Source organism: Leptosomus discolor, chromosome Z, assembly GCF_034619465.1.
Source record: "Leptosomus discolor isolate bLepDis1 chromosome Z, bLepDis1.hap2, whole genome shotgun sequence".
Lineage (NCBI taxonomy): Eukaryota > Metazoa > Chordata > Aves > Leptosomiformes > Leptosomidae > Leptosomus > Leptosomus discolor.
This window is the reverse complement of record NC_141419.1, coordinates 49,142,720-49,286,898: the sequence shown is the minus strand read 5'-3', so window position 1 is coordinate 49,286,898 and position 144,179 is coordinate 49,142,720. Positions and strand designations below refer to the sequence as shown.

General features: G+C 45.3%; 2 protein-coding genes across 8 annotated transcripts in view; both read right to left on the bottom strand.

Moving 5' to 3' along the window:
* The window catches only part of LPL (lipoprotein lipase), a 17,734-nt gene extending 9,727 nt beyond the window's left edge, over positions 1 to 8,007 (bottom strand). For 2 of the 5 annotated variants that reach the window (XM_086479235.1, XM_086479236.1), the window contains exon 1: positions 7,935 to 7,998. In XM_086479235.1, coding sequence (XP_086335361.1) covers positions 7,935 to 7,998 — 64 coding nt within the window. Of the gene's footprint in view, positions 1 to 2,793; positions 2,803 to 5,656; positions 5,672 to 7,934 lie in introns of all 5 variants that reach the window. The other 3 variants (XM_009950517.2, XM_086479239.1, XM_086479237.1) reach the window with 3 other exon arrangements.
* A 46,524-nt stretch (positions 8,008 to 54,531) lies between these two features.
* LOC104353807 (PH and SEC7 domain-containing protein 3) lies at positions 54,532 to 143,002 on the bottom strand. Of its 3 annotated transcripts, none has more exons than XM_086480542.1 (15): positions 142,900 to 143,002; positions 128,191 to 129,265; positions 126,378 to 126,767; positions 113,465 to 113,671; positions 113,289 to 113,369; positions 110,225 to 110,337; positions 107,591 to 107,649; positions 103,578 to 103,667; positions 80,747 to 80,790; positions 72,099 to 72,292; positions 69,514 to 69,584; positions 63,497 to 63,654; positions 62,468 to 62,612; positions 59,120 to 59,263; positions 54,532 to 54,744 (listed from the first exon to the last, which is right to left on the bottom strand). In XM_086480542.1, exons 1-15 carry the CDS (start codon positions 142,901 to 142,903, stop codon positions 54,532 to 54,534), a joined length of 2,988 nt encoding a protein of 995 aa, XP_086336668.1. In that variant the 5' UTR covers positions 142,904 to 143,002. The 3 variants fall into 3 exon arrangements, with proteins under 3 accessions (XP_086336668.1, XP_086336669.1, XP_086336670.1); XM_086480543.1 differs by lacking the exons at positions 128,191 to 129,265; positions 142,900 to 143,002 and adding exons at positions 85,707 to 85,723; positions 99,613 to 99,644 and having other exon boundaries at positions 103,531 to 103,667; positions 126,378 to 126,706; XM_086480544.1 differs by lacking the exons at positions 103,578 to 103,667; positions 107,591 to 107,649; positions 110,225 to 110,337; ... (3 more) ...; positions 128,191 to 129,265; positions 142,900 to 143,002 and adding an exon at positions 89,798 to 89,956.
* Between the last annotated feature and the right edge of the window lie 1,177 nt (positions 143,003 to 144,179).

Below are 144,179 nucleotides of genomic sequence, written 5' to 3'. Positions count from 1 at the left end.
CTAGACCAGGTTGTTCAAAGCCCCATCCAACCTGGCCTTGAACACTGCCAGGGAGGGGGTAGCCACAGCTTCCCTGGTAAATCTGTTGCAGTGTCTCACCACCCTTGTAGTGAAGAACTTCTTCCTAATATCTAACCTACATCTTCCCTCTTTCAGTTTGCAATCATTACCCCTTGTCCTATCACCACACTCCCTGATACAGAGTCCCTCCCCACCTTTCCTGTATGCCCCCTTTAAGTATTGGAAGGCCCCTATCAGGTCTACCCAGAGCTTTCTCTTCTCCAGGCTGAACAACCCCAACTCTCTCAGCCTATCCTCACAGGGGAGATGCTCCAGCCCCCTGATCATCTTCATGGCTCTCTTCTGGACCCGCTCGAGCAGGTCCATGTCTTTCTTGTGCTGAGGGCCCCAGAACCGGATGCAGTACTCCAGGTGGGGTCTTAGCAGAGCAGAGGGGGAGAATTGCCTCCCTCGATCTGCCTGCCACACTTCTTTTGATGTGGCTGAGGATGCAGTTGGCTTTCTAGGCTGCAAGCATACATTGCTGGCTCATAGTCAGCTTTTCATCTAGCAGCACCCCCAAGTCCTCTTCTTCAGGGCTGCTCTCAATCCACTCATTGCCCAGCCTGTAGCTGTGCTCAGGATTGCCTTAACCCAGGTGCAGGGCCTTGCACTTGGCCTTGCTCAACTTCATGAGGTTTGCACAGGCCCACCTCTCCAGCCTGTCAAGGTCCCTCTGGATGGCAACCCTTCCCTCCAGTGTGTCCATCGCACCACACAGCTTGGTGTCGTCAGCAAACTTGCTGAGGGTGCCTTCAATCCCGCTGTCCATGTCACCAATGAAGATGTTAAACAGCACCAGTCCAAACACTGACCCCTGAGGAACACCACTTGTCACTGGTCTCCACTTGGACATTGAGCCATTGACGATGACTCTTTGGGTGTGACCATCTAGCCAATTCCTGATCCACCCCGTGGTTCATCCATCAAATCTATGTCTCTCCAGTTTAGAGACAAGGATGTCATGTAAGACAGTGTCAAAAGTCTTACATAAGTCCAGGTAGATGATGTCAGTTGCTTTTCCCTTATCCACCATTGCTGTAACCCCATTGTAGAAAGCCACCAAATTTGTCAGGCAGGATTCGCCCTTAGTGAAGCCATGTTGGCTGTCAATCACCTCATTTTCCATGCGCCCTTACATTTTCCAGGAGGATCCGCTCCATGATCTTGCCAGGCACAGAGGTGAGGCTGACTGGCCTGTAATTCCCAGGGTCTTCTCCACTTTTTAAATATGGGGGTTATGTTTCCCAGACTGCCACAATTTCTCAAATATGATGGATAGTGGCTTAGCAATTACATCCGCCAGCTCCCTCAGGACCCACGGATGCACCACATCAAGTCCCATGAATTGTGTGCATTCAGGTTCCCTAGATGGTCTCAAACCTGATCTTCTCCTATGGTGGGCAGTTCTTCATTCTGCCAGGCCCTGCCTGTTCCCTCTTCGACTTGGGCGGTGTGGCCAGAGCACTTTCCAGTAAAGACTAAAGTGAAAAAGTCATTGAGTACCTCAGCCTTCTCCGTATCCTGGGTAGCTAGGTCTCCCATTGCTGAGAGGGCCCAAATTATCCCTAGTCTTCCTTTTATCACCAACATACCTATAGAAGCTTTTCTTATTAATCTTGATGTTTCTGGCCAGGTTTAATTCTATCAGGGTCTTAGTCCTCCTGATCTATTCCCTGGCTGATGATCTCCAGAGGTCCCTTCCAACCCCTACCATTCTGTGATTCTGCAAAAAAACTAGCACGTGAGAAGAGTAGGAACCCATTAAAGTAAACTGAACTAGCAAAGCATAAGCTTGTATTTTGAAGGCAATATTTTTTCAGATCATCCAATAGGCAACACTGCAGGAAAAAAAAAAAATCTTCCTCTGCCTGCAGCTGTTTTGGATCCCCAGTGGGGGGGAGAGGTGAAGATCATGTACTAGTGGCAACACAGCATGCAATGGCCTGAAAAGATCACTTTAGAGAACTCCCTCCAGCTTCCAGCTTCCAAATAAGTTTTCCTTTTGTTCCTGCCAAGGCAGAGAAGTGATTTTAGGCTTTGTGCTCACTACTCTCTTTGTCTGGGAAGAAACTTAAATGCCTCCTCTTTTTACATCTGACTCAACACTTCAGTACTTCTATACCCAGCAGACCCTGTAATTAAATGTGGACTTGAACTCCAGCACTTTTTGAAAATCAGGCCCTACTTTGGCAACTTGCATTTGGCAAATATTGATTGCCTGCCTTCCAACTGTAGCTGAACTCAGGCCAACCCTGACCTGCTCAGTGCTGTTTCCTGGCATCATCACCACCAAGCTTTCACAAACTCCTACACACACATTAATGAATGGCTCCAAGCCACCATAAGAAATGCAAAGGGACATGGTGAGGACCTCATGCTGGACACAGACTTCCTCTCCCCTTCTTTTTCAACTGCAGAAGAGGTTTTCTATGATAACTGGTAGATTTGTCTTTCTCCATGAAGTTGTGCTGCATCACTCAGAGGCCACAAATAATGAACTATCTTTTCTTCCTAAAATTTAGTCTTCCTGGTCTTCTCATTCAAGCTACCGTATTCAGCAGGGCACTGACTTATGCCCAACCTCACTTAGCCATGAGGTAACTGCATAAATTCTCAGAGGTTCCTGCTGTGCTTGGAGGGCCACAGAAATCAGCATCTAACCTCTTGCATGAGGTGTAAAACCAGCACACAGGCTAGCAACAAATGCTCATGTACAAGCCTTAGAGAGACCGCTGTCATCTACAATCAACAGCTTAACATCACCCGAGTTCATCAGCACTTCTCACGTGCCAAAAGCAAAGCACATGCACGGAAGTAACAAGAACCATTCACTGAACAGAAGCAGTGCCCAACTTTGTTTTGACCTTGACTGCGCTAGGCTAGCTAATCCAGGATAATTGGACACTGAGGGCCCCCTTCCTGACTCCTTCTCCCTAAAGATGGGATAAAGTTTATGAAAAACACCTTTCTCCAAACCAGTAGAAGTATTCACATAATAGTGAATATAAGACTTTACTTACCAAAAGCAAAATTTACCAAACTAACCAAATGCTGACCTTTCTCAGAAGTTGCCCCTTTTTTATTTTTACATATTCAAAATTTCATTTTCTCATCAACTGGGAGAGTATCAAACCCCTTTCTGAAACAAATCTTTAGACTCACACTATTGACTTCTTAGCCAGAAAAAGAAAAGTCCCAAAGGCCAATTGGTTAAATATCAACTATAACTTTTCACTCAGCAGTGAATCAGTAAAACCTTGAAAGGACCAAGAATAGCTTTCAACTGTAAGGCATACAATGCAAGGACTTCCAATTATGTATATTCCTGTCCAGCACAGAAGGCAAACAAGAACAGTCCACCTGTTCACTAGTTAATAGTGCTTTCTTTCATACTTAGATATCGTTTCCCTTCTGAATTAAACCTTTCTGATAATCATCCAAAAACTATATGAAATTGATAACCTGTCTTGTAGTGTGTTTTCAATTACAAACACATGCTATAATTTGCATATAAGTCCAGACCATATCTCTTTTGGAAGTGAGCTTGTAATAAACTAAATTTACAATTCTAAGTGCACTATATTTAAAGGTGCACTTAGAAAAGTGCACCAGATTTAGAAAGATTGCTGTACAGTGACACCTACCACTGAAGACGCACAAAGTGCTTCACAAATATTTGTGTGCTTCAGCCTGTATGAGAAACCAGAAAGTCCGAAGAAATTACTGTTAGCATCTTTTATGCTCAAAAGAAGTGTCACATTGTTTAATGTCCACACATGCTCAGTTACCAGCAGCAAGATATCCTCTGGATAAGCGAAGTGTGTGTGGCAGGGTTTGTTACAGACTTCTTAATGATGTGCTCATTAAGAAGCTATCCTCAAAATCTGCTTGAGTTAGGTTTTCCAAGTTCTGTATGGCTCAGAGTATAACTTGTCTGCACCTCATGTAATGCTGCACACATGCTACAGCACCACCTTACCTCCCACCTTCTGCAGATTAAATTTTAGAACTACAGTAGAGAAGTATGCAACAGTATGTACATACTCACCACACAGTGACATCTATACATACAATGGTTTAAAACTGCAGCTGAGAAGCTACAAAACATATCACTTTAGAAAACTAGTATTTCTCACTTTACTTTTGTGCCTCAGAGTGTCTTGGTCTAAAACTGATTCAAACCCAAACTTTGTCATACATAGACTTTTGCCACAGACCTTTTCCTCATAGATTTAAAGTGAGAAATCTCGTTGAACCATGTCCTGAGATAGTCAAACAGATGGGTCTCATTCTTACAGCCTTAAACAAAGCCAAATGCAGAGACAGCCTATTTACAGTCATCACTGGTTAGTTAATGATGAATTTAAACCTAAATTAACCCAGGGAAAACCCAGAAATGGGGATTCTTCAGCATATTTCTGAAAGGGGGACAGAATTTTACATGGATTTGCATCAGGTTTTACATAATGTAGATATAAAAATTAGATAAAGACATTTATGTGCATCCATCCTAAGACACTGAAGTAGTTTTTAGTTACAAGAATGCAAGTCCATCTCTAAACAAGGTCTTGAAGAGAAGCAGAACTGGAGGTAAAAATCTGTAGACAAAGCAAATCCATGGTTTTGCTAAAAGTCACGTTTTCCCACAGTTCAGCAGAGGTATAAAGGCATGTGTTCTTTATTGCAAAAGCTTCCAGACACACAGGTGCAAATAGAAGCCCGTTACAAAATAAAGTTTTCTGGCTACTGCTATGTGCTTACAGTTAACAAGGTCACCTACAAAGGTACTATTTAGGGAACTGGAAAACAGAGCAGAATGAAGACTTAAGCCACCAATTTCACCAAGCTGCCTTTTCTAACACCCTATAGGCTGCATTGCCAAACTCCATCATTTTACCATGGTCTGCAGACTTCTGATATTTTTCTTAAACCTCCACTTACATAATCTCAGTTTTCATATTTTTAAAAAGCTGTCCAGTACATCAAGGTAAAGAGTATATTATAGAACTCAAAGCAAAGTGTAAAAAAACCCTTAGAGTGGGAAAAGTCAGTTCCATTTTCCTGTTTAAACCTTCTTACACTTTGGACTTGCAATTTGTGAAACTCCATTATGAAAGCACTTCACTTTACACACTAATCAAGAAAATTCAGCTTCAAGTTTCCTTCATGGGAAGCCCAAGGCAACCTGGCAATTGAGTTTGAGGAAAACTTTATCACTGGTCAGCTGGGTGGAGAACGCGAGTTTTGAGGAAGCAACAGCATCTGGAATATTAATCAAAAGTTAAACTACCCACATCAGACACAGGACACCACAGATGATAACAACACTTGCCAGAATCAGTGCACTTGAACTATGGTTTTAAAAAGAGAATCTTTGATAAACAACAATTTCCTAGCTTTATGTACACAGAAACGGAAATACTATTAGCTAGGTGCAAAGATCATTAGAAATTATACTGCTGGACTGTGTAAACTCAAGTCCACACAGACATGTGCGCACACACACGCACAGCAGCGAACATCCGCACATAACATCAAACATTTACATAACCAGCTGGAGTTAACTGGAATAATTCTTCCCTCAGCTGACAGCCAGCATTAGGATCATCTATCAGTCAGCCATACCGAATTCTTAAATGAGTTCTGAAGCAAACTCCTGGTCAGCTGTAATAAAAGGGCTGTACCACAGAAATTGTTAACGTTCAATTTGATCTACACTACAAACTGAAAGCAGACTACTACTGTGTGTTGCAATCCCATGAAATCTACCCCACAGGTCAGGTTACTGTTTAACTTTACTGTAAAGAATTTACAACTTCAAGTTTGTTTAAGTCTTCCTTAATGGCAGTGCCCCAACAGTACATTCTCCTTCACTTCCTAGCCAGAGTCAACTGAAAGAGCAACACCTCTGGAAAGCAACTGCACCCAAGTTTAGATGCTGAGCGGGCACCTCCCAGCTCAAGTCCTGCAGCTAGCAAAATCAGGGCAAACCACAGTTCTTGCACTGTGCACATGGGTGCTTGCCCCTCTCCAGGACACTCCCTTGTCAAATAGATCCTTACTCAGCTGCAGCTGGAAGGCTTGTAGCTCAATCCAGCAGAGGTCTTGCCATCCATTAGTCCCTCTGGGATTTACTGGAATTAACCCAAGACAATAAAATGCAATCACTGTCAGACTTTGCAGTAATATAGAGGAAAGGATGCATGAGAAAGCCATACCATGCAAGTACTTCCTGCACAGAAGAGACTCAAGCAAACTTTTAGGAGTGCTAGTGCTCATACTATTCTCCAGCACACTTTTGCGCCTTCTCAGAAATGCATTTTTTCTGGAAAGGCCATGCCACAGCTGTCCTGGTAGGTCCATCCCAAACATAGCAATAGCTAAAGCCAGCAGCTCACATCACAAAACAGTATAGATCTGCTGTAATCCCTGACTCCGGATTTACACTGAGTAAAACAGAGATCAGTATGTATTCCTAGTAACATTTTGATCTTTTTCTGGAACACCAATGTTATTTTCACCTCAAATATCTTTTTCTAAACATCTTTTTACTGTGCTGTGCAAGAAATAGTGCAGGACTGAATGCCTGAATATCTTTAGGATGACCACACAATCTGTTTTCATATAACCTGTCCCTAAGGAGAATTAATGTAATCGTTAGTGAGTCTGCGGCAAATTGGTTCCTATAGGGATGAAAGCTTGCTCTGGGAAGATATTTTACTGTATGGAACTTGGATACTGCAATGAAAACTGCTTTTGATTGCCTCTGATGGCATAACATTGGATTCAAAGCAAGAATACATTCCTCTGGCTGTACCCTAGCACCCATCCTCTTACTTTTCAATACTTCCCTTCAGCTTCCTTATACACAAAGGAAATAACAAAAGCATCCGCAGTGAAAAAAGCAGCAGTTTCCGTACCCCATTTTAGTATCACACAGTAGCTCTAAGGGCTACAGACACATGTTCTTCTAAGGCTGTGGACTTTTAAAGACAGATGTTACATGTGGGAAATTAATATAAGTCAGACCGCAACAGGGCACTGCTAATGTAAGTTTGAGGAGTAGTGGTCCACTAAAACTAGCCTCTTGCTCATTAAAGCTGCAACCACGTTGTAATCAAGAGAGCATTAGTGAACAGCTAGTGGTCAACATTCACACATGTTCCACTTCCACTAGCCTGGAGGGTGCCTATGCACAAATGCAGGTATAATAGGTGTAGTGCAAGTGCAATCATACACGTATATACAGACACTGTGAGAGTATACCCCTCTGTTCACTTTTCCCCTAATGGATTCTGCTGCATTAAAGGCGTTAAATACAACCCAAACACATTATCGTAACACTGATGAAACTCCACCTTGCCTTCGGCAATTTGGACCAAGAACCGTAGGAAGTTGGGATGCAGCACTCCCACGGGGTGGGCAAGTCCCATGCACAACGGAGGTCCTTGGCCCTGCAGGGAGGCCGAGGCACCCTACCGTTGTGCCAATCCACCTCCAGCAAGGGACTCTTGGAAGGCACCTTGCTCCTGGGAAAAAAAAAAAAAAACATCCCAAACCTCCACAGCCCGTGCCAACAGCTCGGCAGGCTGTGCCTGTGCTTCGGGCAGGGACCCGTCTCCGGGTCTGTCCTAACAGAATGCAGGTCCACCTCTCCACTCCACGCCACCCAGGTCCCGCAGCATCCCCGGGAGAGCTTTCAAAGCTAATGCCCAAACTTCCCTCTCCCACCATGCCGGCGACACTTCCCTGCACATCCCTCACTTCACCCAAATGCAGCAGGCACGGCCGACAGCTGCCCCATACCCCCCCCAGTGCGCGCTCCGGACTCCGTCCAGGCTACGCCCAGCGCCTCCGCCCCGGGGACTTACCGGCGAGGGCAGCCACCCAGCGCAGGCAGAGGCAGACAACGGCCAGGAGCACCTTCCTCCCCATCTCGCCTCCTCTCTCCCTGCGCTTTTCTGCGGCAGAAAAGTTTCGGTGCAAAAACAAAACAAGTTTTTGCTTTTTTAAAAAAAATAAATACAAAGATAATGCGATGGCAAGGAAGCACTCTAGGAGCAGCCCCAGAGTGCCCCTACACCGACAGACAGGCAAACCAACCCTCTACCACCACCACTCCCTCCCCGGGCCGTTATGTCCCCGCCAATATGCAAATATGCAAATGAGCCCACGCACCCATTGGGCGCGCGCCGTAGGGCGGGGCCGGCGCTGCCCGAGGGCGGGCGGGCGGGATGGGAGGTTGAGTCGCTCACGCGAAGCGCCGCGACCCTGGCCGGACCCGGGGAAGCGCGGCCCCCGGCACGGCACGGCCGAGACCCGGGAGCTCGGGCAGTGTGCCTCAGTGTGCATAGATACACCCCTCGGCTCTGAGCCCTCGGACCTGGCTGCCTCTGCCCGCCCGCACCGGCCCCAGCGCTGCCTTCTCCACGCCGCGCTGTGCCTCGCCAGCCCTGCCCGCGCAGCCAGGGTGCGGCCCCGCCGCTGCCGCCTTGGTCCTCCCTGCCCTTGGCGACCGAACTCCGCTGTGCCCCAGATCTTCCGTCTCGTCCATGCTTTTGCACCGGGAACCAACTCTAACTGCGTTTTCAGTTCAGTGTCTCCAAGGGGCCTTCTGCTGTTCCCTTGAAAAACCTTTGCTGAAACCGTTTTGCCAGCACTCAAGGGGATACAAGTTTGGAGCATAAATTAATTCACTGGAGGTTGCATCTGGACTCTGGAGAAACACCAAGTTGCCTCTCTGAGCTTTTCACACCTCTCTGCGCTCCTCTCAGCAATACGGATTGCAAGCAGCTTTGCATTGGAGGCCAATGGGTGAAAGATCAATTATGTAAGGACATGCAATAGAGAAATATTACATTAATAAAAAGACAAGGTTTCATTTCACTGTGTAGTGTGTTGTCAAAGACCAAACTTCATAAAGAAGCTTATGGTACTTAGAGGGAATGAGGATTCCCTGGATTTTGCAATGTGAAGCAAATGGGATTCACTCTGAACGTAACCGAGTCTTCTCAGACCAGGCACTTCAGGAGACTAAAATATACCTGGTTCACATTAGTGAGGTTATTCAGTAAGAGGTTGCTCCAGTGTAGCGGACCTGGGTCACCTTTGCAACATTAGATTCCATTAAAAGGTCAGTAAGATCTTTTAAGTGGGAATACATGTCCCACAGGACACAACTTGAACTTCCTCCACCATCAGCCCCAATTTATATCCAAATGGCATCGGAAGAATTTAATGATGGTGCAAACTGATCATGTTGAGACTTTCTTTCCAGCTAAGACAACCAGGGTGGCACAGTCAGGGAGTGGGGCTAAAGCAGTGGGTGAGGCAGTAGGAGATGGTGGGAGTCAGAGGCAGTGGATAGGAGGTGAGGAGGCTGCCGTTAAGGAGAGATACCAGCCTTCCTCACCAGAGGATGGTGGTGGTGTGAGCAGGGAAAAATATGGTTTGTGCTGCAGCTTGCTAAATACCGAGCATATCCTCTGACTGGTGTCTGAGACCCTCCCATCAAAACAATAGCAAGAATTTTCTCATGTCTTTTTTTTGTTGTTCCTAACTGTGGGCTAAACAATGCATTTTCTCTTGATCTAATTTAGCTGAAACTCTGTGGTGTAATTTGCCCCTAGAAATCAGCCTGACTGTAAATTCAGACATACTTCCTAGAAAATTCCAGTCCCTGCAGGCAACATTTGGCAAACATTAAAGCAAGTGGCTGTAACAGAGACTGTCAGGCCACTTTCATCGCAGGTGATGCTACCAACCCAGTTAGAGCAAAACAGAGCATGAAGACTCCTGTTCTGCACAGCTGCATCCATGGCTACTGCAGCAAAAATTTACAATATGCCTGTGGGAAGACAGATAGTGTAGTTATAACTGCTTATAAGATTCAGATTAAGCAGGTAGAAAAGTGCAGTGGCAATGCTTGGCAGGGCAGCCCTGAATGGCCTGCTGGCACTCACTAACCTGTGCTAATCCACAGGCTATTACCAGACTTTCAGTTCATTCCCAATAGAGATCATGCAACCTATCAACAGCAAAGGCAGGCCGCAGATTTACAAACTACTCAGAATAAAATCTAGTTTGTTCCACTGAAGATACTCATTTGCACAATTTTTTGTGCCTTCTCGTGCTCATGCCTCATTTTAGGACGTAATCTGAAATATGCAAAGCCTCCACCTAAAACAAAGAAGGAAAATTTAAAACAAAACATTGAAAGAAAACTTACAAGTGATGAAAGACAGGTGTGGGGGCGATAATTCTGGTTTCTCGAATCTTCAACAAGTCACCTAAGTCTATTGTGAACCTAGCTGCAAAATAATCTGAAATAGATGGGACTTCATGAAGGCAGAATGTGTCCCTGAACACTGAACTATGTGCATTTGCACCAGTCTGACGCAGCACATTTTCCAACATTTAAAAACTTTCTTTCTCTTGCAGATAATCATGATTAGATGGAGAAGAAGCTTTGTGGCATCAAGTCAATATGCTTCAGTGCAATCATTAACTGGTTTTGAGTTTTGCTTCCTCTGTAAAATACATAATCCTATAGGGGAAAGCAAAGCTCCATCTGTAAAATTGAGCCTGATTTATAGGACTTGGGGATTCCAAAGTGGGTGGAAGGTAACAGAGTGAAAGCTAAAATACATTATTTCTAATGAGGTGGGGGGAAGTCTGGAGGAATGAAGACAGGAGTTGCGTAACTAGGCTGGTACTTGCAACCAGAGACCATGTGGAAGGTTAAAGTCAAAACAAGCCCACAAGTGTCTCCAGTGCAGTGTGGGCAGTATTGGTTTGTGTCGTGCAGCTGTGCTAAACCCCAAGCAAATTCACTGGCCTCACACAACAGCAAGCAAGAAGAGAATCAACCTCAAAATTTCATTTCCACAGCAATGCTCCAAAGAGAGCTTGAAACACAGGGCAAAGGGGAGGAAGGGAAGAGAGAGAGAGACAGAGAGACTAACACTAACTTTGAAAATTCCTGTGCTGCTTTTAATTCTATTCATATAAAAGATTTGATAGCTCAGTGAGAGGTCTTCCAACAAAAGCATCTGCTTAGAAACAAGCAAAAAATGTGTGCTGCTGTCCTTCTGACTAGGAAATACAAGCAAGTAAGAAGTCTTTTTTTCTCCCTAAAATATTTATATTTTCTCTTCCCCCCTAGAAGAGAAAAAGTGAAACTAAATCCAAAAAGTCAGAGTGAGCTTTCCAGTGATTTCTGTGCTAATAAGTTCAAACAAACAAACAAAAAAGGGATCCTTTTCTCCTACTTTAATTTTGTTCAAAGATATAAATGAAATATTTTTTTAAATATCTTTTTGTGAAAACCAGGCATTTTTAATGAAACCCCAATTCAGTGATAAAAAATGACTTTTCCCTGCCTGTGTCCGTAATGACTACAAGCAACAGCTTCACATGCAGCGGAGGTCCTCTCATCCTGGGCTAAGCCTCTTTGATACGCTCTGAGTAGGGAGCAACATAGCATCAAGCCATCCAAGGGCTTGAGGGTGACCTGTGGCAAGCCTGTCACACCGACACTGATCTAGAAGCCCTTTTTGTAGCACAGTATTGCCTGCCTTTCCACACTGGCAGTGAGCGTGGGGCACAGGTACGTGTCCGTAGTGGTAGGGGCAGCCCAGTGACAGGCAGGCATGCAGGCAGGTGAGAGTTACAGGAGAGTCTGCATGTCATGGTTATGCTGAATCTCCCTAAATGTGCAGCAGTGGGAAAGGTGAGAGCAGGAACCACCTGGGTATCTGTTTAGGAACACAGTCCATGCGACTTCGCTGTTGTTGGTACCTGGAATAGCTTAGCTGAAGGCACAGAAATATAGGGAGCTGTGCAGCAGATGCAGCTCTGACTGCAATAGACGGGGCACCTGTTCCTCCTGCTCACTCTTCTATTTTGCAGAGAGGCTCCTTCAGTCTTCAGTGCCACACAGGCAACAGGAGGAGAGAATCCTCCTCGTGTAAAATAGCCTTTAGCTGTCTCGCCTTGCTTGTCCTTTCTGTTGCTGTGGTATGACTTGCTGTTCTGTTCCCAGGTTGCCTTATCTTGCAAACAAGGTCCTCTCTCACTGATTAGCACAAGGATTCATTCCTCTTCATCCTGCGCTCTTACTTTCTGTGCAAAATGCAAGCTGCCTACTCCTTCAAATAAAAAGATATGGGCTAGAGCAGGATGCCCTGCTCTGCTAGGGAGCTGCAGATCTGGCTGCAGAGTAAGCTTGTGCTATAATTTTCTCAACTGTGCTTTAATTAATTATCACACTGCCAGTAGCGCCTGCCAAAGTCAGCTAGCTGTCTCGCCAGACACATCTTTCAAAATACAATGCCAGGGGAGAGACATTCCTGCACCCCTTTTGGGGTGGCTGGTAGGGGAGTGTAGTCCAGCTCACCACTCATTGGCCACGGGGCTGGTATGCTGATCAAGTACGGTCCCCCTCACATGGCTCCCAAGCACTGCTTGCAGTAGGTTAAAGATGACGTTGTCTGAAACTTATGCGAGGTTACGAAAATGTGCAAGGGCAGGGGGGAGAAGGAGAGAGAAGAGTTGTTGTCTCACTGAAAGCACTCAGTCCCAGCAGTGCTCGGGTGCCTGTAGGGGCAGGAGCAAGCCCCTGTGTCTTGCCAGCAGGGTACCTGGTGGACAGACTGCAGTCTTGTTCTCTTGCAATTTGCTAAACTCAACTCCCTAGCCATGGGAACAGAGCCTTCTCACTCAGGTCCCAGCCTGGCAGTCTGCATCTCTGCTTGCCAAGAGGAGAGCAAGTAGGATGAGAGAGCAATGTGTGGTGTCACCAGTGTGAGAAAATGAATGTGTCGTTTCTGTCTCAAGAAATGTATCAGGGAAGATGAGCCACTTCTCCGGCCTCTAGGCTCTCCAGCAAGGGAGAGGATAATTGCACACTTTCTGCTTTTCCTTCATTTTGCTCTGCAAGGCTGACAGATGGTGTGTGGTACAGCCAAGGCTGGATTCCAACTTGTATCTTCTTTGGTCTCTCGCAACTTACTGAGAACAGTTTCCTTCCTGGGCTGACATTTCCATCTCATCCCAAAGGGGATTTTTTTAAAAACTTCATTTAAAGTTTAGGCTGAGTTAGCATTGCTGCTCTGGGATTTTGCAACTGGTAAGTAAAAACTCCCTCCTGGCCCAATATTCCTGCTGTGGAGATCCAACCCAAGTGCTCATGGAGTGAGGAGTGAGCTCTCAAAGGACAGTACAGCCTGCCTGCAGTCAAAACACAGTCATGGAGTGCCTCCAGGAACTACAGAGGGATCCTGCAGTGATTTTGTGCTTCTAACTTCTATGTGCATCAGTTTGTAGGTCTCACGGAGATTTATAAGATTTTGAGCAAAGCTTGAAATTAGTTAATGATCTGTCTTCAAACTATGAACAGGAAACAGGCCAAGTTTGCATATGCACAGTAAAATTTCCTAGTCTGGTCTATTCTATTTGCCACATGTAAATAACCAATAAACAGCATTTATTTCCACCCACTTCTTTCATCGCATTACGTCATTACCTGTAAGTATGCTGACACTTTGTAGGAAAATGTGCAGCGGTGGTCTCTGTCCCAGAGGCACTCCTGGCAAAATTAAGACTTGGCAACAAAGAAGAGATATAAACAAGGGGAAGGGAAGAGAGAGGGCAGGGGCTGCAGCAACAAGATCCCACCATTTGTCAATTGACCCAATCAGCACGCAAACTGTGAGAGGAGCCTGAAAAATGGCGGACCTGATTCCTTGGTCATGGAGGGCTTCAGATCCCATAGACAGGATTCTCTGAGTTGGAAAATGACATTTTCCCTGGAGGCCCTTCATTCAGAGAGAACCTGTGAGGGAAGTACATCAACTTGGCCTTCAGGGCACCAAATGATGCCACCATTTGCATATGCTTATGGCAGCCACAAGCCTGGGGAAGCTTTTTTCTGTTTTTAAAGTCCCAAAGTGCTCAATCTGGCACTTTTAATGTGAAGGGCGCATGCCTATGACTGGAGGCATTGCCACACAGCATGCCAGAGAAGAAGCATGTTCCAGCTCCTCCTGGAGTCCAGGGGCACCAGCCCTGAGTGTCAAGGGCAGCCCCAGAAGCAGAAAATACAGCCAGTCCACATCAAGATCCTCTCCACCAGCCAGAGCACACACAGAGCAGATAGAAATTTGGGTGGTTTGATGGTCTATGAAACCATCTTCCTCCTGACTCATTCCTGCTGTGTCCCAGTGCTTCACTGGGGCAGTAGCAGATATCAGTGAGACCCTATTGCTGATAAAGAGGAAACCACCGGCGGCAGCTCTTATCCTTTGCAGTTCCTAGTGCTGTGTGTAAGCAGTTTACAAAAAGAGTAGGAAGCTGAGGCACCACAGATTGGAATGGCCTGCGCCAAGGCTGTGTACAAAGTTAGGAGCAGAAAGAGACCCAAATTCCAGACCTCCTTTGGCGGGGCAGGCTCCCTACCTGCTGGCCTTCCTAAGCAGTATAAAATCAGAATAAATAATGAAAAGCAGGAAAAGTATTTGCTGCCTCCGTCTCCTCTGGATGCCAGTGATATCAGGCTCCACCAGTGCCTTCACCTCCTCCATATTCACATCTCCCAGCACGTCCTTGAAGTCCATTGTGGAATTTTTGTTTTCATGTCTAGTGGTGAAAAAGTTTTGTGTTTATACATGTGTCTGCAGTTGTGTAGATGGTAGGATGCCTAACAAAAATGGCTATTCTTATAAACCTTCCTGTTTACTTACTATGGCAGCTACCTCAGTAAATGTCCCTGCGTTTAAAGTCATAAAGAGGCCATTCAAGGAATCACTAAATGGCTTAGAAATCTCTGAGGATCAGATTCCAGGCATGAAATAGGTCCTATTAGCGTAGGCTGTTTTTCTGAGGCAGCTGATAACATTGTAACTAGCCAAACTCTGACATAAATTTGCCCCAGGAAACAGGCAAAATAGCTCTGTGGGTTGTTTCAAATTACTTACCCTGTGGGAATTTTAAGAATTCCTGTTAAATAATTAGGGACATGTGAATTTGATTTCTAATCAGTCTGATGCCATGAGAACTCTGGGAACGCAGCTTTTTTAAGGAATATTGGTTCTTTTGTTGTGGAGTGAACTTCTTCCTCAAATTTTCTTGGGTCATGATGTTGAAAGTCATTTACAGACTTAGGTATTATTTTATATTGGAGTAAGAACTAAGGCTTGCAGGCACTTGCATGTACAAACATGAAAAAGTTATTTTGACCTAAGACAAACATAAGAAGTTCTTTTGACCTAAAAATCTTGGGAAAAAAAAATCAGCTGCAGAAGTTTCTAGTGCATACAGGGTTGTGGACTCACACAGCTGAGATGGGGATGTGGATGCAACAAAAACTCCCTCCAACAAGTGGGAATGTCCCAGGAATGCATCTGCTTAGCTGGTGGCAGCAGACCCCCACACTAGCTGCCTGCCAGCCTTCCAGACTGAAGGATGGGCTGAGCTTTCACTGGGCAGGGGAGCACACCACCGGGTGGGTGCTGCCTTGGACAGCATGTCCATGCTGCACCAAGGCCCCTTGGCAGAGCTAGGCTTTTCCTCTCCAGTGAAAAGAAATTATTAACTCTACACTGCTATTTTATGTTTTCCTGCAAGCTTTGAGGCTTTCCTGAAGCCATTTTGATGTAAACCTGAGAAAATTTTGTTTTGCACAAAATTTCCTGAAGACCATCAAAAGGCCCAGTCTTCTTGGTGCTCAGCCTTGCTACTCAGCTCCTGCTGGATGCCTCAGCTTGCCAGCTCCTCAGCTTGCCAGCATCACCCCTCACTGTGGCAAGGGGTCAAGGTGGTTTTGCAGTGGGGTGGCCCATACTAGCTCAGTTCTCACCCCCTTCTCCACAGGAGACCCACCACAGCCAGGATAGCTGGGGTGGGCAGTGGGCCTCTGCCACACCGCACCTCCTTTTTGTCCTTGGAGCAGAGCAGGAGCTGTGGACCTTCCCGGCACTTTAGCCATCCCTGGAGAGAGCCCTGCCATGTAGACCCTCTTCAATGGGGCTGTGGGTGCAGCTGTGGCAATGCTGCAGCTGCGGCTCAGCTGGCATAGGCACAGGAGCAGGGACAGAAGTCTTCTGTGTGCTCAGACTGCTCCTAACAAAGATTCCTTTTTCCAAGGACATCTGCATTTACCAGTCATGGGCTACTTCTGGAGATGTTTGGCCACGTGGTGCTTAGGCATCCTGGAGGACAAAATGTAGGACTGTCTTTGGCAGAAGTCCAGACCTATACGTGATCTTGAATTCAGGTCTCAGAAATGCCACCTAAACCCGTCGTAAGTGCCACTGCAGAAAATGCAAGGAGATGCTGAGAATGGGATGACACTGCTTTTCCCCACAGGAGAGGTGGGCTGTGCATGAACCAAGCCCATGCATAGCTGTTCTACCACATGGAGAAGCAGGGGTGCATTCAATTGTATACATATATTTTAACCTTGTGGTTTTCTACAAATGTTGTAGTTGAGGCATAGGGTTGAACTGACAGGCCTGAGAAGAACCTGCAGAAAATACACACAACAGAAAGAACAAACACTACTCAGTCTAGCTTGAAATCTGCTAGGCTTTCTTTGTTTTGTTTCAAAAGACAAATGCTGGGCTATTTTTTTATTTGCCTTCTTGTCTTTGAGGTTTAACATTCTCCTCTGTGGCCATGAAGGCTAAACATTTACTCTTCTGTAATGCAAGCTGTGAGTCATAACTAACTGCAGGATTGGAAGAGGAGTCTTACACAAACTACCTGCTTCCATGAGACTTGCCCTCATTCCTGAGAGCTTCAACCCCTTTTAGGTCTGGGGAACAGTTCACAAGCTGCCCCTGGTTTTCTCTTGCTTGTTAATCTCCAATCAGATTAACTGAAAAATTCTTTTATCATTTATGTATGTTTTCCAACAAACTTGTCGAAAGCCACCCTCATTCAATGGTTCATACCTGGATATTGTTGTTTGTCTTCTCAGCCAAGCAGGGAATTTTTTTTTGTTATTGTTTTGTCCTGTGTATTTCTTTTCCTTAACAGCCTTGAGAGAAGAAAGCTTTGTAAAAGAAAAAATTAGCCTCAAAGGAGCTTCCACCCCTGGACCTGGAAAAAACAGTTCCTATATAAGAGTTTTCCTTTCACAAGGGAGATCTAAAAAAATTCTTTCCTTGTGTTTTAGGGGCATTGCAGGACCATGATTAGAGGGCAGAACAACACTGTGAGGTGCTTTGCAGGCAATTGAAGAGGACAGTCAATCGCTGCCCTGTTTGGTTCTGGGCTGTCACCTTTATTCCTTCCCAAGATAAAGCAGAGACAGACAACAGAGCAAACAAAGCTTATGGATTAAGGCAAATTTGGGGCTGATTAGTCATGGTAAAGGAAGGAGTCAGTGCTCCATGGATAATTCACGATGAAATAGCTGCAGGCTTCTCTTTTGAGACAGAATTCAAGCTCAGCAAAGTATTTCCAACCTAAATAGTTCTTGGCTTTGAAACCTTACGTTATGACTCAATCACAGTATTTTGCAGTTTTGTGCTGAATTGACTAAATTGCTCAAGATTAAAAAATAATGCCACCCAATCTTTTTGTTTTGACACTTTTTAAAGCAAAATACTGCTTTTAAAACTTTCTGATTTGGAACCTTCTTTCAAAGTTATTTTTGTAAAGTAGAAGATGAAACGACCACCCAGCTCTTGAAATCAAATTTGAATATTGAACATTCTTTGATTTGATGGCTAGTTATTTATCACTGATGGTTTTAATAAGTTGTTGTGTTTGGCCTCAGACAGGTATTTCAGCTGTAAGGTTTTTTGTTTCACTGAATCTCCTGCATCCAACTGTTTTCCATTCAAATATCCCATGTAAATCCACAAAGACCAATTCAGCTGCTCTGTGCCCTGTGCAAGTGCCAGTCTCAGAGGTGCTAACAACTATAAAGCCAGTCCAGCTGGCAGGGTAAGACACATATCTCCTTTCCTTTTGCTGAAACAGTACTAGCCAGAGAAGTATATTACAAACATGCCATCTTCCCTGATCCTGGCAGAAAAAATATTACTTTTAATGGTAATCCACTGCCATATTTCTTGGTCCATCTTTTTGGGATCTTGTGCTTGTGCAGAGAAACTCAGTATCACAAGAATCATTAATCAGACATGCTCCCAGGTATCTGGGACTTGCTGCAGACAGGACACATTGTGGCTGTTGCTTTTGGACTTGCCCACACTGAAAGGTCTCTGCGTACAGATCTATACATATAGGTGCGTGATTCATGCTCTGAATGAATGCTGCAGGACCAGCCCTTCCAATATGCCTTAGAACAAAAAGCGGCCAGTTGTCCACTTTCCTATAGAGTGAGGCAAAAATGGATCTGTAGGTATATGATATATTTAGTCTTAAATTTACCTGGACATTTTAAATTTCTGCCTCTGAGCTTCCAATTTCCTTTCCCTTTCCAATTATTATTATTTTTCAAAAAAAAAACCACACAGCATTTTAAAATTCTATTTCTATTCTAGAAAATGAAATATTTCTATCCCCAAAGCATAATTTCCAGAGCTTTATAATAGCAGCATAAATTAAAAAAACCTGAAAACTGAACCCGAAAACGCAAATATAGGAAAAACATAAATGATTTTGCACAATTTGGCATCTGTATAATTGTCAGATTTTCTCTTGTATGGAAAAGTATTTTCTTCTGGAATAACACACTAAATATACAGTAAATCGGCTCTAATCAGCTACTAATAACTTTGGAATAGCCATCAGTGAAGTCTAAGGTTTCCTTATAGTGAAACAAGACCTTTTACTAGATTGTCCTTTTCCTAACTAGATGACCTTCCTTCTGCAACAAAGGGTTTACACGTGTGGAAACAGAATCTGGTACCTCCTCAGAGGAGAACCACTGCTTATCCCAACAGGGTTTGCAAAGAAATTGGCTCATTCCTTCCAGGCCAACCTGTTGGTAGATTTTGGTCCTGTTGAAGCATGGGGCTGGGAACATTGATTGACTTGAGCAGGGGGCAGTATTAGTTTTCTACTGGGGGCTTGCTGAAATATGTCAGTGTGTTTATCTGTGCCTAGTTACTCGTTCTGCTGCACTCTCTGACAGTCAGTGAGAAATCCCCTTCCCCAGACCTTTTGCCATGGTTGGATGCTGGTATAGAGAGCAAGTGACTTACAGCAATGATATATTACCTTACCATCTGTCATCCAAGATCACAGCGTGCATTGCAAAAGTTTAGTTTCCAAAACCTCTATAGGCTGGGTCACCCCCGGCACTGGAAAAAGGAAACAGTTTGGACGAAGAGTACTCTCACATACCAAAACTTCATGTGAAAATTTACACGGACAAACCCCTAGGAAGCTATGCCTTCAGGAACCTGTGAAGTGTGTAACAGCTGATGAATCCCGTACACAGTGCCTGGAGGCACATATTTCTTTGAGTCAGCGAGATAACTAGTATTAGTCATGTGGACTGATGTATCTGCCAGTCTTCCCTTAAGCACCTGTTCTCGAGGCAAAATTTTGGGCTGGCCAGACAGTGGGGTAGCCTGGTCCATCTATTGGTCCATGTTGCTTGTAGCACTCCTGTAACAACCAACCCAAAATGCAAAGTACCAAGGTGTATACACCAGCCCTTGTGAGGAGTGTCGTGAAAATAGATTCTCAACTCCAGGGTCCCACTAACTCTGCAAAAAATACAGCAGATTCATGCAGAAGTTTGCTACTTTCTATGACAAAAAATTCTTGCAACCTCTGGATAGCACAAAGGAGGCCTCCTGTCTACCTGACATGAATTTAAGTAGGATCAGTTCACTAGCTTTATGTGTTATGATTGCACAAGCTGGAAAGACTTCTGGTCTTTTAAAACATTCAGGATATGTGATCAAACCAGGAGAGAGCTTTTTAATAAAAACCACTTTATTTCTTGCTAAAATAAAAAAACCCTGCTGAGAATAAAAGTGCATAAATTAGAAATTCATTTAATAATTTATTTTTCTGACCACTCCACTTCTTTGGTGGCTATTTACTCTCACACTGCTACCCAGCCTACCAAACAAATTGGCAAACTGTAGAGCTGAAGTACATGCCACTAATGCTCTTCTACTGATGTCTCGTGACAAGCCCGTTCTTTCAACTGTCCTTATACAGGTCTGCATTGCATGAATACATCCCTTTTCTAAATATTTTTCTTGTGTTGATCACTTTTATGCCTTGTTCTCACTTGAGAACATGGCTTTCTCTTTCAACTCTCTGAAATAAAACTTGAGCTTAAGGGTCCTTGCACTTGGGTAAACTATTTCAATAAATCACTGCCTAACAACCCAAGAGGAGAAGCAGGCCTATTCCCCTCTAGCCTCAAACTTGCTTAAACCCTAGCCTGATGTTTTTTTCCAAGACCTTACACCATCGTTTCTCTCTCTACAACCACACCCATTGGAAAATTAACCTCTTCCCCAAGGACAGAGAAGGGCAATCTAAATCCCTTGGGAGTCCAGCCATGACCCTTTTAAAAGTTAGATGCCTTTCCTGTCTGACCCAATACCCTAGAGGGAGTACCGAGCTGAAATTGCATGAACTGAGCTTGCCTTGCAAACCCAGGCAAGTGATTGCTAAATGCAACTCAACATCCACAGCAGATGTTTACCTACAACCTGCAAACACCATCGCCCTGTGGTGAATCTGGGAGTTGGTGCAGCTTTGGAGACAGGCATTTGACCACAGAATCACAGAATGGTAGGGATTGGAAGGGACCTCTGAAGATCATCTAGTCCAACCCCCCTGCTAAAGCAGGTTTACCCAGAGCAGGTCGCACAGGATCATGTCCAGGCAGGTTTTGAGTATCTCCAGAGAAAGAGACTCCACAACCTCCCTGGGCAGCCTGTTTCAGTGCTCTGTCACCCTTAATGTAAAGTTTTTCCTCATGTTGAGGCAGAATTTCCTGTGCTCCAGTTTGTGCCTGTTGCCCCTTGTCCTGTCACTGGACACCACTGAGAAGAGCCTGGCCCCATCCCCTTGACATCCGCCCTTTAGATATTTATAAGCATTGACGATCTCCTCTCACTTTCCTTTTCTCCAGGCTAAAAAGCCCCAGGTCTCTCAGCCTTTCCTTGTAGGAGAGGTGCTCCAGTCCCCTAATCATCTTCCTAGCCCTCTGCTGGACTTTCTCCAGTAGTTTCCTGTCCCTCTTGAACTGGGGGCCCAGAACTGGACACAGTACTCCATATATGGCCTCATCAGGGCAGAGTAGAGTGGGAGGATGACCTCCCTTGACCTGCTGGCCACACTCTTCTTAATGCAGCCCAGGACACCATTGGCCTTCTTGGCCACAAGGGCACATGGCTGGCTCATGGCCAATTTGCTGTCCACCAGACTCCCAGGTCCTTCTCTGCAGAGCTGTTCTCCAGCAGGTCGACCCCTCTAACCTGTACTGGTGTGTGGGGTTATTCCTCCCCAGGTGCAGGACCATACACTTGCCCTTATTGAACCTCATTAGGTTCCTCTCTGCCTAGCTTTCTAGCCTGTCCAGATCAGGACATGAGGTTGATGTGCACACAGAACTGAAAACACTCTGTTGTAAAACTGTTCCTTGAATACAGTTGCAGCATGTCCTTACCACTTTCTGAGACTTCTCATCCATTACTTCACCATCATACAATCATCATAGAATGGTTTGGATTGGAAGCGACCTTAAAGATCATCCAGTTCCAACCCCCCTGCCATGGGCAGGGACACCTTCCACTAGACCAGGTTACTCAAAGCCTCATCCAAACTGGCCTTGAATGTTTCCAGGGAGGGGGCAGCCACAACCTCTCTGGGCAACCTGTTCCAGTGCCTCACCACCCTCACAGTGAAGAACTTCTTCCTTACACCTAATCTAAATCTACTCTCTTTCAGTTTAGAGCCATTACCCCTTGTCCTATTATTACACACCCTTGTACTTGGGTTTGTGCATTTTAATTGTTTTAAACATTTGTACCTGTCTCAATACAAAAGAAAGAGGGTGTTATGCTGGAAACTAACTTGATTATCTGATACCTTCCCTGTGAAACCTTGTAATGGATTTCAAGCAGGTCCTCCAAGGTGCATTAAGCACTTACACAGGAATGACATGACCCAGCGCAGAGTTAGCTCACTGAAGCATTTAGGTGCATCTGAACTGGAAACACATCATCTTCATAAGATTTCAGTTGATTGGAGACCCAGCACACAGTGAGGTCTGCTGAGAAACAAGCAGAAAAAGACAGTCTAAGTACCATGTTTTGCCCCCTCTCCTCCCAGTAAAGGGCGAGCACTCACCACTTTAAGCCTTTCCAAGCTCTAGAGTGCTATGGCAAACAGCCAGGATCACAGCCCTGCCCCCACCCCCACCCCACCCCACCCCCATCCCCCCTGCCATGTTCAGCCCTGCAAGCTCTGAGACAGTCAACTGGAACAACTCTCTGGGACCAAGATAATGCTGTTGCTATCCCTCCACCTACTCAAATTTCTATCACCAACTTTTGGCAGTTGCCTTCTATGTTTTTCCATTGCACCTTATCCCTCAAGAATACAATTCAGCCCCCAGAAAGTCAAACAAGCTCTAAGAACTGTTCAGCTAATTCAGCCAGGGGAAAGTTCCAGTTGTTTTTCTTGGATGACATACAGGATTTGATGAACAAGAAAACAAAACAGTTTTAGGGCCTGATCCAACTCGGAGAGTGCTCCCACTACATGCTGCCTGAAAAAAAAAGATGTAAAGACACAGATCTTATGCTGTGGACAAGGGATTGAAAAGTTTCTTAGAGGGACACTTGACACCTATTTATTTCTAAACTGGGCAGCCAAGTCCATTAACTTTTCTGGACGAACTCTGCATTAGTAGGCAGTATCAAAAGCAGACAACAAGCCATTACAAAGGGAACTGTCTGCAGGAAAAGTATGGGAGTTCCTATATGTTCCAGGCTGGGTCTTCAGACATGAGAGTTAAAACTACATACAGTTCTGGAAGATCCATTACTGGTTTTCCATGTCCTCGGCAAGGAGCCCAAGGACATTTCTGGTACATCAGGTGAGGGCAGTGGAAATACTGAAAAAGAGAAAAAGAATTTGCAGCTCCAATGCACACATCATTAGACACAAAAGATAAAGGAGGAAGCCTCCTGGGGGCTACTGACAAGACAGAGAAAATTAAAGATAAGGGGGGGGGGGGTAGGGGTGTTTGCATAAATCTGTATCACAAGCAGTGAAATGCAAAAGGAACAAAAATCTCCAGACAGAAGACCATCATTGTGCTACAGAAGTATCCAAACTGTTGTGAAAAATCAGGAAAGAACAGCATGAATTGGTTAATTATGCAATAGGACATAAACTCCTACCATTCATCCCTAGTGTACAGTTAGGAAAAAGACAGTATTACGCAAATTATGAAACATATTGCTAGTCTTGAGCTATTTTAAATTGTCTTCATTATTTACTGAAATAAAATGCAAGCTAAGACGTTCAGAAATATTTCTTAATATGCTTTTGCCTAAGGAAAGGTCACTTGCTGCAGGAGAATTTATTCCAATGGGGATGATCAATACCTTTAACCTGTAGCTCTCTTTCAGCCATTAGGCTCTCACCATCAGCAAATTGACCACAGACAGCTTATTATACTGCAGATAAAGCACAGTTTACATTACTTGAAGCAGGCAATCCCTGTCCTAAAGCAAGTAATCACCATTCTTACATTCATTTCAGATACCGTGTTCAATATTGATAGTTCAAAATTATCTTGGATGCATCCTCTGCAGGCCTTGGGCATGGGTATTTCAGGTCTGTAGGCAAGAACAGATGTGGCCTGTGAGTCAATACCTTTTTGTGGTGAGCTGTTAAGGAAATTGTGACCCTTAAGTTTTGAAACACAATTATGCAGTTCTAAAGAGGTGCTAAAACACTATATGACACTATCCCTGGAAGGAGAAAGGAAGGCATAGGGCAAATCTCAATTTCAAACTTATGTGAAAGACATCGTTCACTCAAAACCCTTGCACATGAAGGTCAGCTAATGTTTGTCATGGACAAAATACAGTTTCTGCCACTCTGGGATCACAAACACCATCGAAAGAGCCTGAACACTGATATGCCTCAGTTTCCTCCCTTGGATTTTCCATCTGCCAAACTCTGCAGGACACACATCAAGGTCCACAGCACTTCACAGCTGAGGATCTTGGCCAGTTGGTATTTCTAGGAGAAGAGCAATCACAAGCATATTCAACGTGCACTCTTGCACTGCTCTGAAAGCACGTCTCCTTGGCAAACACAACCATGGCAACTCCTTACCAATACCTGATATGACCTTGGAAGGACTTGCTCCTGAACTGGACGAGAAAACCCTTGAATCCCAGTTCAAACCTGCTCATGGAGCAGTTTGATAAGAAGCTGGGTGTCTGGTAGCTAGTTTTGTGCTCAAGTAACACTGGACCTCATTGAGTTTGAAAGACTCTTTCACTATGTGCCTGGGACGTGAAAGTCCTAGAAAGCAGGACCCGTCTCAGGCAGCCCCTACAAGTTCCAGCTTAGCACAACTAACAGCATCCGGCACACCTCAGGTCGATGCCGGTGCTTGCTAAGAGGGTACAAATAGAAGAAAAGAACTCTGGGATTCATTAACTAGACTTGCAAGGAAACACGAGGCCATTCTGTCTGTGGCATGTTTCAACCAGCTTATTACTCTGTCGCCTCATTAATGAAGAGATATCCGTTGGCTGCTAATCCAATAGTTTTGGGGCCTTTCAGGGACACATGCAATGTTAGAACAATTTGTCATTTTATGCCCTCTTGTGCTCCTGGGTTGTTTGTTTAGTTTTCAGGCCCCAAGAGTGGTCCTAAGGAGCTGTGTATCCTGAGCACACCCTTCCCCTCCTGATGGGGTTTTGCAGGCCCTAGAGACACCTAGAAACAAATAAAGACCCTGACACTTGCTTATATGCCTTCTCATTACCTCTGGATGCCCACGCTAGAGGGAAGTGCCAATATGCCTCTCCAGCACTGTCATCCTTCAGAGGCTTCAAATTGCCACTTCCTCCACTGTGGCCCTCCTTTTCCAAAGTGTAGTATGCTGCACCCATGTCAGTGACAGCATCCAAAATCTCCCCAAAGCATCCGGACAAGTGATCCATTTTGGTACTAAATCCTAGGCTTTGCTTGTCCTGAGTAGCAGGAAAGACAACATAGTGCCATTTCTTTAAAAAAGTTATTTTTATATTATTCAGGGAGGATCCTTCTTCTCTGAATTCAAGACACATAGGTATTTGCAGTGTGAACAACTGAGGAGTCATATTTTCTTCCTTTGTTGTTGTCCTCCTTCCCATACCATAGTCAACACAACCAATGTGACTCTTGTAACAGAGCCTGAAACACTTCTAGAAGCACCACACCTCGGGGTGAGTGGCCCACTACGACGACCAGGACCTCCATGTTCACCAGCCACCCATGCTCAAGCAGCTGAACCGTTCTCAGCTCTTCTACCACAGCAATGCCACAATATGTACCCAAGCAGCTGCTTCAGGGCTAATTCAGTCCCAATGAGTGGATATTACGGCAGTGATGATATACCCTGCAAGATGAAAAGCAGAGTTGAGCAAGTGCTGTCAACAGCTGAGCAGGACTCCACACAAGTCAAAGGAGGAGACACCATGTGTTTTGTGTGACTGCTGCTTCTGGACGACTCTCTCAATCGAAGGAACAGGCCAGTCTGGTCAGCCTGACCTATGAAATTTACAGCCAAGGCCATCATGGCCACAGGTGGAGGAGTGGGATTTCATAACTGCAGAAGAAAAGAAAGCAGTGGCATCTCTTATGAAAAAAAAAAAAAAATCACTCTGCTGAAGCGTGGACTGCCTTCTACTTGGCTGTCAGTTCCTTGATTGCACAAGTGAAAGAGAGGCGTATGTAATTTCTTATTGTCAAAGTGGACAAGCTGTACATTCACTGGTTTATTTTAACCCATGATTTCCTGCCACAGAAGCCCTTCTGTTTCTCTTTTCCCCTTACGCAAGTCCATTCTGGCTGAGGTGCTCAGGGCATGAGGTAGCATAAGCAGGTTATGAGCTGTCTATTAGCTCAAAAGGCTAATTCCCCCATAACTCCTCCAGTGTTAGAGAACAACACTATTTTTCCATTGACACATGAACATGCAAGAAAAAAATCTATATTGCATAACAGAGGGGACAGCTACCAAGGCTGTACCTTGCAGCCAATAGTCTGTGAACCCTGTAGGCCCACAGGGCCATGCCAGATCTGCCTATTCTGTGTGAAGGATTTGGACACCCCAGTAATGTCTAAAATGATGCTGGTTATATTTGTTTAGGAACCTGAATCACCCTCAAATTTTCTGTAAGAGTCTGCAACCAAAAATAGTAAAGTGACTATGTGAGAAGACAATCTGACTCCACCCAGGAGAACATCCCACAGCTTGTCATACGTCACTTTCCAAGAATAATAGACTCCAGTGCTTTGCTGCAATTTAAAAATAAATCATGAAAGTGTAATCTAAGTCGGCTCCACAGAATTAATATACAATGGAATCGAAAGTCTTTTAATTCACAGTGAACATTGTCTGAGGCTAAATATATTCTTCGTTCAGGAGTCTTCAGTCTGGGACAAAGGAATATTATGATACAAACTAAAAGGTATTTAATAATGGTCATCCGATAAGGAAATGTATTCTCCAGGCCTTGCTCTTGCTGCACAACTTGTGTTCAGGGGCCAAAATCATCACCTCTGGTCAGTAGTTTGAGGCATGAAGCAGAACATAGGACCTTTCAGATATGGCTGAAAAGGGAAAGGGCCTAAAGTTGCTGTCTGCGTCCTGAGGTCTTACTGATGGGGTGTCTTCCACATGGCTCAGGTTACTGCACTAGATGAGCCCCATTCCTACTCCATCAAGGCCTAGGGTGGCATCTCAGTGGTGTAGATCAAGAATCCCAGATGCACAGGAGAGATCATGTAGGGCCTGGTCTATTAGAGCTATCTCAACTCCTGAAAGAGCAGACGTACACTGTAACAAGCCTTTCCTAATTGGAAGGTAGGGACGGCATAGGGTAGGAAAAGAAAATTGTAAAGCCAAGAGTGGCCTGTTTGCCTTTGGCATGGGCAGCTTGCATGATGCCTCACATGCATCCCATATTTGTGTGAGATGCCATGCATAGCTCAGAAAATAGTGGTCTACCCGCTGTGCAAAGAAAGGCAGTCACCCTGGGTACTGGAGCTACAGCACTGGCATGTGCAGTGTATCATCTTGACAGTAAGAAGCAGACTGACTTGACAGAGAGCAAAACAATGGGGTTTGGCCAGATCATAAAATTTTCCCCATGTTCCATGATTGTGCTGTGCAGTGGTTGAGGGCTGACTTGGACCTAGTTCGCCTTCAGAGAGCTGCTCAACGTTTTTGTACAGGCAGTCTTCTGCCCAGAGCATCCCCTCAGAGGAAGCAGGTGAATCACACAGTCTCTCATTATTATGCTCAAAGCATACCACATTAGCTGTTGCAATGGGACACCTTGTGCTGTTGATCTGGGATGCAATGACACAGAGATAGTTAGATAAAAAGTTGTGTTTGGACCTCCATTTCCCTTAGTGAGGATGTGCGGCATGATGATTAGCGCCTTGTTTCACAAACAGGTGTCCAGGGAGGTCTTGGGCATGTCACTTAATGTATCCTGTCCATTTCAGTAGTCCACTTACGAGTGGACAAATGATACATCTTCTGCTCATAAGTCTAATCCAGTGGTGCTGAGTGCTGAGAGAGTACTCCAGGAGACTCCTTACCCACAAAAAGTCAAGAGACCCTGAGGTTTTCCCTGGAATCATGTATGTGTCTGTGTATTTTTTCTTGGATGCAGGACAACATTTGGGGCAGTTCACCACTTAGACTTCTAATTGCCTTTGTGCTGCTTGCCTTTCTCCTTATATGCCCCTCCTCTCCCAGTAGCTTGTAGATAGTGGTCTCCTGTGATGACCCCACAGCTGTCCCTAGCCTGCCAAGTTCCCTTTCCTGGAGAGCTGACTCTCAGCAAAGTTGCATTTGCAGTGCCAAACCCAGTAACTTTCAACATCCACTTGGAGAACTCTCTCCGGTCTTTTTATTGTGCCCCGTGTGCTTTATTTCCAGGACAGGAAATGGCTATACATTGGGAAGAGAGATGGCACAGCCACATCTTTGGCAGTCTTTGCCATGAAGTGGCACAACATGATTGCAATCATGGTCGTAACCCAGCTAAGACAGTACTGTAATTACCAGTAGCACAACTCCATAGAGCACACTGCATTAGCACACCACTGTAGAAATGGTCATGGACTGCAGTTCTTTAATATTACCAGTAACCACAGCATGCCACCCCATTCAGAAATCTATCATGTTCCAGCATAAAACTACCTAGCTTTTCTGCCCCGGTAATTCCAGCAAGGAAGTGCTCACACAACTTCATTCCCCTGATGGTCAGAAACCAGACTAATTTAGACACTGGATTTGGATGCTATTGCAGTGTTCGGAAAGGTTGTGAGACTTTCCGACAGGGTACCTCTATAAAGGCGAGGCTGAATGTTTTGCTTAGCTTTCAGGCATTTAAGAGAGTAAGCAATGCCACCTACTGGCACCAAAACGGAAGATTTAACTACTCTAGTGGGTTGGTGCGATGGAAAGATCATAAAGGAGAAGGCTGTCACTGTTCTTCAGATGGTCTTTTGCAGCTGAAAGCGAGGTGGAGGCAAACAGGAGCTTTTCTCCTCACAAGTGTTACTCGGTTAAGCTCTGTAGGAAACATTTAGCAGCTGACTCATTTGCTTTCACCGTTTAAGAACGAACAGTGAGGAAAGCAGCAACTAGACCTGGTGTTGTGTGCAGCCTGCATGCCAGGGCAGCCCGTGAACTTCCCAAGAAGGTGAACATACAGCAATTAGGTGAAATTACACCCTTGCGTAACAATATTTGTGGAAGAGTGCAAACTGGGTGTAGGGAATGCCTCTGAGAAAGGCGAGAGTCTCATGCAACTTCAGGGACTGAAGGATCAGGACTTCATATCAGAAGTCACAAACAAAAATTTAAGCCTATACTTCAAATACTAAGTGGCTTGGTGGATGGGCAGCTGGTAATTCCACTCTTCTAATAACACATGGATGGAGAAACATTTGCAAATAATAGGCTTAAAACAAAGAGAAATAACAAAGCCTGTAACTAAACTAAGTAGGTCCCTAGTACAGGATATTCTTGAGGCAACCACCACTGTTTGTGTGGGTTCCCCCATCCCATCTCTAGAGGTCGAGTGCACTGAGGTAAGCACTTACACAAAAGTTAATGCATCAGTGGAGAGCATTTTCAGGCTGTTGATTATTTCCCACCCCTGCTCCCTCTGAAGTCATGAGGTGGATGTAGGGTGCCACAGCGTGCATCTGCAAAGTCTCCTTCTGCTTCAGAGGGTACGTGGCCTCAAAGGAGCAGGGGAGGCAAAACCCTGAGAGACCTCTGCCTGTAGCCAAGCCAGAGAAAGTCAGCTGTGTCCCCTGGCAAGTCAAAGGAGGATGCTAGAGTTGGCACTGAACCAAAAGCCCTGAGAGGGCAGATCCCCTGGTTTTCCTTCAGCAGCTGCCAGCCGGCCTTTCGCTGACCCTGTAAAGGGTAGCGGTGGCCATTTTGTCAGCCCCTGTTCTTGCAAGCATAGGTATTGTCCCAGGCACCCATCCCACAGCCAGCCCTGTGTCGCTGGCTACATTGGAGAAGGGCTTTCCCTTTGGTTTGCCAAGGTTTCCTTTCCTGTCCTCCTTCGTGCCCAGGGCAGGGATAGTTGAGTTATAGCAGAGACATACACAAAGTATGTGAGCATAGGACCAGGATGGGTCCTGCTGAAAGCGTTGGCAGTCACACTTGCTGCACAAGCTAAATGAGACAAAGTTTACTGCCTCTGCTGTGGTACTGGGCTTCTCTGGACAAGTGGTGCAGGAGAGAAGGAGCACGGTGGCAGCAGAAGCGTAGCACAGCCCAGGGCTGGCCTTGCAGACTCCAGGAATCTCTAACTGAGCCAAAAAAACAGTGGAGGATTCTTATACCTTCCTCTGCAGCATTTGCTCCTTGTCACACCTGGAGTCAGATATAAGGCTTAGTGTCCCACAGGTCTTGGCCAGCTCCTGCATTCCTATCTCTCCCTTCTGGCAATGTGGCTGGGTGAAAGCACACAAATATCTGGCCAGTTTTTAATGCAAGAAAATGAGTCTAGTCAGGTCTAGAAAGGGGGCTTCTCCCTTGCCTATTTCCCATCTCCCAGGAGGCACTGCTCTCCGTGTCCTTTCAGGTGGATTAAAACAAGAGATATTTGTGCTGCCCAGCCATACCCTCTGTCTCTGCCTCAGGCTCAAACAGAGGCAGGCAGCACCATGCAGTTTGCAAACACCCAAGACAGCTGGAGACAAACAGGGAAAGGGGTGGCAGTGACCCCGGGGCTGCGACCAGGCTGTTGCAGAGGTGAACACAAAGCAGAGCAGTGCCTACCAGTTCCCAAAAGGACTGGCCACATTTGCCCCTCTCAGTCAGAGGCTCATCAGCACTGGCTACAGCATGCCAGAGTTCCTTACTGCCAACAAGTCCTTTGGGTGGCTACCATCCTGCCAGCACCTCTGAGTCCCATCTGTTGCTGTCACCAGCAGGGTGACATTGTCAGAGATGTCAAAACCAGCTGGACTAAGGGAACAGCCAATGGTGATGTACTAGCAACACTAGGTGTGGGGTCTTGCTTCCTAAAAGGTTTCCACATGGTGAGCACTAAGAGCTCACAGTCTGAATGGCACTGATGGTGAAACATATGATCATATATCTTTAAGGGCTGCTCCATCTTTTGTGTTGGCTCCCCCCCACACCCTCCTTGCCCCATTTTTGGGGGCTGGTCAGTTGTACAGCTAGAAGAATCAGTAAAGGTGCTGCTAGGTCCTTGGAAAATTCTTCCTGTTGCATTTTAGACAGCCAGATAGAACCAGCCCTATGGCATCTTGCTAATGGTTACTGGCATCCACATGTAGCAGGAAAAACCTGAGGTGTTGCAAGGAGGGAGCCCAGAAATGCATGCGGTGCACGAGACCCTACCAGCTGCTGTCAGTCCTTGCAACTGGTGTATACGTCTGACTGCAGGTGTCCCTTCTGATCCCTTTCCTGCAAAATTAATGATGGAATTAGACACCAGTGGTTCATAGTTACAGGTCTTCCTCTTTCAGTGCCTTGGTTGGATCCTGCCCTGTGCTTCTCCATGATTTTTCTGCCTGCCCCTAATAGGAGAAATCAATACATAAGCTGTGAAGTAAAAATGGTCCCCAAGAGCAAAGTACTGAGAGGCCCCAGTGACTACAAACACAGAGTAAAATAGGTGAGGTCACATAAGTTCATACAGTGGAGTGTCTTCAGATTGTACTATCACTACAATGTAATAAGCTGAACACTCAATTGAATTCATACTGATAGTTTGTTGCTGTCAAATTCCCTGTCCAGCTCTTACTAATATTTTGTGATACCAGACCCTGCACAAGTTAATAAATTAGAAGAGATTACAACTAATTGCTCTTTAAATGGCTCAGATTGAACACATCTCTATAGACGCATTCACTGTCTCCCGCCACCTGTTCCTGAAATAATTAGTTGCAAAGAAAAAAAAAAATCAACAAACAAACAAAACCCCCATAAAACCTGAAAGAGTACAAGTCACAGCTTTGCTAAGATTGTTATATTTCACACCAGCCTCAGTTCAAAATGCATTTAGGCACAGGCTCTATACAGTTTTAAGCTTCAGCCAGGGCTAAAATTGCATTGAAGCCAAAGGAGTTGAAGTCATTCAGAACTGGTGCAGCCAAAGCATTTTCTCCAAGGTAGAAAGTGGATTTGGCAGTGGTTTGGAAGAAACTGGTTTATTTTCCTTCTCTACCACATTATTTCCTACATGATCTAACACTCTGGGACATAATAGGATGTGTACCTTACAGTCTAGTTGTTTTAACACAACTTCAGGTGCATTGGTGGTGCAAGATGAACCATGCTCAGACAGAACATGGATGTACTGCTTCATTTCAGGTCCAGTAACACTCTTCCAAGAGACGGACTGGGCATCTGACTACAGTAGTGTCTTAAGTCACGTAAACGTAAACTAAATCCATATCATACAGAGATCACGAGTTAGCAAGGTGTTTGCATATTGCCAGGATGAGAACTAAGGTAGTACAGTACAGGGGGGGGGGGCTCAGACCAAGACCTCCATGGGCAATGGAGACAGTACGACAGCTGAGAAAAAGCCAAAAGCTTTCCCTGAATGCAGGGGGGAGAGGAGCAGTAAGACCTCCCCTTTTCACTGCCCACATGGCAACATAGCAGAGTTGTCACTCAACTGAGCTGCAGCAGAGCCCTCCACTCAGAGTCACCATCCAGGCCCTGGGGTTATTTACCTGCTACACACGCATCCCCAGAGCAGGCAGGCAGACACTGACTCTTGTCAGCATTTAGCCGCAAGCTGCAGACATTTAAGCACTGTCAACTTCATTATAGCATTATGGGCATGAAAAAACAGGTTATTACCTCTGTCCAGCTGTTGTACTCAACAGCCTTCTAACCCCTATTCACCTGTGAGGCTTTCCAATATACTGCCTTGTTGGGTTTGACGTTTATGCATGTGTTGAGCTGCTGACAGACTGAGCACAGCATCTACTGCAATCATCCACAATTCTACTCAGTTCATAAACTTGCTGTTGATCTGGGAACACCTAATTAATTCCAGGAGGGAGATGACATTAGCTGCAAGCTATAAGGGTACGTCATCTACCCTTTAGAGACTGAAAATCATGCATGTAGAGATCTCTCCAGGCACATCTGGCAAGGTGCCTCTCATGCAGCCTTTAAAAAAACAGCCAAGCATGGGCTCATACAATTGTTTCACCACCATGTATTTTTCATGAGTTTGGGCTAAGGTTTCAGTTATGATGCAAGAACAAGATCTGCATACCTTAGTTCTTTGGGGAAAACAATGAACAATTAATTCAACATGATGCCAGCAGAAATAACATCACCACCTATTTTCATAGCTGAGGGCAAAAAGAAGCTCAGGGAGCTTCAAGCCCAACAGGTCATCCATCCTAAGCAAATTCATCTGGAGACCATCATGGAGCCCAGGAAAAATGCAATGCTGTGTTCTGGCTATCAGCACCAGGTACTATCAGCAGTGCCTCTGCAAAGTCTCTGCAGAGAGGCAAGGGGCAGGACAAGACGTGTGATTGTTTTTCTGCACCCCATGTGAAGGAAACCAAAGGTGTAATACTGTCTCTATGCACACTGTCCTGTAATGACACTTGAAATGCTCATGAGTAGGGACATTGACAAAACTAGAATGGGCATTTGAGGCTAGGATCAGAGCAGATGCCCGGTTCTGAGAGAAACGGAGAGGGCAATCTGTTTAGCTCTTCAAGAAGTAACTAAATAGGCCATGATTGCAGTGCAAAAGCACCTCTGCGGGAGAGAAAATTCTTGATCCTGAAAGGCTGTTTAATCAAGCAGAGAAAAGTACAATGGGAACCAAAGGCTGGAAATTGAAGTCAGATGTTTACACTGAGTTCAGAAATATTTGGAAAATTAAGGAGTTAACCATTTGGTGGGAGGTATCAAGGGCAACATCTTTAGATCCCTTCTGGGAGAGCAAAGCTTGGCTCATCCATTGTACTTGGCATGCAGACTATCGGAGCAATGCAGGGAAGCTTCCACCTGTAACAGTAGGCTAAATGGTATAATAGCACCTCCATTGTACCTTTCCCACCTTTGATTTCCTTCACATTATGCTCCACGGGAGGTCAGTGAGGCTAGGCTGTTCAGTAGCACCATTACCAGCAAGACGCTGTTTGGCCATTTCAGTCCACTAGAGGACTTTTCAGTTATAACATGGAATTTTTGGTTTTGTCTTCTCTCCTCCTTTTTTAAAAGGAAAAAAAAAACATCTCCTTGGAGCCCTGGAATCTTAACCATGTTTTTTTTCCTCATGGCTTTTGCTATGCTTTCCACACTTCTGCTCTTAGGAGAGCAAACCTTCATTCCCAGTTCAGCCCTACAGTGTGAGAGAAGGACACCTTCAGCTAATTTACATCTAAGTTAGCATTTGTGAAAGTAAAGAATAAAGGTCTTACTGTGCAAAATGGCTCCTGTGGCAGTGCTAATCAATACTTGTTTGATAGATTGCCCGCCAGGAGTCTTTCAGGCACATCATTTCAGATGCTAGACTTTCTGCTTGCTCACCACTTAACAAAATAAATAGAGATGAATCATGGTATTTAACATAAAACTTCAACTCAGAATCAAAGCTGTTTAAAATGCACAGTGGTTTGCCCAACTCCATCCTTCCTTACCCTTTGCTCAGGAAGAATGTTGAGTCCTGGCCCTTCTGGAGCAGGCACAAGGCTTGAATGATAACCACTTCACCAAGGACTGCCCTTTCCTCTGCCATCAGTGATTGCATTCCCAATACAGTGCTCCATTCCTCATTGCCCCCTGAAGTGGGAGCCAGTTGGGGAAGAAAGAATTGAGATGTATGCCTGCATGGCTGATGGGAGGGTGATATTTCACATATGCCTTTCTTAGCTGCTACAATGCAATGCACAAACTGTTCCCTCTGCTCCTGTGCCTATTGTACTACTAATCCATGTGAAAGCTCCCACCACTGAATTGTCCCCACCTGCAACTGCACCAGATTTGAAACAACAAGAAGCAACAGAGAGACAGGTTTTTCAGAAGTACTTGGCTTCTCATTAATAATAAATAAGTGTTTGGCTTTCCAGAAATTCACATTTATATTCAGAAACATAGTTGGTGGCTGATTTTTTACCTGGCTTTTAAATGGATAACACTTTTATTGAAACCATATATGCCTACAGCCCACTAATAGTCTTGGAAAGGGTGAATAATCATAGCAGCAACTTTTTTTGGCCAAAGAGGAACATCAAGCTCCATCTAGCAAGTTCTGTCCCCACTCTGATCTTGCCAACCCCATCACCAACCTGTGGCACAACTCAGACAATCAGGTGGGAAGCTTGAAGTGACGTGGGATCCATTTCTGGGCTCTGAGTAATGATTTATAATTTGTTGACATTGACATCAGCAAAATACCTTGAGGCCAATGCTTGGGCCAAGGGAGGGAGATGCTGGTGTTTCTCACATGCATCCCCGGTTGCCCTTGCCCCTGCACTCATTGTGAGCCTCCCTTGCTGCCTGCTCCCTCGTCCTCTGACAGCCAGGAACACTTGCCAGGCTCCTCAGAGCCAGACTTCTTCACAGCACCAAGTTTCAGCTCTTCCCACTTCTCAACCCATCAGCCCATTCTGCCTTTCAAGCCCTCCTGCAGCAGATTTCCCTTGCCTCTCCCCCAGACCACCACTGTCCCTTGGGCTGTAACAGGGGTTTTTGCATACTAGCAGCACATTTTGAGCTCTGCTTTGTCACATTTGCAGGGCTCTTGCCTTTTCCCCTGCCTCCCTAAGGGCATCCATGGCTGCAGCCACCAGTTCCTCATCCCTGCCATACCAGACTGGCCTGCACAGCTGTCCAGACAGGATGTGAGCTAGTTCTCTGCCTCTGGGCCGCGTTGCTCACTGTTGCTATGACACCTCGGACTCCTCCATCAGAGCAGCACAGGCAGGTGCCTGGCAGGGGACTTGCTGTGCTCTGTGCATGGTGCAGGTCACACACCCCACCCCTGCCCACTGAGTATGGGGGAGATTTCCCAACAGCTCTATGCAGCTCAGGGCAGCTGGGAGGGTGCCGCTAGTGGGAGAGCTAACAGGGAGTAATTTGGGGACTGATAGCCAGAGAATCAGGAAGGATGTACCCTGATAATCTGGGCTCGGATGAGACCAAACAATGACTTGACAAGGGACCATTGCAGCCATGCGCCTACACAGAGAGTCCAGGTAGTCAGGAAAGCCAGCAGGCAAACAGTGAGGAGTGTGGCAGCAAAGAGGTGCTGCACTCTGTTGCAGCTTGGGGTTTCAGAGAAGAATGCTACACGCTGGCATGCTGTGGGGCAGCAGAATCATGCAGGGCCTGGATGTTCTCGGGGCCATGAATGCACAGAGCTGGGGGCAGTAGTGTTCTGGAAAGAGTCAGAGAGGAAATCTGACTTGGAAATGTTGGTCGGCATCAAACATAGCTGAGCTCCACAAAGGAGCAAGGGGGGCTTTCAGCTTGAAAGCTTTCCCTCTGCACCCCCACCTCACCATCCTCCACTTTCAAGGAGGCAGTCTGGGGATGCACACAGAAAGCCAGTAACTGTATAGCACCAGGAGATGTTAGAACAACACGCTTTCATCCTGGTGGAGTTCTTGTGTTGTTTTTGCCAACGGTACAAACACCTTACAGCTACACAGCACGTCAGGGATACATCACAGCAAGCATAGCACATTTTTTTCAAGTGAAGGCAGTTTACCTAGATACAAGGTGGATCCCTTGAAATCTTCCAATAGTGAAGTCAGGCAACTCATCTGCTGTGATGACAGCTAGTGCCAGTAATAATAGCCCCATCCAGTGCTTTGCAGACTCAGTAATGCTGGCTCTAGCACATTATCAACAAGGTCATTACCAGCCTTAAAATTTGGGACTAGTTTCATTACTCAAGAAAAAAATCTTGCACTCAAAATACTTTGCTACAGTTTTGGTAAATCCTCCAGTTTTCAGCATCCTTGTCTCTCCTCTTTAGCTTTGTTGTAATCTGACATATCCATATTTAATAATTTCTGTGTTAGAGAATTCTTTAAATTATACATAAAGAATTTTAAAACAATCAGAGAACTTCAATATTTCATATTAAAACTAAATGTTTTATGATTGCTTACAGAGTGAAATTAATAAGGAGACCTGGCCAATGCTGTGTAATTTATGCTGTGCTTAAGCAGGAAAACAGGGTTTAGTGCTTAGTTTGAAGTTGTGCTTTACTTTTCTCACCTGGCAGGATGGAAGCCACTGCCAGGGCAGAGCTAACCTCCATCCTCAATCCAAGCAGCCCCTAGTTTTGTTTATCATGCATAACAACAACTTTAAGGACAATTAACAGTAACAATGTTCTGACCATGGGCAAATGGCCACAGTGTGCTGTTTGTTTGTCTTTGTTTATCTGTCTTTCCTAACTATTTTGTCTGCTAATCTTCATGCTCTGCAACCAGTCAGTGCGTCCTGACCCTATTAGCATTTAACAGCAAAAAGTCCAATAAACCTCTCACCTCTAAATTTCAGCTTGCGTACAAACCTTTGGATCAAAGCCACAGTCTGGAGCATGGGACGCTTACACATTGCTTAGCGTAGAAGACACTGATGATCATCTAGCACAAGCGATCACAAGCACAGCTCTACTGCTTGGTCTGAAACTGGTGTTCTACGCTGAGCTAAAAGAGCAGCACATATGCTAGAGGTGTTAGTCATAACTACAGAGAGTCACCCAGTTGCAAAGTTTTCTCTAATGGCAATTCAGAACTAAACAAGTTGAGAGCCAGAATGAAGACCAAGAAGGGATAATCTTCATAAAGGAGGGAAAGCTGTCAAAGTACTTGAGCCAGCTAAAAAAGGAGTGTGACACAAAGTATTACACTGCCTTTTCTGGGAGTGGGGAATTCACCGTTTGTGTTCACAAATTCCTGGGTGACTGAGTTACTTAAGCTTTTTGTGCTTTCATTTTTCACCTAGAGGGAAATAGCACAGAGAAAGGATAAGGTATGATGTGGTCAATTAGCGCAACAATAAAAGCACTGAGGGGCACAGATAAGCAAAGGGTGACATACTCCAATGAGACAATGTTACAAGTAATACCAGCTGCCAAATAAATTTCGCGTTTTCTCATACCCATCACAGCCGAAAGAGGAACTGCAGTAACTGTGGTAGCATTTCATCATTCAAGGTAGGACAGTGCAAGGACTGCAGAAACTCACCGGGCCTCAAGGTATACCTGCTGAGGAAATGTGGAATAAAAATTGTACTTCAACAAGTACCTGAACAAACAAGGAGAGGCATGGCTTTTTTCTTCCTTCTCATTTTAGTGTCCTTTGACAAAATCAGGGCTCCCAGAAGTGGAATGATGAACCTGAAAACCCCATTACATGAGCGTGGATCTGGTTTTCTTCATTTTTTTTTTTAAAAAGCCATTTCAAAAGAGATGGATCAGAGTGAATTTACAGGGGAAGTTTTCTAGGTTTGGCACCCCAGTGAATCTATGGTTCATGGCCCACAATGCTCAATTCTGAGCTACCAAAAGCCAGTAGATGTCCTCCACCTTTAGCACCTGAGTGATCTTTCCTTGACCTTACCAGAGCTGGGATCAGTTGCCTCCACTGTGGTTTCAGCACCCATAATTTTTCAAGCCAAACCCTTTAATGCTTGAATCAAGTGGATATTTAAACCACTCAAATTCAAGGCATCAGCCTTGGTGAGTCAGAAGGAAAAGACTGCTCCTTTGATTGATCACATCTGTGACTCAAAGCCAAGTACAAGTTCGAACAAGTTAAACTGTCCCCTGGGTTCATAAAACACCATACCAGGCCTTTTGTGTTGGGCATTAAAGTCATACCAGTCTCTGAAAGCCAAGCAGTTTGCAAACCGTAAGGATTAATATTTGTTACTATTGAATGTACACAGCCGAAGCACCTGCCCTTGAGAGTTTGCAGTTTAAACAGTATAGGCAGAACTGGCATGCACACATGCAGCTCTGGCCTCAGTTTGCTCCTGGGGAAGCTGAGGGTGAAACCTCCCTGGCTGCTGGGCACAGAGGCAGATCACAGCAGGGGTGTGCTGCAGCCCGCACCTCAGCCTCCAGATAGCTACCACCTGGAGGACCAGACCCTCCTCTGTAGTAATCCTGAGAGGCTGAGCCTCAGAATGCACGGTCGGCACATACGAACCCCTGCAGGACTTCTGCAGCTCCTAACACTTGACAAGGAGGCCCCATCAGTCAGATTGCACTCTGATCTAAGCATCAAGACACATCTGATGAATCTCAAGTGTAGCAAGAGCCCAGAGGGCTGCAGAATACCTCTAAGGACTTGTTTGTGCCAGATCTCTCAAGAGGAATTAGCTAAAGATGTGAACCAAATTGCTATGGGATTTGAAAAAGGGATTCAGCTTGCATGTTCAGATTCCACAAAGGGATTCAGCTTGCCTCACTCCAGAAGCCAGGCTTCATGGAGGCCACCCTGCCTTTGAATTGGGATGCCCACACAGATGTTCATTACAGTGCAGCTCACCCGTTTTAAAGCAGAATTACTTCACTTGAGGTGTACCTATCCAGTCAAGCCCTTTGTGGTGGCATCAGCTCCCACACGGAAGAGGCTGGAGCTCAGCCACTGTGTTCCTGAAAAGTGTCTCCACCCAATGCATGCTGTGGCTCCAAAGGTTGGTCAATTCATCTTACTCTTCTGGCTGCATGCTGACAAGCCCCAAGAGAAATTATGAGAGACCAAATGAAAAATTAGTGAACAAGCAAGTCAGTATAAATCAACAGTGCCCACATCACAGGCAGACACATGTCCTGGGAGTGATGACACAGTCCCCAGTCCTCACACACAAGGCAGTGGAAATGTTACAGCTTTGAGATTTAAGCAGCAGATTGACTAGAAAGCTGATGCCTCAAACTCGCCAGCTCCAGTGCTTCCTGGCCAGCTGCCTGTGGTGTCAGCCCAAGGGAACCCAGTGCCTCAGGCTGGAGAAGGGCAGTGTAGCTCACAGAAACAAAGCCATGCTCCTCAAGAGCCGTCGCAGGTGCAGCTCCTGGGGAGGCTGAAGCTGGACCAGGAGCACGTGCCTTGCTTGCTGGCTGGACCCTTTGCAGAAGAGGGTTTCCCATCCACCTGCAAAAATTCCCTTTATATTGCTGTAGCGCAACATTTTTGGTCTCTAGGGCTCAGAGGGCTACCTGCTTACCTGCAGGTGAATGAGCAGCTACGGGTTATCTACTATGAGCAGCTGCCTCTGTGGCTTCATGGTTCTTCTCAGCTCCCAAAGTTGGAGGTTCAGGCCTCAAAACAGATCTAACAAGGGCTGGTCAGAAAACTAGCCTGCAAGGAGTTTGGAGAGAAAAAGAAAGCAACAGCAAAGGAAAACAAAGCTCTCCAAGGTTTCAATGTACTGCATCCCCATCATCTGCCTACATTTTGCCCACACACAGTTTAATCAGCATGCTGGGGAGCCTGGCTCCCTGCCAACACGAATGCGGATTCTGACAATTTGTTTAAAATGCAGTCAGAAATTGCAGCTAAACAGAAAGAGCACTTCTTTTTTTGGGTGTTGTTTTTTTTTTGTGTTTTGGTTTGGTTTTTTGTGTGTGTGTATAGGCTTTTTTCCCCCCTGAAACAATTACAACCTCTAACTGCCACCCACACCTCAGTTGCCTGAGAAACGCAGCGTGGGTACGGTTGTGGTAATAGGGACCTGGGTTTTATACCATGCTTGCTATCATTGGCTGGCTGCAAGGCCCCCACAAAACCGTCCCAGGAGGATGTTTTAGCCCAGACATGGAGATTATTCCCACCCCAGGCACAGCCCACTGCAAGTTCCTGCCACAGTAAGCATCTCTTTGGGAGAAGCCAAGGGTGCAGTAATTGCTGTCTTTATTGCTCTGGTAATTATACTAGTAATGGCCCTGAGTCCATCCACCCTAGTCTCAGTGCTTGTAGTTATGGGGTGCCCAGCACAATTCAGCCCCGGATGGGATGGGAAAGGAAGTGGTGTGCACTGAGACCTGGGTATCACACGTGCACTTCTGGCTTGACAGGAGCATTCTCCACACCCACTCTCACAGCAGCATCCCTCTCATCACCTTGATCAAAACAACTTCTCAAATAACATGGCATGTGTCTGGGCTGAAGACTGTACCCACAACAAGGTTAACAAGTCCTTTGTTAACGAGTCCTGGTTGGAATCACCCTGAAAAGAGAAAGTATGTTTTTTACACTGGACATGTGGGCAGAGAGAAGGTTGCTCAAGCTGACTAAAAATATTCACCTTCCTGAAGAGGTGACAGAGCATGTCCTCTGTGCACTTCTGAGCTCAGCATTAAAAGGTTAGACAGATCAGAAAGATGATTTCTGTCTGAACAAAGACATTTTCTTGGGGAGAAAGAAAACCCACCAACCCACTCAAACCCACATATTTTGAACAATCTCTGTATAGTTCTGAGGGGAAAACAGGCTTCAGCTTGGTTTGGGGATTTTTTTCCTTGCCCTTTCCAGCAAAGACACTTCTCATCCAGCAGACAGCACACAGACCCAGGCATGCTGCTGTCTTCCAAGCTACAAAGCACAGGACCTTGCCTAACTCTGAGCAGTTTTCCCTGAAGGCCAGCACACAGCATGCTCTCCTGACCCCACAGTGGCCCTGACAGTGTTCAAAATTCCTCTGCAAATAATGGGGGAATGAGAACTTTTCACCAAAAGAGCATTTGAACAAAGGGAGGTGTTGGGCAACCTTCACAGGTGGCTGCTCCTTTCTTATTTATAGATTGCCTTTTCCAAGTGATAACTGAATCTGTGTACTGTTACGTTGCCTCTCATGCTTTTTCTTCACAGACTTGTTCAGTTTTTTCTTGCCTCCGCCTTTCAAACAGTTCCTGGTTGCTGTCCCCTTGGGCAAACCCTCCTTGCCATCTTTTCTACAGAGTTTTCAGTCCCCAGTGCTATATTCTGCTTTCTTCTGCAGTCTTCTAGTACATTTCACCTACATTTTACGACTGCACAGATAAAGGCCCACCAGTGCCTTTACACATGCAATGTTTGTTCTTTGAGAAAACACGATGCTTGTGCACTATAAAACTCTGTCCCTGAGTTTTTAATTCACAGACCTTGCTTTCCCAATATGTCCTTTTTACTGTTATTTTTGCATTCTCAAGACCAATCCTTTTCGGCTTGCGGTCACTGGCAGAGCTCCTGCATATCTCAAATATTTTCAAATATTCCTACAAACATCCTTGTAGTTGTCTAAGTCACTAAACTTGCTGTGGCTGGAGCAAGCTAAGACTAGGTAGGAACTGTCCTGCAGCTTTTCTCCCCCTGTAACTTATCTCACGAAGCAACTCCCTCCATTTAGATTGCAAGATCAAGATGTAACTCATTTAGGAAACTATAACGTTTAGATTAAGCAACACATTACTAAGAAACTGATCAATCTATCAAGTAATCAATATCCTGACTATCTAATAAACACACCACTATTGCTAATCTGCAGTTATACTGTTTTCCACCCTATTACATGGAATTATAAAGCTGTTAATCTAACACTCTTAAATCTTATGAATCCCATACATCTACTACTCACAAATCCAGCACCTTTCCCTCCCTACATGATATATCACCAGGGTGGAAATTTATCCCTCTGCAGCCCACCCTCACACATTGAGTTTTTCAGACACAGACCTGACAGAAAGCCCAACAGAAAGTCCCACCGGCTCAGGTTTGCAAGCCAGCATCACTGTTATCTGTAGGCACCTGCACTCTTCCTTTCAGAAGATTCACCCGTCCATTGTTCTTTACCTGATTTTCTACCTTATTCATTGTTTCTATTTCTGGAACAACATTTTTGCCACCCTTGTACCACCCTTTCTCTGCCCAGGCTCCTCCCTATGACATGACACATCCCTCATTACTTTTTTCTCGCTGGCCCAATTCAGCAAAATCTGCACCAAAGTCTGGTGTTTCCAAAGTTGTTAACTGGGGCAATCCCAGCCTTATACAGTATTACTGATAAACCCTGCCTTGGTACAGGGGACCAAAACCTCCCCACAAATTTCCAATTCACAACAGCAACACATTACCTTACACATTCTCCAAGACAAATCAGTCTACTTAGCCTTGATTCCTCCACCTCATCCCAGTTAAGCTTTTTGTCTTTGTGTCTTGTTGTCAAGAGCAGACCAGCAAGACAAAGACCCACATTATCTATGTATCTGATCCACCCGCAAACTAGCTGTGAAATGGGACCAGAAGAGTTGCCCTAAAATGAACATAACCAAACCCAGCATGGGGGCTAGCTGTTGTGCAGTAGTTCATGTTTTCTAGGATGGCCCTTTTTCTGGGAGAAGCAGGTAGTATAGTGGCCAGCATAATTTCTTTTGAGAAACATTGATTTAGCAGCAAATGTGGAAAAAAAGAGCTGGAACATGCAATGGCCTGACAGAGGAAAACCTGGGTCATCATCATATCACTCCTCTTCAAGCTCTACCTTTAAAATTACTGGGTATTTTTGCCCTTTCCTTGCTGTGAAGGAGGCCAATGCAGTACATCAGTGCTCTGTTTGGTAAGAACTTTCTTCCAATTTCTAATCTAGAGATACCCATGACAATTTCAGACCAAGCTGTGCTTTACTTTTGGGCTAAGTCGCTCTCTCATGCTACATTATTTATAAATAGCCAAAGAGATATGTAGCTTCTGTGGACTGTGGAGGTTTCACCTGAATACATGACCTTTCAGGCTTCCTTGACAATTGTATTCTGTACTTGGAAAATTGAACAGAAAATGGACAATGAAGAGAATATAAACACATCTGTCTTTCACTTTGCACCTGTTCTGTCGTTTTGTTCTAGTTTGATATATTATGAGCAACATGACGTGACTAACTATTCCAGGCAGAAAATTGCCAGAAAATGCCCAATGTTGACTTTGCCAGCTAGGAAGACAAAATAGGAAATGATATGGTGAGCAGCACTGACATTCCATTCAGACATGGTTAGAACATTCATTTGGACTTAATACATCTTTGTAAAATACTCCCACCCATCCTAACCACCACTTTGCTTAGTCTTTTCATAAAAGACATACTAATCCAGGAGCATGCGTTGGAACCAAAAACCCTGAGTGCTTTGAAGTGACCAGGATGGAACACCAATGAAAATATCTGACATCTCACAGTGTAGTGTGCTAAAAAAAAAAAAAAACGTGTAACTATCTCAAGTGCTGGAGGTCTTGCCATTCATCTAAAGGCAACATGCAGAGTCTCTAGGAGGAAAAAAAATACAAAGAAACAATCATCTCAAGATGGTCAAACATTCACAGAGATCTTGGTAAGAAAAAACACACTTCTTCCCCACTACTGTCTCCAAATTCAAGATTCCAGCCCTGTTGTAAGGCTTATCCATGCCCCACCTGGTATTGCACATGTCCTCTTCATTTGCCCTGTTACATGCTCTCCACACAGTATCCTATCCTTCCACATTGAGCCACATCCAACCCAAGAACTGCACACACAAGGCTGTTTACTTTATGTGTGTTGTACAGCCTGTTTCCTCTCACTTTGGATAGCCATCGTTTCTCACCCACTCCCACTTCTGCCTTTCTGCAGTCCCCCTTTCTCTTCAGTGTCTGACTTTTCTGCTTCTCATGGGTCCTTGCTTCCCATCCATCACGCCAACAGCAATTCCCAAACCTGACAGTGTCCTCAAACAAACTACCTCATCAAAATGTTGAGGTCAACTCCCAATCATTTCTGAACAGCTGTTTGCTGCAGCCTCCCTCTTCCAATCTAATTTTTAATTCTCTTCTTGGTGTCTTTTCACAGCTAAGTAGTGGTAACTCTGCAGGCTACACACCCTGTAACAGTCTGCAGGGGAAGCCACCTCTTGCAGAGGTGGAAAAGGAAGGGAGACATGCGCCAGCTGCCCTTACACAGGACTAGTGTGCATGCGGTACCACTGGCTCCATTGGTTAACTCAACCACACACCTCCTTGTGCTTCCTTCGGTAAGGACCGTTTATGGGGCCACACTGGCCTCTGCCCTGGCAGAGGTATTCAGGTCCAGACTGTGTTTCTATAAGGCAGACAGTATGTGCACCTGCCAGCTTAGGAAACCTTGAAATTACTGACTACCAGAAGTCAGAAGGGTGCACTGGGGAAAGGGCTGCACTAAGTAAGTGGCCTGTATCTTCCCTAAGCAGGACAGCCAGAGGCTGCTGTATGAGCTGGTAAAGACACCTTCATGTTCCTACTTATAGGAAGCAACAGTAAGGGCTCCAATAAAAAACATTCAACTGCAGAAGATGAAATACATTTGGTTTATTTCTTTCTAAAGTTTGTACATATACATATATCATTATACATATGTGAGATCCTTCACTAGGGTTGCTTGATTTCAATTACATAAAAATTATTGGGAAGCTTGCAGGCTCTCTGTTGCCCTTAAGCAACATTTATTCCAACTTATAAAAACACAGAGGAACAGAGTTATAGTCAGGAACATGGACACAAGAGTGAAGTCTACCTCATATCTCACAGTTTCAATACATCAAAGGCAAATTATTTGTCTGTATACCGTAGGCTTACTTTATCAGCAATGATAAAATAGAGGAAAATATTTATATACAGTCACCTCAAGTGAAAAATAAAGCAATGTAAACTTAAATTCCAAAATATTATTTTAAATGATATAACAATATCCCCAAAAGTCCTTCTTCCAAGGGGAAGAGGACTGATTAAGTGCCTTCATTTATCAGGAAATGATCATTCTAGTACCAGTTACATGAAGCAGAATAAGGGAGGGCATCCTGTGGTACCTGTAGAAAAGAGTGACAACTCTGCTTCAGGAAAGCATCTCTGTGTAAGCAAGTATATGTTTGAGTCCTTATGGACATCAGCAGCACATGGAAACATCTCCCATGAACCAGGGTTTGACTTAAGTCTGCACAGCTCTGACTCTGATCACTGAGGAGTATGCTCTTCTGGCCATGCATGTTCCCAGGGGCAAAACAGGTTACCCTGGCAGTAGGACAGCCTCAAACCTGAGATGATGACTGCCCCAAGAGTCAGAGCAGCAAGTTTCACACTGCTGGAAAAGATTTAGTGTTTACTTCAATGCTGCTTCACAGCAGATCAAGAAGTTACCACAAAGCAGTGAGACCATGACTGTGTCTCTAGTGAGTTGCATGAAAAACACTCCAGCATTTCAGTGATGAGAGTAAACCGAGTTCAAGGTTATCAGAAAGAAGTTTCCTACACTTGGCAAAAGGGACAGGAGGCTACCCAGAGGAAACATCTTGCAAGGACTGCTGGCAGGCCCTGTAAGGTTTGGTCTGCACACAAGAAATGCACAGGGTGTGTGTACACACATGTGCAAAATGTTTTTCTGCACAAGAATTACTCTTCCCATATGGGTACCATGCAACGATAACTGAAAAGTCAGTCCCCTTTCTCGGCCTCAGGGAAAACAACACTGCAACAGCTCAGGTGGCAGGCAAACGACACTTCCTAACTGCGACTCTGAGAGCAACAGTGCTCACCCTCATCTTCCCACGACATCACCATGGGAGGCAGGTAACCCAAGGGAGAAGCTTGGTGCCTGAAAAAGGATTATAGCATTACAGCTCACCCAAAGCAAGGTGATGGGGATGTCCCTCTTCATTTCATCCTGAGCTGCAGTCCACTTGCATCTCAGTCCTGCAAGACACAACCACTCTGGCCGTGGTCCAGTGAAGTACAAAGGCATGGCTTCACTGAGGTTGCTCAACTGCATGGTAAGAGTTTTATGACTTCAGGTAAGAATCCGACCCTCAAGCTTTGCTGTCTGTTTCTAGTGATAACGCAGATAATGCTAGCATTGCCCTGATTAGAGTGCAATAGGAAAACTCACTGGGTTTCCTTATGTCTTTTTACTTAGATCAGCAACTTGTTAAAAGGTTGTTTAAACGTGCCAAGGGAAACCTCTGTGAGGCACACAAGATGCCCAAGAGAGATATTTCATCCCTGCTGCTCTTTTCCCTACTGATAAGCCAGACATTCTTCTGGAAATCTGTACAGCTGCAGAAAGAAAACCTCATTACTGCTGTACGGCTGTATCTGCAGGAGACATCACAGGCACCTGTCCTCCTTGGACACTTTTGGATATGATGTCCCCTTGCTGAATTTTCACAGAGCGACGTCAACATTTTCAGAAGTAAAGCTGTATATTAGATCCCCAGAGCATGATTTTTCAGAAGACGTCAGCACAGATGCTCCCAGTGCAGGCATCGGCTGACATCAACGGGGAAAGAGTTAACCCAGTGTTAAGCTAGCAGAAAATCCCACCCAGTAATCCTTGTTTAGACTCTCAAATATATGCCTTTGCTTTTGACATGCAGAACAACAGGCAGCCCCTGGTGGACAACACATGGAGATCAAGGCAGCTCAAGGGATTCCCTAAATCTGCAAAAGCTCTGATGACTGTTTAACCTAATGTGAGAATAACTAGAACAACAAGCATCCTAACGAAGTTTGTAGCTGCTGAAGTGCTTTGACCAAAATAAGCCTCAGAAAAGAACAGCAGGCTTTGGAGTACTAAGCCACAGAAGCCATACTATACCTATGAAACACAGACACACCTATAGGCATCAGTTAAACACGTTCACCAAGTAATGTAAGCCTCAGATTGTACCTCACGCAAAGAGTAGTGATTTTAAAGTTTTCAAACTGCCAAAAAACTCTGTTCTTTTAGCCAAGTTATAATCCCAGCCTCAAGTAAAAAGGCATAGTTGTCACGAATATGTATAAATTAATAAAAAACCAAACCACACAACCCAACGCTGTTCTCATCCTCCAGTCTTTCAGAATTTGACAGCACCAAGCATGAGGTTTTCATAAGCCTGGAAGTGATTTAAGACATGCTACCAACAGAGTTTGCCCTGTGCAGTGACACAGACTGGGTATCATTGATCTCCCTTCTCCCAGCAAGAGGCTCATGGGAGTCAGAGGATTTTGAGTGAAACAAGTCTCCACAGCAGCTCAGCTAGCTGCTCTGTGGTTACACCAGGATATCCACTTGGCCCAAGGCAAAACCGAAATCTCGCCTGTTTAGACAAAAAATATCTTGTGCTGGTCTCATTTAGGTGAGCTACACAGAGGAGCACTGCTATAGAGTGGCTATTAATTACAATTGTTAACGTCAGAGAAAAATCCTGCCCTTGTAGTTTGTAGCACTGTCAATCCTCACATTGCATTGCTAAGTGATGTACTTTTTCTCAGTCCAAATAAAGCCCTGGCCTGTATCCCAGCTGATTCCTGGCATAGGTTTAACAGCAGATGCCATGGGAGGTCCCTCACTGTTTAAACATTTATAATTTTTACGGAGTAGTTCACTGTTCAAAGGGGAGAACCGAGAATTCTTTGGGCTGGCCTATATTTGCTGCTTCTGACAATGGGAGCAAAATCAGGTCAATGGTGTGGCCTTTGGGAAAGCTGTTGCTTGCATTTGCTAAGGAAACTGCTCTAATAAATAATTAAAATGCAGCCTCAATGCACCCAACAAAATGGATGAGCAAGGTACCTTCTCTCAGGCAGGGCTGAGCCTGCCTTCTTTCACTGTTCATCTGGATGTTGCCAACAGAAGAGCAGATATTCCCACATGGCATCTGGACACATATCCCTGGGACCTGTCCTCTTTGCTCTTACTTAAACCAGCCTCCTAACGATGGGACTGTGGCACCCCTGGATGAGGGTGCTGCTGTCACAAGGTAGAAAAGCAGCAGGTGGTAGGGACAGTTCCTCAAGCAGCACAGTGTAGGTAGAAAAGGAAGCCAGCATTTGTAATTACCCCCAGCGCTGAGGGCAATGCTCAAGCATACAGTCCCCAGCAGGTGACCAGACACAGAGGGTGGTGCTGGCTTTCTATCTTCCTATAGTATCGTTTCCTGTGCAATGGTGCTCATCTTAGGTGGTATAATTTCTCTGGAGGATGACAAAGCCTCTTGTTGCTGAAGCAAATGTTCAGGTCCCACACAGTAAAGCTCCAGGCGAAGCAGCTCACTGTACTACACCTATGCTTCTGGGAGAGCTCTGGGAGAGCGGAGAAGCCAGCCATTCTGCTTCTATACGCACTAAAAATATCCTCTAAAAAGCACAAACTGGAGACAGCTCTTTCAAAGAAATTTCTGAGACAGCTTCTTTGGCTTGCCCCTCTAGGAAGCCTAGATATTGGATGCTGGGAACATATGCTGGGGAGAAACATGGACTTCATAACTGCCCTCTTGAAGAAGATGTGACCTCTCAGAGTGTGGGGAGAGCAATACTGGGGAAAGTTTAAACAAGCAGCAAGCTGGAAGATTGATTGAGATAATGTTTGTATACTGCCTTTGCAAAAGTAGCCAGCGTTTCCAACAACCTGGATACCACCTCTCTGTGTTTGAGGGACACTGGTTGAAAATGGCATTTTATTTAAAAAAAAAAAAAAAAACAAAAAACCACCAAAAAACAACGCCCAAAAGGCTGCAAAGTGTATGGCCTGATTTGGAAAGTACCCAAATACTAGCAAAACAGCATTTCAAAGTTTCCCCACAGTATGGGTGGACTCTGACTCCAAGACTTTTGGAAAGGAGACTAGGACTGCCACAATTGTGTGGTCTGAGTGTGGGAGGGGGGACCTTGCATCCCTGCAGCATAACACTAGAGGACCACAGCAGTCTGAAACCCTGTCTCGCACCTCCCAGCTATAACTGTGGCTGGAAACACAGGCTAACAACGAGCAGAATGAAAAAGCTGTTCACAGGATTATCCATTCAACGCAGCACTGCTTCAGAGCAGGTTTCCTCAAGGCAAGATGGGACAGTCAAATTTTCTGGATTTCTGCAAGCATGGAAGGAAAGAGACCTGTTATACAGAAGCAGCTGAGGTGCTAAGATGACAGACAGAAGCAGCTTGACAGAAAAGGAGGAGGAGCTGTCAGACTAACTGCGATAAGGCCAAAATTGATTTAGGGATTGAGAATGCAAACATGGTAAGCAGTATGCCATGTGCAGAGAAAAGCCTCCCCTGCTCTCAGGAAGAACATTGCTATGCAATGCATCCAGAAGCCCAGTGATAACCCTGCCACCTTTGACTTTCTCCACTGCCACAACCACCTCCTCACTGAAATGGGCTGCTCTAATCAAGAAAGAACCTCACTCCCTCACCAGAGAAAGGCAAAAACATTGGCTGTTTCACACCAGAAGAACAACCGGCCGTGTTATCAGAAGGCACTGGAGCTTTGAGAAGTCAATGAACAATTCCGGTTTCTGGAAGTCTGCTAGTCCAAACTCCTGCTCAAAGCAGGGCTGCACTGAGCACCACTCTCCAGGAGAGCCCCCAAACGTGGACAGGCCACACCCTGGGAGCAGGCAGGATCAGAGGGAAAGCACTTGAGCGATGGGCTGTTAGAAGCCCTTAGAAAGCTTCCTGTAACTATTTACAAGTGGTTCGCTACAGATGAAAAATGTCTGAGTTGGCATTGCAGCTGAACAGCGTTCCCCCACAGCTCCACTGCATTAATCACTCTGCTGGCTGACTTATCTCTCTACATCAATTAAAGACACAACATAAATACTGGATTTAAAAGCTGTAGTCATGTTCACTGGTCCATGCGCGATTTATCTGCAAGATGCACACAAACACACAGCCAGCCCAGAGAGTCTCTTTCACACTTGCTGATGAACAAAAACCATCTCAACCAGACCCCTGTATCCTGCTGACTGACAGAGGGGAGCACGGTTTTGGCTTTGGGAAGAGTATCTCACCTGCGTTGGTTGCTGAGCAGGAAAAGGAGAAGCAGACCCAGTAAGGTCCTCTCCTGTCTCTCCTTCCTCATCTGGGGTGAGGTCCAGCCCCTGGATGGTAAGCAACCAGCCATGCTTCAGAGCAGGATCAGTCCCTCCAGGACCTCTGTCTGCATCTTGAGAGGGGGGGGTGCGAGGAGCCATGGGCCCCATCCTGCTCCCCTCCTTGCATGCCCCTCTCAACACACAGGCAGAGGCTTTGCCTGAGCGACAGCTGCACACCGCAGCAGGGAGAATGACAAGGAAGGATAACACCTCCCTGCATCACCGACGAAAAGGCTGACTTGCAAGCACACACACTTGCAGTGGTCTCCCAGTAACTCCTGCTCACACTGATCACTGTTACTGAGTTCAGGTGCATGGTGGGTCCCAGAGGAGGGCTGGAAACCAGCCAAGCGTCTGCACATATTGCAACAGGAGCTCCTGAGTCACTGAGGTCAAGCACTGATCTCTGCTAAAGGCAAACATTTCAGCAAAGAAAGGCAGGGTACCATGTACGGTGCAAAGCTATCTGGCCAGACTCTCAGTGGTGCTGCCCAAGAAGGTACACCACTGAGACTTCCTGAGAACCTGCCCCCACCCTTTACAACACCATCAGGGAAAAGAAAAAGCAAATTACAGTACTGCCTAGCAGATGATCCTATTCCCAAGGGAGTCCACGAGCCTTAGGCATTCACAACAGGATCACCTTTTTCTCTTGGCCTCCAAAATGTGCATTTTCACATGGGTGCCTGGGATGCCTAGAATTTGTAAAGCAGCAGAGCAAAATGGTATTAATTAAAACTTAATCAGAACCTGACAAATTCTCAGTAAACTAATCTGCATGCCTCAGCAGTCTCACCAAGACTGCTCCATGCTCCACAAATGTTTAATGACTGAAAAACACAGCGAAAAACTGCATTTGCTAAGCCCAGACGAGACTTAAAAAAACAACCCTAATCTGTTTACAAGCATACATGGAAATAAATAAAGGAAAGTGAAAAAAATTTCTCATTTTTGCAATTCACTTTTTGACTGCTCCTGTTGCTTCAAATCATCTCCTCTGCAAGGACTCTGTAAGGGAATTATCCAGTTTCTGTGTCAAAGATGGGAAACACATTTTACAGGAATAATTTCTTTTTGAGCTCAGCAATTTAACTGCAGTCTGCAGAAAGCAGAATATTTTAGAAGTCAGAAAAAAAAAAAGTTAAATGTCACCTCTTTGCCTTTTAAAGCACTGCACTCCATAATCACAAGAGGTTTGCTGGGCATGTTCCAGCTCGCCTTCAAAAAGCTCATCTAGACAATCCCGCCCTGATAGCCAAGCAGTGCCCATTTCCAAATCTGCACCTTTTGTTTGTTTGTTTCTGCTGCATGCTTCCTAACACGGTTATCAAAGACAGGACAAGTCTTCTTCTGAAATGTGCATTCTGCATTCCCTGAATGAATTTCCTCTTCTCTCTCCTTGTTCATTTTAAACTATCATAGCATGATGAACAGCTACAGGGACCTCCTGGCTTTGCTTCCCCTCAAAGAACTGCTGATCTATCACACCTGATTAATTTAAACAATCCCTCCCAATGAGCACTGTTTTGCACCTGTCTACATTAAGTCTCCCAACACAGCATGCTGCACCACATCACTTTGCCTCTGGCATCAGAAGACATTTCTCTCCTTCAGGAGAAGGACTGAATGTTTGCTCCACTTGCAGTAAGTATGCACAACTACTAAAGCCCCAGCGCTTGGGAAGCACTGATGGTTTCCATTTATGACTGCAGTATTTAGCAATGTTGCCATGGTTAGAGGCCAACCTCTTGACTTCTCGCAGGCAGTGGCCACTCTCAGTGGCAGACGTCAGACGTGCACATGTCCCATCATCACATGTGGAAACAGTCCCATCTGGTTTTGCTGCTGGGCTGCAACTGCAAGAATTTATTTGCTCCAACACCTCCTGGCATCGAAGAGCACAATGTCTTCATTATAGGCAATGATGAGCACAACACTGGGAAAGCTGTTGCATGGTGGTCCTCAGTGGGGGAGGCAAGTCATGTGGGGCCTGTTAGAAGTCCCCTGTTTGATTGCTCCCTGTCCTGCCCACTGAACTGGCAGTTCCATAAACTACACTAATTGCCTAGGACCTTTCGGGAAGTCTGGCAGAGCACAAATCCACTCAGGGGCTAATTTTTTTGATGTGTGACCCTTCGACTACTTGGCCTGGAAACATCAGCGCGTTTTTAAACAGTCCTTGCATTGATCTTGACGTTTCTTTATGCATTAAGAATTACATCCATCAGGAAAGCTACCCTGTGCCAGGCACAACAAAAATAACAGCAACAAACAATTTCCAACTGGCCCTCAACATTACCTCCCAAGGTGCTCTGTGGGAAAGGCTGGTTTAGTTGTACTACTCCGCATAGGGGAAGGGCGAGGCAAAATGGGAGAGACCTGTCTGAGCTCACCCAGAGGGCCAGTACAAAACCCGACATTAAAACCCAGGCTGTTAAGTAACAAGTGAGCCAGCACTCTCTGCAGACCCATGATGCTGCCCAGGTGAGAAGGGCTGGGAAGCAGGAAGATGATTTCTACATCATCTTTCTACTCTACGTACCTGAAAACTACTGGCCACCCTGAGGGTCTGTGGCACAAACAGGAGGGCTTTCAGGTATGGAAAGCTCTACCCACAGCGGTCTCTCCCTGTCCTGCGCTCCCCTCTGAAAGTCTGGTGCAAGGTATGCAGGAGCTGCAAGGTGGGCTGGTTCCCTGCAGGCAGAGGGCTGAATCTGCCAAAGCTGAGGCTGCCTTGTGCTGGCCTCCAGGCACATAGTAGCCAGGACAGCATCAAACCCTGGCCCGCAGTGAGAACATGTCTGTCCCCTTCTTCAGTCTGCACCAGCCTCTTCCACCTATACGTGAGCTAAAGCAGGAAAATGGAGAATCCCTTCCTGAAGAGAAAAGGCAAAGGGCTTTGTCACTAGCAGAGAAATTGCAAACACTTATCTGTGCACACCAACGAGGAAACTCCTGAAAGGGGGAGCATCAGGGCACAATATATCATAAGGCTCTATATAGCAGCTAAATGAGAGCATATAGTTAAAAAACACACAGAGGCCCTTTGTCTTTAAAATACAATGCTAATGGCCAACATCTACAGCAGCCTCCTCTGCAAATAAACTTAAAGCCCAGGTAGTCATTCTGACTGGGTAATCCCTGATCTCCCTGACCACAAAGACAGCACAGGTTTGGATACACCCCAGCCTGCTAACTCAGGAGAAGACTCTGCTTGGAAGGAAGCAAACAAATTAGGCCAATGCTGTCATCCCAGCACTGCCAGAGGTTTCTGTGTTTCATTTCTTCATGCTCATGGGTCCGGGGGTCAATGCAATAACGATAAGCAACAGTGACTATTTACTATAGCACCTGCTGCTAAGTACCAGTACCAACATGCTCTGCATTGTCAGGAAACCAGTGTTCCCAGCACCCGAGGCTCTAGCAAGCCTTCTGCAGCTGCCGTTTGCACAGCTTTTCTCACAGCTACAGCTTGCATTCACAGCACTGCAGCGTTTGTCCAGTTACTTTTCCCACCCACCACATAAATAAAGTGACAAGTGACTTAAGAAATGAAAGCCACATGCCGATGGGAGGAGATAAATGGGGAAGAGACAGAATATATGTCACATCGCTCTACCCCTCCCCCAGCTCCTTTAGAAACAAAACAACACAAAAGTCCCGATGCTTCAATTGCTAAATGATAAATTAACAAAGCAAAGCAAAGCAGGAGCAAAGACATCTCCCACAATCTGCACAGAAACAGCAAAATATACAATAGAAAATGTCACTAACACCCCATTCAGGCAGATGCACTTATTTTTTGTGAATGACAGGTTATTAAATGAAAAAATTTTGACCACCGGTACTTTGCTGCATGGCTGTTCCCCTAGTTGTCATTTCCACCTTAAGTGACCTTCTGCTTAATGCTGGGTGTTTCTGGCCTGTAGTCCTTCCTCTCAGAGACATTACGTTTCACCTTGGCGCTAACTGGAGACTCCTGATTCAATGAGGGACTCGAGTGTGATTTCTTCAGTCCTGGTGCATCATTCTCTCCTCCGCTCAGCAGCTCCTTCACCCCTTCCTTCAGGAGGCCAACATAAATCTCATAGCGATTTTTCTGGGAAATGAAAAGAAAGGCCTGAATCAGTCTGGAAGAAATTCTACAGAAGCACCTGAGAGACTGGCTGGGTAACCTAATGGTTTCTGCCGGCCTTGAAAGCCAGGAGCCTAATATGGATGCCAACAACAGTACTTGATGTGGACATGAACAATGGTGGCTAATGTAAATTGCACTGTATGAAAAGACTTTCAGGCAGGCTGAGCCTGGGGTGCTGTGCAATTAGAGGCACTCGTGTCTGCATGCACACAAATCCCAGTGTTCTGCTGAACAGTGGTTCCCAGCTACTTGGAGCGCATAGTGATTTCCAAGTAACAACACCAAGTGAGAGCTTGCTGACCTTAGCCATGCTGAGTCATATTCTGTGCTCAGACATATTAAGACGTTATGTGCCCCACGCAGCCATGGAGATAAAGTGCAGCAAACTAAGGGACAACAAAAATCCTACTCTGGTTGGCTACAGCTCTCCCATGCAACCCTCCACTCCCACCAGCAGGTCCTGCTTTCCTTGTTTCAGCCGATGGGGGAGAAACCAAAGTGGGGTACTGCTAAGCTCAGACTGTACTAGCTTGGCCACCACTGAGCCTGTGCAAGGATGCTCTGCAACGTCAGACCTTAACAAAAAGGAGTACACGAGAGGGCTATGACAGCAGGACAGTGCGTTCCTCTGACAAGGCCACTCATGGTGAATGATGAAGGCTGTTCTCTGTCCAGATACTTGTAGTTTTCAACTGGAAAAGGTTTACTTTACTGTGCCCCACGCCCACTTGTTCTGTTCCTTGTCTGGAGCATAACTTTCCCTTTCCAACAGGAAGATTTCACTCTATGTGCCACAATGCTCTTTCTGCACAGAACATCTCTGCAACCAAGAAAATGAGGGTACATTAACAGAAGATCCCTGCAAGGCCTAAAAAACAGAAGCTGGAGCAGGAGGTCCTGAGAACAGAGGAACCCACCTCCCAGGATTTGTTTAATAACCTGTCCCTGACCTATCTACTAAAGACATGGTGCAAGCATTGTAATTAAGGTGACCTCAGTCAGGGGCCAGGGAAGGAGGATGTAAACATCTGTCCTCATTGTTAATTTGTATTTCAAAGTGGCAAAACAGCTACCAAACTATTATGTTCTTGGCAGAGGAAAAAGTGTTTAGGAAAATTTCTTCCAATTTATAATACAACAGTGAAGTTCTGGTAACACTTATTTGAGGGCAGGAAGTCAAAAAGCTTGGTAACTGCTTTGAAATGTGGAATGTAAAGAAAAACACAAAGGAGAGAACGTGACTGGGTTTCCAAAGAGTTCTTTAAATAAACAAAACCTCATAGAGCAGGGTCATAAAAGAATCCACCTAAAAATTAAATAATAAGGCATTCTGATCAATTCCACATCTGGAGCTCAAGCTTCACAATGAGAGAGACAAACACATGAAGCAGGTAAGATGTGTCATTCAATAAAAAAGGAAATGGAGAAACAGCAAGCAGAACCCTGATGATGATGCACTGGGCTGATAAATGATTCATCACACAGCAGCAAATGGGACACCTCTGCAAAAAAGAAGGCAAGCCAGTGCTCTAAGCCTGGGATCAGTATAATATTCATCAAGGGAAAGAGGGACTTTACTGCCGTATGGACTACTTTTGTTGGTCCAGCAAACACCAGCCAGGTTCACTAAACCCAGGAATCAGAATGGAAATCCAGGACCAGTTTCTGCCCTGCATGTCTGCCAATGGCCATTTTTACCTGGACTTTATAGGCCCACGATTTCTTTTGCAATTAAGCAATGTGTTTGGAAGTTTCTATTTTGATTTCAACTGCAACAAAGTTGCTCTTTTAGTGATCTGACATTTGAAGAAAGGTATTAAACCTGGTGGAAATTTTTTCTTTAAAGAAAATAATCTGGAAAATTCTGTCAAGAAAGTAAAAATACGTATGTTAAAACCATTCAAAAGCTTCTGCAACATTATCTCTGAAGACTGAATGCACATAATAAAGAGGAGATGAGGTAGCCACCCATCAAATTTCTGACTTCACCTCTCACCTGACAGCACTCAAAAGATCTCTCTCAAACCATAAATTTGGTGCAATGAGCAACCATCATTTGGAGCAGTACCTCCTCAGACAGCAAACAAAGAGAAATATTCCTTCCTTGGTGTCTACAAGCAAAGACACCAGCAAGAAGAAACACTCCTGGCTGCAGCCCTGAAAAAGGACCAGCCACCTCCTAGTTCACCTCGCCTCAGAAGTAAACACCATCTCACTTCTCTTTCATCAGGAACCAGAATGAAGGGATGCCAGTGGATTAACAAAAAAAGAATTAGAAGGGCCTACAGAAAAGGAAATTGGCTTCTTCCTTCCTAATGGGACTATGCTGCTTCCTTTGGGACTCACAGGCCCTTTAAGTGTGCTTCTAGAGATATATCAGCATGGCCCTTTGTACACAGATGCAAAGTCTGGTCTGCAGTCTCAGCCTGAAAGAGCCTAGTACAAAATACTGCCACACCTGCCTCTTGCCCTTTTGCTCTGACCCCATGCAGCAAGGTCTGTCACCAGCTCCTGTCTGACCCTAACAGGGCTTTGTTCTGAAGGGCAAGTGAGGAAACCCCAAAACCAGGAGAAAGTTTCCATTCAAGATTTTCATACAGTTCACCTTTTCTTTTTTTTTTTTACTGCCTATTGATAGTTCAACACGGCCTGCAAAATCTCTGCCCAGTGTGAAAGTAACACAGCATTGCACACCAGCACCTTGAATAGCGCACACAATTGGACTTGGGGCCACCACTTGCCTGCCTAGACAGGCACTCCTGCAGTGAGGATCACATACCTGAACTGCAGTTCAATTGCTGTTCAAAGCTCTCACTAGGGAAGAAGACATCTTTTGTTTCCTGGGCTGTACTGGTTCTGCTTTGTACTGAGGTACCTGAGGAGTATTTCTCTAAAGACCATCATGATAAAATTGACAGAAAACAGAAACCCCAACAATCTCCTCCATCAATCTTTCTCTCAGCTGGCTCATCACCCTTCCTTAGACAAAGTTCCATGTGTGCCTGCTACTCACTCACATAAAGGGTGACTCCTCCTCCTTACCATTCCTGTCTGTCCTTTCTAAAAAGCCTGTATCCATTTGTGGCAGCACTCCAGACAGGTGAGCTACCCCATCACCTCACTTCAGCCCTATTTTACTGATTTTGTAGTCTCTCCTGTTCATCTCACTGCATATCCTTTGCTTGCCAGCCCTGTCCACCAATTCCTCATTTGATTGTTCATCAGTTCATTTCAGGTACGTGGAATGTGAAAGAATAAACTGGCCAACTGTGTTCCCTATACAGAACAGTATCAAAACATCTCAAGCTCACTGTACGCAATGCAGCCCAGAACTACAGCAAAGCCAAACCCAACACAGAGGTTACAAGCTTCTGCAAAAGCGAAAGTACACACCCAGTCAAGCCCAGGAGCAAAAAGAGTTCCTCCAACAGAAACTCATATAACACATGACAGGAGGCTTACTTCAGTTCTGGAGGCTTGTGCTGCCTCCAGCATCTTCTCTGGTGGTCCCTCTCACTTTTGTCTTATCTCTTCCTTCTCTTCTTCAGAACACGGGTTTTCCTTGCCAGGCAGTGCCTATCTAGAGTAGGATCCTTTCAGACCCCAGACAACACTGACTCGCAGTTCCAGGGGAAAAAGCTCAAAGGTGCAGCCATCAAAAATACCAGGCACCTGCTGTGTTGCCAAACCCCTCCCACATTGCCCTACAACATGGCAGACACCATGATGGATAAAAATTGCTGTTCAGGAACTCAGAATGATCTCCTAACGCAGCTGCCTAAGTTGCATCACTCAATCCTGTGATCTTTAATTCTACCCTTTTCCTGCTCATCCTGACATCTGGCTCACTGGTACACAACACAAATGGCTCTGATGAGGCATGCCTATGACAATAATTTTAGAAGAGCAGTTTCTTCAGAATGTCCCAAAGGAAGACAATTAACATGATCTGCATTACTGCAGAATGCAGTCATTCCATAAAGACTGAGGTGGCAACCACTAGTCAACTCATGGTCTTACAACATGAGTCAGTTCCTGCCTGAAGACCTTATCATCTCTTCAAATAGATACATCAGGCAAGGACAGAGGGTCACATTTTTACCCTCCATTTCACAGACGGGGAGCTAAATTCATGGTTAAGGCCATAGGAAGTCTTTATCAGAAAGAGGAGCCACATTCCAGCTTCTGGGATTGCTGTGACACCTGTCTAACAAGAACATACTCCTTGGTGAGGTAAGGTGAAAAATGCAGAACTTTAGGACTTCACCCCAAGTATAAGACCAGCTGCTCCATCTACACCCAAAAAAGTAAAAGTAATAATGTCTCCCATACATACCTCAAACTCCAGATAGTGGTCCTTCAGTTTGTAATCATCTACTTCCTTGCCTTTGAGCTTCTTGTCAGGAGGATAGGAGCGATGCTCAGCAAGCTCAGTGGAGATCTGCTTCAGCTTAGCTTCATGGGACTTCAGCTGTTCATCCTTCAGAAACACATCAGGCACTTAAGTGACAGAATCTAAAATATTCCATAAGCAAAGCAAAATAGAGAGATCCTTGTACAATAATACCAAGGAGTTTCTTTTTCTTTCTCTCCTTCTTTCCTTTAACTATTTTTAGTTAGATTGATAATGTCTGTTATCCCACAACTCTGTTCCCAACAGCTCTCTCAAAGGCACCCAAGCAAAGTGGCCAAGTTTGCAGAAAAACTCAGCAGCTAGCAGATGTCACTGGGAAGGAGAGCAAACCTGTCATCCCTCGCCTTGCTGAAAGCAACAGAAGCAGTTTGCTGCAGAGCACTACTGACAACACGACAGTCCTGCTCGAATACATTTTTTCGCAAATTAATTAAGGCTGTTGTGTATGCAGCCAGACCAAGGGCAGAATGAGACAGGCAAAGACCCTGCCTGAGGTCTTTGCAGTGGAAAAGTAGTTCCTTCCAGGACAGAAAGGACATGGAGTCACGGCTCTTCCTTCCATTTCTGCGCTACCAAATGCTCTCTGGTCTGCAGTTTCCATTTGCTCAGAACAACACAATGCATTCAGAAGAGGAAGGGCTGTCTAGTCCCCAAAAGGTATCTCATTTTGCTAAGCTGCTACCAGCTTTTATTCCACTATGCAGTTGGAGAAAGCGAGGAGCTGCTACTCCCCTTTCTAGGCAATTTCCTTTATCATAATTCCAGGCCCACTCACTTCCTCCAGCCCATCTGTCAGCTAACCTTCCCTCAGCTCAGAAGGTTTCCAGCTCCTGCAGCATGGCCTTCTGGCCATTTCTAGGCTTGGATCTGAAATTATGTTTGAATTAAGTAAGTCCAAAATACAGACACGATCATGCAGAGCTCAGTGACTTAGCCAGAGTCATAACAGCAGGTAGTACACAGCTCATCTCCCGTGTATGTACTAGCCTCACGGGGGGGACAGCTGCCGGTAGTTGTCCCACAGTGGTGTGGCTGTGCAGCTTGCAGCTTCAAGCCTAGCTCAGACATGCTTGTGAGTCACACTAGGGACTGAGCCTCTCAGCTCACTGAGCTGGAGCTGCAGAAAAGGGCAGAAAGATGGAAAACTTCTACAGAGGATGATAGCTGAGCCCCAGCTAATCTTGTGTTTCAAGTCTTTTGCAAGAGAACTGAATAAAGAAACGTGGGGTAATTTGCCTCCACCTATACATGGTAGGGCTTAAACCACTTGCTATTGGCTGATAAAAATTCTTGTTGCTGTTAGTAACTGCCCTGGATCTGCTTGCGCTCCCCTAGTGCCTAGTCACTCTCTACATTGTGCTGAATCCCTGGTCTCAGCGACATCCTGTTGCAGTGAGTTCTACAGCCTGATGACAGGAGGTCTCCAAGCAGCTATTAATTTGGAATTTGTAATTTCTAGGGCAGCAGCCCTTTCGAGATTTTGTGTGTGCATGCACATTCTCAGAAAAAAAAAAAAAAAAAAAGGAAAAAACCCCACCACCCTAGTAGGTCTTTTCTAGACTGGTTGTTCCTTTATAGTTTTGTCACATCCCTCTTTGGTTGCACTAACCAAGATCAGACATTTATATGCTTTTGAAAGCAAACTTGGTACAACGTTCTTGCACAACAGGTCCAAGCACTCTTCCTCACCCATGTTAGGTTCTTACTGCTTCCCAACTTCTGCCTGATCAGGAACAGGCCCTTTGAAGTAGTACTGTCCATCATGATTCAGCCCACAAAATCCTAAACAGCAACCACAGGGATTTGACAATTTTTTTTTCTATTTTTTTTTTCCTGCCAAAGGAGAAGCAGCCTGCTGGCAGCTTTTCCACACTGACAGATAAAAGCAGACATGTTTCTGCTTGTCTTTGAATTTATCTGCTTTGAGCACTTAACATTCTTCTGCTTTTAGCTAAAACAGCTTATCTTACTCCACTTTTCGTGTCTCCCCTTCTTTGAAACACAAACCACAGGGCTGTGTTCTATTTTTTTCCTTTCCAGATTAAATGGAAACAATGAGACAAGGAAATAACGTGCTAAACGGAAGAATCATGCAGAACAATGATGAACAAAAAAGCTTTTTTTGGTGTCTGGGGGTAAGTTATCAAAGCCCTATACAGTATTTTTAAAAAGTATGCATGAACAAAAGGTAAAACCACAAGGATGAGACAAGTTAGTATTATTCTGTATGAGACATGTTTTAAACTTTAACCCAGAAGAGAAGACGAGAAGTTGGTCACCACACTGTAAGGAAAAGGCTACTGCCGCAGAGAGGGAAAAAGCAGGGGTGACATTAAAATCCCACTCCCTTAAAGAAATGCAGATTATGAGACAGTGGTTTCTATGGAGTGTTGCTAAGCTATGAAGATGGCAAAAAAAAGGCATTTAAGAAGCAATCCAGCATGAGCAGATGACTTTAAAAGCTATAGGTGTATATTCGTAAAGTATACACATAGGATTGGGATCTATCACCTCTGTCACTCTGTCAACCTGATCAATGCAATCAATATTGTGTTCTTGCCAGTGCAGGAGGGCATGCATCACAGCTCCCAAAGTACACATAGCTATGGGCACAAGCACCAGACACAGCCAGTCTGAAACAAGCAGAAGTAGGTGGGTTTTATGCAAGAAGTAGTAGAGCAGTGAAACTCCCTGCTACAGGATGTTGTGGAAGGAAAAGCTTATTTGAGCACAAGGGGAGATCAAAGACATTAATGTAAGAGACAGTTTACAAGTACACATTAAACAGGAAATCCATGAGCTGAAAAGGGTTGGAGTCTGGGAAAGTATTGTGGGAGAAATATAATTGATGCTTGCCTGATGCATCAGCTTTCACCTTTTATCACCCCAATAAGCCAAAGACTAGAAGTATGTCCATTTCTTCTAAAACAAGTGGCAATAAATACTCAGATTCAAAAAAACACCAGTCAGTATTTGAAGTGTCCTCTGCAGAGCCATAACCACAGGATGAAAGTTCTGTATCTGATACTATGAACACTGGTGATGTTTTCTTTTCTTCAAAAATATAAAACAATTATATTCAGGTCTTCTCCTTCACTCCCCCCACTTCAAATCTTGCATCAGGAAACAAGCAAGAGATTTACTGTGCAAGCCCCCTTCTCCTAGGACTGCTAGTGGCAACAGCCACAAACCAACACTAAGTACCACCATCCAGTCTCCAGCCAGCCAGAGAAACGGCCATCCCCTACCCTCTATAAAAAAGCAGCTCACCTGAGATAGCTTCGTTGTGGTGGCTGGCAGGAGCGGGCGGCTGAACTTCTTCTGAGAGCCAATTGCCGCTGGAAATGGAGGTGCAGAGAAGACAGCAGCCACACAGTTAATCTTGTTGATCCAGGTCAGCATTTCTTCTTGGCTCCTGGGGAAGAAATACATGTTAAGCAGCTGTTGACTCAGTCTCCTCTACCTCTTTTCCACCCTTTCAATGGCATTTTAAAAGGAAGAATAACCAGAACTGGACAAGTTTTAAAGTCTGCTCAGTCTTCTAGTCTATCTTTGCAAGAGGTTAGTGTCAGGTACCTCAGTCACAGGCTGGCTTGTGATTAGGTCCATAACTCACCCTAGCATGCGTCTTTTCCTAATCCAATCCATATGACACAGGCAACAGAGCCAACCAATGCCCTGATTCAGACACATGTCCTAAGGTCTCAGCTGCGCTGGACACCACAGATCTCCATGAAGTTTCACATGGATCTCAGTATAAAAGGGCTCATACACAAGACTGATCAACAGGTTTTTAATGTCAGAGGCAAAAGGCAGGTCACCTGTTCTGTCTGGATATCACAGCCTGAAGAACTTAATCAAATTATTCTTGTATTAAGTAGTAACTTTGTTTCTGACCAAAGTGTATCTTCTAGAAAGACATCTGGCTAGGACCTGATGACATCAGGAGACAGACAATCCAAGACTGCCTTTGGTCATATGTTTCAATGATAAATCACCCTGACTGTTAAAAGTTTGTGCCTTGTTTCCAAATTGAATTTCCTGTGGCTTCAGCTTCCAGCTGCTGCATCTTGTTATGCCTCTCTCAGCCAGATTAGAAAGCCTCTCAAAACTTGGTGTTTCTTTCTCATGAACTACTTGAGCACTCTAATCAAATCACAACTTAATCCTATTTCTGACCAAATAAACAGCCTGAATCCCTTAAGCCTCTGTTTTTACCTGTCCAGGCATGCATTTACCCCTGCTTCAGTACTGCTTTATTTCCTCAACAATCAGCACAAATCAGAAGAGAGCACTTACTGGGCTTGGAAAAGCAGGACCCTCCAATCTGCTGTTTTAAGCTTGAGGACATTTGGTTTCTTCTCATAGTCTGTTGCCTTGGATGCAAGCGCATGATGCACGCTAACTGCATTCTTCAGATCTTCCTCCGACAAAGCCTTTTCTGGCTTATATTCATCCTGCAGGAGTTAACAAGGGAAAAATGTCATCTTATTTCTCCTTTTTCCTTAACCTAGGGAAAAACCTTGTTCCATAGTCATGAATTGTATTAAAGTATACGAACTGAATGCAACCTGACTTAAGCACCTGTATTTTCCACTATCTTTAACATCTTTCTCTCTCTTTCTCTGTTTTTGAGAAAGGGAGAGAAGTAGTTCCACTACCTGCTTGACAGGAAGGTTGTAAACAGGAAGTATCTGACTATCATAACAGCTGTGGACTATATGTATTCATTTCAGGAATCCTTCGTGGCCAGCTCCCCACCTCCACTTCTCAGCTGCTGGTTCCCGCTTGGGTTCTCAGCCTCCACTGCTCGATTTTTTTTTTTTTTTCCTCAAATAACTACCTTTCTATGGCCTTCTAGGCAGGCCCTCACAGAATGAAGAAGCTTCCTCATCAGTCCCCGCAAAGCATATATAGCAACTTCCTCTAAATCTCTCTGCTCAGCGTCTGCAAATGGCAAGCACAGCATCATCCAGGTTTCCAACACAACAGTACCACTCCTAACACCAAATGATAAAGGTTGGGAGTCAAACTCCTCTATGTTGCAAGCATCAGCCTGGGAGCAATATTTGATCTCCTGAGTGACAGAAGCTGGATGAGGGCACAACCACAGTACAGCCACAAGTTCAGTTTAAAGCCCCAAATACTATAAATTGCTTGGGAAAGCCAGGAGCTTTTTCAAGAGAAAGTCATTTGCCAGCAATGGTGCATACGCAAAGTTTCTGAAGCAGAGGCCAAAGCAGTCTGCAACTGACTCCATTTCTACTCCTTAGTACATCACACAAATCAGTCTCATCTGAAACACCCACCAAGGGAGAGAGTGTGATGGCTGCAAAACAGGAATAATTCCCTGCAGGCGTGAGAACTATTGATCCCTCCACTTGAACACAAGAGTTAAGAGATGAGGTTTAGCAGGCAATTGAGTGCAGGACCCAGAGCATGTGCAGGGACAGCACTAGCTTAAACACCCAGAGAAAAGCTAGTTAACATTCACAAATTGCTTACAGGGCTTATCTGGCAGCACAAAGACCAGGGCTGCAGTCAGAGGCAACTACAGCACTGTTGAAGGCATCTGTGCTCTCAGTCAGGCTGGGTTTGGTTGGGGCTCTCCAGGATGAATTTTAATGGATAGGGAGTCACCAGCTGTGGTGACCACCTCCCAGAAGGGAGGACAAAGCATTCTGTTCCTCTGCCACCTCTCATCCTTCCTCACAGAGGTCCAGCTAGTGCAGGCTTCTGCTCAAACACTTCACCCAAGGAGATGCAGCTAACCAGCAATACTGTTGCAGCACCACCTCCACTTGGGGCCAGACAAGGGCACAACCTACCAAAGATCTAGCAGGCCTAGCAGAAAGGCAGAGCACTGCTGCACAGATGACCAAAGGGTAGCCTTCAACCTAAACATCTGTGTCATAAGGGGTTTTCAAGGTCTGGCAGTGAGCGAAGCCAATGTCCTTCCTCTCTCATAGCTTGAGTCCCAGCAAGCTTTGGAGGGATCTCCATATCATGGTGGACTTTGCCTACAGTGCTTAAGGCACTCTCTAAACCTTCTTCAAGGAAGATTTGGGAAAGTCCCTAGCCAAAGGACAAGAACTGGAGGAGGTTGTCCAACGTGTGGCCCAGCCCCATCTTGGAGATGGAGGAAGCAAGCCCCCACATCAAGCTCTTTCCTTCACAGGTTCAAAAGCTGATTTATTTGATGGCAGTTTTTGGGGAAATGACTGGCTCCACTGTCCAGGGAGACAGGGAAAACTTCAGGGTCAGGAAATGAGCTTAGACAGGCCTCAGAAAAATGATATTCTGGCTTTTCTCAAGTTACTGCCTAGAGCCAGTGTCAGCTATCGCCTTGCCTGTTGCCTCCCAGCTTCCTCCATGAGATGCATCCAACATCCACAACCTGCTCTGTTGTCTAAACCTGTTTCAGAAGAACTCCATATTTGGGCAGTCTCAGAAGCAGTCCCAGCTGAGAACCCCTCCTTACGAACTGAGAGCATTCAGAACAATCCTTGCTAATCCCACTGGATCTGATGGCTGCAATTTACCTTGACAGCTGGGGCTCTGCCAGCTTCTCCAAAGGCACTGATCAGCATATGAGAAACGTCTCCACATAGCTGGCCAGCCTCAAAGAAAGCTGGAAGGACGTGAATGTGCTGTCAAAATTCCTCTTCTAAGGCCTCCAACTCTTTTCAACTGGCAGGGAATGCTAGGGGAGCAGGAACATCCGTATCTCCTATGCCATCAAGGACAGCACGTGCTCTGATGTGCTGGTGTCAGCATGGAGGTTGAGCTGACATGGAAGGCAGCTCACTAAAGTTAGATCAAGATAGTGGCAAGAAATATATAAGGAGCCAGAAAGGAACTGTGACCTTTCTACCAACTGAAGGAAGGCTGATGTGAGTGCTGCACACAACATGACAACATGCTGAATTAATCTTTCTCAGACTCCTCAAGAATGACTTTCCCACATCCTGCTGACCTGGAGTCTGCATGTTTCTAAACCCATTTTTGATAGACCAGAGAATGTTATTTGGCTTTTTATCAGTCAAGGTACTGTGGGTGGATATCTCTGCTCAGTTGCATGACAGCTGCAAAATTCTTTCAGAAAGTCTCATCACCAAACACTTTACATCATTCTGGCATTTCTCTTTTTTTTTTTTTTTTTTTTAAATATATTTTAATAGAGGAAGCACATTTGAGAAAAGTTACATAAAAAATACCTGAAAGACTATAAAGTGCAACATCAAAAAGCAAAGGTGTTGCAACCTCACAGAAGAGGCCGAACAAAACACCATGTTCTGCACTGCTTGTCCAGAAGCAATTTCTAGCAAGGAAGCAAGGTCATCCTTATGTCCTCTCCTTATAAACCTCTCTTCCGTATGCGTATCACATTCCATGTCAGTCTAGCGAACAGACATTCTGTCAGGCTCCTACTTTGCAATTTCCTCTTGCTATGAACAGAGGGCAGGAAATTAACCTTGGCCTGAGGATGCCCAAAGACAGGGCCAACATGTCAAACCTCTTTTTATATAATACTGTTCCGGCATGTTTAGTTGGCTATTTGTGAATGCTTCCACCAAGCCCCTCCGGTGGCCTCTGTGCTCACCAATTCAGAAACCATCTCTCTTAAATCATTCATTTAAAAATAAAACAATATGCAGCAGAAGAATTAGCACTGGAGCAGTTCCAGTGGAAAAAAATAAAATAAAATGTGGGCACAGAGACAAGACTGCCCAGATAAACTCCTCAGTAAATCTCAGGAGACCACCATTTACAAACCAGTCTCACATACAGCCTTTGACAGCAAAACAAGGAGAACTGGACTGGTATGCAAACAGAATCGCAACAGAATTGGGATCACACTGCCCGCTAGGGGAAATCACAGCTGCTACAAACAGTATTTATATTACAGTAGTGTCTTGAGGGAACAGCTGAGTTACAGATAAACACAGAATGCAATAGTGCAGAGGTTTGTACATGTGTCTGTGTGTATACAGCACATAGAACAGTGAGATTTCTCTCTCCCCTGCTTGAATAGCACTCAGTGCAATGAAACCATCATCACAGATGTTACCTCCACAGACATATAGCTACACAGATAATGAGAGAAAGAGGGGAAATGTGTGTGTACATATGTGAATGCACCCTCCTCTGTAGCACTCCATAATCAGGAAATAAGGCAAACAGAGGCAAGGAAATCCTTCGCCCATGACTACTGCCAGAGCTATGCATACCTAAAGGCAAATCAAGCTGTTCCAAAATGTTCCTGAACTTTCTGAAATTAGGATAATTTCAGTCTCCTGGTATATTGCAAAAGGGAACAACAACCAGCAACTTTTATTACAACAGCTTGGTCTAGCTGTGTATTTTAAAATTCAGGCAACCTCAACTTCTGTGACACCACACCCTTAACAGACTAAAGTTTATTTCAGGGCTGAAGCAAACCCCTGCTGGACCTTCCAGAAATGAAGGGGAATCAGAAGTTGTTGCACAGCTGCAGCATGAGACACTGTGGCTGAGCAGGGGCTGGAGGCACCCTGGGGAGGCTCACAGAAGTCCCACCGCTCTGGGAAGAAGTCACTTCCCATCAGGCCCCTCTGTCAGCCTTTTAGGGCACTGAAATAAAGGCCTTGCTTGTCACTGTGCTACACTAAGATGGCTTCAGTGCAAGTGTCTTCAGGACCAAGTGGGAGAGTGCAGCTTTGCAGAGCAACCACCCTGTAATCACTGAATTCAAATGCTGTGACAAATGCAACACAGACAAATAAGAAACAAATAAGAACAACTCCTCCAGCAATGCATTTCATCCTGCAAAGATGCAGTCAGATGTGAAATTACTCTCTTGCTCTCCAAAGGATGGAGGGTGAGAGTGGGCAGAGCAAGCATTCTGTAGAAAATTTGCATGCTATATCAGCATCTCTATATTTTGTCAAACAGAAAGCGTTTTAAACTAATATGCCAATGATACTCATAAAAGTATTTAATTAAGACTCTAAAATAGACAGCATCTCAATTTCGTCCCCTTGAAAGCTTATTAAACCCCTCTTAAAGATCAAATAAGAAATTAACTAATGTGTTATGGACAGAGCCTTCTTACTTCTCAGGGAACAACACAGCCTTTTCAAGTGAACACTAGAGATCACTTATTTCAGAAATCAAAGCAGGTGATTCTGTTTCACCCAGGAAAGGGCAAGTACAAACCTGCTATGAAGACCACTTTAGTAAAATCTGAACCTGCTGCCAGCAAGAGGACCAGAGGGAAGTCTCAGCTGCAATTCAGCAGACTTGGTTCTAGGCTCTTGCACTGGCTTTGAGCATGTTATATCCAACTTTCAGCCCAAATCTTCCATCCTGACTGCAGATTGTTTTGTCTATTTCAGGATTTCAGCCCTCTCAAAAAGGTACTGCACCCAGAGCATTCACCTTGTAAACCTCATGCTATAAAAATTTGATCCAAATCACTCTCTTCTCAGAGACTATCCAGGTTGGCTCCAATGAAACCAACAACTTCAGAAAGCCACAAGGGAGGAGAAAAGAGCAGTATCACTTGAACTTGCGCTCTGGATAGTTGCCAAACATAATGGAAATGTAAAAATCATTTCAAAGGAGCATAATTCTACAATACAGGGCAGTCTGGACAAACACCGCCTATTTCATGAATATTTCACCTACACTGGGGGGCAAAAAGCCTTAACAATCTACTTGGCTGCTACCATTTATTTGATTTTGACAGTTCTCACTCCTATGTTGCATTTCATGTTCCAACAGTATAGTTAAAACTGTACTAAAAAAAGTATCCTTTTATCTTTCCGTTTTGCTGTGGAGCAGAAGCTGCAGATTCCTACCAAAGCCTAGCTGTTGTTTATTTTTTTTTGCAGCTAGTCTTGCAGGCATTGCAGAAAAGTATATTATGAACAGATGGGAAAGGAAGACAGCCTTACAGGAGAGGAAGTCATATGTATGAAATGCAACGTTAAAAGCAGCCTAGAGGAATGCATGCAAAACACAGAGAGATGATGCTGTCTTTGCTGGTGAAGCTGACTATTTTTTCAGCCATGAGTGACAGCGATGGTATAAACTTGAATTGATAGGGTGCACAGGTGGACGGGGACAATAGAACTGAACTTGAAAGCGTGAAAAGGGGAAGGGTTTTAATAAAATGTTTCAGGCCTGAATGCGTGTGTAAACAGGGTGGGGGGCAGAGAGAGCAGCTACACTGGGTGTTAGAGGGAAAGCAGAGGTGGGCTGTGAGAGCGGAGAGGATGCCTGCTGCTTTATCCCTCTTTAATTAGTTTCCAAAAGACAGTGATTTCCCCTACCTTCTGCAAGTACAGGACCGTTCCCTTCAGCACAGCATAAAAGGTTTTCCAGCCTCGCTTTCCCCGGGGAGCTGCAAAGAAAACAAATGAAAACCCATTTAACTTGGATCCATTTTTATACTTTGTCTAGGCAATAGAGGAGCTACATTAGTCCTGTGTTAAACCTCCTTTGTACTCTCCTTTTCAAAGGACAATGCAACTCAGCACAGCGCCCGCACATACCTGCTGTGTGAGAGAGTAATAAAACAACCCTGACGACAGCTCTGGACTGGGTCAAAAGTGAACAGCAGCAATGCAGAAAGCAGGCCAGAGAGATCCAGTTTTTGTGCTCTTGCAGGTAGGCAGATGCTGCCCCTACACAGTGAGGTCTGAGCTCTGTGTTGTGGCAGTTTTCAGAAGGAAACACCCTTTCTCCATGCCACAGAAAGCTGGAAGGCACTGCTCAGGACCAACAGGACACTGCTCAGAAAGCAGTGCCTCTTAAGAGCACCCTTCCCCCTTGCCCCTGCTGCACACCTGAGTTGGCACTGAGTGGTCAGATGGCTTCTTGGTCCCTTCCCCTCTTCCTACCACTGCAGGAGAAGCCAAAGAAGAGAAAGGAGAAGGGAGCTAAACTAAGGAGGAAAAAAAAAAAAAAAAAAAAAAAAAATTATCCCTCAAGAAATCTAAAGTCAGTTGAAGGCTGAAGAACATAACAGAAACAACATATCCAGCCCACAAATTCCGAGAAACAAGCACCGGGGAGGAAAAAAAAGAAAAGGCGGTGGGGGAGCAGAGCGGGGGAGGGGATTCAGCATTAAAGCTCCAGTTTGAAATTCTGCTGCAGTAGAGAGAAGGCATAGGCTGTACCGTCACAGTGCCAGAGACTAGAAGCCTGCATCTAAGCTTACTCTCCACCAAGCACACACCACTGACCAGCATCAGCTTGCCTCTCTACTAAAATTAATAACCTGTGCACAACCAAAGCATCATCCTCAGAAAGGCATCCCATTCTGATTTGAAAACAGTAAGTGATGGTGAAGAGGTTATTAGTTCCCTGCTCCTAAGTTTAATCATTCTCATCTCACATGATAGGCCTTATTTCTAACTGGCATTTGTTCAGCTTCGAGCCATCGGCCCCTGTTATATCCTTCTCCTCTAGACTGCCTAAGTGCTTCAGCCCTCAGTATGCCATTCCTGAGAAAATACATACAGCATGCTAGCGCATCACTTAATCAGCAATACCGCACAAGCTTCTATCTGCCCTGCAGTAACTCCATTAGGAAATGAAATATGAAAAGGTCTAACTAACTTTAAAAAAAATAATTTCATTTTATTTGCAACTGGAAAGTCAGAATGTAACTTTTTCAAGAGGCGCATGACAATGAGAGACAGATTTCTAAGATATACAGGAACTTGTCTGAAAACAAGGCCCTAATTACATTATTCACAAAAGCATTATCCACAAAATGCCAGCATCCACTGCGCTGAATAATGGGCAATTCTGATTATTTATAATTAAAGAAATAATTTAATAAATGCAACTATATACAATTACATAAAGTTAAATAAACAGAAATTTAATAAAAAGAGGAACCTATTCAGAGCATCCAGCCATTGCAAAGAATGAAGTCGGTTTGATTTTGACACCTCTGTTTGGATTTAGTTGAGTAGCTGTCAGCCTCCAGCTTGAAAACATCAACGTCCAATTATACCTTCTAAAATATACTAGCAGAACATGCAAACACCAAAGAGCTTAGCTGAGCTAGGAGAGAGTTGCAGTTACTAGAATGCCATCACAAAGTCAGACTTTGCCTTCAGGATTCAGCCAAACAGCATGAACCACAACTAAGTGATCATCAACGATCGGGGAAAATACAGATGCTCTGACTAGCCTCTGCTGTTTCCAAGACCAATAGAAAACAAACAAATGAAGATATCCAAACAACAAAACACACATAGGTAAATCAGAGGCCTTCAATAATTAGTACACCACAAACAGAAGTGGGACAAGAAGGAAAGAGGACAATTAAAGTAAAAGAAACAGCTAAATTGTTACAAAAAAGGGGGATAGATGGCATAAATCTGTCTATTACCAAAAGCTGCTGAACTGCATTGGGTATGTAACCCAAGGCTAGGAAATTAGGGAAGGGAACGCTTACAGCATCTTCCGAATAGAGATAAAGAACAGCCTTTCTTTAAAGACAGACACAGAGTGAAGGGGAGATTTGAAACAATCTGGTGTCACATAAGGAAAAGAAGAATTACCAAACTACTATGAAACAGCTACCGTAATTCACTTGAAATTGTCTTCTCTTCTGTAAACCATAAGATTCACTTTATTCTAGGACAAAAGACTCACATTGCTTTGCTGTATCCCATTACTCATTACGCTCATACGTTAGAGCTGTTGCAAATGGGACTGAACATTGTAAATCCTGGCCTAATAGTGAGAGTGGATAATCCAATTGCTGTGTTGTTTATTATTGCTGCAGTTTCCTCTAATGAAGCAGCACTATTTGCCTTTAGAAGCACATGGGCTCATTTTAAGTGGCATTGTGCAGAAATAAAAAGAAAATGAGACATCAAGAGTGAAGGATACTCACTTTTCTTTCCATCCATATCCGCATGGATTTTCCGAGCCAGAAATCCAGTTTTATAAACAGCAGCATTGGGGTCATGAGGGATGTCCAGGAATGGGTTATTTGAGTTTCCAATTCGACTAACAGCCTTCGTCTGGCTCCCATTATCCTTTTCATCTGTACCATCCGAGTGAGACTTTTTTTTCTCTTCTTCATCTCTTAAAAAGCAGTGAAAACCAAGCATGAACAAGGGAATGATCAGCAAAGTTTCATCTCAGCAATTCTTGCACACTTGTTGTCTTTACAGGGGGCCCTATTTAGAGAGAAACTTAGATATATACCAAAACACAGTTGGATTATAGCAAAGCTTCAGTTCTCCTACTTCAACAGCACAGGACATAAGAGACAGATTTTCAAAAAAGCCCAAGTTTCCCTTGTACAATCTCAAAAGGCAGGATTTCAGGAGTGTTCTGTGTCCTCCAACTTCACTTATTTTTAATTCCACTTATTTAAGTGCTAAAATAGGAAATACTTGCCTGCTGGGCTCTCCTGAAAAATCTCCAATCTCTTCATGAGTTCACATGTAGATTAAAATAATTAGATTACTACAGATCACTGTGGCTTACCCCTTAACTTAACATATGAAACACAGACTCTACCTCCTTTTCTTTATTTTCCTCTGCAGACTAGCATAAAAGTAGTAATTTAAAAATAAAAACTACACTAGGTGAATTATGTTATCTGTATTTTAGAAACAAAATGCTGCTCAAAATGTTATTTATTAGGCTAATGTATTCAACACAGCTCTTGGGGACAACAATGCGATCCCTTTCAGCAAGTCACAAGCATTGCTGACTAATAAATGCCTTTTTGCTTGTCACAGACAAATGCAAAAAGGACCAGGCAACCTAGAAAACAAAGGGTGTCCATCACAAGAGTAGGATGATGGTTTTCAGAGAAACACAGGCCACTGAATCTGGGTGGATGGTGTATCTGGAGGAACCACAGTTAGCGTCAGATTACAGAGCAGCCCTGTATCCTTTGAAGTCCACACGCATTCCCTTCCAGGTGACTGGGTAGGGCATGTCAGGGAGGATGAAGGCTGCCATTGTAAAGTCATGGCAGCAATGCTTCTCCTAAGATCAGCACCTGATTTAAAAAAAAAAAAAACATCTTTATCACTTGAGTGTAATGATGGCTAATAGGGGGGGTGGACTTCAAGCTGCTGTATCTCAGTGGACCCAGATGATCAGCACAGAGAATGAGCTCAGCAGACCTTCCAATCACACGCATACATTCAAAGGCATGTATCAGATGAGGATTAGCAAGGCATATGTCAGTCCAAAAGCTTTTTTTGGGGCACGCTGCAGCCATGTTGCTTATGGGAATGACTATCCAAAGAAATGTCCTCCAAGAACTGCAGGCTAGAGTGACGATCTGTGTTATTCTGATCTCCACTGAAATGTTCTTCTGGGGAATAATTTAGTCTGAGGGGACACAAGGATAATAGACTGGTTCGAGAACAATGAAACCAAATCAAGAGACAAAGTGGCTATATTAGTGAACTCAGCAGTGCCAGGGAATGTTCCCAGGCATTTGACTTTGATCACCTCATATCAACTTTGTGCTTCGCATAGTCTCAGCCCAGAACACTCCCAAACAATTTCCGGACACCGTTGAAGAATTAGAAGAGTCAGGCATTATAGAGGCAAGCATCTTCTTCTGGAGAGTAAGACTTTTCAACAGTATGGATATGGATGCTACATATCAACATTTCACCTGAGAGTCACACAAAGGTGCCAGACATTTGATTTAGTTGTAGAGATATAGCCAATGTGGTGCACCATACCTTCATGGTATGCAAGGTCTCCTGATTAAGAGGAACAAAACCCGAAGACCTGATTCCTGCAAGGGAGAGCAGTCCTTGCATCTTTCAGCCTATTGATACACATCTTCCTACTCCAGAACAGAGATCTGCAAAAAACTTTTTGTTGGTCAAAGCAATCTGGATTTCTTCATGTATACTTTGGTTGAAGCCCTCTCCCAACTGAAAAAGTGTAGGAATTTCTGACAATTTGATTATTCCCACCCTTCCTGTGTCTACTGCACTTACTAGCTGCTGGCAAGTCTGGACCATTGGGTGACACGTGTTTCTTAGATACGTGTCCATTCCCGGAGCAAATTCTCTCAACACATGTCCATGGTACCTAAACCAGACTAAAAATCTCTCATAGGGCACAAGCAGTCAGGCTGATTTGTCACACAGAAGAGCCTTGCAAATTCTGGGGCCTCAGCCAAGGACACAGTGGATTTCTCTTTGTCAGCAGAGATATACTGCAGTAAATGGCTTAGCAATTTTTGGGAATAAGCTATCTCTTTTGGAGCTATGGGAGCGAATTATCTTATACTGATCAACTGTCCTGTGGAAACGTACCAGTGCCCTTATCCAAGCAACCACAGGTGTTGTGATAAGCAGTCCTAGGGATCCTGGACACCACTAGTGTTGGGGGTAGTGCTCTCAAACTCTGCATCTCTGGGGCAGTTGTTAAACAGGAAATCTTCAAAAGACAAATGCAGAGACAGCAGACAAGGACAAAATGGCTTCTGCTGTCATGACTGCTGGTAGCATTGAACAAACCTTTAATTGGTCCTTTAATCTGTCATTGAAAATGGGACATCCTTGAGACTCAGAATCCAGAGGCACTTGTGAGAGCTGAGCACTCTGACAAGAGGCATGAGGTCAAGATGCGTGAGCCAGTCCTTAATATACAATGAAAGGAACCAGAGAGGCAAGGGGGACTCATTACAGAGAATGAGAAACAGATGAACAGCTGAGACAAAGGAACTAAAAGGAGTCTCCATCTCCCTCTGATCTTGAATATGGAACATGAGTGGAAATAAAACCAGGTGATCAGGGACTTAGTTCATCAAATACTCCATGTTGCTTCAGCGGTCAAGCATTAAGAAGAAAACAGGATGATTTGGAGGAGTTTCAAAGTAGCAAAACAGTTCTGGTATTAGACTTTGCTTACCTGCCCTCCAAAGTTGGCTGAATAGATAGGTCCTGTATAGGCTTTACCAAGGATGTAACAATCTGAGCTTCCCCCTCACCAGCCTTTAGGGTATGGCTGCAGGAAGGAAGAGCTGCAGAAAATTCAGCTAGCCTCTGGATACATGCACCTGAAAACTGATCTTTGTTTGAAACCGTGGCCTGTGGCAAGTACAACTATTTCCTCATCCTCAGATGGCTCTCACAGACGATTCAAGTCCTGTAACATGCCCAGTGTGACGGCCTCCAGTGATGTGGGGGTAGGAGTCAGTGGGCGGTGTCTCAGTGCAAGTATGTTCAGTCTCACAGATCTAGTGTCACACAAGCAGAGCTCAAGTCCTTGTCAGGGGCAGGCTCAGTGCCTCTCTTTTCCATTTGGTACAGGAAACTGCACAGTCCTTGTGCCTTTTGGGGGAAAAAACACCACGTTGGTTCCATCACACCTTTCAGTAGCAAAACATCATCATGAGGATCCATCTAGGTTTGCAGAAAACTTAAAAGACATTTTCTGTCTTTGATCAGCAGAGGGAGAGAATTTCTGGCTCTGGAAGTGGTTCCTCTGGTGACACCTCTCCAATGACTGAAAGGGGCTGATGCCTGTGAACCCTCTTGTAGGTTCCACTTTCCATCCACAGAAAGTGAGACCTACTAGCATCTCTGCTGTGCAGGGTACTGGTGACAGGAAAAAGCTACCACCTGTAGAGTTTCTCCAAGACTCCACTTAAGGCACATGATATTTGCAAGGTTTCTCAAAACAAGGAGCTTCAGTTCCACCTCCTTTAGCTTGTCTCTTTGGAAAAGGACCTGCAGATTGAGCAGTAACCAGGGCACTAGCTGCCCATGAGAACCAGCACACCAAAGCCAGAATATTCTTGCTCTATCACTTGAAGACACAGCATTGAAATGGCAACGTTTTTGTTCCTAAATGTGTGATCACTGACAACCAGTACCTCATAAATACACAGGTTTGAAAGACATGCAAAAATGCACATGTTGCCATTTTGGTGAAGAAATGTATTTTTGTCTCTCCCCAAAAAGACCCTATACAAGAAAGTCCCATTTTTGTCTTCTGGGAGGAAAACACCATCCAGTTCTCTGAGTAACAAAAACATTTCTGTATATGGTCAGATTTGAGGCTCTGCCTTGGAAACTTTGAAGTCAGTGAGCTGGAAAGACAGGGTCAATCCCTTCATTTAAAAAAGTCTGCTTCATCTTTGCATTTGTTCAAATAGAAAACTTACATAACATGGCAAAAGACTGGGTTTATCCATTTAAAAATTGGCATTTAAAAAAAAAATCAGATTTGTAATATATATGAATCTGTGGAACTGACAGTGTATGTATGAGGAAATTGACTTAAGAAACCAGTGGAGAGAAGTTTTGGCATCTTTCCCAAAGGAAGGAGAGAAGAAAAGAGAGCCAGGTGATTACCACCTGACCCCTCTCTAAAACTCATCATGAAGCCACAAACAGGAAACGTACTAGAACTTGGGAGATGAAGAGTTAATTATAATGGCGAGAAATTTCTCTGATTGACCTAGAAAAAGGTAAGCTTCAGCACAGATGTCTTCGTAACCAGCCCTGTCTCAGTGTTGCAGTTTGCCACAGGAAACACAGAAAGGATTTGGCAGCGGCCCTTTCCCACCATCACTGTCTCAAAGACCTGGCTGGAAGATGATTCTTCCGTGCAGTCCAGAAAAACAAAAAGGAATATACTATGTCCATATCTAAACTTCTCTGGAAAGAAAAGTGCACCAAGTAGTTAAAAGACATGTGATTCTCCTGAAAACTATGCTGTCCTGCTGAGAGAAAGCTTTCAGGATATAACTGGCTCAAATGCAGCCATTCGGATTTGCAATTTTTTTAAGCAGCACATTGGGATTTCATATGTTAGTTGTAGATCACCATTCAGCCTATTTTAATATAGTGATTTTATTATTCCTATCACCTTCAACAGGAAGTGGACATAATATTACACACAATGGAGAACAATAATGTTCACCACCACATTTCCATGTAAACATCATGCAAACAGAACATACTTAGCTCTGGCATCTTTGATATCAAATTAATTTTTCTTCTTCAGCTTAAAGCTGACAATAATCAGTGGAAAAGCCAAAGGATGAGAAACATCTACAAAACCTGGGCCATAATATTATAGACAGTGGGACTGAAGGGATGTTAACAGTTCAATTAACCCATCTCTTTACCTCTAAGGCTGGGTCCACCCTTCCTAACCTGTTCTAGACAGAATAACAAGTTCACAAAAACCTCCAGTGGAAGCAGTTCCATAGCTCATCCAGGCAAACCTATGCCCTCATTTAAAAGGCTTATTGCTAGGAACATTTTTTTGATGGTGAACCCAAGCTTCCCTTGTTTCAAACCTAAGCCCATTCACAATGGGTGTGAAAAATAATTTACATCCTTCTCCTCCGCAACAGCCTTTACACACTGAAAAAAAAATACACTGAGTTCCCTGTCCTCAGAGCTCCCTTCTCCAACTAAACAAACCCAACTCTTAATCTCACTGCTCATGTTCACAGGATTTGAATTCACTTCATCTTATGGGTGATGTCAGGGTTGAAGAACAAGAGTTTACCATTTGAGTATGAAAAAATCTCATGGAGATATCAATTTCCTCAGGGAAACTTAAGCAGCATGAGAAATTATGACACAATTATTTGGGCTACATGCACTCCAGTGACCTCAGCACACTGAAAATACGACGCATTGGGCTAACTGGATGAAACAGTACATGGCTTCACTGCAGTCAGCAGGAACTTTTGCCAGTGAGGTCTGGTCACTACTCAGTGCTTCACTTGCTCTTCAAAGAAATGAACCACAGTCCAACAAACAGGAGAGATCTACAACCATAAGCAGTAGAGAGGAAATATAGAATAGGACAAGAGACATCATATTTCTAATGGTTAGTTTTCCCATACTGCTTTTCTCCCAGGACACTGGACAATAAGGTAGGCAAGAGGAAATGGCAAACAAAGTAAACAGCAAGCCAAGTAAATAACAGAACATTTTCTGGCACATGTGAAAAATAACCAAAAAATCTGGGGGGTTCAGTGCAGAGTAACAGTGTGCATTCAGGAGCCTATATTTACCAGTTTAGGGTAAATTCCAGGTCAGATCTGTTTGTTTTCCAGATCATGGTATTTGATTTGCTTCTGGCCTTTCAGAGAACTCGAACCTGGAACTACTGCAGAAAAAGACCTGTAATGCAATTTTCTCTTCCAGAGCTGTATTCATGCTTCCCTGTTCCTAAAGGACAAATGAATACTCCTACTGAAAGCCTCTGGAACACTTCTGCTGATTAAGGTGCCACTTCTCTTGACTACAAAATTGGAGTCAATGGTAGCCTTTTCTTTCTGTGGGCTTTGGATCAGACTGTAATTCCAGTGGAAACGGACAGCAAACCATTTAGGATGACACACCTAGCTCACAACTAGTAAGATAACGATCATGTAGCAGTCTTCCCCCATCTTACACATCGCTGTTACCCTCCCCTGCCTATGGACTTATTGTCAGTCATTTATCCACCAAATAATGTATTGCCAGAGCAGCTCTTAAACTGTTCCTTAGCTCGTAAGTCAGTCTTAGATCCTCAGAGGGATTCTGGCTGGAGGAAAGAATTTCCTTCAACATGCCAGCATCATGAAGGACCTTATGCTAGGTTCTTCCACCTTTGCCTTACCTCCCACTTCTTCCCCTGCCAACTGCATTAGGGAAGCAAAGGGACACTCTTTGGAAAGGAGACAGGATCTTCCTCAGGCCCATCACAGCAAAAACAACCATGTCCCCTTCCTATACACCTTTCTCTGCAGATCATGACAGCAGAGCAAAAGAGCGATGTGCCTCCTCTCTCTAGCTCAGGCAGTCCTGGGGCTCCTTGGGGTGATTACTGTACACCATCACACATCTCTGTAAAAGTGAGGAGAGAGATCTTCACACTCCCTTCTTCAGCCAGCACTCTCAGCTCTAAAGATAAAGGCACAACATCTTTGACTATGCCCAGTATATATATATTTGTTTCTCAGCACAGGAAGTATTTGTCAGTATCAGTCCCAGCTATCTAAGTTTCAGATTGGAATGGACAATTGGCCTCTTTAAGCATTCTGCTGGGAGAAGGTGCCTTTACACCCACATCCCAAAGTCTTATTTAAGGAGGATTCTGATTTCTCTCTCTTCCAGCCTGCTTGCAGTTCTTCCCCAAACAATTCATTAGCAAGGGACATGGACTGGACTAGGTAAATACCGAAGTAGTTCTACCCATACAGGAGCAAGCTATCTCATAAATCACCTTGACTGAAGCTCGTGGGAGCAGAGCCAGGCATAAGCCAGTTCCCACCTGGAGGCTGCCCAAGTATATTAGACATGGTATGGTCTCTTGACAACAGCTGGAGGAAAATTCTGACATCAAGAAAGTCACATAATGGATTCTGCTGGGTCTAAAGTACCTGTGAGAGACTGTCTTGCAAACAGCTCTGGTGTTGTGACATGTAAGACTCACACAGCGTAATCCAGGTCCAAGACACAGTCTGGGAAAATGTCTCCCATTGTGCTTCTTATGAGGCTCAGAGCTGGCTCTTCTTGATGATTCCCCTTAGCAGCGCACTTTCCTCACTACTGACATTATCTAATACACTTCTGAACAGGGGTTGCGATCCCAGTTGGGACCAGCAGTCCTTGTAAGAGAGGTAACACACCCTGACAAGAAATTAATTTGCAGATGATGAATTTAAAACAAGGAAGATCAGAAACCGATGGGCCTGCAAGACCTATGTCAGTTGTCAGGACTTCTAGCATAAAAGATGCAGGAGCATGCACCCCAGAAATAACATTGTTCTTAAGAAGGTGAGGTTTCAGATATGTAAATCCATGCAGGTGAACATCTTGTACAGCCAAAATAGATAAAAGACATCATTCTTCTATTTTACACCAAAATCTACTGTTCTGCAAGTGGAAAAATCTAAAGCAGACGCTTCTACTCTTTGCTAGCATACGTACACAACATGAAACCTAAGCACAGAGAAATGTCAGTTTAACACAATCAGAAATTGAAGCTCTTTCTTGCCTGCAGTATTTCTCTAGTTAACAAGTGTAGCCTGCTGAAAGCAGCTAAGGACGAGGGGATATCAGACATTGTCCAATTTATCATCTTTCATATTAGGTTGTTGTCAAGTTATCCATAGTTAATCAGGAGACAAACCAAGACAATAAATCAACAGCAGGAAACTCAATCCAAGATGTGCGTTTCTATTCAGTGGTTCTGACACAATGTACGGAAAGATAAAAGGAGAAGTCAACTTCTGTTTTATTTATGCAGTCATAGAACAACAGAAGATTTAATTTCTCTCTTTTAAGGCTGAAGTTTCCTACTAAATGAAACATCCTCTTTGCTTACAAATGCAGTTGGCTCCTATCGTTAACAACTTCCCTGGCAGGAGAAACGGATGAGGCAGTATTGCCAGGTCATTCATTAACAGAAAAGCAAACTCATTACACGTACACTGGCTATCTTCTACAGGATCTGTAGATGGTGACATACAACATACAAACAGATCACTACACAGGTACTATTTTTAAACTACTAATTTCTATGCAGTATACTTACACTGCCCATTCCAGCTTCTCATTCTTGATTGAATTGTAGAGTGCCTGCAAAGGGAGAGAAATGAGATGGGATTATTGTTTGACCCCTGCTACACATAACATTCACATGCTGAGGAAAATTACCTAAGTAACATCAGTGAGCAAGCTGTCTCTGATCAAGGAAGTACCATATCTACTCATGGTAACACATCTGCTCATGGTAACACAAAAGTGTTAAGCAGAAATCTCATATAAGGAAAAAAAAATAGCAGAATGCAGGGTTTGAGATTACAGTCATTTTCTCAAGGACTTTTTGGGGTTATGTGGTTTGGGTGTTGGGTTTTTTTTTAAATAACCTCGTTAAGTTCGCAAAAGTCACAAGACTACAGCCTTGAAATTCAAGGTCCAGTTTAGTTCCCAATAGTCAGTTAGATTTGTTTGTCACTAACTTTAATGGGGTCAAGATTTCACCATATGGGCTTACCTGTAAAACTATGTCAGAATAGCTATCCAAAGCCCCTGAGCCTCATAGACACCTGAATGGTTTCCCAATTACACACCCAACATAAACACATTTCCAAGTGCAAACCAGAAAATGAACAATAAGCAGCTTTTGTGCATGAAGATCAATGTCTTGGACTGCTGCCTGCTAACACTGTTATTCTTTCAATTCATAGGACATATGACAGTAGATTTGACACCAAAGGTCACAATTTTGTTGTTGATACCAGCCTGCAAAGAAAAGGGTCTGGAGGCTGACTTAAGCCTGAGTGGGTATCAGACAGTTGGGATGGATTTCTTGAGAGGGAGTAGGTACATCACTTGGATAAGTGTGACTGATTTCAGCCCTCCAGTAGCTGATACATACAATGGATAAATGCCTGCTATTACTACAAGCTAATGGAGTTCTTCAAATAGGCCAGTTGACTCAAGCAAAGTATTTTGGTATGGAATGTCCCTGATTCTCACACTTATAATCCACATTTGTAATTTACCTTATATACATAGCTAGATTTACTCCCTCTGGCACATAACTCCTACACAGCCTCAAAATATGTTAACGTGTAGAAGAACTGTTGATGCACATGATTACCAAGAAGTAGCACATCAAGTATGAACAAGCCTGAAAATCACATACTATATTAGCTATGACACACTTAACAGAAGCATTAGCATTTAAATTGCCTTAACTCTGACCCAAAACAAAAATAATTTCGAAAAGTGAAGAGTTGAAACTAGTCTTGTGCACATGCCACAGCTGAACAACAAGAATCCCATGAGCATACCCCACTGCTCATCCTGTGATCCACTGGCTCCTTTCTGAATCTTGCACAGTCAATTTGAAGATCCTTAATATTCAGCTCTGTGAAAATTTGGGTCAATTGAGACATACACAAGCAGGTCAAACATACTGGTACAACTTGTCTCACATTGATACTACACATGCAGCAATTTTTAGTCAGTGTACCAAAAAATTGGTTTTCTCCAAGCAACAGAACTGATACAACCACCAGGAGGAATCATCCCACATCCTACTTCTACTGAGCTAGCAGAAAGAGGTCCCCAGCCCTAACACAGCTTTGCTGTGCTACTCACAGGAATATGATGAAATATTTCCAACTCTGAAGTTTTTACCACCTATTTCTGTAAATCCTATCTTCTCCAAACTTGTATAAGGAGCTCTGAACCAAAGGCAAACAGGCAAAGATGAAGGAAAGAGCATTGCTAGCAGTCTGTAGGCACTTTGCTTAACTTTCAGGGGAGAGCTATCAAGAGATTTTAAGACCATCCTGCAGAAAGAAAGCAAAAGATAGGGCTAACATTTCTCCTACCATGCAGCCAGCAGTCCAGCAGAATTAGTTGCACCTCCATTTTTCTGCACAAGCTGGTGCTGACACGAATTCCCCGAGGAAGCCACTACGTTTCTCATGATTTGGCCAAAGCCTCCTTCTTACTCTTCGACTTGTCCTTTTCTTCCTACTATGATTAAAATACACTCTTACATTTGGAGCCAGAAAACTACTTCCAAATATAAAGTAAGGAGGCTGTATTTTTTTCCCAGTTGCCTCCCCACTTTTTCAGAAGCAGCATTGTCTGGTCCCCCCCAGTTGGTTGGATGAGCTTTTGAAATGTAGGAAAAACCTGGCCTGGGATATCAGAAATGGCTTCTGCTGCGCTCTGGCCCAAACGCCTACAAGATTGGGTCACGACCTTTGAAAATGACTACCTGCCCTGTGTAGTGCTGTACTGTTTTTTATGGGATTTTGCTGCTAAGGAAGTCTCTAGGGATCACTACAGCCAAAGAGCAGGACAAACAGAAGCAGCGCTCCAGATTGCTGTAGGAACAGCAAATGCCCCAGGCTTTTGCTTTGTGGAAAGTGACATGTGTTTGTCCCAGTCTTTAATAATGAGCCACACTCCATCTTCCTTCTTGAGGGAGTAACAGACACTAACCCATTTGCATGGCATACATCTGAAGGAGGACAGAGTGTCCCCTACAGAGCAGCAAATAGAGCCTCTCAGAAAGTCTCTGCTATTTACAAAAACAAAAGAAAACCCTAGAAAGTAGCCACAGCCTGGGCAGCTGTATACAGGGTATGTTCAGTGTGTCTGCCAAGCACGTCCAGTGAGACTTCAGTCAGTAGACCTCTCAAGGGATGGAGATACATGAGTTCTCATGCCTGCCCCCTGTCCCACCTCACTGGCAGAGACTGCTGCCAGGCTGCGCACTCATCACTGCACTCACCAGTCTCTCAAGTGTTGCTTTACATTCCTTCTCCAAAGCAATTTACACTTTAATGTTTTCCTGATGTCTACTGGGCTCTCACGTGATCTGAAGAAGAAAAATTTCCTCCTCCGGTGTTTTGCAACCAGTAGCAGAAGTGTACAGCCCAGCACCTGCTCTATCATTTATTTCATGGCTGTTTCCCAAGGCCCTGATTCAGACAGCAGCTCTTTTCAGCAGACATTTCTCCAGAGTATGATTAAATCAAACAAACCTGGAGACGAGCACTTAAATGCTTCACTAAATTGCAACAAAGCTGATCAGAGATTATGGCAGGGACATGACTTTCACCACACTCAACTAGCTACAAGGATACATTTTAGTAACTCACATTTTCTCTCTGGGAAATGAAAAAAAAAAAGCTCCAATTTAAAGCACTCTTACAGTTTGACAACAATCATAGCTTCTTACCTGCTAGACTGGGAAGTGCTTGGCAAATTTTACATCTAAGCCAGAAAAATGGAGGCTGGACCACAGCAGGGAATACCAGAACAAAATACTGCATGGGTCTCATCTTCCAAGCTGGACCGATACCACTTGGAAAGGGGAGAGACTTCCCATCTCTTTTGGCACCCAATGCTACTGTAGGCAGGATGCAAACCCCCAGCTGCTGACTACTCAGCGGTGTCAGACTTCACTGCTTCAACTCTTAAGCTCTACTACCCAGACTGCAAAAACCTTCTCCCTACAGCATTCCTCTTTGTAAGAATACCTGATATCTGGGTCCACCACACCTGAGGCCCAGCACTGCTCTAAGCTCCCTGGAAAAACAAACGCAGTTTTGAAGGGCGAAACTCCTGCATAAAACAGTACACCAGGCAACATCCTAGACACCTTCCTTATTTTTACTCCAATGCTGTTTCCTACAGCTCCAATTTAACCCATAGCAGACTGCAGTGTAAAAAAATGGGATTTGTTACATATTTGGGAGATTTGTTTGTATTTGTTCATAAACCGGGCAAGAAACTTACACTTTCTTTTTTAAGTGGAAGCTTGTAATTCTGCAGGAAGCTGCTGAATTCCACCCCCACTTAAGAAGCTGCTGAATTCTATCCCCATTTCCCCTTTGGTAAGCAGGTAGGTCAGCAAAAAAAAAAAAAAAAAAATCCAGATTTTCACAAGCTCTCACCAATTGGTACTTTTATTCCAATTGGAAAGCAGAGCAAAACTATGCAGGGAGTGCTTCTGAAAACTCCTGTTTATTTCACAAAGCTGCCAAGCAAAAAAGGTCACTCACTATCCTTACCTCCCTCAAAACGTTCTCACATGCATGAACCATTGTACTCATTTAAATAGGCTGCTTTTGGCATCTGCCGACTGCTGGCTATGCTTTGAGTCAGCCTCTGCATGCAGAAGCAGTGAACGAAAGAAAGGCACAATCAGGTGTGCACACAGGGACAAAGACATAATGAATTACTCAGATACCCCTCTCAGTAAATCATCTAGGCAAAGGGTCCCCAAAGCCTGGCCAGCAGGGTGCAATGTGTTAAAGAGGTCCTGGGGCACTGTGCGAGCCCTCCCCTCCAAAGGCAACACAGGGCTGGCTCTTGAAGCAGACTACTGACTTGCTGTCTGCACTAGCCCATCCAGAAAAACCTGTCAAGAGGGAAAGGTAAACATCACAGGTATTTCTTATACCTGTGCCTTGCACAAATCAGGAGTCACAAATGCCTGCCCTAAGCCAATAAACAGGTAAATCAAAACTGAGTTCAGAGAGCCTGCAGGGATGACCCAGACTGTCATCTCCAATTTTTGTTTCCTAGGGTCTCTGCTCACATCCAGTTCCACACTGATTTCTGGAGTCACTGTTGGGGGAATGATCATCTGACCATTACAGGAGACACCCTGGTTGGCTTTTGCAGCCCCCAGGAGAGGGATGCACTTGGGCTCTCTGATACAAACCTCTACCACCCTCCCCTGTAGCCATTGTCAGAAGAAGCCCTGCCTAGGGACATTTCTTCTTCACCTCCAGCCGGTAGCAGCACAGTTGATCCCAAGCAGCCAAGGAAGCCCCAATCACACCTCTACGCAAAGACGTGCTCAGTCTTTGCACTCAGAAGTGCTCAGTCAGAAGTTCAGCATCTCCCCCAGTCACTCAGTACTGGTCCATCGGTGTTGCCCCTGGGACCACAGCACTCAGCCAGGCACCACCGCTGGCTCCCACCATATGTTGTTTATCAGAGGGAGAAAAAAAAACAGCAACAGTAGCAGAACCTTAAAAAATGAAACAGGTTACAGAGGCAACAGATACCACACATCATAGGTGTCTGCGTGCAGTCCTGATAGGTGTTAATGTGTCCATCCTTTGGACCAGGGTGTGTGTCTGTGTCACTGCCTTCTGTCAGGTTTGGACAGGGTGCTACACATTGCTATATACCACTCCTGGTTTGCTGTTTTTGTGATGACCTGAAGGTTAACCCTCCCCCAGAACTGCTGCTTGCACACAGATCTACACTACTTCACCATGTCCTATTTGCCACCCTTCCCTAAAATCCCAGATCTTAGAATTCTCTCCTGTCCTCATGCACAGATCTGTAACACCTGGCAAGGCGAGGGTAAGGGCTCTGATCACTGAGTGCCTGTAGCTCCTTGCCAGGCTCAAAGTCCACACGCCCCCATGCCTCATGCATTTTCCTACTTCTGATGAGGATGCAGCAAGGATGCCAGAGTACTACCCCAGGAAGCCTGTGGGTTAGTGCACGGCACGGCTTGTCTGCTCATATCACTCTCAATTTCAAATTCCACTGGTTTGTACAACAAACGTTCTTCTAACAAGCCAGCATACATTATTCATAAAACAGCACAGAGCTGTTCAGCAGCATATGGAACCGATGAATGTTGTTTTGGTGTGGGTGGAGATAGGGTTGATAGGAATGTTTTAGGGGGAAGGAAAGGAGATCATTTCACCCAGGGAATTTCAAGTGCGTCACCAGCTGGAGGAGAACATTTCTCAGAGAAACTCCTCTGTTAAAAATCTGGTTTGTGCAGAAAAGGGGCGGGGGGGGGGAAGGAAAGATTGTGCCAGATACATCATCATAAAACAGAAAAAGGATGGTTAGCTAGGGCTCCAAAGAGCCAAGAAATTAGTGCCACAGAAGAAATGCATTTTCTTGGGGCATGGTGTTTGCTAGAAAAGATTTGTTCTCTACTTGCTGGAGTGTTTCAGTGTTATTGGTAAAGGCAGCACACTGAATTATTATGGGTGAACAGAGAAAAGGGTAGAGAAGTGTTTCTTGATACTGGAGCACCTACACAGCCTATTGCAGAAATTGTTTTATAGGCCCGGTGCATTTGCAGGCAGGACAGGCACAGGCACTCTGCAATTCAGTCCATGGCTGCAAGAAGACAAAGTCTGTCAGGAGGAGAGACTGCTGGGCATGCTGGGTCACACGGATGATCCTAAAGTCCTCTGACTCACCTTGCATGCAGTCTGGGTTTACTCTCCAGGGAACAATGGTGTATCAATCCACAGCATCCTTTTCACAGGTTCTCCTGCTGGCCTGCAGCTGTGATACCTGCCTGTAATACACCCCTGGGATGCATCACCTAGTGCAGCCTGTATACATACAACTGCACATGTGCACTCATGTGTGCACAGAAACACCACCTGATGTTTTTCAAGGTGATGATAGGTCCTTGGGCTACCTAACTTCTTTGACGCTGGCAGCAGGCCAGTCACCATGTTGGTGCTTTGCTCATACTGGCTAAAGCATGACGACATATAATACTTTCCAGTTCGGCAAAATAGGCTAAGTCACATAAGTGCAAAGTATCAGAGGATTAAGTTTCTGAGACACAAATGGGTTAAATCTGTTTCCTGCCCTAAGTCAGCTAAGTAGGCACAGAAACAGGTCTTGAGCATTGTAATTACTAAGTATAGGGAGCAGGCAGTCCAGACACAAAGGGGGAAACATACCCACTGAAATACAGAAGAGGACAAGATTGGACATTAGGAAAAATTTCTTTACTGGAAGAGTGGTCAACATTGGAACAGGCTGCCCAGGTGGAGTCACTATCCCTGGAGGTGTTCAAAACACATGTAGATGTGGCCCTTTGGGACACGGTTTAGTAGGTATGGTGGTCTTAGGTCAACAGTTGGACTTCATGATCTCAGAGGTCTATTCCAACCTACTAATTCTATGATCCTCTAAATCAAGCGCTGCTTGAGACTGAGGGGATCTACACGGCATCACTGTCCAGAAATCCCATCCTAGAACTGAACATGTCATGAGCGGTGATGTACAAGCACACACACAAAGACTTACACTTATAAAAAGACCTCCTTTGCCACACTATGCATTGGCAACAACTTTCAGGTCTCTTCCACCAACACAACAGTACAGAAGAGCTAAAGTTCAAACACAAATTGGTTGTCTAAATCAGTAACATCTCAGCAAAATAAATGGGCAGATAAAGAACAGAAGAGGGAACAGATAATAGGAAAAACAGGGCTGCCCAAAATCACAAGAACAATCAGTGGCAGAGCCACCTGTCAATCTTGTCATCTGGGCAGGCATCACTTGATGGGCATGCAGGGATCTTCTCAGCTCTCCGTTAACACAGCTTTTACAGGTCTTAGATGCTCCACAGATATAAATACATTTGTGTGAAACAAGAAAACAGCACTACAAAGAAAGACAAAGGTGCAGTATGCTCCCCAACTTAACTGAGCTAGGCAGAAGAAGTGGGTATCTCTCACACAACAACCTAGAGCACTCAGGAAGCAGAAATGTGAATCCCACAGAGGGATGAACACAGAGCATTCATTACTGCAGTAGCTACCTAACTGTATCAGACACCATCCCTGGGAGAAAGTCCCTGCCCTGAGGACATTACACCATGGACACACAGTGGACACAAAGCCTGGGAGAGGGAAAAGAGATTAAGTGATTCACCCAATGTCAAAAGACCCAAGTTTCTGCCATAGGTAGAGACTCTTCATACCTAAATGCTCCCACTGAATACCATGCAATCATTCCCACGCCCAGGGTGAAAGTGATTGCAAGAGCAGCGCCTCAGAGCACCTGCAAGATGCAGCCTTTACTCCGGCATTTGCTGGAGTAACAGATACTGCATCAGCAACAGCCAAAGAATGATGGCCATGCTATTTCTCTGCCACCACCTTAGCAGTATGCTACTTCTTAATTACAGTCAATAAGGCCCTCAAAATGGAGGTTCTTGAAATTGGACTAACTAAAATACTTCATTTATTTCTATTTGCATTATTCTGATTAAAGCTCTGCAGCTGAGGCTTTAAAATACCATACAATCTGTAAGCCAGCAGAGAGTGATCCGCTAGGAACTACTGTGCAGCATTGGGATCTTTTCACCATAGCAGAGGAGGTTTCTCTCAGGACAGATACAAGATTTAGGGGAGAGTACAGGAAGACCCATGCATGTGCCTGCTTGTTTGCATGGACACAGACACAAGACATGGTTAAATGCCTTTGGCTGATGCTTTGAAATATTTCAGCCTCATTCAATACACTTTTGCAAATCTTCTAATCCCAAGGCAGAAAAAATTTGCAGCAGGAAAGAAATTAGAGGCATATTCAGTCACTGCATAAAGTTCATCCACCCCTTGGAGACACAGAGCGCCTTTGGGAGGGAGATGGCTATTAAAGCTCCTGCCAGCATCTACTTAGCTGGAGCGAGGAATGAGGAAAGAAAAGATACTGCATAGAGTGAGGGTTGTTTGCCTAGGACCTGAATAACTGGGCTGGGTGAGGAGATGCTGCACACATCCACTGTAGCATCTGGGCATAGCCTGTGCTACCGACCAGTACAATACACTAATGTATTCCTGTAAATGCACAAGTGATGCCTTCCTAACAACTACTTGATGGCAATATTTAATCATGCATGCAAGTGAGACAGTATTTTTACCTAGCACCCACACCTACTAAACCACAGAGCTGTACAGAAGAAGCAAAAAATTTTTCTACAGAAAACTATTTCCAATCCCAAGGACATCACTTGCCAACTCCAGCACCTTTCCCAAGAGCAGAGCTCTGATTAGCATTCTCACTAGCAAGTTTTCACTGTTTACTACTGCACCAAGCTCAGTGACAGGGCATTCCTCTAAGACCCGATCATGATCATACACCAGACCTTTTTCACATTCAAGTCTATCCTCAAACCTAGGGATTTTTTTTCTGACCTGACAGTAATTCTGTCATCACTGCAGATCCTCCAGAGCCCTTAATTCCTGCAGAGTGTAACCCTTTCAACAACAACAGCACTTCTGCTCCTGGCCAAGAGAAACTCTATGAATATTCAGTTATTTACCTTGCTCTCTTTAGTAGAAAACTCAGAGGAGTTGGAGATTTTCATAGATTTTGACCGATGGGACTGCCGCCAGAGAGATTCTTCTCGGGAGTATTTCACCGAACCTGTGGCTCTCACCCGGACTTTGCTGGTGCTCTGAACACTGTTAACTCCAATCATTTCCAAAAGTGAGTGTATGGGATGGGGAGGAAGAAAGCTAACAGCACTTCCCAAGCTCCTGCAGAGGAACTGGAAAAGGTCACGTCTGGAGAGCCCAGGCTCAAGCAATCAGTGTTGGCTTAAAGCACACTAGGCTGTTTTCTCCAGCATCTTCAGGCACACTGTTTGAAGCCAGCCTGATTGTTCCAGGCATTGCTCACGTCACTAGACAGGGGAGGGAAAAAAAAAGAAAAAGAAAAGAAGAGGCTGATAGAAACTCCTCCCCTGCTCCACTCCCCTCTCCAGCATTGACTCCCCCTTCATACATATGCCAACAGCAAGCAGGAGAGAGGTGGAGAGAAAGATACTGGAACAAATGCCAGCTGATCAAGCAAGAGATTCATTTTCAGTTCACACGGCCACACTTCCCTGCCTGCAACAGCCTGCCATGCTCATTACTGCCTGCAATAACAAAGGACACCATAAAAACAGTCTTCAGTCACCTGCCAGCTACAGGCTTCTGGACGTGAGAAATACCAGTGGATGCCCAAAGCACTGGAGAAACATGTAAAAGCCCACAGCACCATAACAAAGTTCTGGCAAGCCCCAGAGAGAGGCTCCAGCAGATTTCCACAACTCTAAGTATTTGCACTCATTAGCCAGAGCCCTTGGGGTGCTTTCCCAGGGGGCAAGGAAGAGCAAGACACCTTTCACATTCCAAGAGAGGATTAGGGGAAAAGAGATGACTTTCCCAAGGTGACCAATGCAAACCAGTGGCAGAGTTGTGAATAAGCAGCTGGGGACTCATCTCTCACCTCAGCATCTGGGAGAGCTATAGCCTTACCCCGCTGTGAGCAAACCACGTGCTCTGGCAGCTGACCCTCCAAGCAGCACCCTGTTCCTCCCCTGTGGGGAAACCCACACCACCCAGCAACTGGGCTGCCCATGCACACCAGAGGTACCGCTCCAATCCATGAGAGCCTGGCTCCCTAGGGCAGACATGCTCCTGGCACCTGCAGCCACTTTTCCCCCACACAGGGGGGTGAGGAGAGGCCCACACTCAAGGCAGCCAGTCCTCTTACCAGGGATGGATGCACTATACAAGGGAAAGAGAGATGTCTACCTCAATGTTGCAAAAGCACCATCATTTCTGGCTCCTGTAGACCCAGAGCGCAGCAGACTCTGCATTGCCATGGCAACCTGGTCCGATGAGAGAGAGAGATCTCTGCTCTGCTTGGCATGGGGTTGTGGCAGCTGCCAGCACACACCAGGCAGGTGCAGCAGCTCATGCAAGCACCAAGGCAGAAGTGGACAATGGGGACATCATCCCAAACTCAGAAGAGGCAAACAGCTTGTGCAGAGAGAGCACAGCAAGCTGGAAGATTGCGCAGCATGGGGACCTCACCCTGGGCTAACAGTAGGTTCAGCAACCTGCCCCATGCTGCCAGCCCACCAGGCAGGGATAGGCCAGCAGCAGCAGGGCCTCAGTCTGGGTGGGCACTAGAGCCTGTTGTCTCACTCCCACCATGACGCACAGGGAGCTGCAAGCCTGTGCACATGACCAGGGATGAGGGGTCACTGCCCCGGCATGCCGATGTGAACATCCCATGCTGACATACATCAGGCAGCCAAAAGCTGGGTGAGGGGCCTCCAGCTGCTCTTCATGTCTGACTCTTGTTCAGCATCAGCCAAGCCATCTTAAGGCAGAGAGAGAGTTTCCTCATCTTATGTCATATATGCGACAGCACCCAGAAGTAGAAAGAAGCAGATTAATTGCATGGGCTTTTCCCCTGGTTAGACCTTTCCAGCCTCTTGCAATCAGGGATTTATGTCCTTAGTAGAAAAATGCCTAGACAGCCGCATTACAGTCCTAGGTGCATTTTTCCTTGTAAGACACTGCTGCCTACCCCGTACGCAGCAGCCCTTTCGTCAGCAGTCACCCTTTGCTTGTGTTACCCCCAAGGATGCTACAGGTGCAAATACTTCCCACAGACTGCAGTAGGTGTGGACCACACTGAAGGACAACAGTCAGTGGAACAGGGAACAAGGAACCTAAACAGCAAAACAAAACTGTGCCTGAAGTGAGAAACTTCTGATTCCCCACAGATCCTGCCTCTGTCCTGCTTGAGGTACAGACCTCTTCCCACCTGGTAAACAAGCAAGATGCATTTTCATTTCCATGACAGTCAGGTCTAGCAAGCCCACCCCTACCTCATTACAATCAAATCCTAGGCATGCTCCAGCCTTTTTACACAAATCTGTCATTGCTAGGTGGTACCTAAAGAGACAGAAGACCCTTTTTCTCTGGCAACAAGCAACTGCATGCTCTAAGTTACTTGTGCTACTTCCCAGAAAAGGTTTTATGTTACTTAACCCATCAGAAATTATCCACTGCTAGTGGAAAAGCTTTTCAAAGAAAATCTCTTCTTAGAGGAAATTTTCACTGCAATCAAACAGCTCCAGATGAGCTAAGCAGCAGGTCCCGACAGGTGCTACGTAAATGGCCACAAACCACTCCCCATCCTAGCAGCCCCCTGCCTAGCAGATTATTCTTGCTCTCAGATTTATAAGGCCACCTCCCCAAGCACCCTCAACACATCTGAAATAATTGTATTTCCCAAATATCACATGCAGACCTAGGCTATTGTGAATTACGCAGAGCAATTTCATTATTAAACAGAAGCTAGACCAAATCACAGCAACATTTCTCTTCTGTTGCCAACAGAACAGCACCATTGCTGCTGCCTAAGTGCAGCAGTTCTCCACCTAGCATCCTGAGCTGAGGTTAGCAGATCCTCAGGCAGGACAGGAACCTTAATTCACATGGGAACAGGTTTGGTTCAGCTGTAACCAAGCAGCAGTCCAAAATGCCAAGGGTGACAGGCTGCACCTTGTTCAAATTTTTTTTTTACCTTTTTTTTTTTCCAATGGAATATGGAAAACACTTCTCAACTCACACCCTCCAAAAGACAGAGCGTCTCCTGCGATCATGCTTTTCAAGCCTTAAATGTCTTCAGCTCAGATTTCATCAGTGCCCCTGATTTTCATCTGCAAGTGATAACACAATCCTGTACTCCTGAGTGAGCCAGTAGTCCTATGTATACAGTGACTGTCTCATGAGGAAAGACCATTCTTCAACATTAGAGAAGTCCCATAATTTTACAAATTAACATGCACAGAGGACTGATTTCTGTCTGTAACTGAGCAACAAGGATTGCTGAGGGAGAAGTGGGTTGTTAACATACATAGGGGGATAGAAGGGATTTTTTTTAAGAGTGGATGAAATGGCTGTGCAACACCAGAAAAAAAATCAAAGCTGTCCACACCAAGGGGACCTACCAGGTGTCTTGAGAAGGCACGATCTCCCCCTTGATCAGAGGCCAGCAAAGAAATGGTGGGAAAGGTGCAGAATGCAGATATTCAGTCAGTATTTAGTCTGAACAGTCCAGTGACTCCACCACGGTGGCCAAAAGGATGATGACCCTATTTATGGACCTTCTCTACCAGTACCTCTAAGGAGCAAACCACAAATCAGCAGGAGAATTTGAAACTTTGGGCCAAACAGATACAGGAGGGGAAAACCAGAGTCTCTACTACTCCTTTCATTTCACTCTTTTAAAGCCACCCAAAAGCTTTTCACCTGTCACAGGCACTACAGCAGACTACGTCACCCATAGGGGAAAGAGGCAGCCATTCCAACTTACTGTGCAATAACCTCCTTCCCCTCTCTTCCTCCCACAGATCAAGTTTCCCTGGGAGGCCAAACATAGTCCTTGCTTAGTCTTCCTAACATCATTCAGCAAATCAACAACACAAGAAGAAAAGCTGTGGAATTCAAAGTCAAATTCAATATTGGCTTTTAGGGCCCCAAGGATCATGCTATTGTGTCTCAAGAACTCCAGTGTCCTCACACCAGAAGAATCCATTAGCATCACTTTAGCCTGACCCAGTAACAAAAACACCACCAACAAAAGCCAACGAAATACATAAACACACACCCTCCCCAATTACCTAAAATATACTCTTAAGAGCCAGTAACATATTTGTATAGCACAGAAAAGCTGCACTATTTAATGCAGCTATTAAATACTGTTTGTTAAAAAAAAATTAAACCTTCCATAAGATTGTTTTCCTTCTTCCTTCATCCTTGTTTTTTTTCCTTCTCCCCAAAATGGACAGGGATCGGGGGGAAGTTAATTCTGGTGGATAAACTACTCATACATGATGGCTACAGACCTAGAGCCCAACAACTGATCAACAGTAACATTACTGAACTGGCATGCCTATGATATTAAGATCATGATTTCTGAGGTCTGCTGACCAGGGGGAACTGACAATCAAGATTAAATCTAAATGTCTCAAACTGCCATCCCTGTAACAGCAGAAATACTAGAGCAAGCACTTCATTTCTACATGCATAAGCAACCAGGTCAACTGGAACCCTAACAAGGTAACAGCAGGTACGGTGGGAGAATGACAGATATTGACAGAAAATATCAAAATTATTAACCAAAATTATCCTCCTAGCTTTCCCCCAGAGAGACTCCTATCTTTCACCAACCAAAGTACATTATTACCAGACATTTATGGAGATTATGGGTTTTATCCTGATCTGAATTTACCAGCAAAAAACATCTGTTGATGTCCTTGAGAAATAATCTTTCGTTTTCTTATGGTTTATATTGTAGTACATACACCTGTACTATAGGCTCTGAAGGAATCCCTGGGCATGACTGATTTCTCTTACAATATGGAAAGCAACCCTTACAATGCAAAGTGTTCAAATTACTACAGTCCAGAAAGCTATCCCATGTCAACGTGCCTATTGTAGTCGCATAAGCATGTGTTCTTAGACCACCTCAATGAAAGCATATCAATTCATAGCACCAGGAAAACATAAGCATTGCTCCTATGACCTCATGAGAGCAAATGAAGTCTGTATGTTTTATTTTGCATGAGAAGCAGGCTAAAAGCAAGTCCACAACCAGTTGGCATTTGGTCACAGACACAAGTTTTCACTACTGACTTTTTACATCAGTAAGCCCCTAAAGGTAAGCAGAATGACAATATCATATCGGCTGTCGGACGATCAAATCAATCCTAGTATCACTGTACCTCTCTGGGATCCATGCTGCACCTTGAGCCAAACCACTCCTAAGATAACTGCCCTGCTCAGAATGGTGGGAGACCCCAGGTGTAATGAAAACAAGCTCTTTGATAATAACAAGGATGCAAAGAGGCCATGCCCTCTTTATCCTGATTAGCATTGCAAGTGAAGATGCCATTACCCATCTCCATTTTCCTCACAGCATATCTGAAAACACCTCTGTCACACAGACTAGCTGTTGCATTTCCTGGCAAAGCACTATAGTCTCATGGGGAAAAAGTTTCTCCTCTCGCATTCCTCCTTTTAGGAACTATTGTCTACTACCAACATTGCTGACAGAAATTAAGTGAGCCATATAGTAGGCACCAGCTAACACATATCACCAAGTTTCTTAAGTTAAAGCTGCCAAATATATCTACAGAAAACAGCAACACCTCGAACAAATCCAGAAAAGCACTAAAACCCTAAAATTCTGCATAGCTGTGACAGAAACCCACAAGGAGGTGAACCAAGCACTGGTGCAAAGTTTACCAACTCGCTCAAATCAGCTGCAAACAATCCCTGCCTCTGTTGCCACAATGACCATGCTTAAGAGTCAACAGCACTGAAATAAACCCCTCACCACCAAGCACTCCCCCAGAGACTTGCATAAAAAAAAACAACCACCCTCCAATACTTCCCTCTGATTCAGGCAGCAAACATAATACCATATAAAGGAAAAGTGGAAAAAGGAAAAGGGGGAAAGGGGGGCAGGGAAAGGGAAAGGGAATCAAGGCCACTTGAGAACCACACGGGTTTCCTGTGGGTATCACCTGTGCTTGGAAGCACTGCAGTACAGAAGGAGTAGCTCCAGGGGGAAAAACAGGCATAACCTTTGACATCCCCTTCCTCCACAAATGCATGTACCTATGGAGTGATGTCCATCCATCTTGCCTCAAAAGCAGGAAAAATCCTTCCTAACCCTCACAACTCCTGCCAGAAGCCATCTATCAAGAGGGCAGAAAATAAGCGGGCTGGATTTGCCCAATGTTTGTACCACGATCTTAAGAATACTTCCATCACCCAAGGAAGCATGACCTTGGAATAAAAGTAAATGTTCCACTTAACATCAGAGGAAAGGATGGGGGAAAAAGTAGTCAAAATTTAAGAAGCAATCTAGCACTCTCGCTTGAAAGAAAGTGTAACTGTGTCAGAGAGAGAGTAGTCCACTGTAATTTGAAAAGTGTGGTGGCAAACAGAAGGAAGGAATACCAAAGATTTATACAGCAATAATTCTAAAACTATTACTGGAAGTAATGTTTTCTCCTCTTCTCTCTTTTTTTTTTTAAATACAGTATAAATTATATTCCTACTCCTCCTTCCCTTGAGTTGCAGCACAGAACTTAAATTTCAAGCAGATCAGTGGGTGGAAGATCAAAGAATGTTTTTCAGAATTTGTTTTCTACCTACATGGAGGTGGGAGTAATATGTCATAGGGACCAAAATGTATGTGTGACATTGTATCAGAGATTTCCCAGCTTGAAAAAAAGCCCAGAATCCCTCCTTTAAAGTGGCAGAGCACATCATTCCTGGAGACTACCAGTCTGTATCCTCCACACTGACAGCACAAGAAATGGGAAGCTCTGAACAGCGACATTTGTCCTCAGGAGTGCCAAGCATTTCAGTTAAATCAGGGGCTAACTGACAGCCTTGGTTATCTGACAGGCTGGAGAAGCTAAACATCAAGTGTTTTACTTGCCTGATGAACCTGGACAAGACCTTGCCTCCACAGATGAAAATTAACTCCCCCAAACATTCATTAGGAGCCTGGTATTGAGCCACATAACTGCAGCTAGTAGTAATGGAAACTCTTAGCTGAACTCTGCTTGGGTTTCAGTCCTTGCTGACACAAAAGCTTGGTGGGCTAGGTGAGATCTTTTGAATAACAATGGAAAAGCAAAGAGGTGAAAGGCAAAAATAATTCAGAGACATGCAGGACATGAAAGCAGAACAAGCCCATCCTGACATGCTTGCTTCCTACCCACATAAGCAATCCTTAGTACCACTCTTAGACCAAGAAGAGGTATCCTTATTCCTGGGTAACCACTACAAAATTTTATGTTTTCTAAAGTCTTCCCTGCTCAGGGACTGAGACTTGGTGGAAAGCATTAGGCTTTTGCTATTATCCTACATTGCTTTCCTTGACACAATACAAGTTATTTGACTTGAGAAGCGCATAGATTTCAGATTTTTCTTTTCATATGCATTTAAGCATATGCATTTAAGTTCCTGGAACACACAAAAAAAAATTACAATTGCATTTCTATGGGGCAGGGTGTTGTCAGAATCTGTTTTTCATGGGACCCAAAGCAATGCACACACCATCATCACAGAATGACAGAGAATCACAGAATGTTAGGGGTTGGAAGGGACCTCAAAAGATCATCTAGTCCAACCCCCCTGCCAGAGCAGGACCACCTAGAGCAGATCACACAGGAACACGTCCAAGCAGGTTTTGAATGTCTCCAGAGAATCCCACAACGTCTCTGGGCAGCCTGTTCCAGTGCTCTGTCACCCTCATAGTGGAAAAGTTTTTTCTCATGTTAATATGGAACCTCCTGTGCTCCAGCTTGCACCCGCTGCCCCTTGTCCTATCACTGGACACCACCAAGAAGAGCCTGGCTCCATCCTCCTGACACTCACTCCTTACCTATTTATAAACATTGATGAGGTCACCCCTCAGTTTCCTCTTCTCCAAGCTAAAGAGACCCAGCTCCCTTAGCCTTTCACCAGAAGGGAGATGTTCCACTCCCTTAATCATCTTTGTGGCTCTGTTCTGGACTCTTTCAAGCAGCTCCCTGTCCTTCTTGAACTCAGGGGCCCAGAACTGGCCACAACATTCCAGATGTGTCTAATTCACAGTTCTGCACAGGTATGCTTTAACTGGTTATTACTTTCAGGACAAACAACAATACCCAAAAAATTGCTAGCCAAAAGTTATTGCAGCAGGAAGGTCCTCACTGAGGATGGAGGGGAATGAAGACAAGCTGGGTGTTCCCTTCAGTCACTGTGACTCTGTAGCACTTTGGAGAGTGAAAGGAAAGTATGCTTTCGCAAACAACTGTTTAAGACAAGGATTAACGGTTTTATCCTATGTTCCCTGACTTTTATACTGCCAGATTAAACTTTGTTGTCTCCTAGCAGCAGAGAGGGGCCTTCAGTAGCAGATCTTTCATTTCAAACAGCTAAGAAATGGCTGCCCCAGAAACATTATCCCAACAGAAATATTTTTAACAGGAAAAACTTCATTTTGGGGGAGAAACGAGGCGAACTTTTTAACTGAGCAGAGCTCTGGCTTCTTTAGCGGACCAGAAACACTTGGTCCCCTCCACCACCCTCCTCTGCCCACAGCCACAGGGTACTCCAGAAGTCAATGCTGTCCTCCTGGGGCCCTTCTGGCACGCTGCCACACACTCCCATCTCCCCACATTCATCAGGCTCCCATCTCCATTCAGCAGTAGCAGGAAGGTGCTACAGGAAGAGCCTCAGCCATGAAATGGAAGAAGTGTGGAGACAGCAGATGAGAGCAATTAGGGTGTACACAGCAGTCTGATTAGTGTGATTTCCTCCCTGTAAAGTCAGAGTGGGTAGCCACCTGATGCTCTGCTAAATACCTGAAATGATTGGAATGGATGAAGCAAGATGCCAGTAATTCTCTTTAAATGGAGTGTTTGCTCTGGAGAGCTTCTAAAAGAAAAAAAAAAACAACCACACACAAAAAAAAAAACGAGAAAAAGAAAGAGGAGGCAGAAAGACAGTGGCAAAAAGAAATAATCAAATCCTTAATTAAAAGTGCAGAGAACTGACAGCAAAATGAGATAAACCCTATCTTGCAGCTTCTATAGAAAACTGCATATCCCAGCAATCCTGATCAAGAATTCAGATCATTTAGGAAATTAAGGAAGACTGGTTCTTAAGAAAGAGTTCAGCACAAGCAACTCCCACTTAATTTGGTAACTTCATTACAGTGTTTCTCCAGGAGATAAGGCCTAGCCAAAAAAACACCTTTGAGAAAAAGCAGATCTTTTACACAGGACTGGCATCTTATCTCCATCAACAGCCCCTGCTGGGATGGCTCTAGCCCAGTCCCCATAGAGCATCCCAGGTCCCTCAGCATGGTGGAGAGGCTCCCTCATAGCACAACGGGTCGGTAAAGAGCAACCACCTCCTACCAGAAGACACACAGCCTGGTATAACCCTCTCATGTCCACTATTCATGTCATGGGGCAGCACAGCACCAGTCATCCCACATCAAAGGTTGGGTGATGCTCTTGACTCCAGGAATGAGGTACCTTGGACACTGCAGATGCAGAGGACATTTACTTTTGCAGGACAATATGGGCAGGTGGTACTTAGCGCAATAGCCAACAACAGAGTACCCTTCCCAGGACCAACAAAAACAGGGATACATTTCCCTCAGAGGTGACTCCTTGCAGACTCTCTGTGGGCAAGACAGACATTTTTTCTCCTTGCATAAGAAAGGCCTCATCACTACTGCCTTGCTGGTGCAGAGTCCCACAAACAGTGCCACAAGGTGACAAGAGGAAGCTATAGTGGCCAGCACTGTACCAGCACTTCACGGCAGACCACACTGCCTGCAGGAAATAAAGCAAGCATGCATGGCCAAAATTAGGCTCTTTCCAAACCAATCTCCTCCTCTTCTCATTCCTGACAATCTCATGCTTTGAAGGCAGCTATGGTCAAATGACTCAAACCCAGAGTATGATCAGTGAAGATGGTATCACTGCACCAGATTAAAGCTGGTGTGAGCACAGGAGGAAGGAACCAGGCTGCAGATAAACTGCTCCTACACCGTAGCCATGAGGCTCCTGACATTGCCCGCGACTGATTTCATTTCCCTTCCAAGTAGGGAGACTCTAGCCATGGCCTCCCCTTCTATAGGAATAAACAAACAACGGTCTGGTCGCAATTCTCTTAGGCTAACAATATATAGGTTGGACTTAGTTGTTTTAACTGTTTCTGATGTGTTCAGCTCTCTCCCGCTGACGGTGGTGCTGTATCTCTCCTCCAGCTGCCCTCATCATCCACAGCAGCATCTGCAGCAACTAATCTGAGATGTCAGGTACATCCGCTCCGAGACGATGAGCACTGCAGCTGGGTCACTCTGTCTTTCTCAGTCCCAGTAAACCTGTCACTTGACCCACCTGTAAATGCTGTTAACTGTTTGATTCACCATCAGCCTTAGGAGCAAGCCCTGAGCCCATCCACAGCAGAGTATTGCTGCACTAACTAGAACATGGGTAGTCACACCCCTTGCTATTTGGTACTCACTCCTGGCCTCCAACTCACCAGGACAAAGGGACTTTCGCTACAGGAAAGTATAAGATCAAGGCTGACATTCAGGATCACATTGCCTGATCACAGCTTGGTACAATATAAAATTGTGTGCTTAGCATGTGACAGATCAGAGTCTAAGGACAGGAATTAAAATTTTTTTTTTTTGCTTTTGAAAAATTTCACTTTAAATAATCTTCATCTGCCTGGATTTAACAGACCTGACACACCTTCTACACCAACCATACCCAGAGAGATACATGCTCCTGATTTACACCAGAGAAGAGAATCACAGCTTGGGATGCTGGTTCTCATTTACAAGGAATTTGCACCAGTTTGAAGGCATACAGGAACGCTGCAGTAAGTATAAACTACCACTGTCAGGTCAGCATGCACTGACAGTACGTAACTGGAAATCAGGCTACTGTCTCCATGCTTAGTCTCTCCTAGCAGCCGATGGCAGATTAATGGGATGTATTACAGGCAGTCTAACTGGAGCCAAGATGGAATAAAAGGGAAGGTATATATCTCTGCCTGCCTGGCAAAGTACTGAATATATGAATACTGCAAGCAGATCCCATGGGGAGATCCATGCTTTTAAATCACAGTCTGGCATATTTGCCTGTATGGGTCCCAACTTTAAAAGCAACCTCAGATCTGACAAAAGGAATGAGGAAGAAGATGATGAATCTTTGTGCAGATGGGTGTAAAAAAGGAAAACTTAATGAACAGACAGAAAGACATAAGGTGAGCAACATCATATTAGAATTTCTCATTTCCATCCCTAGCCAGAGTAAAATCTCTGCTCTCAAAGCACTACCAGTGACACACTGAGAACCATGCCCCAAAGGCCTTACGGTGTTTACCAAAGCATCCGTATTGTTGGGGAAAAAACTTAATAAAACAAAGAGATGGCTCCCTCTTGGGACTGGAGAGAAAGAAGCAATCCCATCTCACATGGGAAGTTTTCTGAGGCCGATCACACAGAGGACAGAAGCGTCCCTCCTCACATGTTGATGTCTGCCCCTTGAAGGCCTGTTTTGCTATCCAGACAAAAAAAATGCTCAGAGCCACACTCTGTGCTGAGTAGCACTAAGGGTGATGGGACCGACTGAAGGCAATATTTCATTCCTGCCTGTCAGCTCACTGTCCTGATAGGCCAAGCAGTATTTGCACTCCTGACTCTGTGAACTGGGTCCACAGTAAATGCTGCAGAGACCTTGCCAAGCCCTGGGTGAAGGCTACCTGCAAAGCTGTAAGCACATGCTATGATCTCCCCACTCTTCCTTCCCCTCCAGCACCACTCAGCTTTGCTCTGGGGCTCAGCAGAGTTGCAGAGCTTCATACAGGGGTGCAGCAGACCCACGAGGGGAATGCAGAAAGACTGGAGAGGCAGAAAAGCCCACTTGTTTCCCCACGGGTCTGCATTACTCACCAGTGGGTGCTCAGGACCTCACTGCCACAGGGGCACACTGCCACCCTGTGGAAAAGGTCCTTTCTTTCCCGGGCAGCTGGGGAAGGACACGGGGAGATGGTTCACAGCCTCATTAGCTACACTGCTAATGCACTGGCAAGCTATATGCACTTTGGCACTCTGCTGAAGTAGGGCTCTGATAATTTGATTTATTGAGACTAACGCAAATTTAATTTCTGCTAAGTCTTTGTAACCACATATCTAGTGGCAGGGTGGCTGTTGCGGACACAGTGATGTAGCTACTGAAATACACAACTACTGCCCCTCACTCCACTCCCCTCCACTGATAAATTAAAACAACAAAAGATAGATCATAAGCAAATCTTGAGACAAGCCAGATGAGAAACCGAGGCTGGGTGCCACCCCAAGACATAAGGGCAACATGCAGAAAAGGGCAGAAATCCTCAAAAGAGGTGAGACACTGACAGTGGGTTCCTCCCATCTTGCTACAACCAAAGAATCCTGAGCCCAAGTCCCCACTTCGGGTGGGCTGGCAAAAAGCCAGGCAGCCTTAGCATTAGCAGGTCAGCACTAAACACCAAGATTGAGCCCTCACTGTGTAATTCTGTCAGCACAAAAATAAACAGCAGGTAAGCATCAGTGGAAGTCTCTCATCAGTACACTCAGAAGGTTATTTAAACACAGTCTGGAGACCTGTTTGTTCAAAAAGGGCTGTAATTAGCCTGCAAATTAATCTCAACACATCTCTGTATGGCAGACTGAGAAATGAGATTCCTTGGGGAAAAAAAATAATTGTGTTGCTGCTGACAGATGAATACTTTGTATCCAAAGAGACATTAAATTTAAAACCAGGGGTGTTGAGTTTACATTCCTAATTCCTTAGTAAGAACTGAGGCAGTAGGGCCCAACAAAAAGCTCCCCAGAGAGGCTGGAGATACTGAAGCAAGTACAAATATTATAAAACAAAGTCTGCCACTTCTAACTATGCAAGTACATCTGCATCTCACAATGGGCCTGACAAAACCCACAAAAGACACTGCAATTCTTTTGATTTGCTTCGGTAGGCTTTGGGTCAGCTCTCAGATGCAGCAACCTCTCATTTTTACCTCAATTACAAAAAAAAATTATGAACTCTACTGTATGCGCTCCTCTCTCCACTCAGACAGACTGCTGTTTCATGCCAGTAATCAGACAAAAGAGAAATGAAACACTCATTATTATTGACAATGAAACAAGATTCATCCTGTTCAGCCTCTTTCTCTGTTCTTAGATTTAACTCCTGGCACAAACTTAATGAACAAAACCTGAAGCAAAGCAGCCTGTGCCAGACAACATATTCTAATCTGAAATTACATTTCCTGCTCTAATGTGAAAAGCCCAAAGAACCTTTGATGAAAAAACACACACGCCTTCCAGATACAGAGCTCAGGATTAGCCCTTATGTCAGAACCAACCGGCTGGTTCTGTCCACTTTAATCAGGAGAGAGCACTCTGGGACAGCATGACTGTGTGAGCTTACAAGACACACAGCTGTGGAGCTGGCCCTACTGGAATTCAATCTTACCCCTCCACCCTGCGGAGAGTCTTGACCACAATCAAGTGAACGCAAGAGGGAAAACAATAGAATAAACACTGTATATATATGTTCTGGGAGAAGAAACGTGCCCATCACTTGTTCAACAATTAAAATTCAGAAAATGCAAGCAGGGGGTTTTGAACCATCTCTCACTAAAAATGAAACCCATGTTCTGCAGTTCATTCCTTACCTTCAACAGCCCTTTCGGGAAGTCTTTGCCATCATTCATCCCTTGGAGGTTAGCAATGAACTCTTGGCAGGTCATCTTTTTCCCAATGTTCTGGAAGGGATGGCAGAGAAACATAGCATCATATCTATGCTGCTTTCCAAAATGACATAAATAAGCCACATCAGATTAATTGCATCTCCCTGCTCTCATTTAAGTCCAAGGCAGGCAGCACTAAGAGGGCATTCCAAAGATTACTCAGAGACAAGCATCCTTGCGTGACTATAGTTAGAAAGAGAAGGTGCATTTGGACCCCTGGTACCATACACACATTCGAAAAGAAAAATAGCTACATACTGGAGGGTAATGAAGATGGTGATGACGAAGCTCCCTGGTATCTGCACGGTGCCTTACACTCCCGTGTCTCCAGAGGCTCTGCCAGCCTCTGATGGAAAAGCTCTACTTGATCCTACTGTGGGGCATAAGGAAACAGCTGACTGAGGCCCTTCCCAGACTTTTCTCTTATGATTTCTAATGCTCACTTCCAGTAGCAACTGCCTTGAGTTGAAGTACAATACCCAGGAGCAGCCATTACCTTTTCTGATTCACAGGCTGAGGCTGCCTTGACATTTCCATAGGATTGCTCTCTTATCTCTAATTCTCGGACTGAAAGTCACCCAACTGAGCCACAAACAGGAAAGGAATGGCTATGTTCATTTAGGACTTGAACTGCTCCATTTGGCGGCTTGAGGCTGCCCTAACTCCTCTTGGAACCCAGTCTCCACCACCCCTCAGAGAATGTGTCTGTACTCAGTTGCACAAGTGCCCCAGGTGCTAGAAGTCCTACACTTGGCATACGGGGAGCCTTGCAAGCAAGCAGCAATGATGACACTGAACTGGTAAAAAAGGAGCTCAGAGAGATCTGAGGAAAGGGAAATAGCCTGGGATGAGCTGTGAAACATGTTAAACACAGAGTGAAAACAGGACCCTGTGATGACCACTGTATCTTTGGGGATGTCACTGCTGCCAGTCAGAAGGGGGTGAAGATGACTTCTCCATGGTCAGGGTATGCCTCTGCTGCAGAAATACAGCAGAAGAGCTTTGCGCACAGACAGTGACTTGAGTTAGGAGCAAGAGCCCGAATTAACACAGGATGGAGCCCAAAGAAGGGCACCAGTTGGTAATACAGGTCACTCAACGTTACAGTTACATGACAACTTGGACTGCACATCCTCTATTTCCCTTCCATAATGTATAGTGAGTGAGAGATGGAAAACCAGAAAACCTCAACTGTCAGCCTCATCTAGCCATAAAGGAAGATCCTGCAGCCTGTGGCCAGCACAGACCAGCTGAAAGAAAGCAAGGCAGGAACACTGGAATGATGCACTGCTTCCCTCATCAGGAACACTCCTGACAATACAGTCTAGCTGTAACCCCAGATCTCTGGTCACTAAGCTTGCAGAACACAGCTCATAATTGCAGTCTTTGGGTGTAGGCTAGAGATGTTATAGTTGACTTGCAAATGATATCCATCCTCCCTGTGAGAGACTTCAGCCTGCTTCTATGTGGTCTCTGATTCTACGATTCTATGTTTATTTCCTCCATGCAGCAGTTTGCAACTTCCCCACACCAACCAAAAACAACAGCAGTGTGGCTCGTTTCACCCACTGAGATAATTGGCATTGCAAAGGAACGGCTGTTTTGCTCCAGGACCAAAGCTAACATCTCCACTCAGTGCCTCAAAGGTTCCAGAAGATGTGCCTGGCAGTCTAGAGATACCTTAAGTCTCCAGCATCAGAGTCTGGGTGATGACCTCCCTGCAGAGAAGCGAGCATGCATCTCCAAGGCAAAGCTAGCAAAAATTATTTAGTTACAAAGAGAATGAAATGCAGCAAGACAGGGATAAATAAAGGGATAAGTAAGAGTTTGTCTACAAAAGTTAACGACAAGTATGAACTGAAGGCTGCAGTACAGCCCTACAAGCAGTTGAGCTTATTGTGAAATAAAAGTGTCCACACTTATGATCAGTATGTCAGCAACAAATGGAGCTCAGCGTAGCCAAGCCCTGTGACTCATTTGCTTCCTGTTCTAGCAGAATCATGGTAAGGATGGGTCAGTGCATTATCTTTGTTAGGACACAAGCAATTAGTGTATATCTGCAAAGGGCTGCATTCTAAGTAAAAAACGCCAAACTTACCACCTATGTGGAAAAATGCAAAGCAGTAAGAGGAAGACCAAAGTCCAGAGAGAGAGAGAGAGAGAGAGAGAGAGAGAGAGAGAGAGAGATGCAGGAGTCTGGCAAACATTACAGCTGCACACACACAACATACTGATGGCTGCCAGTAGGAAAAGCCTCCAAAGTTATACATTGCAACACACAAGAGTCATCCCAGCTGCAGCTGTAAATCACCAGCAGCAACGATGGGTGAGAGCCAGACCATTTACTCCAGTACCTAATGAAAACAGCAGGGCCCACTAAAGCATTGCAGGGAGCAATGGGAAATGCTGTCAGGCTGATGCACAACCATTGAGTCTCCCACCCTGGCAAGGCCAGGCAGGCTGAAGGGCAGGTGTCCCAGGCTGCTCTTCACTCTGGGGAGCAGGACACCTGTGCAGGCAGTCTCAGGTGTGCTCAAAAGAAGCAGCGTATACCAAGAGGCACACAAGGGATACCCCTGCTTGCCCTCACATGCTCCTTAGTCAGTGAAGGCTCAGCCTTCAGAGAAAAAAAACAAAAACCAAAAAACCAAAAAACCAAAAAACCAAAAAACCAAAAAAACAAAAAACCAAAAAACCAAAAAAACCAAAAAACCAAAAAACCAAAAAACCAAAAAACCAAAAAACCAAAAAACCTTCACAACTCACTTCCCCCTCCCACTTCTACAATTTTCAGACAAAGGCATTCAATTAACAGGAAGTGGGCATCAAAACCCCTGGGGAAGCACACAAAAGCCTCAGCTTCATTACCTGCACCCACTGCAGAGCTGCACTCACAGGGGCTGAGCAGCTGCTGGAGACAGACCCAGGGTGCCTCCATCTCCTGCTGCCCAACCCACCATCCCTGCTGCATATGAGCTCCTAATTGAGGCCCTCTTGGAAGAGCCCTTGGTAGTGCAGGGGAGGGTCTCAGCCAGAGAGAAGCCCCAAAGCCATGGGGCTAAAGCCACTACTCCTGCATGCTATCATGCCATGCTTCCTGTGTTTTGCCCTCTCCATCCTGGCTCCAGGACTGAGCAAGCCTCCCATCAACACAGGAATACCATGTATAGCAGGGGCATTGCACCATGGGTGCTGAAATACCTGTCCTAGGTCTGCTGGCACCCCATACCAGTGTGACTAAGAGGACTCAAACTGGAATACTATTTCCCTAGGGCAGGCAGTGGGGAGAGGTGTGCAGTGGGGGAACACAGGACTCCCACTCAGAATGCCCACATTCCCCTCCACTCCCTCAGCTCTGGGCACACCTGTCTTTACCTTGGCTGAGCAGAACTCTGGTTCCACCAGATCTCCCTCCCGCAACTAGATGCCTACAGACATCATCTTCCCCTTGTGACCTTCCCAGCACCTTTTCACTTCCCTTCTTTCTTCTGCCTTCCCAAATGTTTTTTTTTTTTGGTGTGGTTTTTTTTTTTGTTTGTTTGGTTGGGTTTTTTTGGTGTTTGTTTTTGTTTTTTGTTTGTTTTGTTTTTTTACACACTGAAAAGGGGAAGGCAATACCAACCACATTTTCCTGGCCAGGGCGAGCTGCTGTAACCAGGGAACGATGAGAAGCACACCAGAAAGACAGGGGCTTGAGGACAAGGAGCATCCTCACCCATTACGGCAAAGCCAGGCACAATGCCAGCTTATACATGACTGATCTGGGCATGCTGGAAAGCCCTGCCCAGGATAACAGCCTAGGGGTGCAGCCTTCTCACTGCTGTCTGCAGGGGTGCTTTAGGAGCAGGCCACCAGCAAGGGGACTCATCTGCCAAAAGACCAACACTTCCAGGCACAGTGTTGGTGGGAGCAGTCTACACAAAGCAATGCATACTCACATGGCCATGTAGGTCTGTGTTCAGCAGCATCATGGCACACGTGAGACAGTGAACTCCATCTGCAGAAAGAGACATAACCAGAGTCACATGCAAACCCATGACTGGGCCTTCAAGAACAGCTGAAACTGAGCCTCATAGCTTAATTGAGTCTGTTCCCTTAATAAGAATCTGTTTTATCAAGAAATACATATAATTAAATAAATGAACAGTGAGGTCATCCCATAGCTGCCAAGCCAGAACAGCCTTTCTTTCATCTTTTAATGACTGTCAAAACCTCCTCGCAGCACCCATGGATGAGGCAAAGTAGACCGGAAACCACGCTGTCACCCTTTGGCTTGCTAATACCAATACCAGAGCCTGAATCAACATCCTCTTCATTTCTTTCAGGGCAGAAAGGGAAGCTTAAAATACATCCATTCTTGTGTGCAGAGTGGATACAACATGGTAGCCTATTTTCCTCTTCCTCTGGCCCCCTCCTTATTCAGGGCCCAATTAAACTGAATTTTTGGAGAACTTCAATCAGCTATTTATGCTGCCCTGGCTCCACACTGGGTTAAAGAGTGCTCCATGAATGTCTAAGGTGCTCCTGCAGCAAAGGCCCTCCACAATGAGCCAGAAGCAACAGACCGTACCTTAGCTCCATCCCTGGAGTCACTGCGCAGACTTGAGAAAGTCAGTGTAGACTGTCATTTGCAAAAGTGAACACCAATTTCATAGTCCTCATTTCCCAGGCACCCCTTTTAAAACCAAAGTGTATTGGCTGTGCACAAATCCAGACAAAGGTGACAGTGCCCATGGTGGCACTTATCGCCTCTGAAAATCCAAAGTCAGGAACACATTAGGAAAAATATTTTCTCCATTCTCTTGTTCGTAAACACATGGTGCCACCTTCCCTTCTCTCACAAGGGTGTCATAAACACACAGAGTCATTTATGAGACATGCACACACTGCAGGGAGTTGTACATAAAAACTTTCGTAGCCAAGTCCAGATAATGACTATGCACAGGTCCCTCTGTGCCATGAAGGGAGAGGAATGGGGGATGAGGACAGATATATCTCACACTCAGGGTGGCTATCACAAGCTTAAATCTGTGCAAGATGAAACCATTACAAAAACGTGTTCCCCAGGGTACGGACCATGTTTTCTTACGTTTGTACAGGCTGTAGCACTCAGGCAACATGGCCAAACTGCAGCACAGCGTGAAATGAGAGCTACTACTAGCCATAGTAAGCCTGAAGCAGCTTGACTATGGGGCTGTGGTGCTCCAGTTCAGGTCTATGCACTTCTCTAGAGCAGCCTGTCCTCTCCTTTCCAAATTGCAAATGCATCCACAGAATGGGAAAAGGAAAGCGGAAAAGAGAACGGCAAATGCAATCCTGGATTTCCATTGAAAGGAACAACCACCATATTTCTGCAGTGTAGCGCTCAACTACTGATAGTAGAAACACAGCATCAAAATTACATAGAATCCTGGGCAAAGTTTGCAGGACTCACTTTAACCTAAATGCTAACTCAGGCTCGGAAGTGGCAATGTCCCTGCTGCACCCTGGATTACAGTAAGGCTGCCACATAAACATGCCAAGTCATTACTTCAGTCTGGACATGACACACCTCTTCTACCTGCCTGCCTGCAGTGTCTTGAAACAAGAAGGGCATTAGGAAGAGGACAAAGATAGCATGGGAGCAGCTCCTGTCTTACTGCTACCTATTCCCCTCCCCAGCATGCCAGCCAGTAAAGCTGAACAGGTACAAAGTGGACACCACCTCACTGCAACAGGGACAGGTCACAAAGCGAGCAGTAAGGAAGTGTGGCAGTACCTCCAAGTGTAGCAGCTCCTTCTCACTTACACTTGAGACTAAAGGCACAGCTTAGCCCATGCTTATCTTCTTTCTTGCCCTGCTGCCTTTCTCAGAGTGTGACCAGCCTGTGCTGCAATCACAGGGCTGCAGGCCTTTGCCAGCATAGCCAGCTGAAAGCAGCAGCCATGCCAGTGGACAGTTTGTCCTTTTCTCCAATGCCAACTTTCTTAGGTTTGATCTGTGTGCTTGTTTGTTTCTTCCATCCATTTCCAGAATGACTGAAAACATTGGCAAGGAGGCAGCACTCCAATTGACGTTAGTCGAGATGAAACCATGCCAGGGCCTGGATACAGTAACCAAAATTCACCCCCACAACTGGCAAGAACTGGCATGCCTGCTGCCAGTGCATGCAGAGATGCAAGCGCTGAATGGAGCATGGAAAGCAAACAGCTTCTCCTCCACCTGAGATAAGACCTATTCTTGTCCACATGCATGTAGCTAGAGTACAAGTACCCACACAGGCTGGAAGTCAGCAAGACCAGAAACCACAACTGAGGACATTCAAATCTGGAGATGCTAAAACTGAGGATTTTACACTGAGGAGAGGCCTAAACAGCTTTCCTGACTGTGGATAAATACAGATTTTTCACTGCCTTACCACGATTATGTGCGTGGAGCACAGAGGGTTTCAATGCTCACCACAGGCAGTCTCTAAAGTGTGGCATGACAATTATACACCTTCAGTTCCCAGGGACGCATCATACACGTTACTAAAGGTGACAATGAAGGAAGGGGAAACAACCAAAGACCTTCATACCAGAAACAAAGTTACCTTGGGAAGAAATGGTGTTTGGATTGCACTGGTAGTATCTGCTGGAGAAGTGGATTAAAACTCTCTCTCGTTCCTGAGTTTCTCCGATAAGTGAAAAGGCTTTAAAGAAACTCCTGAAAGAGCAGAAGGCAAAATTAATGTCATAAATCTCTTTTTGCCTCACATAGCCCACAGAGCAAAGCACAATTCACAGCAAAAAGTACGTAAGAGTACACCAGACATTTGGTTCCAAGAAGCCTTTCTAGGAAAACTGTCTATTATCCCATGTGCAGTTAATCCCAACATTATAATAAATGAAGCAGGAGTTAAATTACTACTGGTCTCAGTCATTACCCATTTGAAAGAGCTGTCCTTATTTTTGCTATTTTTCTTTTCTTTGGGGAAAGAAGAGGAGCAGGTGTTTTTTATGCATGACAGACATCCAGGGTGTTCCCTGTCCTTTTCTAATTTTCTGTCAGTCCTGCACCTTTTAACTTTACATTCATTAGAATTCCCATCCAAATCAGAGAAGATACTCCAGGCAGTGAAGTCAAGCAGGTGCACTGCAGACTCAGAGCCCACAACAAATGTGCCTTCCTCCTTCCAGAGGGCCACTTATCAGAGCGGCCAGAACCACACCAGATGCCTTGCAGAGCACAGTGTAACTACCTGACCCACAGAAAACATCTGGGGAAGAGGGCAAAAGAGTTGTAACATCTCCCACTATGCTTCAACAGCAGGAGGAGCAACCTGGGTTCCTGCTCATGACAGTCCAGGGTGAAGGACTGGGTACAATCCTTAGGCATATCCAGTGAGCCTGTGCAAAGAGGTGGGACACACCACACATCTTCCACTCCGCCTCATTAACCACGCTGCTCTTCTTCCTCCTAGAAAAACTTGCCTCACAGCCAAAGAAGTTCTGCACTTCCCAAAATCGCCACATCCTGAAGCCAAGAGATGACCTCAGTGGTATCAGCTTACACTCATTTGTCAGGATGCTGCTAAGAAAAGCCTGAAAACGCAAACCCTCTGGTTCAAAGCAAGATGGCATACAAACTGAGTGCCTAATAGACAATTTTTAAATATCCCATGAGACTGAAACTAATAATTTCACATGTAATGTATTACAAATAACCCAATCCATAAGTAGATACAACTGAGTCTTTGCAGGGTTTCTCTTCCCTTCCTACCTCATGCCCCCATGGGACATTTTGACAACTAGCCATCTTCCCTCCCCCTCCAGCTCAGGCTTTTTCCACAGACACCCCCTGCTCACGCCAAGCACCACTGGCCTACACCCTCTCCTCTTCAGCACCTTTATCCACCCTGGAAGCTGCCTCCGAGAGGCAACTGAGGAAACAACATCTGGTAAATAAACAAGGCAGGTTCCTCACTCTCAGAGCATGATGCTGTGGCCAAGGGCCACCGGGGCAAGCTTCTGCCCACCAGGAGGACCAGGATAGACTCTAGAGGGGCTGGAGCAGCAGTCCCACCCCCTCCCCTCCTCCTCCATGCAAGAGATGCACATGGGAGATGCACGGGTGACATGGTTTCAGGGTGTGGAAGCAGAGCAGGACAACAAAGGAACAACCCCCTCCATGTCCCGGACTTGCCATCAACAGCGACAGGCACTACACAACAGCCTCCCACCGCCCTGGGGGCAGTGCAGATCTGGGCTGCCACCATGGGCTCCAAAATGCTTAACAAACCACAGCTTGTCAGTGAGCCAGCAGCAACAGTGCTGTTACATCTTGCCCTCTCCAAGTGTCAGGCAGCACGCCTTGGCTCCCCCAGGCTTCAGGATAATGCTCTGTCCCTGGATTCTCCTGAGCGCTCAGGGTGTTGCAGCTGGCAGTCACTGTGGCTACTCCTGAAACCTCAGCAAACCCCTGGCATGTGCAAGTCCCACGTGAGCCAAGGCATATTTTAGAGAAGGTCATGACTATTAATATTAACAGTAGATCTACCGGGAGCAGAGACCTCCTAAATATGTACCACAAAGCAATTAGGTGTTGAATTTCACAATTTAAAAAATGGGTATATTTAGCATTGTGCTGCAGGGCTGCTAAAACCTAGAACAAGCACCAGACCTCCCACCACCCCAGCTGCTCCCACCCCGTGCTAAGGAGTTGCTCCGGCTGGGCTCTGCTCCCCTGCCATGGGAACAGGCAGTTCACCCTTCTGCAGGTGTGCTTTCTTTCCACTGCCCTTGGCACGCAGGACTCCCAGCTTTCCTTGGGGTCTGCCACTGTCTCCTGGAGTCACCCCCCTGGAAATGCATTTTCAAGTGGACTGGCAAGTGCCTGCAGACCTCCTGGTTTTGTACCATTAGAAATAACCCACTTGAGTAACCTCAGCCAGATGATTTAAACTCACTTTAAATCCCTTTAAATACCAGAACACCAGCAACTGTGCTAATACGCCACTGCCACATAAACTTGGTGCTTTGCCTCCTAAGAAAAAAATATACTGAAAACAAACATTGTTGGGGCCTAATTCCAGTGTAAAAAGGAAGGAAAATTGAAGAGCTAGGTTTTCAAACATCCATACTGGCAGCTACCAAACTCTCAACGGCATTTTCCATGTGGAAGCTTTTGCTGTTCTGCACATTCTTGGGTGCCTCAGAGGGATGTGGCAAGGGGGCTGCTAAGCCACATCAAACTGTGGCCCTGGCTTTCTGCACTGCAGCCTGCCAGTGCAAGCTTCAAAACGCATCGGCCAAAAAGTCTGTGTGGCTCAGCTGTGAGCAACACTTTCATGCCCCAGCAGCACCTCGCAAACTGCAAGTGCCCAGTTTACCAAGTGACTGATCATTTCTTCCTCCATCTCCTCTGCATCAAGGACCATCTTTAAGGAGGTCCACCCAAAGATCTCCCCCACCAGGAAATGCCACCACTCCAATGGCACTCTGGAGTACAGCAGCATGCCAAGCCAAATAGAAGAGAAAAGCTCTGTCCCAAAAATCACATCACACCCCTCTCTTCACCCTCTTAAGGCCCCACAGGGCAACTGCTTCAATCAGGAGAACACAGCAAACAGCACCGTAACTAAAACAAGAACATAAGGCCTGCAAATGGCCATGTACCTGAGTGAGTGGTCCAGCGTCATGCCTGTGAAGTCAAAAAACTTAAGGTATTCTTCGGCCACAAGCTTGCTGAATTCATTGCTTTAAACAAATACATAAAAAATGATTATCACTCGAGTGAACCCCTCCAGAAGCAGCAGGAACAACATGGCCAAAGGCCTCATATCAGTACTTACTTTTTACCCAAATGCTTTGCCACATCAGAGCGTTTGAACCTGTCCAGACGGTAGAGGCGCTTAGCCAGGCGCCTGGCTGCTTCCAAATTGCTACTGCTGCCATTGCTGAGATCATGGCCAAGGGCTCTGGTGGCATCTTTCTCCTGAAGTTCATTGCTCCCCATGGCAGCACCAGAGTCTACCACCACATTCTGCAGTTCAGCATTGCTATGAGATGGACAGAATACAGAAAGAAGAAAAATATGATAACATTACCGTTTCAAGAAGGATTTAATTCCTCTTAGAATAGAAGGCAGTTAATGGTACAGAGGCAAGATTACACAATACAGCAAATTCCACTTAATTGAAGGAGCTGTGTAGAACAGGCAAGTTTATTTAGCAGTCATCAGAGGTTAAAAGCTTAAACATAGAGACCCAAATATGGGCTTTCCAGCCCAGAAACACATTCTGCACTGACCTTCTGAGTGTGCCAAGTGTCCACAACTTGTGCTCACTTCACAGACAGCTGTTTGCTATTATCAGCCTACAACTGCACCTGACAACATTGGCTCCTCATATGCTTCTTGCTCTAGTATTTTTTAACCCAATCCCTTGCTTGGCTTGAAGGGGTCCCTATAAAAGTAGGCCATTAGCCATTTTTCCAGGGGAAAATGCAGCAAGCAAGTCAGGGTGTTCAGCAGATACAAGCTGACTCGGCACAAGTCCCTTCCTCATTCTTCCCCAGTTGTCCTGCAAACAGTACAACTCCCCAAATCTCAAATAACATCTGCACAAGTCTCAGTGGTTTCTGTGCTGTCCATCAGCAGTAGGCATCCTACGGGGAGGAAACACTAGAAAAAGCAGGACTCAGAGCAAGGAACCCAGTTCAAGGAATGGGAGAGAGACATAAGCCACCCAGGCCAGCCTGGAAAACCACTTGCTTTCCTCCTGCTCCTTCGTGGTGGCAATAATTTCCCTCACTGGCTGCTCAAAGTCAGGATGTTCAGCATGGCAACCCCAGGGCATTTTACATAAATCATGCATTTATAGATTCCTCCCACCTCTACTACAGTAGGAAAGCTCTGACTGAGCTGTGTGCCTGCTTTGCTTCTCCCCTCAAAGAGGCAAGAGCCCTCCACACCAGAAAGTGCACCCCCACATACACACCCCTGCACATAGGCAGGCTTTTAACTTTGGAAAAGTTTTTCTCACACTGGCATGAAAATTCTTGCAAAATATCAGCTCCATGTGTGTGCATTACAGCATTTCTATTAAAAAATACTATACAGAAATTCTTTCCACTAAATCCTCATTTACACAGGGCTAGTGAACAATCAGTAGGGGTCATGCGCAGGGCAGATATGAGTGGAATGAGTTAAAGATGATTTTAAACACAACACTTCAACATACCATCATTTCATACACCACTGTAATCTTCAGGGTTGATGAACCACAGTTAGAACAACCCACCGCTGTGCTCCAGTAACAATTATCTAATCATTCATTGAAATGTCTGCTAGCCACTTATTAACCCTTTAAAGGTGAGATTTTTATTTTAAGCTATTCTGCATGCCTCCTTCCACACAAATCATCACCTGTGCCCTACCTCTCTTCCCATGCATGGTCTAAGAGAAGAAGGTGATGTGGTGCTCCTACAGGACAGAGTCTTGCCCATTTCACCTCTGTTTCCATCCTCCTAGTGCTGCTAGAACATCACAAATCCACATTGCAGGTACAACTTTTTTTCTCAATTATCTGGAGAAACAGACATCCAACTCATTCCTGTAAGTACTGTGGATTTGATTTCACATTTATTTTGGTGTAAATAATAAGGTGCTATAACAAAAGGGGTTCTGTCTTAGTGCTGTAGTAGGTAATTAATATGTAAATACAATTCCAACAGATTAACATCACTGACCACACCAGCTATCCTAGAAAACAAAAAAAGCCCCTACTGATACCATTGTTGTGGGAAATGCCTCCTCAGCCCTTTCCAAAAGTACTAGCCAATGTCCAAAATTCTCTAAATTTAGTCTACTCCAAACCTGTGAAGAAAGCAAATTCCAGAGTCCTCTGACACATACCCCAAGCAATGCCTTGTCCACCCAAATCAGGCACAATACGGTTTCAAACTCCCAGCTCTAAAAATTGACAAGAGCAAAGGATAACCAGGTGAGCTAACATGTCTACAGAGCCTTCCACATATGTACGCTGCTTCAAAAGCCATGCCAACTTGCAGAGCCTTGCTCATAAATTACAGCCTGGTTTCACCACTGCTCTTTATTAAAGGCAATATTTATAGCCCTGAAAGATGGCCAAAGCTGACAAGAAACATCTGCACCCTGCTAGGAACCAGTGCGCTACAAGAGTCAATGTTACCACAAACCACCATAAGTTTAGAAAGAAAGGAAGTGCCAGCATCTGCCACTTAGTGAAATAAACAGTATGACAGCTCCCAGCTCCTGTTTTGCCTCTTGGAGCAGCGGCTAGGATGTGAAGGAGGAACATCCAGCAAGAAGGTGAGCCTGCTCTTTCCCCTGCTCACGAAAACTAGCCAACAGGGCTGCATAAGAAGTCTTATCTTCCATTCTCCCTGATTTAAAACTTCATCCTGATGGTGGGTCCCCATACATACATCAGCTCAAAGAATAAGGGATGCTTCCTTCATTTATTCTGACAGTTAATTAGCTTATTACTTAATAAGTACAAGGCGGCAATCAAATCAACAATATAGGCTGTCTGCAATATAAGCTTTTTGTTTAGGGAAAATGTGAGATTGTTAACATTAAAGTGAGACTTCAGTTCTCAATTTTTTTAGGTGGTGAGAAGACTCAGGCCCATGTCACTGAAGGCTTAGCAAATGCAGCTGCTCTGTGCATGACTACTGCAAGCTGCCTTCTTGACAGGTCATTTTAGCAGGGTCCAGCAGAGTGTTACTCAGGGGAAAGGCCGACATCTCTTCTTACTTCCAAGTCTCTCTGGGTGCACCATTTTCCTTCTGTGCCTCAGTGTCCTCAGCTGCTGAACACAGATAGAATCACAGAATCATAGAATGGTTTGGGCCAGAAGACACCTTAAGGATCACCTAGTTCCAACCCCCCTGCCATGGGCAGCAACACCTTCCACCAGACCACGTTACTCAAAGCCCCATCCAGCCTGGCCTTGAGTTCTGCCAGGGAGGGGGCAGCCACAGCTTCCCTGGTAAATCTGTTGCAGTGTCTCACCACCCTTGTAGTGAAGAACTTCTAGCATCTAACCTAAATCTTCCCTCTTTCAGTTTGCAATCATTACCCCTCGTCCTATCACCACACTCCCTGATAAAGAGTCCCTCCCCACCTTTCCTGCAGGCTCCTTTTAAGTACTCGGAGGCCACTAGAAGGTGTCCCCAGAACCCTCCCTTCTGCAGGCTGAACAACCCCAACTCTCTCAATCTGTCCTCGTAGAGGAGGTGCTCCAGCCCCCTGATCACCTTCATGGCCCTCTTCTGGACCCACTTGAAAGGGTCCATGTCCTTCATGTGCTGGGGGCCCCAGAGCTGGACGCAGTACTCCAGGCAGGGTCTCATGAGAGCAGAGTAGAGAGCAGAGGGGGAGAATCACCTCCCTCAAGCCGCTGGCCACACTTCTCAATGCAGCCCAGAATGCGATTGGCTTTCTGGGCTGCAAGCGCACATTGCTGGCTCATGTTCAGTTTTTCCATCTACCAGCACCCTCAAGCCCTTCTCCGCAGGGCTGCTCTCAATCCACTCATCATCCAGCCTGTACCTTGGGACTGCAAGCACAGAAAGCAAATAGATAGAAAATATTTGCCTCCCTCTGTAAAGTGCTTATAATGGACTCTAATCAAGGGCTAGGAGCAACCAAGGCCACAAACAGGTCTAACTTCTGCGGTCTACAGTTTCTACAGCAGCATTACCAGCTAAATAGAGCCAAGGGCTTTGTGATGCAGAGCAAGACTGGACACTGATTTCTCATGCAGCTTTGCTCTTCATCATATAAAAATGAGACACCTCCACAGACAAAAATAGGCTGAAAATGTAATAGATTACATTCCCCCTAATCCTGCATTCAAGGCCAAAAGGAACTATAGCGATACCACTAGTAATTGCCTGTACAACAACGGCTGCTGATTTTCATCCAGAGACTCTCACATTAATCTCTGCTATCAGAAAACAGAAGCTATAAAATCCCAGACCCTCTGGTCTCACAGTGCACAAGTTGTGGCCAGAAACCAGGTCCTTAAACCTTATTTCTGTCCCCAGCAATGCACTCCTGACACATCCTCCCTCCTTCTGCCAAAGCATCTCCAGGTTCACAGTGAATGCATAGAGGCTGTGACGACCATATCCAGCAGAAATTACAGCAATTCAATAAACAGCTGCTATGGTAAATTCAGTACCTTCTAACTGCAGCAGTCGCCCCTCCATGTAACTGTAACATCTGTAAAGCTGGTTTCCCGTAACACACCGTAACATCTAGGCAGAGTCTGAAACATTTTATACCATTTCCTTCACTTATTCCATTATTGAACAGGTCTACAGTGATGTAGCTCTCAATCCCAAGGTATCTCAATCATGTCATGCTCAGCACTTAGCACACTTGATCAGTTAAAGGATATTCTAGATTCACTTATTCCCCCTGCCCCCCATCCTAGGTTTCACCAAAATCAAAACCCTCCACAGCAACATATGGTTGGGGAATGTCTGCAACTTCCAGGTAAAAACAGAGTAAGGCCAGTAACATAATGGTAATGATACAGGCACCTCATTGCTCAGTGGTCCACTCTCCCAGTCTACCAGGCTGCAACTGGAAATCTCGGCATGAGTACCTGCAGCCTTAAACAACAGAATGCCCTTCATTTTCTAGAAAATCCATGGGGGAAAATTCTCTGTTTTGTCCCAAGAAAGAAAGCATGTTAGCATTTTGCTTTTTGAGAGAAGAGCTCAGATCCATCACAGAGCAACTGCCCAAGCCGTTATCAAGGAGATGTTCAATGCTGACACTGAGTGGCAGGGTCTGACAACTCAGCCTAAGTACTGTCCTCAGCCCAGCCACGTCAGAGATCCTAGCTTGCTACTGCCTGCAGCTCTTGCCAGACTGAAGCGTAGCATACACTCTGTGCCACATGGTCCCCCCTGGATGCACATGGGGCCTCTCCCCAAGGAATGCTAATGCATCTGGCGTGCACATCCAGAGGGAGTGCACTGGATGCACTGATTTCAAGGGGAGCTTGGATGAGACAGGACTGGGACCCTCTCAGATCTTTTTGGAAAGAAAGGATGAGGAAACCAAACTTTCTCACTCAAATAAATCTGCACGCCTTTAACATCAGCTTTATTTCAAGGCAGGCTAAGTCAGGCATTTGCCAGCAAAGTCCATCAGAGCAGCAATGATTAAATATAAGGAAGGGTAGAAAGGTGTTCCGGTATGCTGAAGCTAGGGCTAGAACAAATATTGTTTTCAGCAGGGGTACAGCATCTGCCAGGGAGCCATGCTGGGCTGATAATCACCCTCTGCAGCACTATGCTAGCCCTGTTGTTTTAGATGCCTTCACTCCAAGCCTTCTTTTCCTGCTGGTTCCGAAATGGAGGACACCATCCCCTCAACCATAACCATCAACTCTACCTGTGAAAAGCATGCTCTATTTCTAATTCAACAGCCCCTCAGCAGCAGCTCTCACCTCCCAGCATGGCAGGTACATCAGAAAGGCAGATGCACTTCAATGCCCCTGACACTAGCCTGGACTGCAAGGGGGAGCAGACTTCACTCTGTGAAAAGTCCTGCCCTGATGGAATGAATCCCTCCTCTACAACCCTTCAGAGACATGGATGCTCAGTCAGTTATACCCTTCCACATTTTAGAGCTGACAGAAACAACCTTCAGAGCTGACCAGAAACAACTGGTGGCCAACCACGCAGATGGGCTGGGAACAGCTCCGCTGCAGCTCTGAACCAGCTTCTTTGGGGCAAGGAGAGAGTTAGCACAAAATCACATCAAGCAACAATTTACCTTGCCAGTTACCTCCAGCTCCAGGGCTCTTCCAAAATACAACTGTAGGAAGGGGGGAGAAAATAACAAAAACAAAAATAATGCCCTTTCCTAGCAGATGACTCACTGAGCTATTTTACTCCAAATGGTTTAATCAGCTTTGAAGTCCTACGTATGGATTCTCTTCAAAGACACACTTTGAAGTAGATCCCTCTTTGAGGAGTGACACAGCTGCGCTTTACTGCAACTCAATTCAGTGGGTGTCTCACAAGCACAGTATCACCCAGGACACATGAAGGGAAGATTGTTTCTACAACCCAGAGTACTCACCATTAAAAGCACCTCGGCTTTGTCAGGTCACAGAGAGGAGAAAAGTAAAAATAAACAAACAAGCCCTGTATATCTCCTATTGGTTATCAATAAAATGCATATGCAAAGTCAATTTCAGGGGCTGAAATGCCTGCTGCTGCTTAAAAGTAACCTTTTGCTCCCTGTAATCATCCACCTTTTTTCTTTGATTAAAAGAATTCCTGTCAATCATAAGTAGGGCACGAACAGCTAAAGCGTTCAGAAAATGCCATTTCTGGTAGGCTTGCATTACAGCAAGTGCAAACATTATCATTATGGGATCACAGCATTGGGACAAGAAGTCCCACCATATGCAGGGACAGGATTGCAGCCTTTCCGAAAGGCAGCATGTCCTTTATTACACAGACTTACTGGCCCATTGCCACCTGAAGTACAAATGTTTTGCTAAAAATACTTCAGGTTTGATTTCCTTTCAACCTCAGGCTCCTTACATTGCTGTGGCAGGGGTTAGTGATCGCAAAGGGACTGTCACCACACTGATGCCCCCACACCTAGGAAGTGAAAACCTGGCCCTCTCCACAGAGAGTGTCCAAGGGCTGCCCCTGCAATGGATATTTCTGACATGCACTGACATGTAGGTCTCTTGGATACATCAGATAGTCTCACAGTTATGATCCAGCCCACCTGCCCCCAGACATGAACAAAACCCAGACCCAAAGAATGCACTGCACATCCATGACCTTGCTGAGAAAACACTCAGCCCCAAAGTGTTTTGGGAGCTCTCAGACTCTCTCCCCTGAGATCACCCGCTCCCTGAGTGCTGCAGATGCCAAGAGCCATCCCATGCTCAGTGCCAGCATAACTTTTCCCCAGGAGGCTTGAAGGCTCCTGCAGGGTCCTCTGGACAGGAGCAAAACTGGGAAGCCAGTGGAGTACATCCTGTCCTCTCCCCTCACCTGGGCTCAGTTTTAACTGTTTGCAAACTGACCCAGGGAGTGCGTATCAACTGGGCAGCTGGTCCAGCTGGTCCTCCCTGGCAGGGCGCAAACCAGATGCATAAAAATACAGGTGTTTACACGTTTTGGTTAAGGCTTCCCTGCAAATGTGCAGATGGTGCATTTCAGCACTGGCAGTAATATCGCACAGGAGCTTTTTGTTGCAACCACACATGAAAATGAACCACCTGTCCTCAAAAAGAGTAGTTAATAAAAGACAGACTTCCACCATAAAGGAAAAATAACCATCAACCAACCCATAGCTCACCCAGCTGTGCTAGAAAGGAGTCTGCACGCTACATGCCCTGTTCTTCTCCACCAGCACTCACACACTACATCCGAAGCTATACATGCATACAGCACCCTGACAGCCACCAGGCTCTGTCTCTCTCTATCCCGACAGACAGAGGAAGAAGAGAGTTAACCAGCAATAATGTGGAGGGGGGCTTGACTGGCAGCCAGTCGTAGCCAATGGATTTGAGGGCAGGCCACACTGCAGGACTGACTTGAAGCTGGCAGAGACTCCTCGATTTCAGTGAATGAAGGCTTCCTGACCTAAATGGCTTTGACATTAATGGAGATATGCCAACAGATGCCAGCTGAGAAGCTGAGCTGCTGACAGCTTTATACTAAGGCATTTTGTGCAGCAAACTGATCAGCTGCTCCACTTTTTTTTTTTTTCGTTTTCTTTTCTGTCTCTGTCAGCTCCTGGATTTTTGTTTTGTTTGTTTTATTTTCAGAGGAGGCTGGGAACTGAAGAGGTGAAAAGTCAGCAGCCCTTTTTTCCCTAAAACAACTGTTTATTTAGGAACTAGAAGCAGTTTTAAAACTCTCACAAAACCAGTGTTGTAAGCACCTCATTAGCCAGAGCAAAGACAAACTCACATGCTGCATTTCCAGAGCCTTGATAAAAATGATGCTACCTTCCCACAGGGAATACCAAGGTGATCAGTGTGACTTAACATTTTTTAAGTTACTAAGATGTGCAATAAAGGGGCAAATCCTCAGCTGCCAAAACATCACCAGTTTCGGAAATTTATCCCTGTGGATTACGCCACTTCATCTTTACCTGGATTTAACACACCCGTGCCAGCATATTGTGCTTACTAGTGGCTCAACAATCGCAATAGCCTACAGGCAGGCGAAAGGGCTGCAGCACATATTTGCTTGCTCACCAGCTGCAGATGCATTTGATGCAAACACTTTTTCCAGGACAACAACCAGTGGCATTCCTCTGATAACTTTCATTATCCTGGCTATATGGATGACAGCAAATATGAAGTACCACCTTCTGACAGCCCTAGCTCTCCCAGGTCCCAGAGTTTGTCATGAGCTGAAGCATGTCCAAAGGCTGAAAAACATCCACTTACAACACACGGATCTCAGCAGATTTCACACTAAATGAAAAAATGTCAACCAGGTTGCAAGGTAAGTCTTCAAAGTGGAAAAAAATTCTACCAGACTGCTGATGGACAGACTAATAAAATGAATTAATAAAGGTTACATATTAGATATGCAAGTACTGAGTCTCACACCACATTGAAAATCAAATACAAGCTACCTTGGACAAAATTACCAGTGTGAACCGAAAACCAGAAGAATAACTGGCATACAGAATACTAATTAACTGGGAGAAGACTTAGAGAACCAACCTGGAGAAAAAGATCAAAACTGGGTTTATCTGTCAAAGTTTATTGTCTCAAGGAAAGAATAAGCAGAGTGCCAACTAAGAAACCGATGGAAATGACCCATACACAGAAGAAAAAAAAAACAACTATTGGAGCTAGCATGAGAGGCCCAAACCATTAAGGGACACCTGTCAGCCATTGGGAACATCAATCTACATTCTTGTGCATTTGTTATGAGAACAATCAGATTGCTTTAGAGAGTTTATTTTCTTCCCCCCTTGAATTACAAAAGGATACATATGTCACTACATTTGTGTTTGCATCTCTAGGAAAAAAAAAAAGAACAAAACACACAACCAAAACCAAAAAAGGACTTGCAGAATTTGCAGAGCTGCAGCAATTCTTTGAAGATGATAACAGGTGGCAAATATTTAGCATTTTTGAGGATTAGGAGCTGCAATACAGATTGTTTTTCTTTTCTCTCTGGATTTAGAAAAATCTTGGGCCATGTCCTTCCAACAGAGACCACACCTTCCAAAACAACTCAGGAAAAGAAATGCCAGAAGTTTTGTTTGGGGTTTTTTTTTTTAATTTCTTATTCTGAATGTAGCATACAAGGGAAAAGTCTGCTATCAAGAACGCAGAAAAAAGATTAAAAAAAAAAAAAATCTGTCCTTAAAGTCTGAAAGTAGAAAAGAAAGATGGAAATCCTCATCAAGGGAACTTCACACTTCACCTTTAGGCACACTGATGCTCCGTCACTCAGTGTATACATAGCAAAGATAACTCACTTTTCCTTCAGGTGTATCCTACTGCTTTGGAAATATGTACGCTTCCTCCCACTCTGATTTGGTGTAAATGACTACACCTATATCAAACAAACGCAAACTCAGGCTTGATGCCTGGGTAGCACCTTGCAAAGTCTTCCTTATGGCCTCTGCAAGTAAAACTAAATTCCCATACACCAAAGCTGAGCCTTGCTCCATCTCAACACAACCCACTGGCATGAGAAGGGAGGAGCACAACATCTGGTGCACGGGTGCAACAGTGGGGACTGCATGCCTCTGCAGGGATAACACAGAGGCAAGGGGACCAAACACAGCCCAAATGCAGTATCTCTGTTGCCACTGCAAAGCTTCATTACACTGGCAAGCTGTGGCTCAGCACATTTCATGGGGACCCCAACGGTGCCCTAATACACAGCAAGGCTATCCCTCAGCGCTGAAACCTCAACCACTAGCCCTGCTCCCACAGTTCTCCCACCCCCACCTGGGGAAACTTAAGGCTACTTCAACTGCAGAAATCTGGGGTTCCCCCATAAGGATGATTATTACATACTTAGGAAAGAGATTAAGCTTCCCAAAAGACACCAAGGGCCGGAACCATTCCCAAAGGAAAGCAAGCTGCATGCCCTCCTCCCCCAGGCATCCCTCCTTCACTGACCAAACACAAAGGACACTTAGGCTGTGCTGGGGAAGGCCTACTTGCAAAAGCAAGCCAACATGTCCCACAGGAAAACCCAGGAGCCAGCTGACATGCCCCTGCCCTAAGAAAGTGAAGCAGGTGGCTGACAGGGAGGGCACATCACACAGCTCTCGACAGGACTTACTGTGTTTAACCACGTCCAGTAGCTGACAGGGAGGACAGCAGGGACAAAACATCCAGACACCCAGGAGCCCATAGGAACTTGCAGCTCACAAGCCTCTATATACATTTTTTCTTCCTTTTTTTTTTTTTTTCCCCAATTCTAAAGGCATGTGACTGGCCTTCACATATCAGAGTTAATCCCTCCCAGAGCCAGCGATTTCCTAAGAGCTGAGAACGATGTTACCCTCCCGCTTATTCATGACAACACTAGCTTTCCTCGCCTTATGCATTAAAACCTTACGCCATCTAGGGTCCGCAGGTCACTCGCGCTCAGGATCCCTCCAGAGAGATGCAAACGGTGCTACAGTGCTCAGCTACCTGCTATCAGGAGGGCATGGCCATGGGGAGCACCTGCTTCTCCTTTTCTAAGCACACGGCTTTCAATTTCCATGTGTGAACCATTAACTCTTTGCTCTCACGCCCGCCCTCCCCCTCTGTACCAAGTCGTGAAGAACTACCAGTATTTCACACTGTTCCCCCATAAATAAGCGCTGGTACGTGGAAGTGTACTCCCTCCCCACGCACTTCCCACACGTTTTTTGCCGCCGAAATACCACGGCATAGGGAGCTGCCGAGGTTTCGGTTTCGGTTTTTCTTCACCTGGGCAGGCAGGGCGCTTTCCGGAAAAGGGGGTTATGCTTCGTGTTGTGCCGCGCTGCAACATCGCGTTGTTTTGCTCCCAAGCCCCCCACGTCCCAAACTCCCCCGCTTCGCTTTGCACTTGCCGCTATTCACACGCTGAGATCCCACACCCGCCTCCACCGCTACAGACGGGGTCCTCTAGCTGCTCCCCTGCCTGCACACCCGCCCGCCGCGGCTTCCCGTCGCGGGGGGCGGGGGAGGGCAGCGGGAGCTGGGGGAGCCCCTGGCTGCAGGGAGGGCCAGCAGTTCCGCAGAGGGCACCCAGAGCTCCGGTGGCCCCGCGGAGTACGGGAGGCGAGCTGCCGCCTGCCGGCTCCTGCCGCTGCCGGCGACAGGCGGGGCGGTGGGCTTGCCTTCCCCACCTCGTCCTCCGGCAGAGCTGGAGCACTCCCGTGGGTGCCCCTTGACGCTCTGCGGCGCCAGGCAGGCGCTACCTGTGGGCAACTACAGCCCCAACGCAACCGCGGGGCGCAGGAATCAAGGGCTTACAGCAGAAAGCACAAAGGTGCTGCAGTGGCTAACGCACACGTAGCACACGTGGACTTTCAGCTGAAAAAAAAACAAATCTGGAATTGCTTCAGGCAATGCAACCACACATGCAAACTCTTAGAAACAGTGCCCACAGCTCAGGTGGCTATTTCTGGTTCACCTGGGCACCACAGTGACGCACTGCCTTGACTCCTCTGCAAACAGACCCCATGCAGCACCCAGCATGCACGCGGTGCTCCGCACCCACATCCTGTAACACGGTGATTCACCACTGGCTCCAACAATGTAGCACACACTATCTGTCAGTCACCTGTACCGCGGTGCAATACAACATGATTATTAGGATATCATGGTGGTAGGGTGGTTAGTAAGGTTATTGTCTGGTCCGGTTTATCCTGTTGGGTGCATCCGTGGCAGTTCTGCTGCAGCTACACTCTTTATCAGCACCTACCTTAACACAGCGAGCCTTGCGGGCACATCCCTAACAGAGCCCTGCAGACTATGACAGCAGAGCTTCCTAACAAACCTGCTGTTGGGGGGCCCCTCTTTCTTCCTTTTTTTATTAAGGAGGAAAAAAGAATTTAAAAATCCTCTGTTGGCTTATCACTATGGCTGCAAATTTAACCTAAAATTAACTTAATCCCTAATGAAATCCCCACTACGCAGGCAGCTAATGTGTCTCTAAGCATTATCTAAGCACAGATTGTCTCTCATCCCATGAATGTGGTGGGAGCAAAACCTTGTTCCAGCTGAAGTAAGCAGCAAAACTCCCACCGACCTCAAGAGAGGAAACACTCTGAGAGGAAACACTATGCCCAGAGACACACCTTTAACATCCAAATCATGAACTGCATTTGGACAACTCATCCATGTGCACAGGGTGTTAATTGTTTCTAAAATTGCCAGTAACAAATTCAGTATAACTGCAGCTGAACAACGTTCACCTCTAATCGGTAACTAACTCTCCAGGGACAGGTCCCAGAGATGTGACAACACCAGCCAGCCTTTTATTGACACAAATATCATCTACAAAACTTTGTAAAGTACATTTGCACTTTTCTAATGAACAGCAGGTTTGGACATCTCACTTCTCTCCTGCAGCTAGCTCTGTTACATTGGAAATTATTCTATGTCAAAAACGTGTAGTGTTGAAAGAGGCAAAACTACACTTTGCTGAAGTAAACAGACATCAGGGAAGAATCAGTAGGCACACAGAAAGCTCACCCACTAATTTTACCTTTCCAAATGAAGGACTTCCGTGACATCTCCTCTGAAGAGTGTTTCGCTCACATCCCTTATGCCATTGTCAATGCCTTCACCGCAGCCCTTCACCTCCCCATCAGGGGGAAGCTGCAGGACATCTGGCTGCCTTGCAGCTGATGTCCGATCTAAAAACTGGCCGCCCTCCTTCATGCGCTGCTGGATCATGGGAGTGAGTGGCATCTCAAAGCTGAAGTAGCTCTCAGGCTCCGAGTACAATGTCTCCAGCGACTCCGCGCTGTAGTATAAAGATGCATTGTCTAGGATGTTTTCAAACTGTGAGCTGTACAGATCAGTGGAGACGTCGGAGTGCCTCTGCTCAAGGACATCATATCCTCCCGTGGCAGCTTCCCCCTCCTCCATCATCCTGGAAATTAATCAGAAACAGCTTATTTCAGCTTGGGGGCAAGGTTTACACCTCTGGGTGACTCTCCTCGCCTTCCACCTTTGTGAACAGAAAGGTGAATGTGGCTTCATGCAGGAGACGACACTGTGGGTAAAATGCTAGTTTCTTCTTGCACCACCTCTGTTCATGACTGGCACCATCTCCCTCTCTGGGGACATAAAAAGAAACAACCTCCTGTGTAAAAGAAAAGGGCGGGAGGAATGCCTGATACTGTCTAACAGATAACATCAGCTTCTTACTGTGCAAGGAAGAGTAAATGCCTAAGGTCTCTGCTGGCACCACTGCCATGCCAGAGGCTGCACAGGTCAGAGATGTGCACCCAGATGGGGCCACTGCCTCTGGAGGAGTTTGCTGGCTCTGCAAACTAGGGCTGGGGTCTTCAGCAAAAGGCTGGAGGAAATCCCTCCAAAACACAAAGGAAAACAAATGCAATTAAAACCACAGAGCCAGGAGAACCAGATTTGAAGGGGGAAGACTCGGCCTGCTTGCAGATGCATAGGCAAAGGTGTAGGAGTCCCCTGCGGAGAGTTTTCTTCTCTGCTGCATCAAATACTGCACGGCTTCTCATGGCACGTGCCAGGCATCACGGCTGCCCACCTGAGCGATCCCACACTTTAGCCAAAGCAAAACGCCACGGATCCCCAGGTGCAGAGCCAGAAGCACCTCCCTTGCTGAGATCCAGTTGTCTCAGCACCAAACACTCCGCCAAGTCAGAGAAGGCATGGTTTGCTCGGAGCATGCCAGTGGCACCCTTTGCTTTGTTACAGATGTGCATCAGGAAAGAAGAGTGAGCAAATCAGGATGCTCTTGTAAAAAAGCAGCTCACCGTTTTTGCAATATATATAGCTCAAATTATATAAACACAGGTGGGTAGGTAGATAGATCGATTGACAGATGCTATAGAAAGCACATCACAGCATTTACCCTCTTACAACATATCAGGCCCTGGGTAAAACTTCTTTATTATCCGACCTCTCAGAGGCACTTGCCCCATTCTTGCACAAACTCTGCCTGAAACCAGAAAATCTGGCCAGGCATATACGGCCAGGCCTGCGTGCTGCCTGTATTTAATTACATGCCATGTCCGGATCCCAGCTACACCTACTACAGATGCTTCGTCACACAGCCATTACTCCACAAACAGCGAGAGACATCTTTACATTTCCAAAGCTGAGAAGGAATTCAAACTTCATCAAGGTGGTGTGGATGGGTTTCAGGCCCAACTTCATACACTAGCCACCACCAGTCATGAACTGCTACCATTGCCACCATGCCACAGGCAGCAGAGAAACATTGTTCGTCATTAGCTCCTAAAGTGGTAGGCATAAGCTTGGGACAACAGAAACCCCACGTGCCCCCTGCACCCGCCCAAGCACCATCTCACCTGCCCTGGCCTCTCACTAGCACAGCCATCTCCTCCTCACCACGGTTCTTCTTATCCTTCACAAAAACTTCATCCTCCCCGCTTTCATCAAGCAGTGCCAGAGGAGCGGCTCCAGAGGCAGTAGGTCCCAGACTTGGGTTCTCACAGACCTCGCTCCAAGCGCTGTCTGGTGAGGAGACCAAGCCTGGGGATACCATCAGTGGCGCAGGGTGGCTGGATGTTTTGGGGAATGCCTTCCTCTCCACGGACACAGTCTCCAGCAGTGAGTGCTTCTTTCTTCTCTGCTCCTCAGCTGTTTGCAGCCATAAAATCTCCACCCCTTGAAATTCTACATGTTTACTCACAGCTGCCTCTTTAGAGAGCCTCCTTTCAGGACCCATTTGCATTTTGCCTTGACTGTATGCTGAAAACTCCTCAAAATGCGCCCACCCCTCCACTCTGCTGGCTGCTTCCAGGTTTGTCACAGATGGTCTATGACAGCTTGTCTCCTGCGCTGCGTGGACCTCCTCAGCTTTATTACTGATAGCTTGCAAGGACTCAGACTGCTTTTCTCCAGTCCATATTGCAGTCAGATCTTTCTCTATGATCAAATGCATTTTTTCCTCAGCAGTTTGTTCAGATGGAAGAGGCATGTCTGAGGGTTTTTCTTGGCCTGCTGGAACTGGTTCTCTGGCTGCCTGCACATTTTGGCTCCCAGTAACGCTCTTTTTTTCCATTTGTGTCTCTGAATCAAGAGAGGTATTTGCTCTCTCTTGCACCTTTGTTGCTTCCAGATATTGAGAGAGTTTCGTAATCTCTGGCAGGTTACCTGCAGGTTGTAAACCTTTTTCTAGGGCGTGCAGCTGTGCTGCCCCACCGTCAGGTCTCAAACTGTCTGCAGGAGCCACACACTGAGGAAAGGGCCTGCCAGGCACCTGGTGGTGGCCATCCCTTCGTTCTGGACTGCGTGCCACAGGCTCTGCCTGGTGTGGCAATGAAGCTCTCAGCGCATCTCCACTCGGCTCTACAGCGCTGTACTCTGGAAATTCATTCATGATGGTATGAGGGAGCAAAGTGCTGCTTCCATGGCCACTACCTGCAAAGAAAAAAAAAAGAGATGTGGGTTTATCTACTGCATGCATAAGCAGAAAGCCTGACCTCCCTTCCCAGCCCCTTCCTAGCAGAGTAACTATGCTCTCCCCTGCAGGGAAAATACTGTTCTGTTTAACTCACTTCTGCGTGCTCTCACACTGCACTTATCCAGAGCTGGTCCTTTTACATAGGAGTTTTTGGGCAGCCCTACTTTGGGAGTGTGCACTGCTGTGGAAGGAATGCCAGAAATGTCTGCTACGCTTCAGAAAGTGTCCCAGTGGCCCATGAACAGTCTGAGGCCACAGGCCAGACACAAAGGCTGAAGAAAGCAGATACTCACAGGTCTGAATCCATAGTATGCACGATACATGTTGGTTTCATTTTTAAAAAATGGTTTTAGGTCATTTTCACTTGTAAAGATGAAACACTGGGACAACAATCAGCTGCACCCCATATATTCCACAGCCTTGACAAAACCAATTAGCTAAATTACAAAGCAATTAATGAGCAATTCAACTTTCTGCCAGCACCACCCTCTTCCTTTAACAACTCAGGCAACTGAAGGTCGTGTTGCAGTGACGTACACATACCAAGCAGTTCACGCTTTCTGTTGCAGAAAATTCACCACTGCACAGAAAGCTTACTACCCCTGCCCTCTTTGTGCTGCTTTTCCAACTGAAGTAAACAAAGAAGGAGCAAAAAAGGGATGGTCCCATTTTGCAAGCACCAAGCACCCAGTGGCTCCCATTGTTGTGGAGTAACAGAGAAACAGCTGTCCTCAGAGGGACCTCACAGATGACACAATGACGGATACTTGGCCACCTTATATTATGGCCCAAGGAGGAACTCAGCTTTTGAAAAAAAAAACCCAGCAACAGCTGCATTTGCTGCATCGTTCTGGAAAAAAAAAAAGGCCTGGAGTATAAAAGTGCTTTAAAACAAACAACAGGGTGGCCAGATCCAAATACCTACTCTGAAAAATGTCAGGGGTGACAGCTCTGAAACCAGACACCAACTTGCATTTGGATGCTTTGCCCTGCTCAAGGTGCATCTCTAGGTGCTGCGTTGCAAACCAATCCCCATCTCCACCCTGAGCAGGCTGGCCACAAGCCATTTCTGAAGAGCAAGCCATGTGGCTGTGGTTAATGACAGGCTCAGTTCAAGGTGAAACGCAGGATAATTTAACATGAGCTCAGCACTGCACTAATGTGGCTATCTTATCTGCCAGTGGTTTGTAAAGGCAAGCAGCAGCTCACACCTGCCAGCTCACTATCCAGTATATCTAGACACAGAGTAAATACCACACATTGTGCATGGCGCAGTATCAAAGTGATAGACTCAGATCATGCCAAACCACAGCCTCTTCCCCAGTAAGTTCTCCAGATATCTCTATGCTGTTGATTTAATAACTCCATAATAAAACTTCTGTGGGTCAGGTTTCACCTAGATGACTTGGTTGCTGCTGAGGACAACAACTGGACAAAGCAGGGACCTTTTCTCTGCTGCAAGGTCCCAGGGAGCTGTGAGAAGCATGGATGACCTGTCTACTTCTGTGTCACCAGCCTGCCTTCATGGCAGGGTTTCCAACACACAGGTGTGGGCGCACTGGGAAGAGTCTCAAGAAGGGAGCAAGGTCCCTCTCCCCATGTGAGCGTTTCCAGGCTCGGTGCTTTTTCTAAGCGCCCAAAGCCCCAGAAAAACAGGCCCCTTTGCACACAAATCAGCCACACAGTGCTTGTGTGCATCCCAAGCCTACCCACTTCATGGCACAGGTGCCAGGTTGCCATTGGCCCACACTTCCACCAGGACCAACTCACAGATGAGAACAATGCTGTGTGGCTGCAATGTCCTTAGACCTGCAGCAGGACCAGCCCAAGCCAGCCAAAGGCCCCAGCTCCCCACTCTGCAGCCCTCATCTGCTCTAATGCATTACTCCTTGCTGCTTTCTCAGCATGTGTCCAGAGATGGGATTTTTTAAGAGAAGATCTGCTGGAAGGGAGCCCTGTCACTATAGATGCTAATGTAAACCCTTCTTGGTGGACACAGCTCCACCTAACAGCAATTCCAGCTTGCAGACCTGCAAGCAGGAGGTGCCCAGTTGGGATCACCTTGTGCCCCCAGCACCGTGGGGCAGCATTTGGCCATGCCACTGCCTGGGCCGCAGGCTCTGGCCACATCCCAAAGGAAGGCAATGCATGGTGCCCCAGAGGCTGGGACCCCTGTGCCTCCCTCCAGCCCACACACCCCACCTTGCCTCATCGGAAGGAAGCCCGGAGCATCCCCCCCCACCCTGCCAGCCCCCCCCCCCCAGCTGGGATGCAGCCAACATGTACTGGAGGCCAAGCCCTGACAAGGCACCGCACACAGACCCTGCCAAGGGGCCAGGCTCTTCTCTGCTAATTGCTATCTTATCTTCTGCACCGACATGAGGGAAACAGAGGCGGCCTTATTTCTGGCAGTGAATGCTAAATGCACTGCTGCATGTCCTCATCTGCCACCGATGTCCACTGCTGACAGCTGTAAGCAATCCCGAGCAAGTTTCTGATTTACTTCTGCTGAACTTCATCCTAAGCAAACTTCACCATCTATCAAGCCCAGCAGACTCCAGAGGAGGTACAAATACAGAGCACATACACGCATATATGGGCACAGAGACACACACAGGAGGAGGGCATGTGCACACAGGTACTCCTTTCTGCCACGTTTGTAAACTGTGTTTCACCTGGGCAAGAAAGGAGCATTTTCATACAGAGAAATTTAAGGCCCTTTTCTAAAGTGAGGCGCCAGCAGCCCTGCTCTGGAAGGACTGCTGCTGCCGTTTGTAAGCACAAGTCAGCGGGATTCTTGCCTTCACAGCATCCTGCAGGAACATTGCCTAAATCACTGCCTGATTAAAAAAAAAAAAAATCATGTATGGCACCAAAGCAGCAGTCTGTCCCTAACACATTAGGTACCACCACACACATGACTGCTGAGGTTTCCACTGCTTGCGGTAAACCACCACCAATTGCCCCCCACTCCTAAAAGATGCAAAACATTTCCCTTTGCTCAAAGAGCTATTTCAGGTACCAGAGCTCAGAGGAACCTGAGCTCTTTAAGGGAAACTCCTCCCTTATTCCCATGTACCACCACAGCATCATGTCTTGCTGCAGCTACTGGCATATCCTGTCCAACCCCATCCCCCAATATGACTGCATTACAAACAAGCCTAGAAAGGCAACAACAAAATTTAAGGACCGCACTGAAGACGAGCAGGGAAAAAAAAATACCCATCACCAAACAAACAAAGAAAGGACACACAGTCACAGGTAACACCAATTTCTACTTTGCATTGAAGGTGGCTTCTTTCAACAAAGCAAAAAAGAAAATTTAATTAAACGGAGAGAGAAAAAGCTAAAATAGAAAGGGGGTGAGTGGCTAGAAAACTGAGAATGGGCAAATACAACCTAACAGCAGTTGGCAACGTTTCTGATGACTAGATGGTGAAAGAATTCATTACTTATATCAGGCATAGATATGATATTTCATAGGTAAATAACTATTCCATGTCAAGCAAGCTTGTCTACAGCATAATAAAAGGAAATTCTAGGAAGCAAAACACAAGTTACAAGCATAGACAGACATTTTGTTTACAGGTACATTTTACAAAAGAATGGTGTGAGTGTCTCTCTCCATACTATACATATATATATACACACACTAGCTAGCTCGAGAAATTAGATATATTTGCTTGAACAGTCTCCTTACTCACAGAGGTTACTGTAGCTCCAGCAGTTACCCATTGGTCAAAGAAATAAAATGCACAGATCATCAGTTTATCTATAGCGATACCGGCTAATTCAATTGCTGCTGTTCTAGTCAACTGGAATCAAAATAGTTTCAAATTTCCTGGCAGCTGCTGCCCTGCACTGCACACAATGATGTAAATGGATGCTTTCTGAGTATTATGAAACTGATGGGGGAACTGCAGTCTCATTCAGTCTTTCGCAGGAGGTAAGGAGTCCACCTTGGCAGCTTGCAGGGTGGAAAAAAAATTTCCTCCAGCAAGGCTGCCTGACAGTATGCCAGGGAGACGTCTGTGCTTAGCTGCCATTTATTGTAACTGTGCCCATAAGGGAAGGAATAGGCAGAATGGCGATGCTGAGACTCGTATGCTGGTTTCAGAGTGCGGGGCACCTGATGGCATTTTGGCAGTACTGAGCTGGAAGGTTTCACAAAGCAGCCCAGTCATCTCGCATTTTATTTCTCCGCAGCTCCTCGTGCTGCTCACAAAGCAGCACGTGGGTGTGCCTGCAAGCAGCATCACACCACTTATACTTTCTTGGTACTGGCATTTCTTCCCATTATTTGTAAAAGCCAAATTAGAAGAACTAAAAAAAATGCGTGTGTTAAGAGGAAACTAATGTCTAGGTGACGTTGCTTAACAAAAAAAATCGCAAGATTTATGGCATATCCCTATTGCAGCCTGCCAGAGAAGGGGGTCACACTTGTCTCCTCATCCTGCACTCCCTCGAGGTACAACTTCTGTGGTAGTTAAAACTATTCCAATTTATAAAGCAGTGCCGGTGCACGCCGAAACAGAGCAGCCTCCCCCTATGAGAGGGGAGGGATGTTGCACAATCTCTGGCGCAGCAGCCCTTTTTCCAAATGATGTCATTCTCCATGCTGCTATAGGTCCTGCCTGGCCAGCGGAGGTCCCTCGTTAGCCAAAACTGGGGGATTAGCATAATGCAAGCTCCGTGTTTTTTTAACTAGACTGCAAACATCCGTGCCGGACCGGGTGCAATGTTTCCTGCAGCTTGCAGCCACTCCAGGCTTTTAGGCAGCTTGCCCAGGCAAGCGGAGGCAGGCCTTCATCCCTGCAAAGTTAGGCTGGCATTATGTAAAAACAAGTTGGTGGAAACGGAGAGGCTGAGTGAGGGTGGGGGAGGAGCAGAGCAAAGAGGTAGGGGAGAGCTGCCTAGAAAATAAGCCCTGGTGAAGTGCCTCTGTCACCCTAGCAGACAGGCAGGGAAGGTGGAGGGGCCAGAGATAAGGCAGAGCCTACGCTGAAGTGACCGTGTCGGCTGAGATCCTTCACCCCAGAGAGTCACCCAGAGCAGGTCAGCAGGAGGTTTGACAGACACCCAGTAGCATGCATAGGCAGCATGCGCCTTACACTCACCGTGCTTGAACAGCCAGGCAGTGGTGTGGCAGCCCAGGGTTACCCAGAAATTAAACTGACCTGTTCAGGGAAGAAAATAATCCCCTTGCAAGCACTCAGGGACAGTGCATCGCTGTCCTGGTTTGGGCTAAATCAGAACTAATTCTGTTTTAGTGCTTTAACTTTTCAGTTAAGTCTCCTCTAACTACCAGCACTTTCTGAAACAGCAGCATGTTTTTCCAGACAGTGACTGCTCCCCGCAGTGATAAGGCCTGATGTTTATAGTTCGTACCAAGGAATGGTATGCAGAGAGGCCCTTGCTTATACTTGTTCTTATGGCGACCAAGGTCACTGCTAAATCTTGTACTCCGTGTTGGGGTGCCAGGAGTGAAAAGGGTTGCACCTACAGGGAGGAGCGAACTGGACAGGTGACCCAAACCTGACCAACAGAGTATTCCATCCCATAGACATCATATTCAGTATAAAGCTGAGAGATCACGAGGGTCTCCCCCCTTCGCTCTTCTTTGATGGCTGACATCTGAGGAGGACTGATCCGTGCATCCCTGAATCCAGTGCCTGAGTCCAGCTCCTGCATCCCGTCCCTGTCTGCTGCCGAGTCCAGCCTGGGACTGCCCCAGTGCCAGCCCTGTGGTGTGGTGGTGACGTAGTGTCATCAGGGTGGGGGGGAGTTGGGTTCGGTATTGGTTTTGTATATATTTGTACATACTGTATATATTTCATTTTTTTTTTTCTTATTCTTATTCTTATCTTTTATTGTTATTGTTCCATTAAAGCTGTTTTAGTTTTCTTTTCCAAACCGTAAAGTCTCTCTCCCTTGTTCTCTCTCCTTTTCCCTTTTGGGAGGGGAGAGGGGTTAGTAGAGAGTGTCTGTCATTCGTTAGTGGCCGGCCCAGCCTCAAATCGTGACAATCGCTCAAGGAAATGCTGCACCCACAGCTTGCTGCACACTGGAAGAGGTTATAACAGAAGTACTGCTCGCCACTGCTCTTGGATAGTTCCCTAAACTCTGGGGTTTTTGGGCAACCAGAGGCTGTGTTAGGCAAACCTTCAGTCTGCCACAGGACAGCCATGCTCACACTAGGTAAATTCATCAGCAACCTCTCCACTAGCCAAGTCCCAGCGCCTCAAGTTGGATGGTGATGATGTGATGGACAAGTTGTTATGGCTTGAAAAACAGAGAGTGAAAGAAGCTGCTAGGTTAAGAATGTAAATCCTGTCCATTAAGAAAGCAATCACCAAAACAGCATGTAAAATACCCAGGTCACTGTGTGTCTGTTTAGGGGTGCGTGTGGTTTTTTTCCAATTGCAAACCTTCTAACCCTGTCCCTGATGGAAAGCCTTAGGTAAGCAATGCTGTGACTTGGTTGCGTATTTTTTTTCTGGTGGTAAAAGAGTTTGGGAGCCAATCGCACTGAACTAAGAGTCCTTAAGGGAGCCCCCCACCTTTCTCCCAGCTGCGGGAAGGATGGCACCTTGCCACAGCAGCTCACAGGCCTACAGTGAGCTCAGAACAGGACAAAGTCCAAAACTACATGCAGCACGTGCTGGGAGGGTTTAGTGTGAGGGATTATCCACTACAAATTGCTGTACGGGCCACAGATGGTCAGTGAGATAGCTTGGTCCCAAGAGTCATTACCCTGGAAAGCAAAAGGGTAGAGCAAAACAGCTGTTAGCATGAGCAGGAACAGGAGGGAATACAAAGGGAGTATCTGGGTTCCTTATCCTGATGTAAAAGTGCATGTGAGTCTTAACTATATTTAATGTACTTTTCTTCTTTAAAGCCTCACCCCCTGGAGTGTGACATGGCTGTGAGCATCTCAAGTTTTGGTTTAAGACTTATGTTTGGAAAAGTCTTAAACCCAAAATTCAAAAGACAGATCCAAAAAGAATCCAAAATTTTCTATTTTTCCATTGCTGTGATTTAGAAAGGAAGCAGCTAACAGGTGATTTTCTGAATGTAGATACACATAGTGATAGCAAGAATTACTTAAAAAGCTCCCTAAGAGCCTTCAGCTGAAAGAGCAAACTTCTGGAGTAGTGACACAGCTCCTTTGACATTTGCAGCGTCCTCAAAGACTTTACAGCCTCTCTGAACCTACTTAATGTTACATATTTAAAATATTGTGTTTTTAAAGAATCTTTTTAAAACCCCAAAAAAGTTCTTAAAATAGAAAGATCTCTTCAGGCAAAAAATATATTGCCAGACTTTGAGCAAGAAATAATGGCTTAAAAAACCCTATACTACTACTCACAGATCGCAGAAACTCTGGATCTTTGCAGCAGCCACTAAAGAAACAGGGCACATCCACAGAAAAGGATGTTCTTTACTGCATTTCAGGGTTTGAGACCACTTCTCCAGGCTCAGAGAAAGCTTTCTAAGCAGTCTTCAAAGCACCCCAGGAGCTGGATACTGAGTTACAAACCCAGCTAAAACAAAAATACAGCACAGAGGGACACATGTGACTCCCAGGCTCTGAATATTTCCTGCTAAAGGCACTGCTGGACATTGCATGGTAACTTTACAGCAAGGTCAGTGAATGAGATTCCCTTCTGCAGGAAGCTGGACAGAGTTAAATAATCAACACGGGGGTCTGGAGCAGAAGGCACTTGTTAAAGTGGTAAACTGCAAACAGGAAAAATACCTGCTGTACCTGTGTTACACTTTTTTAGTGCGATACCAAGCCAGAACTGCATCTATCCACACCATTTTAATTAAATGCCTTCTCCATGTTCATTATCAAGCCATCTCCAACAGCAAGATAACATGCACCTTTTCCTTCAGAAAGCTGCAGAGGTGAACGGAGGCTACAGCATGATGAAGGGCTTGTGCTTGTGTGCTGCCTATCTCACCAGGTGATGGGGCTGAAGCCAAGGAGAGGAGCAGAGTCCACAGTGACAAGAAGCAAAACAGCAGCTTTGCCCCACTGTACCCGCCTACAGCTGTCCCAGTCTCCTGTTGTGCCCACTGACATGGATGCGTTTTCTGTCTGCCCGATGGAAGGGCAGGGCCTGACCACCTCTGAGAAAGTGTTTGAGCCCTGCCAGCTTCAGCTGAGCTCAGCCTGTGCCACGTGTGCTTGGAGCATCTGAAGCGGCCAGACACTACCGAAGGGCTGCCAGCATCACCCAGGCCCCCAAATATTTGTGCACTCACATCAGTGCGGCTCTCAGCTTCAGCTGACAGCCCACAGGCAGGGAGATAATTACTGCCTTAACTCTACAACAAATCTGTTGTTTACCAACTCAAGGATGTGGTACTCTCCTCCCTGCAGCAGTAGGTTATGATAACTTGAACTATCCAGCCTTCAAGTGCAGGTCACAAGACATCCAATTTCCTCCTGCGGAGCAAGGAAACTAGCATAATTATAGAATCATTTTGGTAAGAAAAGACCTTTAAGATCATCAGGTCCAACCATTATCCTAACACTACCAAGCCCAGCACTAAACCATTAGTTTTCCTTTCCCTGGGACTGGAAACCCAGACATCCATCACACCACATTTGACAGCTCCGGAGTGTGCCCCAACTTCATCCAGCCCCAGGAAGCAGGACTGTGAAATTCAAAGGGAGAGACAGCAAGAGAGCTCCACCTCACAGTGCAACCTGTCCTCCTTCACTGGCATTAATTTTTCCGTATGTACAATCAGCTTCACTGGCATTAATTTTTCCATATGTACAATCAGATGTGCTCCTCTGGCAGCACTTAACAGCTTGCTGGTCCTCAGAGAATCCAAGCAGTAGCTCAAAATTACCTTGTTTACTCTGCATTGGAGTGGAAAAGGAGGACTCAGCACAGATGGTCAACATGCTGGTGCTGGAGAGGTAGTCACTTCTTAAAGAGTGCGCAAACTCAGCTGGAAAAGTACCTTTGAATACAGTACCTCTGGAGACTTAAATTTAAAAGGTAACCTTCTCTTTGCATCTTTGCCAACCAGCAACACCAAACATCAGGGATATCTACAAGAAAACTTACTGATTACACACTATTTAAAAACTCCTGTGGGTCTTCAGTGAGTCAGAAAATGCAGCAGGACACTAGAAACAACAAAAAAAAAGCTGATAGAATCAAATATGCACAACACGATGATGGAATTTTAATTAAGTGTGTGGGGCATCTAAGCTTTTCAGAGTCCAGCCTTGCATGTGGCCCTGGTAAATGCTGCAGGACGTACTCTTAATGCTCATCTCATGTACCTATCCTCCCAGGCTCTGTCCACCGAAACTGAGCAACATGAATGTGAAAATCCGGCAAACCTTCAACCCTCAAAAAATGCAGTTTTGCACCTTTTCAGGAAAGCAGAGCTGCCGAGGAAGATATCGGACCAGCGAGCCCAGACTTTCAGGATTGCCTGGAGATGGAAAGAGCAAGAGATGAAAACATGACAGAGTGATGCATTGAAATGGAAAGTGATGTGGTTGAAGCACTGGGTGTAGTCTTGCAGTAGTAGTCAGCAGGCTGGGCTAGCAGGAGAACAACGCAACCTGTGAGCAACTGTTGTCTAAGGGCAGCTTTCATACTGACTTGAAGTGACACAGAGAAAGCAAGTGAGGCAGAAAAGCAAAAGACAACTCATTTTACAAAAAGTTACTGGAATAATTTTCTTAAGGCAATTTAAATCAGCATCACAGGACCATGAAAAGGCTTTGCTTGTACAAAAAAAAAGCAGCCATTGTGTGCTTCCTTTGCTCCTGAAATAAGTTAAAGAAATTCTACAGCAAAAGCAACCATTTCCATGGTTCAGGTTCAGGAATGGGTATGTTGCACGGTTTAAAGTGCACATTTAATTTTCTTTCCTGTGTCAGTTCTGGCACTGTTTGACCCCTTGCAAAGGTGATTCACCACACATTGCCAGCAGAAAGAAAACTTTTTTTAGAATTGTTTTTTTGGCATTGTTTTGGGTTTTTTTGTCACTCGGTTTCTGCTGGCTTGAGCTTGCTAAGAAAACAGATGAGCACAAGAACTAGCATGACACAATCCGCACAGCATGCCGCTGGGACCATCTCTTTTGGCAGAAGCAAGCTGTTAAATGAGCTCAATTGCCTCATGACACCTCACTGTACATGAAACAGCAAGTGACAGGCTTTCCAAAAAGCTATTTGTTTCACCAGGAATTCAAAAACAAGCTGCTTCCAGCAGCTGTTGGGAAAGACCAGATTTGCATACAAACCTGGGGACTATTTGTACAGGGCTCTTTTGTGAAGGATGAAATTAAACTCTGTTACACATGAGAGGTGAAAGCTTTCTCCTTTTAGAAGCATCAGAGAAAAGACTGTTTATGAGTCTTAAGAAGCTATTTTCTTCCTAACAACTGCCTTGGATTTATTTTCTCATATAACAGGAATTAGGGGGTACTTGGCTTTCATGTTTACTTAGGCAATTCTTTTGTAGCATTCCACTCTTTCTTCCCCAAGGAAGCACTTTTTAGGGACTAAGTCGTGTTGTCAGAACTTTTTTTTTTGTTTGTGGTATTTAAATGTATTAACTGCAAAGCCATAAAAATCAGTATTCTGTATCATGCCCAAGCCTAAAGCTAAGATTGCTCAATAGAGATCACTGTTTCCACGGCTGGTTCCAGAGGAGGGTATGCTTCCATATACAACAAGTGTCCTTTATGTCAACGAAGCTGAAAAGATGTCTTGTCCAACACAGCCAAGTTCAGTTTTTAAATAACATTTTCTTTGCTGGAAGGCAGAAGGCTAGGGTTTTGATGACGAAGGCAGCCAGGCAGCGTGGGGGCACGTGGCCACGCGTGGTGCATCCTCACCGTTGGTGCGGCGGCAAGGAGCAGCCCCACGAGCAGGGATATGCAGGAAGACATGTGGCCCTGAGCCCTCTCCCGATGCAATGAGGGTCCTGGGGGTCTGGACCTCTTCTGCTCCAACTGATGCATCCAGGGCAGGAGGATTGGCAATAGAAGAGAGGACAGGAGCCAGACAAGAAGTAAAAACACAGGAAAGACAAGAGCACACACGGATCACAAATACCCCAGATAAAACCAGACTGAAGGCAGCAAAGGAGAGAAATGAGGAGGAATTGTTTTTACTGTGGCAGCTTTATTAGTATTTGAATATCATGAATGAAACACTTCTTCTACAGGCATCTAACTTTTTTCCGTCCTCTCACCTGTGAAAATGATCACAAGCTTCAAGCTGGAAGATAAAAATCAGCACAGCAGCTTATTAACAAAGTGTGCTGTCTCTCGTCTAGGCAAACAGAAGTGTTTGCTACAGTCACCCCCAATTATTCTTCTTTGTGAATTGGCTTGTCTGATGCAAGTATTTTAGTACCCAGTTAAAAAATTTATCCAGCACGGCTTCAGTAATATGGTCATGGCTGAAAGCAAAAGGATAAACTGGGAGGCAGAAGTAATTAAGCCATTCAGCAGCTTACATGTTACGTTCTCAGTTTCTGAGACCAGCTAAGGCACAGGTGAACTACTTTGGGTTAAATAAATTAAAGTTCAGCTTTACTGCCCATGGTGTCAAGCTGTTCTCTTGATCAAGCGTACTTCTCCTGGCCCTGCCCTCATCATTCATTTGCTTGAAATCTTTCATACTTTGACCCATGAAAAGCATGGGTTTTTTCTTTTAAAGGCAACTTTAGGAAGTAGCAGGTTTGTTTAGATTTTTGATGGGTTTTTTCCCCTCCCCACCTAACACAGAGAAGGCCAGAGAGACTTTGAGGCATAGCTGCTTACCCCCAAAACGTATGTCATGACATATTTGACGTGTCAAATCAAAGGAAGCCAGGATTTGGTGCACAAAGCCCTTGGTTTGTACTTTGTGCCCTCAGTTGCCCCATCCTCATTCATGTCCAGTTAATAAGCAGTTAAAACCTGTTCTCTTGAAGAAAAAGAAGTAGAAGGGGCAGAAGCACTCTCATTTATCCATTGCGGTCAAACATCTTCCTGGAGAAGGAGGAGGATTCATTTGTCTGTGACAGTGTGAAGCCAGTCTGGTAGGCACAATGTCACCCAGATTTTGGGTACAATTGACAACTGTTGTATGTTAACCACCATTAAATATTTGGAAACTCTCCCCTGAAGTTACTCCCATTTCACTAATTGTTAGCCCCTAATGGTAGTTTCTGATTAATAAAGGAATATAAGGACATTCAGAAACAAGGCAAGAAGCAGCTTGAGAAAAATACAGAAAAGTACATACATATGCCAATATATCTGTCTTATTCTTTGCTGCCCTTTATTTTAGGGCTCGGCTCTCAGTCAGCTCAGAATACTCATCACATTTGATAATTGTTTTGGTTAGTAATAACAATAGATTCACTTGGATTTATTAGACACAGCATACTTTATTTAATGCCAATCTCCGGAAATGTACTAATGCCTGCTGACAGTGCTCTTGCTCTGTGTCTCTCCAAACAAGAAATGAGGTCATCATGATTCATGTAACAATCCAATACATATTTTGTGGCAATTTGTAATAGTTTTTAAAATTCCTAAATGAGGACACTTTGGTTGTTTCCGTTTTTTTCCCCTCCACTCTACAATCAGGATTTCCCAACTGGAAGACCAAACTTCAGAAAATCCAGGGAGGAACTGTTTACTCACTTTCCAGACTTCAGTTCTGCTTTTCTTTCCTTCCTTCCTTTTTTTTTCTTTTTTCCTTTCCTCACTGAAGTGGAGCAGACTACACAGCTTGTTTCTGTAAAAAGTGCTGCGCTTCTCTAGCAAGAAGGGAGTCTTCTTTAATTAAAAATGACATTCCAGAAAGTTTGCAATTAGAAAGGATCAAGGTACAAAGAGAACAGCCTGAGGAAATATTTTGCAAAGAGGGCAGGGATTGTTGATAATTCCAATGAGGCAAAAGAAATAGGCATAGTAACTAAATTTCTTTTCTTCTAAGCTTGGGCTGCAAAAAGGTAGAAAATGCCCTGTATTACAAGGAAAGAACAGAAACAAGACTGATCCTTAGGCATAACATTAGATACTGCACCTGGATCTCTTGAATTACTAACTATAGAGGATGGAGGAGTTCAGGTACCACTTCAAGTATCTAAATTAATGTCTTATCTACCCCTATCTGTAGGAAGAGCAACGTGCAAACCACAGGCATTCCTGGAAGGACCTCCAGGCAGAGATGGCCATGTTTCAGCGTGTGCAATTGTAGAACACGTGGATGAAACAACTCCGCTGCAGAGAAGTGCTAAGACTCCCTCCACCGAAGTGTTTCTGGCACACAAATCCCCGCCGTCACATCAAGGTAGCCCAGGTGAGCCAAAAAGAAAGGTGAGGGCATAATACAGGGAACTGCTGTCATTTTCTGGGGCCAAACCAGCAGGCCCCTTTTGTCTGGTACTTGCACTGCAGTCCGGCAAAGGGCAGTGTAGCACAGTGAGCAAGCCCTCGTGGGGTCATTAGGGAGCAGCTTCTACAAATCCTGAGTGGCTTAAGAGACTTTTTTTTCTTTTCTTTTCTTTTTTTTCCCCTCCACACAATAGTAATAAATAGCACTTACCCATTTCTGAAGGCTTCTCTTCTTCCAAGCCAAATAAAAAATCATACTTGGCCTTGGCAACAGTCTGGGCATGAGCCAATACATCATTATCCCCCACAAGTGCTTCTGCCTGTAGAGTCAAAAGAAACAAAGCTTATCTACCTTTTAGTGAAAAAAAGCAGCAGTGACTTGAAATCCCTTCAAGTGGGCTGTCAGGTAGGATTTTCAGAGTGTTCCTTTAACTCTGTCACTACCACCATCAACCAGAGCAGACATGGGCCAACTCAGAGTCCTTTTGAAGAGCTCACCTCTCTGTTTTTGAACCAAAGCATTTCAGTATTAAACAGTGATTTTGGAGCACCCAACCCCTTACATCTTTTGCCAGCTTACCTGCTGGAAGGCCAGCAGCACTGGGCAACAATCTCAGTAATACCAGTTAGGGTTAAAAATGCCTAGGAAATAGTAACAGCAAATTTGAGTATGGATGTTGCAAAACTGGGACCCATGAGAAAACCATAAACAGGGCAGGCTGTTTCTCTGGGAGAAGACTGGGGCAGAGAAAGGGAGGCTACAACGAGGATGATCAAAAACAGGAAAAAGGATAATAAGATATGCAAACGTGTGGCGAGAGCCATCTCAGGGTCCCTGTTGGGCAGCCCATGCCTGACCACCTCTGTCTACATCAGGACAATAGCCCAACCTGTTTTTATGACCATACCACACAAGTCAAACCTGCTTCTGTGGGGAGGGGGCACAGAGTGGTCTCCCCAGCTAGCAGTGGTCTCCCCTGCAATAAACTGTAGTGCAGAAACTATCTGCAGTTAGCATTAAGTTTCTTCCCGGATGGGCAAGACGGATCCTGTAATTCTTCTGTCTGAAGTGACAGATTAAATAAATCATTAACTCTATAAATTCTTCAGTGATCTTTATATTCATACCCTATGTTTGAGGCAGCCAGCTGTTACAGCATAGCAACATGGTTCATGTTGGCAAAGGCTTTAGCTTACAAAAATACTCTTTAAAAAAAAGAAGCCAGATGGAACATTCTGCCTCGCAGGAAAATAACAACTTTTATGCATTTCCACCAAATATCTTATGGTAAGTATCAGCTACAAACTGAAACCTGAAGTACAGGAGACACGTAATCACAGGAACACAATCAAGGCTCTTTCATTGGAGATGGATGGAATCACAGATCCATACATTCCTCCATAGCCAGCAAGGCCAGCTCTCCAACAATTACATTTTCTTCCAAAAGCATATTGACAAATAACTATCTTGCCCCGTGCCCTAGAAGCGTT

Excerpts from the sequence above, each read along its gene's own strand:
- LOC104353807 (XM_086480542.1), bottom strand. Across the intron at positions 72,293-80,746 it reads GAGAAGCTGGAATGGGCAGT|AGATGAAGAAGAGAAAAAAA; the intron begins GTAAGTATACTG and ends CTGCTTTTTAAG. Across the intron at positions 59,264-62,467 it reads CCACAACGAAGCTATCTCAG|GATGAACAGCTGAAGTCCCA; the intron begins GTGAGCTGCTTT and ends GTGTTTCTGAAG.